General features: G+C 35.1%; 1 long non-coding RNA gene across 1 annotated transcript; it reads left to right on the top strand.

The window, feature by feature from the left end:
- The first annotated feature begins 41295 nt into the window (after nt 1–41295).
- LOC131410927 (uncharacterized) lies at nt 41296–120192 on the top strand. Its single transcript, XR_009221436.1, has 4 exons — nt 41296–41523; nt 70557–70635; nt 118823–118890; nt 119675–120192. It is a non-coding gene; the product is annotated as an uncharacterized LOC131410927 (long non-coding RNA).
- The last annotated feature ends 23987 nt before the right edge of the window (nt 120193–144179 follow it).

Below are 144179 nucleotides of genomic sequence, written 5' to 3'. Positions count from 1 at the left end.
GTGCTTCCAACAGCCTGGTGTGCCCAGTAAAAAAGCCAGATGTCTCATGGCAGGTGATCATGGGCTACCAAAAACTGAACAAGGTGGTGCCCTCATCCATGAAGCTGTGCCCAACATTGCCACCATCTTAGATACCCCGGCCATGGTCCTAAGAATGTACCATGCAGTATTGGACTTAGCAAATGCTTTTTTCAGCACACCGTTGGCTACTAAGTCACAAGATCAATGTGCCTTCACGTGGGAGGGACAATAATGGAACTTTCAAATGCTTCCCCAAGGCTACATGCACAGCCCCACAATATGTCATGAGATTGTAGCCTAAGATCTGTCCCTGTTCTCCTTCCCCACATCAGTAAAACGGGCCCATTACATTGATGATATAATGTTAACGTGTGAAGACTCACCTCTGCTGTGGGACACTCTACAGATTATGCTAGAACTTTGAGAGAAAGGACGAGTGGGGAACCCACAGAAAATTCAAGGCCCAGGCACCACCATGAAGTTTTTGGGATTCGTTTGGTAGAGTAAGATGTGCGTTGTCCCAGAAGCTGTGATTAAGATGCAAGCCTATCCAACCCCTAAGTACATGAAAGAGGTACAAGCCTTTGTAGGGATTTGGGGGTTTCGGAGGACTTTTATTTCCCACTTGGCACAGTGCCTCTGTCCCTTATACCACCTGGTAAAGAAAGGGCACATGTGGGACTGAGAATCAGAGCAGCAAGCCACCTTTGAGAAGGCAAAAATACTAGTGAAGCAGATTAAAGCTCTGGGCATCCCCCAAGGAGGTCTACCATTTGAGTTAGATATGTCTGTGACTCTGGAAGGAATGGGTTGGGCACTGTGGCAGAGACAACAGAAGGAGAGAGTACCCCTAGGATTTTGGTCCCAGCTCTGAAAGGGGGCAGAAACCCAATATACTCCCAGAGAGCAACAGCTCCTAGCAGTGTACACAGTGCTTCTCCAGGTAAAGCCTCTCAGGAAGGAATGGCATATTACGGTAAGAACTTCCTTTCTTATTAAGGGGTGGGTTAAGAATGTATTCCATCAACCCACCTCTGCCATGGCTCAAACTCCCACTTTAACTAAGTGACATGCCTATTTGCAACAGGGGGACCCTGTCCGCCAGCCCACTGTGTCTAGATATGTGGGCGCTACTAGGTCCTGTAGAGTATATAGATCCTCCAGATGCCCCTGCCCCTATTCCTGTGGTGGCCTCTGCACCTTGTATAGAGGGAGTGGGAGAAATTCCTGCTGATGCCTGGTATACAGATGAATCTAGTCAGGGAAATCCACCCACATGGACTGTAGTCACTATTCAGCCCAACACTGACACAATCTGGATGGAAACAGGAACGAACCGCAGCAGCCAGTGGGCTGAACTCAGAGTGGTTTGACTGGTGATCACTCATGAACCCTGGCCATTAACTCTTTGCACTGACAATTGGGCAGTTCTAAAGGGATTAACCCTATGGCTTGGACAATGGGAAGCAGAGGGATGGATGCTCATAAATAAGCTCTTGTGCGGTTAGGATATATTGAAAGACATTTGGGCTCACCTACAAGAGCCTGAGGCAGTCTTCACTGTTTTCCATGTCCCGGCTCATAAAGCACTGACACCCCCTGGAAATCAGGAAGCTGATGTCCTAACCTGGATAAAAGCACTAGCAACTGCCCCTTTAGTAGATACAGCAGATTGGGTCCATAGAAAGAGCGACCGCCATAGTACCCAGTGGAATGGGGTATTGCCAAGTATGTTGGATTCCCTTGAAATATAGTGACTTGGTTAATATAGTAACAGCATGTCCTGTGTGTTTTAAACAATGCCCAAGACAACTGCTAAAGGAGTCTGGAGCCACTCACCGGAGTTCTCAACTGGTGAGCGATTTGCAAATTGATTATATTGGCCCCCTCCCTCCCAGTGAGGGTTCTAAATATTCCTTGGTTTGTGTGGGCACTGTGTCTGGCCTACCCCAAGCTTCGCCCTGTTGCTGAGCAAACCAGCTTGGCACTATTAGAGGATTAGAGAAACTGAGTACCATGTACAGATACTTTCATCCAATTAACAGTGATGGAGGGTCATGTTTCTAAAGTCATGATATGCAAGACTGGGCAAAAGAACATCACATTGAATGGAGGTTCCATCTCTCCTATAACTCATAAGCAGCAGGTTGGCAGAAACGAAGAATGGAATATTAAAGCAGCAGATTAAGTTACTAACAAGTAAAACCACCTTGGTTGGATGGATTCAAGTACTGTCTCAGGCTCTAATACATTTGAATGATCAACCAGTAGTGCCTGTTGCACCATATACCAGACTGGAGACCCTGCCAAGACACCCAATAGTGCAAGTGTATGGAAGTCAAGGGAAATGGCCATTGCCCCAACTCTTACTGTGGATCAACATGCTATGCTGCTGAGAACACCAAGCCCCATCACACTTGGGAAAGGCATTACCTACTGGAATTTGCAATGGGATGTCCCACCCTGATGGGCGAGTTACTTTACACCCCTGGGTGAGGGGGAACTGCTCAATTTCCACTGGGATCCCATTGTCTTGCTGTAAGCTAGACCTATTGAAATGTACTATGCCTAGAATGGAATAAGCACCAATGAAAGAAGGGAGAAAATGGGAGTCCTGGTCTAGCATATACCTCCTCCATTCCATCTGCTTGCCCCTGACTGTGCTGCCTCCCCCAGCCAACATGTATGATATACACAACCAGGTTAAGTTCCAAAAGCTGCCAACCTCCCTCTCCTCAAGGCCAGGTGGGCACTTTCTATTTTCCACTGGTACAATCATTTAGCTGTCGTCTTGTTCTCTCCATTGGCCTGGAGGATGTTACAGCACACATAGAAGCCCTTATTAAATTCACCCAACAAGCCTTAAATGATAGCGGAAAAGTCTGTCTTTACTGAACACTAAATATCTCTAATGAGAAAAGATGTTCTCCAAAATAAGATGGCCTTGGACATCGTTACTGCCTTGCAAAGAGTGCCATTATCCAAACAGAATGTTGTGTGTTCACACCTGATGTGTCTGTTAATGTATTATCTTAATTAAATCACATGAGGACACAAGTGAATGCCCTGAGTGATCTGACCCCCAGCCTAGGGACTTAATAAATCAATTGTATGGATGGATCATGGGGGTCTTGATGGAAAGAATTGTTACTTATTTTGGGAATCATTATCTTAATCTCTGTTTTCTCTTGCATGTGCCTATATTGTTGCTGTGGTATCTGTCTCCACTGCAGCCAGATAGCTGCCAAACGAGCCACCTCCATGCTAGTGAAACCCCTTGCTGACCACTCAGGGTACATTGTAGATGAGAGGGGGCCGTGTAAGATTGTAAAAGTGGATCAGGAGGGGTGGAGTGTTAGAGAAGGTCATCAAGAGGACATGACCACTGGTTGACCCTCTAGCTGGACCCAGCAATTGGCGGCTCCTCATCCTCTCCACTGTCCTTGGAATGCATGTTCTGCCCACCGTTCCCACAGTAGGAACCTGTTTCAAGGACGCAGCCTTGAGAGAGCAATGTGTTGCTGAGACCATCTGGAAGGTATATGTGACTAAACCCCATTAAGTCCTCTTTTAAGATTCTGGCCAGTGCGGAGATATATTCTTCCTGAGGCCGCCCAAGACAAGACTCATATGTAAGTTCCCTTGCTTATTAAACCTGCCACCTACCAATTTGGAGTGGTCGGCCCCTTTCTTCAGTCTCTCCTTGCCCTCTGTGTACGGGGACCAATTTGTAAGCCAACGTATAAATTGTTGCAATATTTTAAAACACTTAATTCTTATAGCATTTTAATAACATGTCAAAAAGCAAAATAATTGACATAATTCAAATATCCCACGCATAGCTGATATTTTACAATAGTTTTCTCTATTGAAGGACAAATTTCCAAAGACATTGGAAGGCATGTTAGTGTGCCCATGGGATGGGGAATTTCCTTTTTGGATTTCATTAAATTGGAAGATGATATTAATAGCCTATATGTCTTCATTTAGTCTTATGAATTTGAATTATATGCTCGTATGCTAAATGGCCTGGAAAAAAAATGAGAAAGGTGATTGCCAAACATACAGTGTTTGTTTGTGGGCATAAAAGACCACTTGGTTTACACTAATTTAATTAATCCTCACCTAAAGCATACACAATGCCCTGGTACTTAATGTACTGGAAAAATATACATAGCATTTTGACACCATCCTGCACTACTGAGAGGTAACATTGTACTCTGACATTGTATTAATATAAGTCACTAGACAGCTTCCAACAGGGATACAAGATCATACTTTCTAGCTTTGCTTTTTAAATGGGAATTAATTCCCAGGGTAGAACTGTCTTTATGATTTGCATTTATCATCATTCTTTTCACTTTACTAGTCTATGATACAACTCATGAATGAATGTGTATTTTAAAGAATCAGTATAATAGCAAGGGGAATCAGAAATAGATAATTAGAAACAAACTATTAAATTTGTAGGCAGTAGCATTGCTATGAATCTCATTTGTGGAATGCAATTATCTAATGTCTTTGTTTATATTTTTATGAACGTGACAGAATTCTGATACTCTCCCTTAGCTAAGAAGACAAAACAACTAATTGCTTTGCATTCACTATCTTGTCTATAGAGTGAGAAACTAAAACCCAATGTATCCAGTAATTGCTACATTTGTGAAAAACAGCATCAAAGCCTTGATGTGTTTTACTGTAGTCTCTTGGGAAGGCTCATGTCTAATTTCTATGCTGATATGGCTCATAATACAGTCCTCTGACTCTTCTATTTGCTCTTGCAATTACAAGGTTTCTTATTCTATTGTGAATATTCCTCTGAACCAAGATTAGCTTAACTGAGCTTCCTTTGAAAACTTGCCTACCCATCAAATGTGTCAGGCCTAATGCGTGCAGTAGCCAAAGAAAATCAATGAACAGCACACTTTTCTGCTTCCTGCAATGATCAATAGGATTCACATAATGGGTGGAAAATTTTTAATCATGACAACTCAGAATCTTCTTAGCATAAATCTCCCCTGCATTATAATCTCTCCATTTCCCACTTCCTGAATTAGCAAGCAGTGAGTAGTATCTATGTAGGAGATATATTATTAAAAATAATACAATTAGAACTTCACACTTCAATAATAATGAGTTTAGATCCCAAAGGCCTATTTTCTAGATGTGAAGTCTTTTATATTTTACGTTTGAAATCTACAAATTGAAGATATACTGTTAGAATGTGAAAACTTATTTAAATGCAACGTAATTCAAATATGTATATTGAGGGAAGGAGACATTGCTTTGATTTTTTTCTACATTAAAACTTTCAAGTCATATTTGAAGTTTTTAAAACTAAAAATAATTTTTAGTTTTTAAGAATATATGTCTCAGAGATGAGGAATCAAAGGACTCAGAGTTGTAATGCTCAACCGTGAGGTTTGGGGAAATATTAAAAAGAGAAACGAAGCTCTACAATCAAAGGTAAACAAAATTCATTTAGAATTTAGGTTTTCTGTCATGAATTTATTATTTATAAATCTATGCATTAATTGGTAAATTAATTAATCCCTCAAACAACAATTGATTTCCTTCTGTGTGATGTGTGCTGTGTTAGCTATGTTAGATGCTAGGCATACAGAGACAAAAGACAGTTCCTGCCTTTGAGAAGTTAACAGTACCCTTTATATAAGTGGAGAATTTCAACGGAAGCAATCTTAAGGGGGGGGGGTGTGTGTGTATCCCAAACATATATCAAACAAGCAAAATAAAAACATGGTTTTAAAACTGTATTTGAAACTATATTTCAAAAGCATCAAAGAGTCATAATACTACAGGTATATTTACATATAAAAGTTATTTGTTTTACTCATCTTTGGATCCAGCACTCACACTGTATATGATACATTGTGTGTGTGTGTGTGTGTGCGCGTGTGTGGTTGCTCTGCTTTTTCTTCTCTTTTTTCTTTAATCAATTTTCTTCCCTGATTTCGCTGGATCATAACATGATCATTAATTTGTAATATATTCAATTTCTCATAATCTTCCATTCTCTTTTCCTCATGATGGAAAAAAGCATTCTCAAATAGGTAGCTTACTATTTCTCTCCTGAAAACGGAATTTATAAAACAATCTATGCTGTTTTCTTATGTTTTAGAAATAACTGTCCATATTATTTTTCCTGCTCATAATATATCTTAGATTATAAAGTTCTTTTCTAGGCAAGCTTTTATTCTAATTATGTCAATATCTAATGCAATCATACACTTCAGGACAATCATAGACAATATACATAATTCATCGTGTAAGATTTTTTAGATTTGATATTTAACCTAAATGTCCATAAGATAATAAGGCCAACATACTTTAGCATATATTTGATGTTAATGACTATCTTTAGTGAAATAAATGTAACATGCCTGTCATATCATAGATGCTTATATATATGGAATACATACACATTTATATATTAATAAAAATTTGCGTTACATTTGTTAACATTTAAAATTTCTAATCTTACCATTAATATTAAAATAACAACCCAATTTTTTTAATAGCTGACACTCAAAATTAGACTGTCAGTATATGGATTTCATTGAATAACTGTTACATAAATTCATCTTTTATATTTTGTCCTCATAGCAACTTATTGTTTTCCTTTGGAGAATATTTTACAAATACATTTATATATCTAGTTAGACACTTACTGTGTAATAATTCTTTCTTTTGCTAGAATATATGATCTAAGAGAAAATGTTTATTTTGAAATATTTGGTTAGTCGTTTCCTGTTGTTTTCAACATATGAAGAATGTGCAAATTTTATTACATGTATACTTCTATCAATTTTATCAGCTAAATATTGTCTTAATATTACTCCTATTTTGTTTTGTCCTATGTACATATTTTTTTACAAATATGACTCTAATACCTAAGCCATGTGAATATCTAACAGTCAAGTCACCTACTAAGAAGTTAGCTAAATACTTCCATATAAGCAAAAATTTTAAAATACTTTATCCTGTCCTTTTGCTCTGACACAGAGGGAAACAGGGATATTGATGAGGGAGCACATGACTAATGTAGTAGGTATTTTTTTTTTTTTTGGTCTTATATGTAAGAAAGTATGAACAAAAATTACTGCCTTTAATCAAAATAAATCAGTTAACATGCTCCAAAACAGACCCTCCTACCTTATGTCACCACAAGTTAGCTTCTGTCACTGGTACTGAACAATCTTTACAGGGCAGCATTCATTAGAGCTGTCTACTCAGCATCCAAAGGGATAGAAGTATTATCAGCAATCCTCTGAACAGTACATATCTTTGTTTCTAATCCTAGGCTATTGGAATGTAAAACACTGTTTTGAGGTTGAATTCTAAGAGTCTAGCAAATCCATTGTTTTTAACAAGAATTAAAAACATTCCCCCACCTTCCCACATAGTATATATCTTGTCATCCAGATGTTTCCATGTCTTACACTTGCCATGAATTATGAACCCATAGACTTCCTCTTTGGCCTTTTCATATAATGCATCTAATTCACTAGTTATTCAATTTCCTTCTCTTTTTATGGCCTCAGTAACCTGTGGGGAAAGAAACAATTGCCAACCAATCCTAATGTGAAATATTGAAAGGTCAAAGCTGTAAAAAACTCCACTAAATTTCTCAGAGTATTTTAGGTGCTAAATTCTGTTACTGCAGAATATCCAAATGTTAAAAATAATAAAAGTAGCTAATTCTTATCCTAACAATTCAAATGACAAGTAATCAATGGGTGTTTTATTCTTCTAAATCTGCAAATTATCATTAAGCTATAAAAATCCTTTAGGAACACTCTTTCTTACTCATATTTGTTCTCACTTCTATTATACTCTTATTAACTCATAATTGAACAGGGAATAATTTTTAAAATTCCTTTTTATCTACACTCTTCATCTAAGAAGACAATAATAAAATTTCTCAAAACTGTTTAACCTTGGCCAAATATCTCACTTTCTGTAAATTGCAGTAAATTTATCTGCAAAATTAACAATTTTAAGTAACTTATCTCTAATACCCTTTCCAACTCTAAAATCCTTAATATCTTTTACTTCTGAAGTAAGCCTGCAATGTCCCTGAAGTCAACTTGTGAGACAATGGATGAATATTTGTGTACCCTGTTTTTGTGATGTCTGTCTCTTTGCCCAAGTTATGTATTCCCTTCCAAGAACTCACAAGGCCTGGAGCCAACCCAGTTGTCTGGACAGCTGGACTGACCTCCACCATCATTTGGGGGTAATTTGTGCTCCATCACCCGTGCCTCAATGCCCTGGAACCATCCTCTATTTCACACTTCTCTTTGACATCTGACTTCTTGGGCTTTTAAAAGTGTCATTTCTCCAATCCATTAATCTAAAAAAATACATTAATGAATGTAGAGTAGACTACTTATATGCTGATGATGTTTATTCATCATAATTTTGACATCCTAAATAAAATAATTCCATCTTTATTTTTCAGCCAATTGGAATGACTATACTGTCATTTATTCAATGTCTTGAAGGAAGTATGATGTAAGGAAAGATATTTGTTATATATGAAGGAATCTGGGACAATTCTGTAAATCTTAACACACAGTGTCCTATCACCATTCCTGATTCTTCCAAGGCAGTCTGGGTTTATGCTTTTTATAAAACAATTGGTACCTGAATTCTTTTCTATACCCTTTCCGTTACCGAAAGTAATCCTGTTTAAAAGACAAATCATCTGATTCTCTACCTATAACTTCATTTGTACACTACCCTGCTTAAAATTCTGGGGAGCTATCACAAAGACTAAGATCACAAAATTAATCTCTCAGTAAAGTACACGTCAGAAGAGACTTCCATTTTTTTATTTGTCATCAAAATAGGTATAAAATGTTCATCATACCAATCAGCTTCCGTATAGTTCATATCAACACATACACGGTGTGGTGTCGCTTATCCTGATGAAAAAAACAAACTTCTAATTGTAAATAACTGAAATGCAGAAGGAAACAAAACCTTAACAAGGAAATGGATGAAACAAAGAACAACAAACAAAACCATTTTACTCAGTGAGTGAGTGAAACAGAATCGTTGAGAGATTCTTTCTTATTTGTGTCTTGTATCCTGAAATGAAGGAGGAAGATACATGTACTTATTAACCCTGGATACTCAGTCTAGCAATTTACCTATTTCTTTATCCCAAATTGGTCACCTCTGTCATGCCCTGCACATGCTAACTTACCTTCGCTCCATGGCCCAAAAAGCCACTGATATTTTCTGTTACCACAAAATATGTTAGGAAAAAAATGCAAATACATATGGCCTGCAAATATGCATATTGTATATATATATTCCAAGTGGTAAGTTTGGGGTAAGATAAATAAATTCAGAGAGAAACAAAAAAAATCACCATTCTCTCTATATGTAACTTCTTTTTAAACAAAAATATTTGTTGTGTCGGATAAGTTATTATGTGGGTTTACTGAAGTTTATTTTCCTACATGCATTTCAATACACATTAATAGTTTCAATAGTAATAGAGGATGCATATTTTTTCAGATTGATCAATTTACTGACTGTTAATCCAATGACGAACACTATTTCCTTCCTAGCAAAATTGTTTCCTGTGGATGTCTAGAGTCTCCTGATGGCTCATCTTCTCCAACAGCTACATTTTCCCAATCAAGTAAACATCTCCGTGCAGATTCAGAGCTTTATCAAAGCACAATTTAAAAAACAATCCGGTGCTCTCATTATTTTAAGTAATCTTCGAGGCTTCTTTGCCAAGCATATATAACATAATGTTTTTAAAGTAAATATCGCTAAACCTATAGCATATATTTTTTCCCAGGAAATTGCCAGTTAACATGAATTTGATCTGTAGGATACTAGAAGGGAAAAACACAAAACAACAGCTTGCAAGCTACTGTACATCTATTTTATTTTTTTTAGATACTAATCAATGAAAAAAACTAAAATCATTGAAAAGTTAAACTCCTGGGAAAATAATAACATTAGACTCTTCTTTTATAAAATGCCTCAAATACAGTTCATAGTTTGAAATGCGAACAAGAGCTCAAGCACAAATCATATGCGAGTTATTCTCTAATAGAACTGCATGTACTTAGTATCACAAATAGCCCAGGGCATGAGGTGCTACGAACATTTTCATGATGACACATGTACCTCTTAACAGTTCCTCTGTTGACATTCAATTTAAGAATATGTGTCCCAGATTAAAAAGAGGCATTTGTAAAAGTGCTAGAAAGAGAAGGAAAGTAGGGATGACTAATGAGAGGAAAGTTCCAATTATATCCAATCTATGCTTCTTATTTCACCCGTTATTAAACCTCTATCTACTTTGTTTGCTGAGATCTGCCTGAATCTAAATGCCCTGATATTTTTCAATCCCAATATTCTGCTCCACTGATATCTCATTAGAATTTTCTTCTCCTTTCTCCTATTTTTCAAAATGAGACAGCTCAGGGTCCAGTTGTTCAATCCCTGGACACTGGAGTCTCTGATTTGGCGCAGTCCTCATGCAGAGGCAGAATAAGCCAGCTGGCCCCAGCATCCTCAGTCCTAACCTTGCCATTTCATGCCTTTGAGTTAATGATACTCACTCCAGAAGTCTTTGATTAAATAGTAAATGTTGCCTCCTAGGCACAACATATTCTATCATTATCGACCACTCATTTGGTATGAAGTAATTTTTCAGACAATCCTAAGAGAATGAGCTTTACTTGATGGGTGATTTGAGAAGGAAAATCAGAGATATTTTAGAGTAGGAGATAGCTCAATGAAGCTAAAATCAGACTTTAACCTAAGAAGAGAATTCTAAAGATTGAATGAGAGTACTGGGTGCCTAGGAGGGAAAGATATATGAAAAAAGAAGTAGGAGGCAGCACTGATGACTTTCACTTACCTTGATACAGTCTCAGAGGCTATTAAATATCTTGACATTGTGTCCAGAAGATTATTTATAGCTGTAGTCATTTGAGAAAACACTTCCACCTTTTTTAACCTCAGAATAAAGAAAGTAGGCATTCGTGGTAAGAGAGAATGCTGCAGTTCCTAAGTGATTTCACATTCACTGTTTTGTAAAAAAAATCAAGCATCGTGTTTTCATTGAAGATTTCAAATGGCCTGTCTCAAGGGGTAGAGTCATACCTTCTGTGAATTATCATATTGAAACTAAGGTGTTGCTATTTTAGTTTCAGAGTAGATGGCAGCCTTTTAAGATGAATATCAGCTATGACGCTCATACACATTACATGATGCCAAATTCCTCATCAATGTAACACCAGATGAATGAAAAGGAAGAGGGCTGAGAAGCAGAGCAATGTCAATGTGTCAGTCACTGGATGAGAATCTTTACATAGGTCATCCTAAATATTGAAACTAAATGTTGGATTATGATGAAAATATTTACCATCACTTATTTTATGACATAATATATAGGAATAATAAGTAAAACACTGTTTTTCTAGGGACATTGTATATGAAATAAATTCCAGTATAGACTAAAATATTTAAGAATATGATACATATAATAAAGGAGTATTACAAACCGCTGGGGAAGGTTAGAATGACCCTTTAGCAAGTAAAATGAACGTGTCACTAAATTTGAGGGGGTGTGAACTGTTTGTGCATTGATATAGGAATGCTCAATTGAAATAATACAAGTCACTGAAATAAATAAGTAAAAAGGACTTCTCAGAGCTCATAAATACAGTACAATACTGAGTTATAAGTTATTGAATTAGACGTAAAAGTGTACTAAAGAATTTTATTTTAGTTCTTAATCATTTAACAAAACTTTTTTATTGCAATCAACATACAGAGTCATAAAAGGACAGAAGGGCCACTTTGATTCAATTTCTTCCCATAAGGTCTCAAACAAAGGACTATACCAATAAAGCTGCTGTTAGATTTTTCATGTGGATAATATCACTGAAAGTCAGAATTTGGATCAATTGACAAATACTTGCATACAAGAGCTTCTCTGTGAATTAAAAAAAAATATATAACTTGAATATTATTACCTTTATAACAAACTTTTGACATAGCCTTTACATTTTCCTCTCTTGATAGTATTCTAGAAAAGGTTAGCAAAAAGGTTAGGATTAGAGTCAGGACCCATCACTACACACATTGAGGTATAGCCATAAAGCTTATTTGTTTCAAAGGATTCATTTAGGTGTTTGACTCTTGCCTCCCTCATAGTTTCTTTTGGCATTTCTCACAGAATAAGTGTTTTCTAAGCATCTATCTTCCAAAAATATAATCTGTGTTCTAACTGAGCAGAGTCAGTTATATCTGTAGATTTATCAATCTGTTGTGAACATTTTTGATTTAACCATCTTCTTCTTTAGTGTTAATCTGTAACTGAATAAGTTTTCAATTATTAAACTGATGGTGTTGCTTAAGCTTTTACACTTATCTCTCTGCTTTCTTGGTCTTAAACCTTGTATTGCCAATTTGTGAGGCATTTTTGCTTTAGCTATTAGCTATGAAATCTTTTAAATAATTTATTGAGTTTATTCTAATACTATTGTAACATTGCATAAAATAATTTTGGTTCTCATTTGGGCTTTCCTACATTTAATGCAATTTCAAGTCATTTTGTTTTCATATGTTCCGAAAATTTTGCATTAAGTTGCTGAGCAGTTTGATCAGCCGGAGCAGTTATATCATTTGGAAATTTCTCGTGCCTTTCAGATACTTAGACTGAGAAATACAAATCAAATTTTAGATGATCCTATGGTATTGCCTAGTTAGTGACTTAAATTATATGCTTTGCTACTGTACTTATTTTCTGAATCTGACAACTTTGCAGATCTAGTACAATAGTTTCATCATAATAGGAAATATATATCAATAAAATATATAATGCTTAAGGGGCTCGTGATAGTCTGTGTTATGAATCACAATGTGGCTAGACTATAGTCCCCGTTCTTCAATCAAACTCTGTCTAGATGTTGCTGTGATATATTTTTTAGACGTGATTAACGTCTATCATCACTTGACTTTAAGTAAAGGAGATCATCCTAGATAATCTGGGTGGGTCTGATTCAAGCAGTTGAAAGACTTGAGGAGCAGAACTTCAGATTAGTGAAGAAATTCTGCCTGTAGACTGCAGCATCAGCTCCTACTGGAGAGTTTCCAATCTGTCCTTCCAGATAGCCTACCCCATGAATTTCAGACTTGCCTAGCCAGCCCAAAAATCATGTAAGCCAATTCCTCACAACGAGTCTCTCTCTCTATATACATATATGTTCTCTCCTCTCTCTCTCTCTCTACATATGTGTGCGTGTATATATATATATATAAAAACACATATATATATATATATAGAGAGAGAGAGAGAGAGATGTTCTGTTTCTGCTGGTTCTGTTTCTCTGGTGGAATCCTGACTACTGACACAGGTCTATAGGCTTTTATACCTCTATGATACGATATATATGATATGATATGATTTGATATATATTTCATATATACATATATACACACACTCATATATACATATATGTACATCCTTTTTGCATCTTTTAGAGTATTTGAAAAAAAAATTGATAATTTGAAAACGTAAGTATATTGAAATATTTATGTTCATCTAATCCAACAGCTAAATTGAACAACATATATATATAGTCCACCAAAATATTTTGCTAACTGCATTGTTCATTGTTAAAATTGAAAAGTCTACCATTCTCATATTAAAGTGTGTTATGTTAAATTATTATTTAAATTTAGACATAGCATGGCTTTTTTTTAAGAAACAAAATGGTAATTTTTTATGAAATTACACCAGAAACTTCAGCAAATTTTTAGCATTCAAATTTAATAATCTATTAATAAATTTAAAATTTTCCAAATTGTATTTTATTTAGAAATATATTTTGTCAGTAATAATTATAGTAGAACAATAATTTATGTTTGAAAAATAGAACAAGTTAATCAAATGTAAATTAAGTCATTTCTATGCATAAAAATACATAGAAATTTATTATATGAATTAATTGCAACAAAGAATAATGAGACTATGTGGGAGGAGTTAACAATAAAGTGTGTGGACATTACAACGTGATGTTGCCACTATATGGTGCTCTCTGGTGGCAAGGGTCACACTTGCAGTCTTCTGAACCAAAAGAAGCACAAGGGACATCATAATCAAAACCTTTGTTTCCATGTTGCTAAAATTCAGTAGGCTTACAGTGAAAGCCAAAAAAATACATTTCCAGTGTCATTTCAAAACTATGAATGCTATATAGTAGTAAATTCAAAAAATTTTTGTAATATTTTACTATAAAATTTTGTAGCCATCAATAACATTTGGATGAAATGCAGAAGCAGAAAGGGTTGAAGTACGGGATGTGTGACACACTTTGATTGAATAAGAATGCCATCTTCTCTCTTTCATCCTAGCACAATGAATTCTTCTTCCTAGCATTTCTCCATCTGAACAGCAGAGTTAATGCTTAGACAAGCACATGTACCTCTCAGGGATTCATGGAACAAAGAAAGAATATTTCCCAATAGAGTCGAGGTTAGTTCAAACGAGCAATCCACCATGAGATAAAACCTGAGAGTTATGCAGCAAAAAGCCTTCTATTCAGAACTTTCCCTTAGTGCCTCTGATCCGCTCTTGAGCTTGGAATGTCTATTTTGCAAGATCTTTTACTTTGAGGAGGGGTAAAGGAACCCACCTCTAAAATGCAAAATCCCATTGGATATTTTATTTTATTTATTCATGATTTATTCTCTCAAGTATTTCAAGGAGAGTTAATGTTGATTTACTAATGGACAAAAGTGAAATTTCTGGGATTAGAAAGTCAAAAACAGTCAAGATCTGACAATATGAAGAAAGAAAGGAGAAATTAGAAGAAATCTTTGCCTCCATGTTGCTAAAATTCAGGAAGCTTACAGAATTAGAAGAAAATAAAAATTAGAAGAAAATAGAAATACAGTAAAATAAGGCAAAAGATGACAATTTCTCTCTCTGTCTCATCTCTCTCCTTGTCTTTCCGTCTTTCTGTCTTTCTGTCCTTCTCTCCATCCTTACCTTTCATAAATGCTGAATGTGGCACACATCTTCAAACTTTTTCTCAGCTAAGTGACTCTGAACCATAACAATGGGCCACATGGTCCATCAAAAAAGACTTTGGGGAGCTATCTCAGAGGAAATTGGCAACGACGTATCATTCCCCTGATGCCTCTATTTTTGGGTGCTCTGTGTAACTTTTCCCCTTTTCTCCCATGCCAACTATCACTCACAGTCACTACTCTTCCTTCTGTTCTCATTTTTAGGAGTGGATTGGATTTTCCTCCTGTGCACAGGGTGATCACTAAAGAAGTGGATGTTTGGGAGGGAGGTGCATTTAAAGGGGAGTCTTCAATTCGGTATAATAATAATAATTACTGACACTCACATTGCATTTAATTTTTGCATAACCCTTTTTAAAGAATGTTCCATGCATTGACTCATTTACTTCTCTTCACCAGAATTGTACACATGGGTAATAATTTTATCCACATTTTATAGGTGAAAGGCCAGGGAACAAAGTTTCACAGCAACATGCCCATGATCATACAGCCAGAAGGTGAAAGTGCTATTTGAACTAAAATGGTCTGTGATATAAACCATCGTACTGTCCTGCCTCTGTGAAATCTATACAATTGAGAAAAACAAAGAAATTGGCTATAGTCACCTGTGAGTGCGGCTGCTGATGCATATTCTGTGACACCAACTGAAGAGCAGCCTCTGATTTTCTTTCTTTGCTGCATTGTTGAGGCACAAAGTTGGTTCTATGATGACTACTGTGGTAACAAATACACAAAAAAAAAGAATCAGACAGTCCCGGAGAACACTGATAGTGTGCTGAGCTCGCAGCTGCAGCTTATGTTGACTGACAAGCAGGTGTGTGACGCAAGTTGTAACTGCTGGTTCCTTTGTCTAAACTATCACACCTCCTTCTATTTAAGGCAGTTATAAATCCTACTTTTGTGTTTGCTATTCACATAAAATAAAGAAGTCAACAAGCTCTAGTCTGAATGGGAAGGAATAGGTCATATATTAGGTCATCAGAATTAGAACTATTGGCAGGTAGGAAGGAGTAGGAACAGGAGGCTCTTGTAGAGGACAAATATCCCACAATGGGTCCCAAATAGTCTCAATGATCTACCTAGTCATGGAAGATTGGCAAGGTTTCTATGAAGGACTGTACATCTTGGGGTGTGAACAAATTGATGAGTTGTTGGCCCTGATAAGATCCATAGGGAAGAGAGTGGAAACAGAGTTTACTAAGTAAATACTGAGTAGTCAGAAGAAGGAAAAATTTGAGGCTTTGATAGGCTCTGATATATGAAAAATCACTGAGCAAGAGGTAACTGAAAGCCATAGCACAAGTTGGAAACTGGGGAACTGAGGAACGTCTAAGTCTGGGTCATGAGCTTTATTTAGTCATTCTCTATTGGAGGGGTATGACATCAGAGAAATTCTACCTCATTCACAATTTAGGGTATGTGAATCCTAGTTCATGAAACTATAAATAGGTATAAATCCATCCTACCCATAAAGAGATAAATATGAATGACAGTTGAAGATCAAAGAGATTTTCATAATACTTGCAAGTACACAATTCAGCACAATCTTTGTATTCTTGTATCTAATGAAAACTTCAAATTCCCACTGGCTGATATATCTGGTAAAAACACAACCAACCAACCAACAAAAATGGGGCATGTCTAATAAATTTTTGAAACTGTAAAGAGTAAAATTCAATTCATATATATTTGTACATATAATCATGCGAAAATCAAATTTTTCAAAAGAATTGATTAGATTTATTAAATTATACTCTTACAGTCTAGAAAAAAATTTACATTCTGTAGTGGACACGTCTAGTTCTCTGTCACACATCCTTTTTGCCCTCACTTAACTCCTGTTATTACTCATTGCTGTGGCAATGAGCTGCCTTAGGCTAACCTGGTACCACTTCACCTGGGCTGAACTATGCTTCTCTTGCTTTCTCCCCCAAGGCTTCTCTTGCAATATAGGACTCCTACAGGAATTAGCTCACTCATTTTGATTAGGGCACAGACCTGAAATTGCAAACGTTAACAAAACCTGGGACAATCCTTCATCAATGAGAAGAAAGTCCATGTATATATTGTCACCCTTCCTTTTTTCAAGGTCACAAGTCTGTGGTGATTCTACAAGGTTCCCCAAGGGTAGCCAACAGAATTTAGGGGCAGTTGTCCACAAAAGTCAGCAATCCAGCAGCATGAACTTAGATTGACTTTTCAACATCTCCTATTTCAGGTTTCCAACTCTTTCACTATTGTTCCTTAGGATCACTTCCTAAAATAAACTACCCGTGTGCAAGCCTTTGCCTCAGGTGCTGCTTCTGGTGAAAAGTTAGACTAAGAAACAGTCTCTTATTCAGAATGTTCCCCCCTAAATTTTGTAGGAATGGCACTATTTTTTAATGAGAGAATAATAGAGTTTCATTCATATTTACTAAATATTACTATTTAGTACTAATAAAAGCTTCATGTAAAAAATAATGTTGAACTCTCCCTGATTACCAAGAGGTTGAAAACATCCTTTATGATGTGCAATGAAATGTCTCCTTGTTCATTTAGTCCTTTGAGTATCTTCCTAGTTTTGTTGTCAAAATAAATATGACAATTATAAGTAGATAGTAATTATTTTCTTCCCACCTTAAATGACAACATTTGTCTTTGAAATGATAGCGTAGTCATGCACCATTTAATGACAGAGATGCATTCTGAGAAACGCGTCTCTAGGCGATTGCATTGTTGTGCGAACATCACAGAGTGTACCTACACAAACCTAGATGGTACAGCCTACTGCACACGTAGGCTCTGTGGTATAGTCTATTGCTCCTGGGCTACAAACCTGTACAGATGTTACTGTACTGAATGCTGTAGGCAATTGTAACACAGTGCTAAATATTTGCATATCTAAACACAGAAAAGGTACAGTAAAAATCCAGTATAAAAGATAAAAAAACGGCACACCTGTATAGGTCACTTACCGTGAATGGAGCTTGCAGGGCTGGAAGTTGCTCTGGGTGAGTCAGTGAGTGAGTGGGGGCTGAATGTGAAGACCTAGGGCATTGCCGTACACCTCTATAGACTGTATAAACACTGTATACTTAGGCTGTACAGAATTTATAAAAAATATTTTCCCTTTGTCAATAACAAATTAACTTTAGCTTACTGTAACTTCTATACTTTATAAACTTTTTAAATTTTTTACCTTTTTAACTCTTTTGTAATAACACAGCTTAAAACACAAACACGTACAGCTGTACAAAATATTTTCTTTCTTTATATCCTTATTCTGTAAGCTTTTTTCTATTTTTAAAATTTTTAATTTGTTTTTACTTTTTAAACTTTTCTGTTAAAAACTAAGATACAAAACACACATTACCCTGGGCCTATGCAGGGTCAGGATCACCAATATCACTGTCTTCCATCTGCACATCTTTTCCCACTGGAAAGTCTTCAGGGGCAATAACACACCAGCATCACCAGAAACAACTGAGTAACACATTGCACTACGACATTACAAAAGCTATGACGTCACTAGGTGATAGGAATTTTTCAGCTACATTATAATCTTATGGGACCACCATCCTATGTGTGGTCCGTCATTGACAGAACCATTGTTATGTGGTGCCTAATTATAGTAACAGCTATGAATGGGACTGGTGCCCTTATAAAAGGGACCCCAGAGAGCTCTCTCACCCTCTTCCTGCCACGTGAGGATACAACCAAAGATGGCAGTCTGCACCCCAGAAGAGGGACCTCACCAGAACCTGCCCATGCTGGCACCCTGATCTAGGACTTCCAGCTTCCAGAAATGTGAGGAATAAATTTCTGTTATTTGTAAACCACCAAGTCTATTGTACTTTGTTATAGCAGCCCAACCTGACTAGAACATGTAGGAAATTATTTACATTACTGAATCTGTTTTTTTAATCTAGTTTTTTTTCAAACTCTAGGAGAATGATCACATCAGAAAACATATTGAATATTCTGAATAGTTAAAGATAGGCTTTAAAAGTGGAAAATCGAGTAATATTTCAGATAAGTGATTTAAAGCCACATATTTTCCTTACATCATCTAATATTCTTGTATATCTTATTAATTTATTCAACTATTTCATAAATATTTATTGAGTTCATACTTTGCACAAACCACTATAACAGATATTGTAAAATATCTATTGTCTTACCTAGTTATTTTCCCCAGAAATGCACATCACTTTTTGCATGTGTGCACAAAGTTAAACACTGTTTTTTCTCACCATATCATTATGCTTGATATTAACGGTCAAGATATTCAGTGCTCATCTAATTGTGTCTAAAGCACTTACTAATATATATTTTTTATATTTAAAATTATCTAGAGTGACAAATGCTTTGGGATACTTGGATTCATCTCTGACATGGAGGAACAACTTTACTTCCCACTGGGACCTTAATTAAAATTGTTGGACAAAATAAGATGTCTCATGGAAAAATATGTCATATCATGAAGAATCTTTTAATATGTGCCATATTTAACCATGTTTAATAAGCAAACTCTGAACACAATGAATAAATCTTTATAAATTAAAATACATGTCAAAAATTTGACATAACATTTCTGGAGTTTAACAATATATGTTAATCATAAAAATAGCATAAAATAGATATTATTACACTTCACTGTAAAAATTAATATTGATAATATTAAGTTATTCAATAATATCATCGTATTATAAAATAACTGATATGGTCAACATTTTATTTCTTCTGTCTTTGGTTTAGTAAACATCTTTTTGTGCCTGCTATAATAAAATAAATACAACATAATTTGTTATCTTTCAATTCTCTCCTAAAAAATATTTCGTCAGAAACTGTTGGAAATGAAACTTATATCACAAATGTTTTAGAAGTCAGTCTAATTGCTTGGGAATTTTTTTAAGTTAGAGAAGGGTGATTAGTGGTTTTAAACAGTGGAGTAATTGAGACTTTGTGCAATATCCACTATCAAATCAATTACAAATTTGGTCTACGGCTATTGAATGCTCAATCTAAGACATCAAATTATGCATTACACTCTTATTAAGTCCCCAAAAGGGAAGCATCTTTAAAAAATAACATTATAGAGGAATTTTTAATCACTTACTTTGTTCCATATGAGTATAATTTAAATTTTCTGGATAGAAATCAGCCTTTAAAATGACTACCACAAGAAAAGGGAACCCTCATACACTGCTGGCGGGAATGCAAATTGGTGCAGCCACTATGGGAAAGAGTACGGAGATTTCTTAAAAAATTAAAAATAGAAATGTCATATGATTCAGCTATCTCACTACTGGGTTTTTGTCCAAAGAACATGAAATCAACAATACAAAGAGATTTATGCACCCCTATGTTCATTGCAGCATTATTCACAATAGCCAAGACATGGAAGCAACTCAAGTGCCCATCAATGGATGGATAGATAAAGAAGATGTGGTATATATGTACAATGAAATACTACTTAGCCATAAAAAAGACAAAACTGTCCCATTTGCAACAACGTGGATGGACCTTGAGGGTATTATGTTAAGCAAAATAAGCCAGAGAGAGAAAGACAAACACCATATGATTTCACTCGTATGTGGAAGATAAACAACCACATGGATAAAGAGAACAGATTAGTGGTTACCAGAGAGGTAGGGAGTGAGGGGCTGGTTGAAAGGGACAAAGGGGCACACATGGTGATGGATAAAAACTAGACTTTTGATGGTGAGCATGACGCAGTATATACAGAAACTGACATACAATAATGTATACCTGAAATTACACAATGTTATAAACTAATATGACCTCAATAAAATAATTTTAAAAAAACAATAAAAAAAAACCTCCAAAACCTAAGAAAAAAATGGCTGCCACAATTTAGCCCTACTTTTAACATCTCTTAAAGAAAGATGCAATCAATAAAACTTGGAAATGACTTCAGCTAGACCCACATGCTGTGAAAAGTTTTATGTGTAGATTGATTTGGGTAATATGGACATTTTAACAATATTAACTCTTCCAACCCATGAATACAGAATATCTTTCCATTTACTTGCGTCTTCAGTTTCCTTCATCAATGTTTTATGGTTTTCAGTGTGCACCTCTTTCACCTCCTTGTTTAAATTTATTCCTCAGTACTTTAATCTTTTTAATGTTGTTGTAAACGGGATTGGTTACTTAATTTCTCTCTGATAGTTAATCATTACTGTATAGAAATGTAACTGATTTTTTTTTTTTTTTTTTTTTTTTTTGGTGAGGAGATCAGCCCTGAGCTAACATCCGCCAATCCTCCTCTTTTTTTTGCTGAGGAAGACGGCCCTGGGCTAACATCGGTGCCCATCTTCCTCCACTTTATATGGGACGCCACCACAGCATGGCTTACCAAGCATTGCGTCGGTGCGCGCCCGGGATCCGAACCAGCGAACCCCGGGCCGCCGCAGCGGAGTGCGCGCACTTAACCGCTTGCGCCACCGGGCCGGCCCCAGAAATGCAACTGATTTTTGTGTATTGATTTTGTATTCTGCAGCTTCACAGAATTTATTTATTAGCTGTAACAGTGTTTTTGGTGGAGTCTTTAGGGTTTGCTACATATAATATTATGTTATCTACAAACAAAGACAATTTTACTGCTTCCTTTCCATTTGCATGGATTTTTATTTCTTTTTCCTGCCTAAGTGCTCTGGCTAGGACCCAGAAATCTGTTGAATAAAAGTGTCAAAAGTGAGCATCCTTGTCTTGTTCCTGATCTTAAAGGAAAAGCTTTCAACTTTTATCACTGAGTATGATTTTAGCTGCGAGTGTGCATATAGGGCCTTTATTAGGATGAGGTACATGTCTTCTATACCAATTTGTTGAGGTTTTATCATGAAAGGATGTCGAATTTTGTCTAATGCTTTTTCTGCATTTATTGAGATGATCATGTGATTTTTATCCTTCATTTTGTTAATGTGGTATATCAGCTAATTGATTTGCAGATGTTGAACCATCCTTGCGTAGTTGGAATAAATCCCATTTTATAACGGTGTATGACCCTTTCACTGTACTATTAAATTCAGTTTGCTAGTATTTTGTTGAGGATTTTTGCATTTATGTTCATCATGGATATTGGCCTGTAATTTTCTTTTCTTCTAGTGTCCTTGTCTGGCCTTGGTGTTAGGGTAAAGCTGGTCTCATAAAATAAGTTTGGAAGTTTCCCTTCTCTTCAACTATTTGAAAGATTTTGAGGGTATGTATTGATTCTTCTTCAAACGTTTGGAAGAATTCACCAGCGAAGCCATCCGTCCTGGACTTTTCTTTATTAGGAGGTTTTTGATTACGGATTCAATTTCCTTACTTATAATTTGTTCAGATTTTTTATTTCTTCATGTAGTCTTGGTAGAGTGTACATTTCTAAGGACTTATCCATTTCTTTTAGGTTATACAGTTTGTTGGCATGTAATTGTTCACAGTAGTTTCTTATAATCCTTAGCATTTTGGTGTTATCAGTTGTAACATCACTTCTTTCATTTAGTATAACTTCTTCAGGTGGTATTTATCTTCTCCTGTGTTATGTAAAATTTGTAAGTACAAAGAAATCTAGAAACAAATCTTTTTATTTTTTGCTAGTTACTGATGAATGCTTTTAAACATATATATACTCATTGTGGTCTTGCTATTTAAGATAAATAATTTCAACCACATATGCATGCATTGACTTATTCAAATATATCTTCATTATTAGTTTGAAATCACAAATTTTGTAGGATAATATTAGATTTTTTTGGTAGTAGAAGGTCAATGAATGTAACGGTAATGATTCATTATCTGTCTTTTACAAAACATGGCAAACGAGTATTTGTTGTGGGCACTGAATATAAAATGGCAGATGCAGCAAAAGAAAGTTATTATACAGAAATATAAATGATCTTTGTATTTAAATCCATTCTACTGGAGACTGGGAAAATCACTTGTACTCTAAACCACAGCTCTATCATTACATAACATCTACTGAATTGGGTTGCGAAAATTAAATGAAGTAATATTGATACAGTGTGGCAAAAAGAAAAATGGCCCCACAAAGATGTCCATAACCTAATCCCAAAAACCTGTGAATATGTTACCTTACATGGCAAAGGTAATTCGCGTGTCTGATTAAGTGAAGGAAGATTATCTTGGATTATGCAAGTGGGCCAAATATAATTAGAAAGATCCTTCTAAGAGGGGGTAGGAATGTCAGAGTCAAATGAGATGTGACAAAGGAAACAAAGGCCTGAGTAATGTGTCATAAGCCAAACAATGTAGGCAGTGCCTAGAAGCTGGAAAAGGCAAGGAACAGATTCTCCTCGAGAGCCTCTGAAGGGCACAGAGCTCTTCTACCACTCGGACTTCAGCCCCATAGGACCTATTTTGGACTTCTGACCTCTAGAGCTGTAAGATAATAAACTTGTGTTGTTTTAAGACACTAAGTTTGTGGTCATTTGCTACAACGATGATAGAAAACTAATACAGCATCTGGCTTATGGGAATCATTACATAAATATTAATAATTCAACTAGAATAGTTTATTGATCAGTATATTTTCTTTTTCTTTTGGTCTCAGTAGCAATGAGTTAACAGGAGACAGTGGAAAGAGCAAAGGCCTGAGAGTAAGAGATGCATTTAAATCTAGGAATCTTTATTATCTGCAAAGAAATGGGTAAATTATTCTACCTATAAAATCCTATTTTCTCATTTTCAGAAAGAGAGTTACTAATATCTCCCTTCCAAGTGTTGTATTACTTAACATAATAATGTATAAAAAGCATTTGCTCAAAGAGCCTGGCCAAACAATAGTAGTTGTATATTTTCAATTTAGTTTAAATTTAACAGTAACTGATAGTTTCTGAGTTTCTTTGAATATGGATACACTGAGTTCCCATACTCCTTCATAATCCCAGTGCCTATTTCAATGATTGTTTCATAGTAAGTACTCCATATGAGTGTATTGAATGAAATAAGTTAAAATTTTCTTCTGCCGTTTTATAACACATGCTTATTTTGAAGTGAGTAGTTTTTAGATTTTGGAGTAATCTTTCTATTAATTTAAATAAATTGCTGTGAAAATCAATAGAGCTGAGTTGCATAGGATTTTAAGCCAGAGTACCTGGATTTGAATCCTGACTTCACCACTTATTTATTATCCGTGTAAATTGGGGGAAAGTACCTCTTCTTGCCTGTTTCCTGCTCTTTAAAACAAGGATAAAAAATTGTTTGTACCTCAATTTTTTTTTATTGAATGAGCTAATTCATGTAGAGTGCATAGAATAATATATATTAGATTTTAAATGAGCCTCTGTTATTTATGTACACGGAACACATTTATTTTTGATTCTCTCACACCCTGGGGGTTTACAAAGAGGGTATAAATGTGCCAATAAGAACTATGAGTATTCCCCAACTCCCAAGTAGGCCTCAGAGAAACTGGAGAGGGAAAATCCAATGCATCTCCAAACATCCCTTTCTCTTGCTGCAACCAGTACAATCCCTGTACTGTCCTTCAGGTATGTTCAGTCTTCCCTGCACATTAGAATTACTTTAGGAGATTATAAAAAACACAATGCCCAGGTCATACCCCAAGTCAATGAACCCCATGATCTCTGAAGGTGGGAGATACTTTCTCAGGTGGGGGAGAGGGACTGTAAGAGTGGCAGTAGGCGTGGTGACAGACCTATCCATCCCTCTTAAAAGTCGAAAAGTCTCTCCATCCCCTTAAGGAATGTCAAAAACCCTTCTCTTCGAAATATTATAAAATGTTTATTTTGATATTATAAGGATCTTTTTTTTTTTAGCCTTTTGTCTTTGACATTTGATAGTAGGAAGTTTGCTATAAGGACATTTAAAAAGATTTTGATGAAAAACTGCCGCATCTGAATGTGTTCCCATCATTAGACATTCTCTTCATCCCCCGTGACATACGTGTGCTAAAACTCTCTTTTTATATAGAAATTACCAAGAAATTCTTTATCTTTATTTAGATCTGGATCTAGATCACTGTTTAGATCAATGTCTAGGTCTAGATCTATATAAATAGAGAGAGAATTTCTTAATCATTTCCGTCAGTTGTTTCTTCAATCCCTGAATACAGGCACTTTTTTAATATTCTGTCATAGACATTCAATTTTAATATTAAACTCACTTTTTTCTTTTATAGTCACTCAAATCCCTCCTTGAAGTCAGCCCATCCTAACCTCAGGGTGCTCTTTACTACAGTAGTTACAAGTAAAGTTTTGGGATAATATCTGTCTGTTGTTCAGTAATTGGATGAAGTAGCTATTGAAGAGTTTCAACAAGGCCAGAGTGATTTCAGTTACGCTCAAATCATAACTCTGCTCTAAGTTATCCTAATTCTTCTTTTACAATTTCTTCAAACTACCATTTTTTCAGTATCACTGAGCATGATTGGTGAAAAATCTGATGATGTGAGTTATAGAAGAGGAGTGTTTTTAAATTCTCTACTACAGCTTTTTATCTCTTTGCTTTTCCTGAAGATTTTCTAACTTAGAACCATGTTATTTAACCCTTCTCTGCCCTATTAGCTGTCTTTCACCCATTAATCCAGAGTACTGGTTTCAAATGTCTGCCATGATAGATGACATTGTTCTTATCTTTCCATATTTTTTGCTTTTTTTTGGTGAGGAAGATTGGCCCTGAGCAAACATCTGTTGCCAATCCTCCTCTTTTTGCTGAGGAAGATTGGCCCTGTGCTAATTTCTGTGCCCATCTTTCTCTACTTTATATGGGACACCGCCGCAGCATGGCTTGATAACCAGTGCATAGGTCCATGCCTGGGCTCTGAATCTGAGAATCCCAGGCCAGTGAAACATAGCCCGTGAACTTAACCACTATGCCACTGGGTTGGCTCCTTATCTTTCCATTTGTGTCACTTTAAAATATAAGTTGAGAAAAAGAGAATGTGTGGAGGAGAGAGAGAAAAATATATGAAAAACAAGAAATAGGGATTTGTGAATTAGTGAGCATATCTGACTTATCCTGCAAGTGCTACATTATCCATATTTAGTTATGAGTTGATATGCATTTTAAAATTACATTTTGGACTAATTTGTGGAAGCAAATGTCACTGGCTCAATCTCCCAATAGTGTTGGGTTCTAAAAAGTTTGAGTGTCTTAAGCGCTTTTAATTCTCTGTAACAAGAAATTTTTCTTCATAAGTTCTATTTTCCTTCAGCTCTTTCGCAAACCAGAAAAAGAGGGACAACCAAAATGAATGAGAAAAGAATTAGCTATGAAGGATCATCAAAGGAAAGGAAATGCCTAGGTTTAAAAGAGAATGAGCAGGGACAGGATTCCTACTCTGAATTTGGGCTTGCTTTGTTAGCCAAATCCTCCTAACTGTAACCTCTGTTCTTTCTCTATCTATTAAAAGATTTTTCCCCAACTTTCTTTATCTGGCTGGCGTTCCCAAAAGTGTATCAATGCTAGGGACTATTGTAACCATGCTCTCAGAGTCTATCATCGTCCCTCCTCCCCCCATTATGAAAACTAGTTAGCGTGTATACTCAAATGTTACCTCTGCTCCTTCCAAGACAATGATAATTTTATTAATTAATCAATGTTCTTAGCAGAGGCTATTATTTGCATTCCAATCAAGCAAAAAGTGTGAATTTGGTACTAATATTTACTAGGTAATGACTTTTATTTGTTCCCTAACTTGGAGTTCTGTTCTAATGATGGGTATAATAGTGAGAAATGGGCAAGAAAAGTAAGATGGTAGTCCAGTGAAGGAAGCTGTGTTCGGTCACTGAAGGTTTGTGAAATCCTTAAATCATGTCAACGAGTGCCTGCTTTACTTAACTGTTGAAACTAATTGATGATATTATTTTGTCTCACTAATGCTTATCAAAGCTCAATTTCCCATTAGTTTTCTTTTTCTTTTTAATGCCTATCTAAGGGACGAATGGAGAACAGATTTGTTCCCTTATATATAGGCAAGAGCATCTATGAAATGTATATGAGCAATTATGCTAAATATGGCATAAATCTAGAGTGGAGCAAGTCAATATAGGGGACCTAAGATGAATATGTTGAATTCCTTGCTCCAAATTGCAGTGTAAAACTTCTCCAAGCCGTTCTCTAAACTGGCTGCTCTCTACTATAGGCTTTATTCATGCAAATCCAACTGTTCTCTTCTCTTGCAATTATTCAACATAATTAGCAATATTTAAAAATTACTCAAGTGTTGCACATTTCCTGTGCAGGTCTTGGCTTTTTGCCAAGTGAAAATTGCAAGGTATTGTGCTCCTTAACTCTTCAGAAAAGATGCCTTTCAAAGACAATGAGGTGTCAATTATCCTTAATTGCTCTTTAGTTTTCCATCTCTCTTAAGCATCTATCATTTTTGATAGGTCATATTTCTGAATGGACTCTAACTAAAATAAATTCGTATACATGTTTTCTTTCCGGGCTAATGATAGGTAATACATAAGAAATCAATTTACAACAACAGAATAAGTGTGGGATTCTATTCTTTCGTGTGTGTGCATGTGGTCTCTTTGCTCTAATAACACATTTTCTTCTTTGTTCTCTAACCCATATATTCTTACTTGAAAATAACGGAAAATTGTTGGAAGTCTAACTACTATTAGACACGTAGTCCTCAAAGTTTAGAGGTATTCCTACTAGGGCTATTTAACAAAAAAACATTAAGTTATTCTATATTAGATCGTGTGAAGATGTGTTACAAAGTACAAAATTTTTCATCTGAATCATGAAAGAAATTTTGTGCAAAGACAATATCATAAGCTGTGTCTCTTTTAAAAATCTGACCTGGGTGACATCTTCTATAATTTTTAGCAAAAAAAAAAAAAGCATACATCAAAAAATCAATGAAAAACAGTGAAGACATATTATTTCTTATATTCATTATATTGAGATTTGATTACTTTCAACATCAGTGAAATATTACTTTAAATAAATATCCAAATAAATAACAAACAAACTATCAAAGAAAAATTGTATCAGACAAGTTAGACAGGCAAGGAAGACTTTATTCAAGACTACTGCAATAGGGGAGAGAGGTTGAACTCAACTCTACCGAAACAAAAGGTGGGGGAAATTTTATACGCTGGGGTGACCTAGTGGAAAGTTATTGGAGGACCTTAGGGAAGAGGATGGTCAATATAATTAGGCCATCTGTGTTTGCTAATTGCTGCTTGTTAAAGTTAGACTTCTAGCCTCCAATAGAGACTGTAGGATAGGACACTATCTTTCTTGGTGTTTATATTTCAAGGAGATGGCTCCTAGGTCCTTGAGAAAGACATTTCTGGGTGGAAAAATGGGCAAGAAGCTGGTAGAAGATTTATATCTCAAAGGGGTGGATAAAGAATTTACAATTGAACTTTTTCTAAAGTAAGTGCTCTAAGAAAGGGATGTCAGGGGCTACCCTCAGGAAGAAAACTGTCTAAAATTTAATCAGGCTGAGGGGAATGTTAAGGTCATCTTGGTCAAAAAAATTTGTTTTCTCTTTTCTGGAGCATCTCCGTTGTAAAGTGTGGCACGTCTATACAATAATTGGTCTAAGAATTAGAAAGTTCCAAACTTTCAAAAATATTTTCTAGAGTATACTCATGGAAGGTAGGATTTACATCTTTTTATGTCATAACCTATTGGTAATATTTATTATGCTAAGGATTCAAATATTTTATAAAAATAGTCAGAAATATTTCACTCAATGTCCAGTACAGTGTGTCCGTCCAGGTAAATGTTTTTCACCCTATGCAGAGTAATTCCTTTGTAGTGTAAGATGACCTGAAACTGATCATGGTGATAAGGAACACTATTGCCTTTGTATTTCACAACTGTTAGAAGAATGAAAATAGCAACATTCAAACAATCTAATCGTAGTTTTTGAAGGCATTTGCAGTTTCAAAGATTTCTGGCAGATGTGTTGGTTCATTAAATTTCAATGAGATCTTTAGTAGGCATATGAAAGTAATTCAATTTAAAAGCTCTTGAGCAAAATATGTTCCTTCATTGGGATAATGATCTACATCCATGTGGAGATTAGGACATCCTTCCAAACAAAAATCAACTTTAGATGACTTCAACTTAAGGTATTTCAGTAGTAAAACAAAAATACTGAGTCTCTGTGAGTGTGAATGTCCTTGTTTCTAAATGCATTCACTTAAATAGATTCATTATTTCTCTACTCTCACATTAGTACTCCCTTGGAAATCTATATTTCTGCTGAAATGGGTCTAAGGCATTTTTTATATTATATTATGTCACTGACATAATAAAAACACTTAAAGTAATGGCTAATATCTCTTGCACATCCTATGTTCAAGATACTAAATATTAACTCATTTATTCTCTTACCGAGCCTATGAGTTAGGTTCCATTAACAGACTCACTTTATACGTTAGTTAATCAACTTGCCCAAGATCACAAAGTAAGTGGTAACCAGGATTTAGACATAGGATGTCTAGATCCAGAATTCACATGTTTATCATTAAGCTATATAGTCTATGTATTTATAAAATTCAGAATTATTCAAGGTTAAAGTCTCTTTCATAATGAAGAGGATAGAGTAATAATGTTTGATAAAATCGTATCTAACTTGTGTTGGTCTTTCTGTTTTAAATGAATAGTTAAAATATTTCCTGAAAGTTAGAAAGGGAAGAGTTTGATACTTCATATGAGTTTTTTTTTCCGTTTTTTTTTTTTCTGAATTGTATTCATTGTAACAATATTAATGGTAACATTAAAAGCAATTTAAAAAAAATCTTTCCTAATAACGTTGTCTTTACATAGATTCTTTCAAAAATCAATAAAACACAAAAGTTTTACATTAATACTGCACGTAAAATTTTGAATCCTCTTCCTTTGTGCTTAACATTTTACCAAAATATTTTACAATTTAATTTTCTTCATAATTACTTTTATCACACTCTGTATATATATTCATAGGATCAATTTATCATATTATTATAAACCATCATTCATTTAGCCTATTTAGGGTATTTCATTTCTCTACACCCACGTGAAATCCTTTTAGGCTTTAATAGCTATCAAATACTACAAAAAATGGCCATGTATTTTGATCTAGTAAGTAGCACTTTTTTCTTGATGAGAAGCAATAAGATATTATCTTTATATTTTGTAGTTTATTAATTTCACACAATCAAACTTGTTTTCTTGTTGTATAATCGTTATCTTTAATCTTTACTCTGCTATTCCAGCCTTCTTTGCCATCAGCATGTTACTTTCTTCACAATTATATTATGACTGGGATTTTCTTCTAGATCAGCTATCCATAGCAGGAAGAAAGTGCATGTGAGGTGATATATTTTGTTACAGAAACCTGAGGCTGTGTTTATGTTATTTCTTATTTTAATTTATGTGCGAATGTGTATTCCTTTCAATGGGAATAAACTGGAATAAACGAATCTTTTAAAGTACATTTTAGAAACTATTTAGGACTTAGAAAAATGTTACACTGGTAAAACCACAGCTTTGTGACTCATTCTTTGCTCTATAGGGTACAATATCATATCTACCATAGGTAAATTCATTAGAGAGCATGATGATATTGATTTATTCGCAACAATGCATTATCTACCATTTATTGATAGTTCAGTATACATTTTGCTAGATATATAAATCATTTTGCATGCATTTACTTCATTAATCGCTAAAACCATTCAGTGAGGTAGATCTGTTTTCTCCATTTTTCAGATGACCAAACTAAAGCTTAGAGATGATAAATGCTTTTCCTAAGGTTGTACAGCAAATAAGGCTCAAACTAGGATTCCAAACCAGACTTCCCTGACTCCAAAGTCCATTTGTTTAAATAGAATTCTGACTCCCTTTATTATGTATTCTAGTTCTGTTTGATCTGTAGAGGAATTATGAATTAAGTCATCTTCAATCCAATTACTTTTGCTCAAATTCAATCAGTTAAATATGGAAAACTTTTTTGTGTGTGTGTGAGGAAGACCAGCCCTGAGCTAACATCCATGCCCATCTTCCTCCACATTATATGGGACACCACCACAGCGTGGCTCGACAAGAGGTGCGTCGGTGCACGCCCAGGATCCAAACCTGCGAACCTTGGGCAGCGGAAGCAGAGCTCGAGCACTTAATGACTATTTCACTGAGCTGGCCCCCTAAACCCTTTATTTTTATATGTCTAAATCGATTGATCTAGTTGTGTCTTCTCTCCCCCCACCCTGTGTTAACATTTATATTAACTACATTAAATTCAAAAGTTAATGGCTTCTCAGTTCAACTCTGTAACAATTATGCTATGGTTGTTAGCTTCATTTTTTTTATAAATCTAACATTTCAATAAAAATGAGTTTAATTATATTCAATTATAGTATCAACAGCTAATAATAAGCAAAATAATAATTAAAATGTTTTCATACCCATAAAAATATTTTACACAGAAAAATAATATATCCTACCCAGGACCCAGTTCTGGATAATCTTTTAATAAGTATGTTATTTATGAGGCGAATAAGCAATTTATAAAGCACGTAAATCAAATAATTTACTGCATTTGGACAATGTTGTGAGTACTATTATTAAAATATGTGTACTTTTTTTCTTAAGGAAAAATATTTGTGTGTATGAATAGTTTTTACAAAAAACAAAGCACTTTGAGGGGTCGGCCCGGTGGCGCAAGCAATCAAGTGCATGCGCTCCGCTGTGGTGGCCCGGGGTTCGTGGATTCGGATCCCAGGCGTGCACCAAAGCACCGCTTGTCAAGCCATGCTGTGGTGGCACCCCATATAAAGTGGAGGAAGATGGGCGTGGACGTTAGCCCAGGGCCAGTCTTCCTCAGCAAAAAGAGGAGGATTGGCAGATGTTAGCTCAGGGCAGATCTTCCTCACCAAAAAAAAAAAAAAAAAAAAAAAAGCACTTTTAAACAAGCAGATTTGTTACAATTAAATCAACCCCAGAAGTTTGTCCATAACTGCTTACAATCTCTGTGGAAAGCTTAAAACCTTTTCAGAAAATGTATGATAACAATAAAGATAGAAAAAAGGCAATTTATTCAGTTTTCCATGGACTTGGTCTAATATTGAAAGTGATTATTTTTTGCTCAAACTCAGATCTGAAATTTATAGCAGAATAAAGGAGACAATTTTATTTCACTGACAGAGTAAAATATCATTGAGTGGCTGATAGTATAAAATAAATTATGATTTTTCCAAGATCTTACCTCTTTAGAGTTCCTCGAAAAGCTTCTTTAATAATACACCTCAGAAAATGACTTAAAGTAAAATAAGATATACTTTATCGTGAATGGTTGCTGAATTTTATTGTGTGGGAAATATCACTGAGTTAAAGGATGTTATGTGCACTATGAGATATAGGTTTTTGTTTTGGGTTCTTTTTATTTGAACAGGACACATTTGGATTGAGAGCCCATTTTTAAAAATATACTTCTAGACAAAGCTGGGAAAAAATTCGATGTGTTCTAGAAATGATCAGAAGGAGTGAAGCTTGAGTGTGGACAGTAGTGATGGGTTTGGAGTCTACAGATAACCACTACAAGACATTGAAGTGAATCAGTACTTTATTCAGTTTAATCAGGACTCTATAAATGTATTTAATCAAGGGAGTAATTTGATCCATTTATATTTTCAACAGTATACTAGTCACTGTTGTAAGATTCAATTTAGAAGGGAGGCACAAACAAGATTGGAAGAGTGGAAGTCATTTCACTAGTCTATGCGAAGAACAGCGATAGTTTGGACTGGGGTGAGTGGCAGTGCCGATAAAGATAGGAGAACAGGGTTGAGATATATAGAGTTTCTTCTAGCTGAATTGGTGATTTACTGTATGTCAGTGGATGAATAACAGGGGGCAAGAGAGGAATCAAGAATGGCCACTCTATTACTGGGTTGAGCAACTGGGCAATTGATGAGGTAATTTACTGATATGAGCAAGACTTGGGGAAGAAATGGCTTCAGACAAAAGATAAAGTGTTTCTCAACGTTGTTAAATAAATATAAAAACTACTTACCCTTATTAAATGTTACTTGAAAACTTTAAAATAAGATGAATACGATTCCTCTCTTGAACGAGTTTGAGGTATTCATGTCAATCTCTTTATTCAAACAGCACGCCTTCATCTTGAATTGTGTTGATGGTCTCTCCTGAGGTGGTGGTTGTGATTACGAAAATTTCACCCTTCTAACCACTGCTCTAAAGAGAATCACATCTGCAAAGAATGAACAATTCTTTGGTTTTTAAATGCTTTTGAAATTTTCAAAAATTTTTCATGTAATTAAAGAGAACAAAATGTTAGTGCTCAATATTTGTTGATAGTTGATTTAAAAAAAAAAAAACTAAAAATGCACACTTCTTGTGGTCAGTTCCTATACTCTATCAAACAAAACTTATTCCCAGGCAACTCAGGCCCTGTCCTATCTCACCGATTCTATGAAATCTTTTGAGTATACAATTTCCAAGGCTTCTTGTCAAATTGGTTTGCTTTCCTTTTAGCTTCTCTTTTCTTAGTTAACTTTTTTGTGTGTTTGTTTGTCATTAGATGCTTTCCCAAACACTTTTGTGCTTAAAGTAAAAAGAGTTCAAGCCCCTTCTGCTATCTGACAGAGACTCTTCCCATAGTTCAAGTCCTTAGAACACCCAGGACTTCAGTGGGAGAAAATTGGAGAATAAAGGCAAAGCCAATAAAACAAAAGCTTAACGTTAGGTCTGTTTAATTAGAAAGCTATGGGGATGTCAGAGTAGTAGGAACAAAGTGTGCTGACAACAATGAAAAGGAGGAAATCTCAGGAAGAGCGGTGGTGAACTCCCCCAAGACAGAATTCAAATTCGAGAAATTTGGATTTTATACTTTTTAGGAAACTTTAAGCTATCCGAGGAAAAGAGTTGCAAAGATCTACGAATAATAGTCTAAGATTAGAGTCAAAGAAGTCCCAAACAGTGGAAATTTTTCAGTATTTTACATGTACTTTTATAATTCAGGCACTAAAAGTGTTGGTGCATTTTCTGTAGAATAAGATTGGATTAGTGTTTTTCTCATGACCACAGCAGAATTCTCTGATTGCCTTTCTTGATTGACCCCAGATTGTATGCCAGATGCAAAAGGATTATATATCTGAATCAAAAGGGGCATTTGTAGTTTTGATAATTGTACCATGGTTAGAATTAACAGTGGGGAAGCTGAATGAGGAGCATAAGAAAACTTTCTGTGGTACTTTTGCAATGTCTTCAATTATCACAAAATACAGTTAAAAAAAATCTGATAGACTGCAAAAAGTAAATTTAAAAAATTTGAATAAAAAATAAATGTAGTGAGCTGTGCAGCCACATAAAGGCATGGAGGAACTTAAATAAATATGGCTAAATGAAAGAAGCCAGTCTGAAAAGTCTACATACTATATAATATCAGCAATATGACATTCCGGAAAAGGAAAAACTACAGATACAGTAAAAAGATCAGTGGTTGCTAGGGATTTAGGGGGAAGGATGGATGGATAGAAAGGGGAACACAGGGGATTTTTAGGTCAGTGAAACTATTCTGTATGATACTGTTATGGTGGATACATGTCATTCTACATTTGTCAAAACCTGTAGAATGTACAACACAAGACAGAACATTAATGTAAACTATGGACTTGAGGTAGTAATAATGTATCAATATTGACTCACCAGTTGTAACTAATGACGTGTGTGCATAACCACGTTAATGCAAGATAAAAATAACGGAAACTGGGGTGGAGGGGTGAGGGGATATGGGAACTGTCTGACCTTCTGCTCAATTTTTCTGTAAACCTAAAACTGCTCAATGAATAAAATCCATTAATTAAAAAGTCTGATAAATCACAAAAATAAATTTATACTACCTTATAACACTAATTAAGAAAATATTCTAAACATTTTTTGTAACTAAATCGAATATACCAATATTACTGTCCTTGAAACGAATGATAACAGTTCTGGTTTGATATATTATTTTCCTTTTTTAAGTGTCAGTTAAAAAATGAAAAGAAACAGCATTGCAAAGCATTTCTTTTTAACAATGGTTCTTCCTGATTTTCCTGAGTATCTATTCTCATTTAGGCTGAACTAGATATTTCTATAATATCATTGTAATCCTGTAGGCTACAGAATGTAATAAAAACTGATATCCATGGATAGACATTTTAGTAGGATAAATTAATTTGAATGTTCTCTCAACTATTCACTTCCTTCTTCTTCTTCTTTGACATCCAATAATAGGAAACACATTATTTTGAAATATTGAGTGCCAGAGGGAGTTTTAATAAACATTATTTAATTATCTATTTCCATGATTATCAAAAAGGAAATGAAGCCAAGTTTACTGACATATTTTCAATTTTATTATTAAAAAAACCCTTTATTTTGTCATATTTGTTTATACAGAACACTGTGTATATTTCATTTTCTCATAATTAACCATGGATATTATTTTATGAATATTTTAAAGCCTGTATGGGAAACGAGTGCCAGTAATAAGGGAATTTAAATCTCTTGTTTTCCTTACCAAATTATTTGAACTTTGTTTTGGATGCTCTTTGTAGTTATTAATGACTAGTAGCAGAGTCTAATAAAACTTTCTGAGATGATGGAAATGTTCCTTATCTGCGCTGATCAATGCAGTTTCTACTAGCCACAGGCAGCGACTGAGCACATGATTGAAGGCTAGTGTGATGAAGGCACTAAATTTTTATTTAATGTAATTAGTTTAAATTTAAATAGGACAGTATAAGTATAAAATGAAGGGATCAATAATTTTGCACTTCTGTGAGTCATATTAATCCTAAAAAATAAACAATACATATCTATAAGTTATCAGTGTAATTGGTATTATTCACTTTATTGTTGATGCTGTAATGTGAGGTTTGGGGTGTTTAAATAATTATTATTAATCAAGAGTATAAGGCTTTTAAACAGGTAACCTTGAATAAATATGAGCTGTTCAAGATTACCAAGAGATAATAAAGCAAACAAGGGTCAGTCTCTTAAAAATGACTTAACAATGACAAGTAATATCGTTTAGAAGAATGGAAGTTTTCCCAAAGTAAGCAAAGTCTTTTCCATTTTAAAAATGGTCAATGAAATTAATGATTTCAGTTAGTTTACTATATGTAAACTCATTTAATTTTCAGATATTCTTATGAGGTGGATGCAATTATTCACATATGTAAAAGGGCTTTTTGAAGTTCAATGAGTTTTAGTAAATCAGGCAATAGTTAAGTAGCTGAGTTGGAATTTTTGCTTACATTGGTTTGGATAGTAAGTCCATGCTCTCCTATGCCATCTCCAATGAAAACAAATTCTCTGAGTAAAGAGTACTAATGTTCACACCTCAAGAAAACCTATTGTATTATTTTGCTATGGCTGCCGTACACAATACCACAGACAAGATGGCTTGAACAACAGAAACTTATTTTCTCACAGTTCTGGAAGCTGGAAGTCCAAGATCAAGGTGTCAGCAGGCTTAGTTTGTCCTGAGGACTTTCTCCTTGGCTTTCAGATGGCTACCTTTTCTGCCTCCTAATGTGGTCATACCTGGTGCCTCTCTGTGTGTCCTAATCTCCTCTTCTTATAAGGACACTAGTCATATTAGATTAGGGCACACCCTAATGGCCTCCTTTTAACTTAATCACCTCTTACAGGCCTTAATTCCAAATACAGTCACATTATGAGGTACTGGGGGTTAGGGCTTCCACACATGATTTTTGAGAGGACACCATTCAGCCCATGACACCTATGTAAAACTAAACTGGACTATTGTTGTTTGAAATATATTAAGAAACATCATGATACTTTTTATTTTAAAACAATAAAAACATTCTCTAAAATATATGAGAATTACTGAACAGGGATAAGAAGAGGCAAAACAAATGAAAATTTCAATTTAAATATTTCCATCAGAGTAGGTCATAACTTTGCCTAAATTGATAAAATGATATTCATTCTCTTAGAATAACTAGATGTTATCAGTTTGATGTCTTACAGGATATTTTAAAGTAATAAAATATATTTTAGAAACATAAATTCCCCTTTATAAAGATGCTTAGGTGATCTATTTGATGAAAAAGTAAAATGAAGAAAAGATAGTATTTAAATTGTTTTAATGTGACTGACATTTTCCAGGGCCTGAGAGTACTTAAACACAGTTTAAACTCTTAAATACTTGAAATATTTTCTGTGAAATTATTTTTATATTGCTTACTTCACTATGGAAGAAGAATGATTCTGCTAGATGACTGGTAAACTAACTCAGATAGTATATGAATTATTGTAGATTCTGAAGTGATTCCTGTTGAATTAATGTAAATTCAACTAGACCAGAAACAAGAGGATGAGTAAGGATGCACGAAACTGCAGGTACAGGAGAACAGGATCAATGTGATACAAAGAAATAGAGACAAGTGATTGTAAACTAATACCATGAACAATGGAAATTGCTGTAGTAACCCTTCAATGGGACACTTATTAGGTGGCCTGAGGCTTAGGCTGCACCTCAAAGAAAATTTACAAGTCAGAACAGATGAATATAAAATAGGAAAGAATTGAGGTTTATTTTGTTAAAACTTATCCTTACCGATAACATAGTACTAAGGAAAAAGCAAGCATGTAGAGACTTTCTATTTATCAAGTGCTTCAATAAGTATAATTCACAAAAAATTGTTGCAATAACATAAAGCATTCTGAACACTGTGTGCATCTTAGGGGCTTCTACGTTTATGTGGGATCCATTGTGTTTTAAAGGCTTGAAAAAATAAAATATTTATAGTGTTTATTCCTTAAAACAATTGATTTATGAATAACAGCACCAAATCAAAGTCTTATCCAACAATAACATAAAAAGAATGAAAAGGCATACTGTTTAATAAAATAGTCCTTTTGTTAAAGTTTCTTTGGATAAAAAAATTCTTAACATCCTGCTGAAAGTAAGTCTTCAACAAATAATAGGCAGTACCAGCTTGTGTTACTGCTATTTATACGTACCAATAAATGGATTTAAGCAATCCCATCAGAACCAAGCAGATGTGTAAGCCTGAAGTGGTGAAGTTGAACATTTATTGTAATATAAGGGGACTATTAATATTATGATTTAAGCTTCTTATGCATAAAATTGCTTTAGTTTTTATTTTCTGGATCAAGAGCAAGATTTGATCAACTCTATTTTTAGTTCCCATTTATGTTTCAAATGAACACTTTTGCAGTCCTTGCTAATTGAAATGCTACATTTCCTAAAATATTATAGGAAAATATTTGCCAAAAAATGATTTCTTAAGAATTATTTTATGTTGTTCTTGCCATTTCTTTTATTCTTCTGAAGGAAAATGTTTAAAATATGCATAATTGTCCAAGTTTTTATTCACTTAGTTCCCTAATTTGAACAAACTCTTCATTCTTTCAAGAAATCTATTTAGCATCTGATGAACTCAAGGATCTTTGCTACATGCTGCCGATAAACAAAAACTGGAATTTTTTCCTAAATATTGGTCTCATAATAGTCTAGTGAAAACAGCAGTTTTAAATTAATATTACAATAAAATGTGGTGAGTAATGATGCGAATAAAATGTGGCAGAGAATGGTGGGTAGGGAGAGTAATCATCTCTCCATCTCTTCTCTTGGGAAGCAGAAAAAGTTTGGTATTAATTTGGGGCTTAAAGAATGAGTAGAAAGTTCATTTAAAGTAAGGAGAACATCAAGAAAGTGTAAGTGGTAAAAAGAAACTTGGAGTGAGTTGCTAATGGAAATTGAAGAGGTGGTTGAAGATGAGGCTAAAATTGTAATTTGGGGCCAGATTTGTCAGTTTCTTTGTGTGAGTCTAGCCAGTTTGGATTTCACCTTGTAGCCATTCAACAGAGGTTTTTAACAAGAAACCAAAAGAATCATAGTGAGGAAAGTTAAAACATTAGAAGATAGTCTGGAGTGGGAAAAGCCTCGTGGCAGAGACCAACGACGAGGTATCCTAACAGCCCAGGTGAGAAAGAGGAGAGATGGCAGCTTCATTAAATCAGCAGAAGAAAAGCTGGATTCAAGAAATAACTTTGAGTTAAAAATCAGTATGGTATAAATGCCAGCTGAATTGTAGGAGTGTAAGGGAATGAGGGCTCAAAGACAAACACAAAATTTTCAATTTCAAAAACTGGGTAGATGGAGATGCCATAAACAGACAACAAGATATAATGTGGGTGAGAAACAAGGTGATGCAGTAAAAAAGATATTGGGTTTTTAATTTAATAATTTTGAGTTACCAAAAATAGATAGAATAAACATATATAGATAGAGCTGTGGATATCATTTTAAACAATGAATGAATTATAAAGTAAAATTTTATGAATGCTTTTAAAAGTATTTGATAGTATATTCTTTTTTCTAAGGTGTATAATCATACCTCTTATAATCCTTCATATGTTGCAGCAATAATATTTTAACAAACTTTTTGTTAGAATTATGCAAGAATAAAACCCATTTTAATATGAGTGCAGATTTTCACAAATTCTGAATTTGTGAACTTGAATTTTTAAATCAAAATTTGTCTTCCATTAAATTTTATTTTCTATTGAAATATTTATTTAGTTTTAATACGATGGAAAAGCTAATGATTTTTCACTGTGAGTCCAAAAAATTGAGGTCTGTGATCTTGAAATGACTAAAATATTATTTTCTACAAGACAACTTTGCTATGCTACCAGTTTGAGCTTCACAGAATGTTTAGTAAGCTAACAGATCCCTCATAGACTGGATCCTGTAACTCATGCTTTGCATAACTGAATAATGAAGTTTATTTTTTATAAATGTATGTATTTTAGAGATAAAAAATGTTCTTTTACATTTTAGCAGGTGATCTCATCATGATTTTTTATAGGAATATTTATTTGAAAGTATTGATTTTTTTTTTTTTTTGTCGAATTCATAATGAATTATGCTAGCCCAAATGCAGGTTAAATTTCTGTCCTTAAACTTTTTTGCTGCCTCTCTGTCACACCTTAAATTCTCTAGAAGTAGAACTATGAGGAAGAATGGCAACATATCTATGAAATTCAATCAGATATATAGCCGTTTGTGTCTTTTTCGGGCTGACTCTGTCTGATACCATGGGCACGTATTTAGTCTTATTTATTTTCCTTAGTGTTACTGAACCCCTGAGAGATTCAGCTGCCCCTTTTCTTTTGCCCCAGCTGGTGACACATGATGTCTTTCTTTAATGTGCATGGGGTAAGGATGCCATACTACAGAATCTGGCAAGGCTGCCAACCACCACTCTCAACACATCCCCCAAGTTGAGGCCATATAATATCTTGAAAAATCTACTCTACCACATGTGAGCTGCAGGAATGTAACGAGGTATCATACCACCACTTGAACTGCTCTTTCCAGCCTGGTGGCATGAATAGGGTCTGCTAAATGCTTACACTAAAACTAGAGTTGGGAAGCAGAATTCCTATCTTTCCTATTTACCAATATCCACAAATTTCGTAGGGGAAACTCCTCTTTTTTCTTTCTTTGCACTCTTCTCTTACATTTAGTCTGAGAATTTGATGATCAAAGAGTCCAAGTGACTTCTGAAAATGGTACGCCTATCTCAACTCTGATTCCCTTCCCCTTTCTCTAGATTTGGTTATATAAAGAGCAGGCACAAAATTTTCTCTCTTTTGTCTTCCATGCAAATCATTTACTTTTGAAATTAGCAATTTAGGTGGATTCTTTACTCCTTAGTAGTGGGCTGGCTCCAAAGGAAAGAATGCCCCTCAATTTGGTCAGATGGGGGAAATCCAGAAAAGATTTCCAGTAAAGCAGAAAACATTACGTCCTTGAAATCTTTGAAGTGACATTGTCATAGACTGGAAAGACAACTAGGTCAGTAATCAGGAGGCCTCTGATCATTTTATCACTAAATCATCATCTCAGGTTGGGCAAATTACTCTACACTCTCAGGGCTTTGTTTTCCTCATCTAGAGTGTATAATAGAGGATCTACATTAAATTAAATTGAAAGTCTCTCTTGTTTCTATAAGGCCATGACATAAAATGTACTGAATGTTATTCAATTACTTTATTTTTAAAATGATTTCACCTTTAATATTCATAAACAATGTTCATCTTCTGAATTTTATAATTAATAAATTTTCTCTTTAAAACATAACAATTTTCATTAATTTTTTAAGTATTTAAAATATGGAGAGAGGAGTCAAGATGGCAGCGTGAGCAGACTCTGAACTCACCTCCTCCCGTGGACACAGCCAATTTACAACTACTCGTGGAAAAATTACCCCTGAGACAGAACTGAAAACTGCATAAGAGGAACTCCTGCAACAACGGACAATCCTAACTGAGGCAGAAGAGGCAGAGACTCCCTTCTGGAGAGGAAAAACGCCGCCTTCACAAGCCGCCAGCTTCACGGCCGCCGGGAGCAGCGCACAGGTGCGCAGCCTCCCTGGAGGCGCGGGGCCCTGAGCCGGGGAGCGCCCCCGCTGTGGGCATTTTGTGGACCCAGCACAATCGAGACCAGCGGCATAATATCTGACTTTGCCTGCTACTAAAACATTGAGGAGACCCCCAGAAAACCCGGTTCACAAAGAAACTGAAACTGGCTCTTAAAGGGCCGGCACGCAAACTCACTCGTTTCAGAAAGCATCCTAAAATCACCAGAAAGAAAGGTGCACAGTGCTTTGGTGACAAGAGACTCACCTAATAGGCCCTGAGTGCATCTCGGTGAGGGGTGAGACCTCTCCAGGGACTGGGACATTGGCGGCGGCCATTGTTGTGGCCTGGTGTGGGCGTGCTGACACAGACGCCATTGGAGTTCTCCCTGAGGCCTGCTAGCCCAGGGTCTCCTCCACCCGCTAGAGCACCGATTTAATCCAGCTCAGTCAGGGCAGGCAGCCCACCCTAGAGACTGGCCCCACCCAACAACAAGCCCTCAGGCAACTTGTGGGCCTGCATAGATTGGTGACTGGATTCTCTGCAGCCTGGCAACTGAGCCAACTTTAGCGGGGCAGGGTGTGCACAAGGAGTGGGTGGAGAGTGTGGGGTGTGGTGGCTGAGTGTGTGGGGCTCCTGCCGTGGAGAGACTGGGTCCACTTGGGGAGGTAGGGGCGCGCACATGAGGCAGGACTGTGTTGACTGTGTGTGTGGACCTGTGGGCGGCAGGGCTTGTCAGCTGCAGAAGACTTGTGCTTCTCAAAGACCCACATAGGAGGTTTGCCCCACCTTCCAAAGCCTGAAACAATTGGGTGCTCCTGTGCCTGAGGCCAGCCCCACCCAGCTGCAATCCTCAGAGAGCTGACAAGAGACCTAATAGGCTAGAGGCTTACAGCAATTGTAAGGCCCTGAGCCTAACAACCTGCCATGCTAGGGGCCTACTCACTTAAAAGAAATACTGCAACACAAATGTGGTATTAGAACTTGCAACCAACTGTGCTGGGGCTCCCCACACCTGATAAAGAGACTGAAGGGCCCACAACAACTATAAGCATCTGAGCATTACAACAGCTGGCCTGGAGCATAACTCAGCCTCCCTGGGCGCCTACAGGGAAAGCAAACAGGCCACAACAGAAGGACACAGGTAGCCCACATAGGGGTCACCCCTGGAACATTGAGAACTGAGGGAAGAACACTGGAAGCCTCCTAAGGCATCACTTACATAAGGGCACCTATCCAAGAGCAGGAGACGTAGCTGACCTACCTAATACGTAGACACAAGCACAGGGAAAGAGGCAAAATGAGGAGGCAAAAGAATATATTCCAAGTAAGGGAACAGGACAAAACCCCAGAAAAGGAACTAAGTGAAAGAGAAATGAGCAACCTACCCGACAGAGAGTTCAAACTAAGAGTGTTAAGGATGCTCACTGATGTGGGGAGAAGAATAGATGAACTCAGTGAGAATGTCAACAAAGAAATGGAAGATATAAAAAAGAACCAATCAGAAATGAAGAATACAATACTGGAAATGAAAAATTCATTAGAGGGACTCAAAAGCAGAGTAGAGGATACAGAAGAACGGATCTGTCAGCTGGATGAAAGACTAGAAGAAATTACCCAAGGTGAACAGATAAAAGAGAAAAGAATTAAAAAGAGTGAGGACAGTCTAAGGGACCTCTGGGACAACATCAAGCACACTAACATCCGTGTTATAGGTGTCCCGGAAGGAGAAGAGCGAGACAAGGGGCCAGAGAATCTATTTCAAGAAATAATAGATTAAAACTTCCCTAACCTAAGGAAGGAAACAGACATCCAGGTACAGGAAGCACAGAGATCCCCAAACAAGATAAGCCCAAAGAGGCCCACACCAAGACACATCATAATCAAAATGTCCAGAATTAAAGATAAAGAGAGAATCCTAAAAGCCCCAAGAGAATGTCAAGTTACATACAAAGGAAACCCCATAAGGCTATCAGCTGACTTCTCAGCAGAAACTTTACAGGCTAGAAGAGAATGGCACGATATATTTAAAGTGATAAAAGGAAAAAACTTACAGCCAAGAATACTCTACCCAGCAAGGTTATCATTCAAAATGGAAGGAGAGATGAAAAATTTCCCAGACAAACAAAAATTAAAGGAGTTTGTCACCAAGAAACCAGTGCTACAAGAAATGTTAAAGGGACTGATTTAAGGGGAAAAGAGAAGACCACAAATAGGAAAAATTATCTATTTCCATGATAAGAATGTAATGGATACAAATGCACAAAAAGGAGGTTAGATATGATATCAAAAACATAAAAGGAGGGAGGAGGGGAGTTAAAGAGTACAGCATTCAGACAGAGGTCAAACTAAAGTGACCATCAATTCTGTATAGAAGAAGAAAGGAACAGAGAAGGACTACTAAAACACTGAGAAAAAAAAAAAAGTTAAAAAATGGCCGTAAGTACATACGTATCAATAGCTACTTTAAACGTCAATGGACTAAATGCTCCAATTAAAAGGCATAGGGTGGCTGACTGGATAAAAAAACAAGACCCATATATATGCTGCATGCAAGAGACACACTTCAGACCTAAAGACACTCACAAACTGAAAGTGAAGGGATGGAAAAAGATTCTCCACGCAAATGGCAATGAAAAGAAAGCTGGGGTAGCAGTGCTCATATCAGACAAAATAGACTTTAAAACAAAAACTGTAAAAAGAGACAAAGAAGGGCATTACATAATGATCAAGGGAACAATCCAACAAGAGGATATAACACTTGTAAATATCTACGCACCCAATGTAGGTGCACCTAAATATATAAAGCAATTATTAACAGACAAAAAAACAGAAATAGACAGTAACACAATAATAGTAGGGGACTTTAACACTCCACTTACACCAATAGATAGATCATCCAAACAGAAGATCAATAAGGAAACATTGGCCTTAAACGACACGCTAGAACAGATGGACCTAGTAGATAAATACACAGCATTCCATCCAAAAACCGAGGAATACACGTTCTTTTCAAATGCACATGGAACATTCTCCAGGATTGATCACATATTAGGCCACAAAACAAGTCTCCATAAATTTAAGAAGACTGAAATAATACCAAGCATCTTTTCTGACCACAACGATATGAAACTAGAAATCAACTATAGGAAGAAAATCAGAAAAGCCACAAATACGTGGAGATTAAACAAAATGCTACTGAACAACGACTGGGTTAACGAAGAAATCAAAGAAGAAATCAAAAAATACCGGGAGACAAATGAAAATGAAAATACGACATGCCAGAATTTATGGGATACAGCAAAAGCAGTTCTAAGAGGGAAGTTTATAGCGATACAGGCCTATCTCAACAAACAAGAAAAATCTCAAACAATCTAACAATGCACCTAAAAGAACTGGAAAAAGAAGAACAAACAAAGCCAAAAATCAGTAGAAGAAGGGAAATAATGAAAATTAGAGCAGAAATAAATGAAATAGAGACCAAAAAAACAATAGAAAAAATTAATAAAACCAAGAGCTGGTTCTTTGAAAAGATCAACAAAATTGACAAACCTTTAGCTAGACTCACCAAGAAAAAAAGAGAGAAGGTGCAAATAAGTAAAATCAGAAACGAAAGAGGAGAGGTTACAACAGACACCTCAGAAATACAAAAGATTATGAGAATACTATGAAAAGCTATGTGCCAACAAATTCGACAATCTGGAAGAAATGGATAAATTCTTAGAATCATACAACCTTCCAAAACTGGATTAAGAAGAAGTAGAGAATTTGAATAGACCAATCACCAGTAAGGAGATCGAAACAGTAATCACAAACCTCCCCAAAAATAAAAGTCCAGGACCCGACGGCTTCCGTGGTGAATTCTACCAAACATTCAAAGAAGACTTAATACCTATCCTTCTCAAACTCTTCCAAAAAATTGAGGAGGGGGGGAAGCTCCCTAACTCATTCTACGAAGCTGACATTACCCTGATACCAAAACCAGACAAGGACAACACACAAAAAAAAGAAAATTACAGGCCAATATCACTGATGAACATCGATGCAAAAATCCTCAACAACATACTAGCAAATCACATAGAACAATACGTTAAAAAGATTATACACCATGATCAAGTGGGATTTATTCCAGGGATGCAGGGATGGTTTAACATTCGCAAATCAATCAACGTAATACACCACATTAATAAAATGAAGAATAAAAATCACATGATCATCTCAATAGATGCAGAGGAAGCATTTGACAAGATACAGCATCCATTTATGATAAAAACTCTGAATAAAATGGGTATAGAAGGAAAGTACCTCAACATAATAAAGACCATATATGAGAAACCCACAGCTAATATCATCCTCAATGGTGAAAAACTGAAAGCTATCCCTCTAAGAACAGGAACCAGACAAGGATGCCCACTGTCACCACTCCTATTTAACATAGTACTGGAAGTCCTAGCCAGAGCAATCAGGCAAGCGAAAGAAATAAAAGGGATCCAAATTGGAAAGGAAGAAGTGAAACTGTCATTTTTTGCAGATGACATGATTTTATATATAGAAAACCCTAAAGAATCCACCAGAAAACTTTTAGAAGTAATAAACGAATATGGTAAAGTTGCAGGATACAAAATCAACATACAAAAATCAGTTGCATTTCTGTACACTAACAACGAAGTAGCAGAAAGAGAAATTCAGAATACCAACCCATTTACGATTGCAAGAAGAAGAATAAAATACCTAGGAATAAACTTAACCAAAGAGGTGAAAGATCTGTACACCGAAAACTATAAAACATTTCTGAAAGAAATTGAAGAAGACACAAAGAAATGGAAAGATAGTCCGTGCTCTTGGATTGGAAGAATTAACATAGTTAAGATGTCCATCCTTCCTAAAGCCATCTATAGATTCAATGCAATCCCTATCAAAGTTCCAACAACATTTTTCACAGAAATAGAACAAAGAATCCTAAAATTTATATGGAACAACAAAAGACCCCGAATAGCTAAGGGAATCCTGAGAAAAAAGAACAAAGCTGGAGGTATCACACTCCCTGATTTCAAAATATACTACAAAGCTATAGTAACCAAAACAGCATGGTACTGGCATAAAAACAGACACACAGATCAATGAAATAGAATCAAAAGCCCAGAAATAAACCCACACATCTATGGACAGCCAATCTTTGACAAAGGAGCCAAGAACATACAATGGGGAAAAGAAAGTCTCTTCAACAAATGGTGTTGGGAAAACTGGATAGCCACATGCAACAAAATGAAAGTAGACCCTTACCTTACACCATACACAAAAATTGACTCCAAATGGATTAAAGACTTGAATGTAAGACCTGAAACTGTGAAACTTCTAGAAGAAAACATAGGCAGTACGCTCTTTGACATCGGTCTTAGCAACATCTTTTCAAACACCATGTCTGACCGGGCAAGGGAAACAATAGAAAAAATAAACAAATGGGACTACATCAAACTAAAAAGCTTCTGCACAGTAAAGGAAACCATCAACAAAACGAAAAGACAACCTAACAATTGGGAGAAGATATTTGCAAACGATATATCTGATAAGGGCTTAATCTCCAAACTATATAAAGAACTCATGCATCTCAACAACAAAAAAACTAACAACCCAATTAAAAAATGGGCAAAAGAACTGAACAGACATTTCTCCAAAGAAGATATACAGATGGCCAACAGGCACATGAAAAGATGTTCAAAATCACTATCAGGGAAATGCAAATCAAAACTACAATGAGATATCACCTCACGCCCGTCAGAATGGCTGTAATTAACAAGACAGGAAACAACATGTGTTGGAGAGGATGTGGAGAGAAGGGAACTCTCATACACTGCTGGTGGGAGTGCAAACTGGTGCAGCCACTATGGAAAACAGTATGGAGATTCCTCAAAAAATCAAGGATAGAATTACCATATGATCCAGCTATTCCACTGTTAGGTATTTATCCAAAGAACTTGAAAACACCAATTTGTAAAGGTACGTGCACCCCTGTGTTCATTGCAGCGTTATTCACAATAGCCAAGACTTGGAAGCAACCTAAGTGCCCATCAAGGAACGAATGGATAAAGAAGCTGTGGTATATACACAATGGAATACTACTCAGCCATAAGAAATGATGAAATCCAGCCATTTGTGACAATGTGGATGGACATTGAGGGTATAATGCAAAGTGAAATATGTCAGAAGGAGAAGGTCAAATACTGTATGATTTCCTTCATTAAGCAGTAGATAATAACAACAATAAACAAACACATAGAGACAGAGATTGGATTGGTGGTTACCAGAGGGGAAGGGGGGGGAGGAGGGTGAAAGGGATAATTCGGTACATGTGTGTGGTGATGGGTTGTAATTAGTATTTTGGTGGTGAATATGATGTAATCTGTGCAGAAGTAGAAGTATAATGATGTACACCTGAAAGTTTTACAATGTTATAAACCAATGTTACTGCAATAAACAAAAAATTAAAATAAATTAAAAAATTAAAAAAAGAAAAGAAAAGAAAATATGGAGAATTTAATCAAAATGATAATTTACTTGGGAAAGGAACTTATGCACTGCAAGTAGATGCTAACAAGCAATCAAACTTAATCAAAGTTAAGTCATAAGTAATTGCAATAGAGATGACATGAGTTTTTTGTTCAATCAAAAAACAATTCGTTCAATAAATGAGGTTAGAGGGTGATTCATTTTAAAATTATTTATTGTTTATACTTTAACCAACTATTTATTAATCAGTCCCTCTGCTCGTTAGTCACTGCTAGAGGCACTGAGAACACAAGAGAATGCCCTTGCTGTGAAAAAACTCACCAATTAGTAGGAAGACAGGCATGGAGAGACAAAACAAAGCAGTGTAAAAAAGAACTATGAAAAGTCTATAATACATGGCATGTTAAGGGAGCAGACAGGTACCTGATTCATTTAGCTTAGGATAAAGAAACTCTGCAAAAATTTCGTACATACATTGAATTACATTATCCAATAATCATAATAGCAGTGGAGATTTAGGTAGATTGGAGCTGGGGGCATGGGATAGGCAATGAGTCATTGCAGGCAGAATGTGAATGTGGGAAATCCTAGCAGTAAGAAGGGTCTTTCTGAGACTGCAGGTAATTGAGAATGGCTGAGTTGAGTGTGTGTTTGGAAGTTAGAGCAATAGGCAAATAAAGAAATGAGATTGCAGTGACCAAATTAACCCTGTAACCAATTACATTAATGTTGCCACCTTTTTGGCCAGTCCTTCACCCAGGCGTTTGTCAGTTCTCTTCTCTCGCGCCAAAACATATTATATGAAGTAGATATGCTTCTTTCTCTCTCAATATAACTGCTAATTTCATGATGCCCTCTTCGGTTTATAAACATTGGTAAAATAGAATGAATAAAACTAAGATGTTGTAAACACCAAAAGTATCATAGTAAAGGACAAACGTGAACCAATAAATATATGGGTTGGTGAACAATGAGTTAGAGAGAAGAGTAGACCTTGTTTTCTCATAGTTACTCACACAGATTGTTTTATTGTGAATGTCACTTCATTGAGTATCCCTTCAGCACAATGTGTTCATGACTGCCTCCTATCTTTGCATGTGATTCTTCTACTTGCATTTTTTCTATACTAGATGCTGCTTGCACATATTTTTCAGGGATAGTAAATATGCGGTGCATGGGCTACCTCTCCTTTCTTCCACAATCTAGAAGACTTTGTTATTACAACATTGAATTATTTCCTTCTGAAAATGAATGGGTCCTTGGAATCCTACTCCATACATTACAGACGGTCTCTAACAATGATTTAAAATTGTCGTGGGAAGTGGGAAATAAGACTTAATTGTTAACTTTTTAGAAGGCTTTTAATTTACTAATTTTAGAATTAAACTGAAAAACCCTCTCTCCTCTCCTTGGCTTATGTAAGTACCACTTTTACTTTGAGCTCCCTTTCTAGGTGAATGATTCCAGTTGTTACTGTTGCTATCCTTTTCTCCATTACTGTTGTTGTGCTAACAATCAGAACCAAGTTATGTGACATTCACTTATTCCCTAGTTTTTTTCAGGTATACTTACCTTCTTTTCTAAAGCAAAGAATACATTCCCCCCCCCAGGGGATTTGAAAACTTGCTTCTTGGTTATCCCATGCCTAGCACAATAGTGGACATAAATTAGACAATAATTATCTTTTGATTGATGTATATAAATATTATACAAACTTTTAATGTTTTTTAAAGAAAACCACACAGAAAGAAAAAATAAAATTACACATTTTATTAAGTAAGACCTGAAACTATAAAACTTCTAGAAGAAAACGTAGGCAGTACGCTCTTCAACATCAGTCTTATCAGTATTGTTTTGAATACCATGTCTCACCAGGCAAAGGAAACAAAAGAAAAAATAAACAAATGGGACAACATGAAACTAAAAAGCTTGTGCACAGCAAAGGAAACCATCAACAAAACGAAAAGACAGCCTACCAACTGGAGAAGATATTTGCAAATCATATATCTGATAAGGGGTTAATATCCAAAATAAATAAAGAACACATGCAACTCAACAACAAAAAAACAAACAACCCAATTAAAAAATGGGCAAAGGACCTAAACAGGCATTTTTGCAAAGAAGATATACAAGTGACCAACAGGCACATGAAAAGATATTCAACATCACTTATTGTTCAACATCAATTATTAGGGAAATGCAAATCAAAACTACAATGAGATATCACCTCACACCTGTCAGAATGGTTATAATTAACAAGAAATAAGTGTTGGAGAGAATGTGGAGAAAAGGGAACCCTCATACACTGCTTGTGGGAATGCAAACTGATGCAACCGCCATGGAAAACAGTATTGAGATTCCTCAAAAAATTAAAAATAGAAATACAACACGATCCAGCTTTCTACTACTGGGTGTTTATCCAAAGAACATGAAAACACGAATGTGTAAAGATATTTGCATCCCTATGTTCATCGTAGCGTTATCCACAATAGCCAAGACTTAGGAAGCAACCTAAATGCCCATCAATGGATGAATGGAAAAAGAAGATGTGGTATATATACACAATGGAATACTACTCAGCCATAAAAAAATATTCAATCTTGCCATTTGTGACAACATGAATGGACCTTGACGGTCCATGCTGAGCGAAATAAGTCAGAGGGAGAAACTCAAATATTGTACGATTTCACTCACATGTGGAAGATAAGAAAACAACAACAAACATATAGACACAGAGAATAGATTGGTAATTACCAGAAGGGAAGGAGGGAGGGGTAAAAGGGCACATGTGTACAGTGACAGATGGTAGTTAATTTTTGGAGTGGTGAACACTATGTAGTCTACATAGAAATTGAAATATAATGATGTACACCTGAAATTTACATGATGTTATAAACCAATGTTACCTCAATAAGAAAAACTAATAAAAATAAAAATATATATACAAGGTGAATTTTAAAAAATGAAATAAAGAGAACATTTAAAGTCATTGTCCTAAAGCAGCAGGAGAATGAAACCAAATGTTTATGTTAACTAATTATATGATTTTTAAATCAACAATTCCAAACCAAACTATTCTTTTTGAATACAGATAAACTCACAAGTTAAATGTTGCTCTCACTGACTAAAAGAGAATAAAAATGGTTTGTTAGGAAGACTGGAAGAGTTAGAGTTCACTTTGGTCTTGGCCTCAAGTAAGTTCTGGGAATTCTAAATGGAAATCCATTCTTCAGATTCCTGACTTGGAGGTTTTATCAAATACAAGAATAGCATTCAGTAAATAATGTTTCCCATGTCCTACATTTATCAGCATATCCCTACAAGTTCCTTTCTCCCTATAACTACAGTGTCTACCAAACTGCTTTCTCTTTCAACTGTAGGCTTTGTATACCAAGCTGCTTTCCAGAGTAAAGACTCCCCACTGCCGGGAACTGAAGCCTGGGATGCTTTGCATTCCAAGCATGAGCCTTCTACCTTCTGGCTCACTTAGCTTCAACTTCTACCGTTTATCACTTTGCACTCCATGTTCCAGAAATAAGTCACACCTCTCTTCCTTTGGACAGGCTTTCTGGCTTAGATGAGCACATCAAGTTCTCTGTCTAGCAAATTTGCAGTCTTCCTTAAAATCCCAACTCATCCGTTACCTCCATGGTAGACCATTACTTAATGAGATCCTCTTCCCTTCTTCCATGTGGTGAGGGGATAATGAATCCCCCTCCAAAATGGAGGGAGATTCTAGTTGTTAATGCATGTGCACTTTTTTTTGTTTGTTTGTTTTGAGGAAGGTTAGCCCTGAGCTAACATCTGTTGTCAATCCTCCTCTTTTTTTGCTGAGGAAGATTGGCCCTGAGCTAACATCCAGGCCCATCTTCCTCTACTTTATATGGGACACCAACACAGAATGGCTTCATAAATAGTGCATAGGTCCGCGCCTGGGATCCGAACCTGCGAACCCAGGGCCACCCGGCAAGGCGGAGCATAAGAAATTAACCGCTATGCTACCGGGCTGGCCCCAATGCACGTGCACTTTTATCTTCTGATTCTAACGTGTTTTAATAGCTTTATCTGGTTGCAAGTATATCTTTCCTATTAGACCATGAACATTTGATGTCAAGAACCACGATTTACTCATCTGCATTGCCAGGGTCAAGGACGATAATCTATATGTAGTGGATACTCAATAAATGTTTCTGGAATTAATTCAAAAATGTGACCAGTAAAATATACATCTGCGATCAAGTCGGTGGTGTAGCACATGTGGTTTCTGGGCCTGATTTTTCCCCTCATTAGTGGGTGCACTCTCAGTAGTTAAAACAAAGAATCTATGTTTATTCTGTTTTCCATATCCTTCTTCCCTTCTTTCCCTCTTCCCACCATACAATTCGCCCCAACTCAGAGAATTAGATATATATGAAAATACAGTTGTGTGTGTACCTGCATATGGAAAAGACAATGATTTTACTGAAAAGTTATTCTTGCTTTTTGTATGCAGAGATACATTTTTTTATGCGGAAAAAATCTCCCTAAAATGAATAATTTTTATTTATTTGATACCAAAATAACTTATAGAAAGGAATGACATTTTCAGCTTGATCATTGACCTAAAGTCTTTTATTTTTCATTTCTCATTTTTTCATATGTTCTATTTGTATCTCTTTTGCTTAGCCTAAACTAACCATTTTTTATCTTTATTAAATAATAATCTTTCAAAATATGCCTGTGCTTCATTATGAAAAAGTCTCCAATGTCCCTTTAGGGAAGGGAAACTAATGATGTGTTCAGCAACTGCTTGGGATGGTTTGAAGTAGAATGATACAAAGTTTGCAATCTGAAGCATGACAATGAAGTATTAGTCCATTTATTGGACGTGTAAGGCGCTTAGTAGTTTTGATCACAAAACAGAAAAAGAGAATTGAATCTTTGACATGAAAAGTATTTCACTTCCTTTTTTTATATGTACAATGGCAAGTGTTTATTATTTGGTAAGAGTCATCTTCTAATATTATTTTTAGCAGGAGAAGTACTATTCTGACCTCTAAAATGCCATGCTTTAAGGGTAAAATGCCGTTCACAATATGTTTTAATAAAAGTGATTCACCTTGGAAAAGGCAAGCAAGCATCTGTCAAATGTCCAGTCATGCGCACCCTGATTGGAGATTTCAGCAATGTTTGAAAGTATAGTTGAAGAGGAGGAAAAGGAATTAGATGAGAATGCTAGTTTCCTTGATATAATCCCACCTTAAATAAAACAAGTAGAAATCAAGCAAGCTTTAGATCGATTCTTCAGTTGAATGTACTGTAACTACTTAACACTTACCAATTTTCTATTAAGCTGTTCTGCTATGGCTCAATTTCTCATGACGTATAAACAACTAGAGATACTTAGCAATTTTTATTAAACACGTCATGAAGAAAGAGCATAATTTTCACCTTCCATAAAATGCTTAAAATGCTTAAAACAATTCTAATGACTAATCTTTGTTGAGAGCTTAGTGTGTGGCAGAAAATATGCTAAGCACTTTATGGATAATAAGCAATATAAGGGACACTCCGCACAAGTTCACTCCTCTCTCATCTTTTGGCACTAGGAAGTGACGAGCAATCCCAACTCCAGAGGATTGGGGGGAAGATACAAAGAGACCTAAAAACATGAAAATCTTTTCCTCTGAGTATAAATTTTTGCTTTTAAACTTCTTGACTATGAAGAAAATTCACAAGTATCCACGTTCATGGAAGTATGTTTCTCCCAGTACTGCTCCCTAGGCTTTTATTTCAGGCTGGGGACAAAAATTACAATCCTTTTACACTTCTTCACTCCAGCATATGTGCCTAATTTATGGCAAAGCAGGCGGAAGGTATGAGAGTCAAAGATACAACCGGAGGGTGAGAGGAACGCGTGGGTCAGGACACTGAGGTGATTGTTAGCTGCTGGACTTATGTGTCAAAAATTTCACTTTTCTCTTGAAGTGAAACAGAAAGGAGGTGTCCAAAGATGCATTTCAGAATGAAATGAAAATGTCAACTGGTGCTATAAAACCAGTGGTGGGGTCGAGGCCGGGTCTCCAAAGGTTGTTTAGCAAGGCTAAAAATGCACATGTGGACTGTTGAGGAGTTCTCTCCACTCTATTTGATAAACAAAATTTGGTAGAGGTATTTTTACTTTCATTTAATTTTTTTAAACTAACTTGCAACTTCATTGGGCAAAGACAAAAAATCACTGTCTACAGTAAAGAAAGTATTAAAGACAGCTTTGTTAACTCTTTTACCAATTTGGGGAACATAGAATTGACTGATAAGCACAATGGGATGCTAAACCATTATTTAAACATAGAGTATTTAAGATGGAAGCATAAGGTAATCGCCAACACCTGGGCAAGATTAATCATTAGCTTATAAAGAGATAGGCTTTTACTCTGACAGGTGAAGAGAGAGGCAAAGGAAAGTCATATGATATTAATAAATTTTAAGACTAGACATTCTTAAGCATTTTTCCATAATTTGTTAGGGTATAATACAGGTAAGAAACATAATACCTTAAATATGAAATACAGCAGAAAGATTAAGTGCTAATTTTCATGTTCCTCTTTTCCCAAAAAGAGAAGTATAATTCTACATTTCACTGGTTAGGCAGAAAATTAATTTTTACTTGCAAGCTTAAAAACTGTCAGGAGGAGGACATTTCAAATTTTAAATCCTTAATTATGTTGCCCAAAACTTCGATCAGAACCTATTAATAACTGCGATGATAGTAACTTACTAAATATAAATAGTGCTTTAATATAACTTTTCACATCCTACAAAATCCTGTGCCTCAAGAATGAGAGCTTGTCTACAAGATAAGCAACCACCTAGAAGAGAATAATTGATGTCAGATATTACATTTTCTCTCTACAAATTCCTTTTTTTTTTGCTGGGAAAGATTCACTCTGAGCTAACATTCATTGCCAATCTTCCGCTCTCTCTTTTCTTTTTTCTTCCCAAAGCCCCCATACATAGTCATATATTCTAGTTGTAAGTGCTTCTGGTTCTTCTGTGTGAGCCACCACCACAGCATGGCAACAGACAGATGGATGGTGTTGTTCTACATCCAGGAAAGGACCCCGGCTGCCGAAGTGTAGTATGCCAGACTTTAACCGCTAGGCCATCTAGGGCTGCTGGCTCATCTGCAAATTACTTTTTTTTTTTTTTAAAGATTTTATTTATTTTTCCCCCCAAAGCCCCAGTAGATAGTTGTATGTCATAGCTGCACATCCTTCTAGTTGCTGTATGTGGGACACAGCCTCAGCATGGCGGGAGAAGCAGTGCGTCGTGCGCGCCCGGGACCCGAACACCGGGCCGCCAGCAGCAGAGCGTGCGCACTTAACCGCTAAGCCACAGGCCGGCCCTGCAAATTACTTTTAAAAGATTGCTCTTTGAGGCATTTCAGAATGTGTTTGCAAGCACCTTGGAAGGACTTGGTCTCATTTAGGATATCCTTGTTTGACCCAAGGGAATTCATATTTGTTATTAACTCTATATTTAGCAAGACTTCCTGAACACTAGTTGTACCATTCGATAACACTTTTAAAATCTCTTGGGGGCTGTAAGTACCACATATGTGTATAGCATGAAGCGCTTCTCAATACTTTTATCACTCTCCTGACACTCAGTTTACATCCTTCATACCTCAGCTCAGAAGATTTCCCGAGTTATTCAGAAAAAGCTCTGAACTGACCCGAAAGATAGATATAGAAGAACTTGTTGTCCATAATCTCCTATAGGAGTCTGTAGATATCAGAATCATTTTGCATTTTTAGCAAAAAGACCTCACTTTTTGTTCCTTCTAGATTGTTATCCTCCTTTTCCTCAATTTCCTTATTTGTGCCTCCTCCCCTGAAAGGGGAGAATTCCTCACTGTAGTTAATCTTGTGGAGTCCTAAGTGTTACTCCATGTAAGAGTAAGTTTATCTTTGTCTAAACTCAAAACGCTAAACATATTATGAAAACAAAATGATTGAGATGAGGCTTTGAATTTATCTTGGATTTTTAACAAGGCTGAACTCCGAAAACATGCTTTAGAAATTTAATTTGAGTCAGTTTTCTCATTATACACTTTTCTCCAAATCATCTGTAAAATTATTTCTTAATACACTTAGAGTATTTATGTTAAGTTTTGAAATTTAATTCATCTCTCAGGTCAGTGTACCTGAAGCCCTGTGAATTAACAGTTTAAATAGTTTATAGTTCTTCTAACTAATAATATAGTTTTTAAAAGTATCTTCTTAGTATACTAATTTTTGGTTATGAAATTAAGTTTTTTTATATTACATTACATTACTGTCACACGACTTTTCTTAAAAATGGAAAATATTTTTCAAGTGACGTATCTTCTTTCTACTCTGCAGTCGCTTCTTAATTTATTGATTGAACAAATACTTATTAAACAAATACCACGCTTGATATGGAAGATCTACAGATAAAACACACAGGAATCATGTAAAACTGGGAAAAGCTTAGGGCGATTGCTATAACATTGAAAAACAATATTGGTAGAGATCAGTTCTAATATGAAAGATGAACTATGCCCTAGTAATACTTGAAGGTTCTGATAACTCAGAGAAAGGAACAAAGAGAGCCAACTGAGGAGTGGGAAAAGCAATACGTGAGAAGTGATGTTGAAGCTGAGACTAGGAGATTAAGCTTCCAGGCAGTGAAAGCGGGGAAGGATGTCTCAGAGAGAGGAATTAGAAGTGCAAAGCTTTTCCGGGTAAAAAGCAACGCTCATTAAGGTACTAGTGAACAGGTGAGCCCACAGTGCAGGAGCCATGGGGAGTAGGGCAGAGACTGGAAGCTCATTCACTTCTGTTCAGACATAGGCATGTGTGTGGGACTGACTTTGACAATGTCTTTAAATACGTTTTGCTTGCTTAGCTTCCTGAGTTGAACCGTCTAGAGTTTAATGCCAAACTTCAGCAAAGAGCATACTGCTTCTATGTCATAAATAATATATAACAAATCCAAGTGCATTTACCATGTCCATAAATCTTAGTTCCGCTTAGAACCTGGCCAAGACCTGTAACCCAAGACATCTTTTAGAACCTTCCAGGTAAGAGTATATTTTAAAAATTAATCCTAGAATGGGTTTTTAAAATGCATCAAGACGTGTAACTTAATAGAACAATTTATTAAGAAACACCCAGTTTGACTTGGTGATTAATGTGTCTACTGTTCAGCAAGTATTTCCCTCTTCCAGCCACACTGTAGGATTACATTTTCTAGCTCTAGGTGATTTGGTGTGGCCACATGACTAATTCTGGCCAATGAGTTGTAAGCAAAAGTGAGGTATGTTACTTCTATACCATTGAATTTAATTGCTAGTGTTAGATTATCCAGAAGGCTGTCTCACCCCCTCCCTACCCTGGTGTTCCAGAGAGCAGCTTTTCTGTTACTGGTCCCCAAGTGAGGCAAACATGGACAACTGTATGTTCAGAAAGTTACCCCTTTTTTAACTGAGTTGTGGTTCTTTATATATTTTACAAATATATTCTCTCAGCCTGTGGCTTGCCTTTTCAATGTCCTAATAGTGTCATGAGAAGAGCAAAAAATTTTAAAGCATTATTTACCATTTTTTTATGTTTGATGCTTTCTGTTTCCTATCTAAGAAATTTTTATCTATGATAAGATGGTGAAGATATTTTTCCATCTTTCCTTATTTTTTCATAGTATTAATTTAATATTTATGCCTATTATTTATGTTATTTTTTCTGTCTAAAGTAAGGTTTAAGATTTATTTTGATTTTTCTGTGTGAATATCCAGTTGTTTTAGCATAATTTTTTGAAAACACTACCCTTTCTCCATTGAATACCTCAGCACTTTCGTAAAGAATTCAATTGACCATATATTCATAGGTCTATTTCTGGATTCTAATATTTTCTATTGATCTATATTTCTATTCTCATAGATTTCAAGTTGTGTACACATGCTTTAATTTATCACTGTGTATTTGATATTTTGGATTCTATTATAATGATCGTATTCTTTTGATTTAATTTACAAATGTTGCAAGTGTATAGAAATACAATTGATTTTTGTGTATTGACCTTAACCCCACAATTTTTAAAAATGCATTAATTATTTCTAGTTGTTTTTTTGTAGATTCTTCAGGATTTTCTAAGTAATGGATCATGTCCCCTGATAATACAGATCATTGTACTTTTTCCTTTCCAAAAGAAATTTTTTTCTTTCTCTTTTGTATTACACTGACTCAGACTTCCAATAAAATGTTGAACAGAAGTTGAGAGAATGGACATTTTTATTTGTTTCTGATATGTTTTTTCACCTAGGGGGAGTTTTCAGTCTTCTCCTTTAAACATGGTATTAATCATGTAGGGATTTTGTTCATTTATTTGTTTGTAGGTGCCATTAATCAGACTGAGGAAGTTGCTTTCTATTACTAATTTGCAGAGGTTCTTTATCTTGAATAGTCGTTGAATTTTTCTGCATTTATAAAGATGATTGTATGATTTTTCATCATATTTCTGTTAAAATGGTTCATTACGTTGATTAATTTTCTAGTGTTGAACCAATTTTGCATTCCTGAGAGAAAATCTTCTTAACCATAGTAGCAAACTTCTTGTCTTGTCAAGCCAGAAGCCAATGAAGAGACATCTTTAAATTAAAGAAACAGTCAACACTGAATTCCATGCCAAGTAAAAATATTCTTTAATATGTATTTATTTTTACTAGCACTCTTCGTTCAGTCCCTAGAAATTCGTCCACCTTTTGTGTGTGTGTGTGTGAGGAAGATTGTCCCTGAGCTAACATCTGTGCTAATCTTCCTCTATTTTGTATGTGAGATGTTGCCAAGGCATGGCTTGACGAGCAGCGTGTACGTCCACGCCCAGGATCCGAACCTGTGAACCCTGGGCTGCCAAAGCGGAGTGTGCAAACTTACCCACTCCACCACTGCGCCAGCCCCTGTCAACGTTTTCTATGGCTCAGAACTGCTGGTGACATTTTCTCCTTTTTTTTTTTTCTGGAAAAGAATTCATTTCACTTGGAATAGAATTCTAGTTTGAGAGTTTCTTTCTTTAATTTAAAAAAGGTTCTTCCTTGGCTGCAGGCTTGATAAGACAAGAAACATGCTATTTTTCTTTACTTTGTTATTATGAACATAATTATTTTACTTTCTGGCTGATTTTAGGCTCTTCTGTTTTCTACGGCTTACAGCAATTCGATTATAATATCCTGTGTTGTGTTTTTCTTTATTTTGATAAGTTTACATTGAGAATTTTTGGTCTATTCATTAAATATGGAAAATTTTGCTATCATTATTTTCAAATATCACCCCTTTTTTGAGACTACAAATACATACATATTAATATTGTCTAAAAGAGCACTAATGGTCTGTTCATTTTTTTTCCAGTTTGAATAGTTTCTACTGCTATGTCTTTTAGTTTCCTGATCTGCTGTTATATCTTACCCAGTCTTTAAGTTTACTGACTTTTTCTTCTGTTCTTGTATAGCATCCAATAACCATTTTTCTAGGTATCCTTTTATTTTTTTAATTCTAGATGTTACATGGTATTTTTTTTATATTTCTCATTCCTCTTGTTGTTGTGTTTACTATATTTTCCTTTAAATCTGAACATAACTATGATTGCCATTTTAAAGTCCTTATCTAATAATTCAGATATGTTATAATTTCTGTGTCTACTGCTATTGACTTGTTTTTACCCTGGTTATGAATCTCATATTCCTGTTACTTCTTATGTCTAGTAGTTTTGATTAGATGTTGGACATTATAAGTTTTCTGTTGTTATGTGGTCATTTTTGTTGTCTTCCTTCAAAGCGTGTTCTTCTTTATTTTAGAAGACCTTTAAGTTCCTTATAGTTCTTTTGAGCATGTTTTAAGTTCCTTAGAACAAGTTTGGAATAGCCTTTACGCTGACTGTTTTAGACTTACTGCTGTGGTTTATTCCTTCTGAAGTCTCTGCTAAATGACTCAGACGTTCAACAAGTACTCTTCACACCAGCAGGTGTGAACCCAGCTGTCTCCTAGCCCCTTGTGAGCTTCGGCCTACAGCTTCTTGGATGTTTCATGCCTGGCTTTATGGAGTGTCACTCTATGCATGTATTGCTCAATATCCATCAGCTGGCTCAATGGTAGCTCGACGAAGATTACTTGAGCTCTTTCTCCGTGTAGCTCCCACTTCTCTGAATATATATTCTGCAAATTCAAGGTGGCTTATCTTCCCTGAATTCCAATCTCTTTCTTCTCAATTCTGAGACTATTATGTTCTTCTTGGATTTCTTCTATCTACAGGGCAGGACACAACACTCTGTGAATATTTTTCATGTTTCTACATGGTTAAGGCTCTCTGGTCAAAGAGATACATGAATTATAAGATGATTGAATGACACATATACCTTGGAAGTTAGAAACTATGTATTGTTCTCAAGGGATTTAAACAAAGTCTTCTCTCCTTCGAAGCCATTTGCTTACCTTTTAAGAGTAATAAAACTCAGTGACATTTGTTTATATTCCACAGTGATGAAGGAAAACTAGAGACTTTCCTTTTCCTCCTCAGAGAGGAATTGTTTATATTTAAGAGTTCTTGCTTTCTGTAAAAGGTAGGATAGGCAGACGTGTCAACAGCTCCTGTATAAGACCAAAGTTTCATCATTGTAGTTTCTCTCCCGTAGTGCAAATATATGCAGGTGATAGCTGGTTCTGAAGTGTCATCTCCTATGGAATTGGAGCATGGCGAGCTGACGCAAGATGTTCTGTGCATCAGTAAAATGTCTGTTCTCTTATCCAGAAATCTTCTGTGTGTGTGTGTGTGTGTGTAGTTGTGTTTATCCGTGGTAAACTAACTTGTTATCTTGCAAGTAGGGTAAAATCTCAGACCCTTTATGGTTTTTGACTTAACAGACACCATGGCCAGAGAGAGACCCCCAGAGATAAGCCATGATCATCATAAGACTCATCTCATTTGCTTGCCTTCTCTTAGATATTATATTCTTTAGCTGTCTAAATATGTCCAATATCTAAAAACGTTTGTTTCATATGTTTTGTCCTGTTATTTACTCCAAGAGATAATTGCAGTGCTGTTGTTTCTTCATGGCCAGAAAGCAAATTTCCACTTTCGTTTTTAAATTTCATACACTTTATATACAAAATACTGTGCAGAGACTGGTTGGTTTGGGTACTTAAGGATTATTCTAATGGAAGTATATAATCAGACAAATTTGTGTTATATGCTGGCCTTGATATTTATAAACTGAATAAGCCAGGACAATTACTGAAACCTCTTAAGTCTAATTCTTCATGAAAATAATAATTGCTAATATGAACATTTGCTATAGATTATAAATTTTAAAATATATAATAAACCTTGTATACAACAGGTGCTCAAGTGTTTGTGCTCTTACTTTACCATTTTTTCATTTTATTTTATATCACGTGTGATTTCCTAGACAGTGTTAAGTTTTTAAGAGCTTCTTAACCTTTTGAATTCTTTTCCCATTTTTAGAATTTTAGGAAATGGGATATTACCTCTTTTTCTTATCTAATTTTTAAAGTTTATATTCCTAATGGATAATGCACTTTCTAAAATGCCTAACATTTTATCCTCTGTCTTTCACAAATGGAGAATGAGTAAACACTACATCTTAAGGATGCTCACACTTTTTTTTATGTCAACAAATACTCTTTGGTTGATTATATTTGTTCTAGATCATATATTATGTTTTATATTTCTGTTACAGTCAGAGGAGTTTCTATTTTCAACTAAGGAGCCTGATACACTGCTATAAGCAATATAAAACTACCAGACTGTATATAGGCATTTGTAGTATTCCTCTTTGAGAAGGAGAGTTTTTAAAAGATGTGTTTTATTTGTTAACGAGAAATTTTTAAAAGTAGTGAAAATACCTGGACTTGAGGAAGAGAAGTTTTTGTGAAAATTCAATTTATAAATAACTCAGGTATTTCAAAATTTGCCTAGGTTCGTATCTGACAATAATTTTTTCTTTAAGGGTAATTACCTCCACTCTAAAGTGCAGTGACATGGAGGAATGTAACAAGAATAAGATATGATGTTGCTTAGACGACTGGTGAGAGTGTAAGGATTTTGAGTGGTTCAGAGAAGCAGAAATAAACGTTGATTAGAGGTCACATTTTTGGTTGTCTTAGCAGGAGTGGGTAGCACTGATTCTTGTTTGGTGATGAACACTATAATTGTTAATAAGATAATTGAGACTAAAAACTATCTCTAATAGGTCAGTATCACAATACAGTTTATTTGAAAATAAAATCTTCAGTAGAGAGTATTTTTTTAATGTTTATTGGAGTTATCATCCAAGACACATAATGTTATTATCCTGGGGAAAGGAAAAAGATGAAAAGGAGGATAATTAAAATGGAATGGCCAGGGCAGAATATATCTCTTGTTTGATTATGGGTCATCATATTAGGAAGTCCTCAATGATGTTATAGTAACTGAAAAAATGGTTCTTTAGCAGAATGAGATATTTGTCTGTAAAAATAATATTAAGCAACACTAAGAACGGAGAGGCTGAAGTATTTTCATGTTGTATTGAATCAGTTCTTTAAGAATTCATAGAGAGGAAAATGGAAACAGCCTGGTTGACACTAACGTGTAATTATCACCAAAATCATTAAAGCATTTTTATACTCATTGAAAAACATGACATAAATTTTGAGTCCATTAAATTTCAGTGAAGTCCTTGTGGTAGCCTAGATGATTTGAAGGAGAGCATGTTCTAACATAAACTGCACTTGCTCCCTTGTATGTCAACACATTCATTACTAACATGACATTTTCACCAATGTAATTTCATGCCACGTACTCTACTAGGGTTTAATGAGTAATTTGGGGTTTTAAATCATTTGAAATAAATATTTTATAATTTTTTATTTACTTGTTTTTATTTTTATCCAAATTGCTTATGCATATATTCACCCAAGAACAAAAGAAGACACTGTTGTGTCAGGTAAATATTAGTAGAAATTTTCTCAGGCCACTTTCTCCTTTTGGCCAAGTTCCTTAAATTACTGTACACCAGAAGACCAAAAACAAACACAATGGCACAAAGAAGGAATAAAAGCAAAACAAGACTATGTTGCAAAAATTTATGCAAAGCATGGAAAAATGTGATTTCAATCAAATGATGGGAAGTTTAAGTTTAAATTGTTAGTGTGACTTAAAAAAATGTTACCCCATAAATAGTCTAAGCTGTGTTCATGGCTCTATTCGTTAAAATAATATTCCACATACTTTTATAGCTATGTGTCAGTGGAGTTTTACCATCCCAACGTTAAGCAGAGATTCATAGCCCGTCCCCCTCCCCAAATTCTTCTGCAAAAAGCATCACTGTCTAAATTATAAAAAACATAAATGTTTAAGTTAAAATTTTAAAACTGCAATAATATTATTATTGTTGGAATCAAAACTGTAGCTTTTTCACACTGAATGTACTAATAATCAAACATAGCACAAAAAGAAAATATCTAAGTCTTTATTAATTTAGTAAGCTCATATATGAAAGAACTAGGACAAACTTCTTAGAAATGGTTTATACTATATTATTTCCTTCCCACATTTACCTTGAGGTAATTTGACATAGGAGAAAAAACCTGCATATATACCTTGTTTCTTTTAGTTAATGTCTAGTAATTATTCTGTCAGATAATCTGATTGAAATAGAAGACTGAGTGATCATGTGGTCATATAAGAAGTATTAGATTTAAATATTAGAAAGAAAATAAATTTCAAGCCCAGAAATACTTTTATGGACCTCAGACATCCAGACAGCTTGCCCTTCTCTTAGTGTAATTAAAAAAATTGCCGAATATATAATACGATGAACTCTAACCACCGATGTCCTAGATTTTTACCAATTTAGTCACCTTATGAGTTTTGAGAAGCTAATTTGACCACTTGAAGATATTTGACTACTAGAAAACTTTGTAGTTAGGAATTTACAATGAGAAGTCAAAAAGTTCATTTGGGAAATGCCAATTTCAAGGGTATACTAAGTAGGCATAAACATGGCCCACCTACTTTTATATTGTTACTCTATATTTTCATTATTACTTGCGGGTTTGTATAACCTATGCACTTTATTTTTTAAATAAATACTTTAATTAAGGATGAAAAAGATACAATCACTTTGCAAAATAGTTTGATAGATTTTTAAAGTTAAACATGTGCCTACTCTATAATCCAGCCATTCATTCCTAGAAAGAAAGGAATATATGGCCACACAAAGACTTGTATGTAAATGTCCATACCAATTCGTTAGCTAAAAATTGAAAACAACACAAATATCCATCGACAGATGAATGGAAAAACAAATTCGGTATATCCATACAATAGGATACTATTCAGCAATATAAAGGAATGAACTATTGAGACATGTGATAAAATGGATGAATCTCAAAATAATTGTGTGGCATAGAAAGGACAGACCAAAAGGATAATATACTGTATTATTCAGTTTCTACGAAATTCTAGATAATGTAATCTCATCTATAGTGACAGAAGGAAGATCAGTAGATGTTTGCTTAGGAATGAGGGATGTGCTTGAAGGGCAGGAGGGATTGCAAAGTGGCATCAGGATACTGTTAGTATGATGGATATGTTCACTATCTTGATTGTGGTGATGGGATGATTTCACACACACACATACCTCAAAACATTCAATTGTACACTTTAAACATACACAATTTATTATTTTTCAATTATACCTCAATTAAACTGTTTAAAAAATTAGCCACAAAGTAATGGGTAATGTTTATTTAGAGAACAGTGAACAGATGTATACATGTGAAATGGATCTTTAGGTGCATATGGAGTTTTGGAGGAGACATTTGCTTTAAACTTTTGAAAATGCTTTTTGTTTGTTAGTATTTTTTCTCTATTACATAAAGAAAAATAAGCCTCATTATCTTGCTTTTTCTTAATTAGGTTTTGATGCTTGTGAAAATAGTAGAGTTCTATGTATTGAGTACTGGAATGACTGCCAAAGAGGACAAGATACCCCAAAGCCATCTAAAAACTGCAATTGTAAATGAAGGATAACTTGCTTTAATATTTTAATAGGCTATTTTTATATGGTCTTTATCAGCATGTGCATGAACAACAGCCATAAAAAATGCTGCACAATACAAAAATGACTAATAGATCTAATTATAACTCAAGGAACCACATGAAATGCTTAAAAGGGGTAAATATAACAACAAAATAGCAGTTATAGGCAGAGGCTTACTATGCTACTTTTAGGATTACACTTACAAAGAATCGCATTTGGTGAACTATATCTGGATTCCTTTAAGTATATACTTAGAATAGAAAGAAACAATTAAAAATCACTATAAATTTTTTATGTAAACATTTATATTAGAATAGTTTTAGTTTTACAGAAAAGTTACAAATATAGTACAGAGAGTTTCCACATACCCGCATACCCAGTTTCCCCTATTATTAGTACCTTACATTTATATGATGCGTTTGTACCAAGTAATGAACGAATATTGAGAAATTGTTATTAACCAAAGTACATACTTTATCTGGGATTTTTTTTTTTTTTTTTTTTTTTACTTTTTACCTAATGAACTTTTTCTGTCCCAGGATCTCATCCAGTATCTTGCATTTTATTCAGTCATCCTATCTCCTCAGGCTCCTCTAGATTGTGACAGTTTCTCAGATGTTTCTTGATTTTGATCACCTTGCAAGTTTTGAGGACTACAGGTCAGGGACTTGGTAGAATGTCCCAATATTGGATTGTCTGAAGTTATCTCGTGATTAGACAGTGGTTATGGAGTTTGAGAGGAAGATCGCAAAGGTAAAGTGCCAGTCACATCACATCATGTGGAGGGTACATAGTATCATCACATAGAAAAGTAAAAATACTATTTATTTTATTAAATTCCATACACTACCAAATCAGTTAACTCTTGGATTTTCTTGCACATGATACTTACTCCGTGCACAGTAGGCGGAGGCAGGGTGGATAAATATTTTCTAAAACAAGTAGCACAGCTTTCTTTTGAAAATTGTCATAAAACTATTTGACTTACTTCTATGGCATGAATTAGTTTAAAACTATAAACAATTCCTTAGCAAGCATAAATCAACCTACTTTCATCGTTATTTTTGTTTCATTCTTTGTTTATTTAATTTTGTTTTTATTTTAGTTGTTTATTCTATGGAAATTCTCTAAACTTTCTTTTCTGTGTTTACTTCTTAAAAATTAGTTTACTGAGAAAAACTTCATCATGACCAAGTGGAATTTACCCCAGAAACACAAGATTGGTTCAATTCTAGGGAGATCTTTAATATTAATACACTATATTAATAGATCTAAATAATAAAATACTTTAATTACCTCAATGAAACAGAAAAAATTCTTCTGACAAAAGCCAACAGCCATTAGTGATTTTAAAAACTCAAGAAAATACAAATTAAGGGATATTTTCTTAACGTGATTGTATATGTCACCAATGCAATTAGGCAGGATAAATCAAAGAGAGTTATTAGAGTTGGTGACGAAAGAGTTAAAATATCTCTACTTGCAAATGATATGATACTATACCTAGAATACCCTGATCAGGAGTCAACAAACTATGGCCCATGGATCTACTCAGGCTCAAAGCTGAATTTCTCTGTGAAAATTGCTCTTGGCCGGAGACACAGTTCTGCCAAAGTTTCATCCTTCCCATGGGGCGGCTTGCATCTAATTACTGATCAATCCTGGTGTTTAAAGCCAAGTTCCCTTGCTTTCTGGATCCCAGCTCCAGAGATCCTCTCATCCTTTATAAGTATTATGCTTAAGAGGATTCTCTAATAAAACTTTCTGTGTACAAACATCTATCTCAAAATGTTTTTTTCAGGACACTTGATCTAAGGTATATTTAAAGTATATATTAATATAATGCCATTCAATATATATATGAAAACTTCTAGAAGAAAACACAGAAGAATATCTTCAAAATCATGGGGTAGGGAAATGTTTATTAGAAAGGACACAAAAAGCATTAACCATAAAATTAAGATGATAACTTGGACTCATCAAATTACAAATGTCTGCTCTGGATAAACACCATTAATAAAATGAAGAAGCAAGACACAAACTAGGAGGAAATATTTGCAATACATGTATCTGAAAAAATAATTGAATCTAGACTAAATAAAGAGCTCAATAATAAACAAATACAATAATAAACAATAAATGAGGAAAACGCTTGAACAGACACAGTCACAAAGGGAAAAAGTACTATATGAATGATGAACGAGACGTAGGTCAATAAGCAAATAAGTAGTCATTGGGGAAATGCAGATTAAAAACCTTGCATGCTTGCAAGAATGGCTAAAATTTAAAAGATTAATACACCAAATGTTGGTAAGAACTTAGAACAACTAGAAAGTTTATCAATTATTGATTAGAGTATAATACAGTGCAACCACATTGGAAATTAAACTGTTTGTATTTAAACAGTTTCTTATACAGTTAAATATACATCTACCTAGGTATCTAGCAACTCCACTCCTGGTTATTTACCAAAGATTAATAAAAATATACACACAAAAAAATATTTAAACAAAAATGTTATAGACGGTTTTCTTCATAATAGCAAAACAATGGAAACAGTTCAAATATCCATCAGCAAGTCAAATGTTTAACAATTATGCTATATTTGTACAATGAAATACTGTACTAATTAATAATAGAAATAAACAAATTACTGATACAGTCAACCTGATCAATCTCTAGACATTATGTTGAGTGAATGAAACCAGATACAAAAGAATACCTACTGCCTTATTTGACTTACATGAAACTTTAGAACAGGCAAACTAATCTATGGTCATAAACATCAGATCAGTAATTGTCCTGTGTTAAGAACCTTGAGGGAACTGTCCAAGGCATTTGATGTATTCTATATATTGAGTAATGTCGTGGTTACATGGTACACAAGAACATATATATGCCAAAACACATCTATCTGTACACTTAATGTTTGTGCAGTTTATTAAAGATATTTTATGAGTGCTTTTATAGGTAATTTATAATTCAATTAAATTCATTTTTAAAAAGTGCAATTGTCACAGAAAAAATCCACAGTAAAGGCAATTGGCAAACCACACCTTAAGGATCAACACAGTTATACCAATTGATAGCAGAAACTTCTAAGAGATTTAAAGAGAAAAATCAGGAAGATCAGCATCTTGATAAAGAGCCTTGTGGAGTTATTTGAATAGGCGTGCAAGTACTGTGTATGATCTGAGGTAACATGACTGAGAAATATAGGAAAATGGGATTATTGGGTAAAGAACAGTACAGATGAGACATTAAAAGACAGTTAGGCAGAACAATGATAAATGAAATTTAGACCTAGATCGGATATTATTCTAATGGCAGAATACCTTCTGGGCTGGATTATTAATCTCAAAGAATTGAACCTGAACCAGATGACAAGATTTTACATCTTTCATAATGGGAAACCAACCAATCAAATCTTTATAGGAAAACAAAAACAAAAACAAAACAAAACAAAAACAAATGACCTAACCAAAAATCAAGGCAGAGGAAAAAGAAATAAAACATTGGATTCTAACAAGTGGTACTAGCCTACATTAAAAGAGGGGAAAAAGAACCTAACTTGAGAAGTAGGTTCCAAGAAAAAAAAAGAAAGAAAAAAGCAAAAGAGAATGCTTAAAAAAGCAATGCCTTAGGGGCCAGCTGGTGGTATAGCAGTTAAGTGCCTGCGCTCCGCTTCCGGGGTTCGCAGGTTCAGATCCCAGGCTCGTACCGATGCACTGCTTGTCAAGCCATGCGTGCATATAAAGTAGAAGAAGATGGGCAAGGATGTTAGTCAAGGGCCAATCTTCCTCCCAAAAAAAAGCAATGCCTTAGAGACCATATGGCAAATAAACTGGTTTTCAATAGGTTCTTTATCACAAGACTCAGAGGCATCTGTTCAGATGTTGGTTATCTGGCTTTCTGTTGAGGCTGGAATCTGGTAGACTGGCATTGTCTAACCCTCATCAATTTAGGTACCACTGGGTCTTTGGTATGGGGTTTGACAACATAAAGTACTGTTTTGGAAAAATAATTTTGCCTGAACTAAGTGCACTGTAGGCTGAAGAATGACATGTAAAAAAAATAAATTTAGTTGGTTGGGGACTTTTAGTTTTTCATAATTAAATATATTCTTTTAACTGAGCTATTTAAGAATGGGGATCATGAAAATTGGTTTTAATCTGCATTTCTCTGATGACTACTTATATCTATATCTTACTGATCATTCATATACGTTTTCCCTTTGTGATTGTGTCTTTTCCCCGTTTATTGCGTTTTTGTTTTTTATTGAGCTCATTACCACTTTTGGGATCCTAAAGGACCTCTTCCTAGTGAGCCTAGGTCATATTAGTTAAAGCATATGCTCAATTCCACCCAGGTATTATTTTTGATGAAATTTAACATAATAAGAAATTAGGGACAATTTCATTTCTTTGGATTTTACATTATTTAAAGTAAAGAATTTAGGAATGTATACTTTAATGCCAGCCCTGGTGGTCCAGTGGTTAAGATCTGGTGCTCTCACCACTGCGGGCCTAGTTCGTGTCCTGGTTAAGGAACCACACCACTTGCCTGTAGGTTGTCAAACTGTGGCAGCTGTGTGGTGCTGTGATGCTGAAAACTATGCCGCTGGTATTTCAAATACCAGCAGGGTCAACCATAATGGACAGGTTTCAGGGAAGCTTCCAGACTAAGACAGACTAGGAAGAAGGACCTGGCCACCCACTTCTGAAAATATTGGCCATGAAAACCTGAATGGCAGTGGAGCATTATCTGATATAGCAACAGAAGGTGAGAGGATGGCACAAAAAGACTGGGCAGTGTTCTGCTCTGCTGTATACAGGGTCACTAGGGGTCAGAATCCTCTTGATGGCACTAGCAAATACTTTAACACGTCATAATAAAACAGTTTTATTTTCAACATAATCTCTTTCATCTTTTGACTTTAATTTATAAGGGGATTTAATCTTTTTACTTTCATTTTTCTGGGGATTTTGTAAAGAAAGAGTCAGATTTTGGTTATCTCCATATAATTGACATTTTATTATTGAAATTTTTACATTCTTTTAGTGTCATTCTAGAATTTTTGATGAACTATACTAGACAATATGATTGAGTATGACTGGGGCAAAGAAACAGAATGTGAGTAATATTTCATCTTTTTGTTCAAAGAGCGTTGAAATTCATTTAACTACTCTTTGGAAGCACTTCTTACTCTCTGAACACAAAAGGTATACTGCCCACGCACACTACCATTCTCGAAGGATGGCTCTTTGTTATTAGGAACTGGCCTTATGAAAGTGGGCTAGGACGTCCCTAAGAAACTGCTGATCTTCACAGAGAGGAAGAGCTAGACCCTGGTTAGTAGCTAAGAGCAATAAATTATGAAAAAGACAAACTGAGGTAGAACCTTATTTTTCCATTCATTTTTTTTCAGCGTTGAGAGTGCTCCATTAGAATAGCAATCCTCTCTCCACCGATTCACTCTACGGAAAGAGGAATATCTCATCTGATAGGTGAGTTTCAAAGAGAAAGACTAAGGAACATGGCTGAACCCCTTCCTAGTCTTCCTAGTCCTTCTTCTGTTCTGGTATCTGTCTGCAGAGCATATGTTCTTGCTACTTCCCTCGTTTAACTTTTACAAGTCCAGCCACTTCCCACCCCGCTTGGTGATTCCAGCCTTGCCTTTAACACAGTAATTGTAATTATTCACTTTTGAGTGCAGTTTCCCTAAGCTATTGGGCTAGGGCTAAGCCACGACTTCCCCTATGGCTTCACCAATAAGAAAGGTGATATCATGACCACCTTCTGCCAGGCTCCTTTATCAATCTCTCTGTTACAAACCCAGTCAAGGAAGACAGCTGTGATTTATTGACACCTCTAATACTCCAAATGGTATAGTATGTTGTAAACGCTCTTTGATAATTTACATTCTGATTCACTCCCACAGTGCCATTTTCCAATGGGTCTTACTTGTTTCATTTTAATGTAAGGATGACAGAAAGAACTCTACCTTAAAAATAGTATGGAAACTTCAGGGCTGACGAAGTAGGAATTGATTCTTTAACTGGAAGTTTGTAGTAGAGTGAGATCTTTGGCCTGGTCCTATGACTATATACATTTATTACACTCCACTTTCTCTCCTCTACTTCCATTCTCCATACAGCAACCAAAGAAGATCTCAATGCAAATTTAATTGAATGACTCCCTTGTTTAACAACATGAGCTGTTTTTCCATTGCACCTAGGATTAAGACCAAAAAACAACATGGGTTCCAAAGTGCTAAAAAAGCTGGTCCCTGAGGAACTGCAGACTCATCTATTGCAATCTTTCCTCTTGTTTTTTGTTTCCCCCAGACTGGCCTTCTTTCAATTTTCCAAGTGCTTCCTGCACAACCCTTACCACAGAATTTCTGCACCTGTGATTCTTTCCCCCAGCATAATACTACAGAAGAATACAGAATAATTTCCTCACTACTCCACATATCCTACTCCCATGTCACCTATTTAACACTAGATTTCCATGAAAATATTACTTTTTCAGGATTGTGGTGAGCCACAGCATCTGTAATTCCTATAATCCTCTTGGTTTTTGGGTGTGTGTGTACAAATGAACATTTTTACTTCACAGATTGATAATGTATATATGTAATATAATATACACACACACATATGTGTGTATGTGTGTTTGTGTGCATGTGTATAATGTTGTTGCTGTTGTTTGTTTTTCTGATACATTTGGTTAAAGTCTGTCCTCCCCAGGCAACTGTAAGCTCCATGAGAGCAGGAGAAAGTTGGACGAGCTAGATTTCCTCACTGCTCTGTTTCCAGTACCCAGCAGAAGGCCTAAAGCTTCTGGGATCCTATTGAATCGTGAATAAATGAAAAAATTGCCTCAGCTATTTTATATTCTTTATTACACTAAAAGTAATTTTGTGTGTATGTGCCTGCATACACAAGAGGGTTTGGATGACTTAGACAACCTGCAAATGCTTAAAAAATTAATGAGGGAATAAAATACATGCCAGATGTTTCTTCCATTTGGCAACTGTCTGGACCCTGAAAAAGTCTTTTAATATGGGTCTTTGTGTTTCTTGACTCCTTAGTTTACTCTTAACTTTTATTCAAAAGATTGTTCCAAAAAGAGCATGATGAATCTACGGACATTTAGTCCCAAGGGGAAGAAAACAATCTTAAATTGGATTAAAACTTAATGAAATATTTAACCACTGCATCTTACTATAGCATTTGCAAGTTGTATCTGAGCATCCTAATAATTTTAAAATCATTCTCCTCATCTCAATCAGTGAAGGGCTATGAAAAAGTTCTCATTTTATGATCCGGAAAGTCTCATGCAAAAGAAAAGAAATTAGGTTATAAAAGGAAGATACTGTATAACTTGCCTAATGGCCTGTAATCTGCTAAAAGTACAGCTGCGGTGGGCTGTTTAACAGGTGCTATGATTATGGAGTATAACAAACATGTTAGGCTTTGTAGTGCATTTAATACCTTATAAACAATTGGGCTAATTTGGATGAGGCTAATGAATTAGTTCAAATGACGATCTTGTAAAAGGCCTGTGATTATGCTGTGCAAATTTGACTGAAATCCTAAGCTTAGCAATGTGTTCAGCTTTAAAATGAGTAGAATACTATTTTTAATATTCCAGCGCTGAATTCTAATGTTATTCCTTCCATAAAGAACATTGTACTTTTGAATGGGGCTAATCATTCGCATGGTATTCTAGCAGCCTCCATGAACACAAAACCATGGCTTAGAATGTTCCAACAATTCTACCATAACAGCCCATGTACTCTGAAAATGGGCATAAATCCTTGCCCTGAAACTATCAGAGCAAATAATTTGGGATTTTTCCTGCCAAGCAATTAACCACACACGTGTTACTTAAGCACCTTTGAGTAAAGTGACAGGATTTTATGCAAATTTAAAGTTAATTACTTAATAATTGAAGGAAGTCTTTCTGAAATCACTGACTGAATACTAGAATATGTGGCCCAAAGGCAGAAAAAACAAGAAATATAAATAATAGAACCAAGATATACTTTGGAAATTCACTAAACTTCAAGAATAAAGAATGGACACAAGGGTCATTTAGGGAAAATAAGAAAAATAGTAAGTCACCTGGCATAGGCAGTGATACAGTAGGGATCCAAATGACAATGTCTAGGGAGGTATTGGCTTGATAATTCTGGAATACAGAAGATAAGACCCGTCTAAAGGTACAAATTTAAGAATTATTAGATATATTTTTAGCCATTTGCATAGGTAAGCTCAATTAAAAATAAGTGTAGCAGGGGCCAGCCTGGTGGCATAGTGGTTTAGTTTGCATGCTCTGCTTTGGTGGCCGGGGTTTGTAGGTTCTGATCCCGAGCACGGACCTACACATTGCTTATCAAGCCATGCTGTGGCAGAAGTCCCACATGAAATAGAAGACGGCGGGAATGGATGTTAGCCCAGAGCCAATCTTGCTCAGCAAAAAAAAAAAGTGTAGCAAGAGGTGGAAAAAAGCTTCAGGAGTAACTACCGAACAGCAATTACATGTAGATGTGGAGAGAAGATACAACAAAAACCAACATATTGTGGTGTTGTGGAGACCAATAGAGTGAGTGTTCTGAGATGTGGAAATATAGTGATCAAGGCTCTGTTGAATATTATTGAGGAAATAACAATATTCATTAGACTTGAGCATGTTGGTTGAGTTGTAATGGAAAAAGCATAATTGGAGAGGGCTAAATGGTAAACTGAGACTTACATCTCTGGCAATACGTGAGCCAGATGAACTGAAAAATTAATTTGCTTTTGCTACTAATCACCTAAAAATTCTATATAAAATTAATTAAACATCAACGAAAATCCAATGCTGAACTTTGAAGAATGTAAGCGGAAAGTTTATGGGAACAGAGATTAAAAGAAAACTGAAATTATGATTGGTGTTAATCATAGTCATAATCATTAAAATAGCACTAATTCTTGAATTAAATTTTATCTCATTGAAACACCTAGAGTGATTTTCTGAGGTTCCACTTAAAAAGTTAGAAAAATAGCAACAGATCACACCAAAGGAAAAGAGACAAAAGAAATAAAAAATATAAGCACAAAAATTCTAAAGAAAACACTTAAAGGCATTATAGAGAGAATCAACAATAATAAAATCTTGTCAAAACTGATGAAGAGAAAGTATAAATAAATAATTAAGGGTATGCAAAATATAAAAAATTGGCATTTATATCAGATACATACAACATATTTAAAATTTAAAGTAAAAAATTTATGCCAATAAAATTAAAAATTTGAATAATTTCCAAGGAAAACACAGCTTTACCAAACTGATATGAAAGGAAATAGAATATGTAATTATAACTAAAATAACTTGTAAAAATTTGCAACAATAAAAAATAATACACACACACAAGGCCCTTTGTTTTAGTGGTCGGTTCCTCTCAACTTTCCAGAACAGTTTATATGTATATCTTATATGAACTATTCTTTAAAAAAGAATTCTCCAAACCTATTTAAAAGGCTGATATAATCTTGAAACCAAACCTAGCCAAGACAATACATGTAATTATAGGCTAATATAATGAATATGATGCAATCAAAAATTTAAAAATCCTCTAATATCTTTACAATGCATTAGAATCAAGTGAGGTACAGTTTAGGAATGAAAGGGTTAACATTAGAAAATAAGAAAGGTAATCATATTAACAGTTTAAATAATGAAACCATATGATCATCTCAGTGGATGCAGCAATTAATTTGAATGATTTTATAGCCACCAGTAAAAAAATAAAAGTAAATAATTCTATAGCACAAGTGCTGTCTATGAGAAATCTCAAGTAACATAATATTTAATGGTGAAAAAAAAGTATTCTCCTTAATATAAGGGGATAAATGGATGTTGCCTGGCATCACCTCTTCACACGCACACACACACACACACACACACACACACAAAAGACATAAAGATTGGAATGGAAAAAACACAGACATCATTATATGTACTCAATAAGATATGTTTAAATAAATAAGAAAATTCAGTAAATTTCCAAGAATAGCATCACTATGCAAAAATAAAATGCTGTCTTATACTCCAGAAGCAGGTTTATAGAAGACATTGTAAAGAAGTAAATATTATTTACAATGGCAACAGAAATATAAAGAAACTAATAATTCTAAGAGAAGATGAGCAAGACTTTTATGGATAAAATTAGAAAACTATACTGTAAGACACTAAGGAAAACTAAAATAGGAGGAGAGAAATAGCATTTTACAAACAAAAGATTCAATATCATAAAAAACAATTCTCTTTCACATTAATATCTGAATTTAATAAAAAGATCAAGAAGGATGTTGCAGATATGGATAAGTTGATTCTGGGATTTATAAGGAAAATCAAAGAGCATGAATATCAAATAATATTTTGACGAAAAACAAAATGGGCTAACCCATCCTAACACATAGCAAACTGGTTAAAAAGGGATGATGACTTACATTTCCAACCGTGGAGTAACTGGACCATACTTACCACCTTGCCAGAAACAAAGAGAAAACTGGAAAGGAAAAAGGCAATGACTTTTAAACATTGGACAAACGTAGCCCTCAGCCTCAACCATCATTTCTTTTCCACTGCCGTCTCTTTACCAGGTCCTAGGACACCCAACAGTGAAATGGAATCTGCAATCTTTAGGGGAAAACCTACAGATATTGGGTAAGCCAGAAAGAGAGTCAGAGAATCACATTGATGGCATTGTTATTATCCTCATGGTGATGATGATCATCATCGTCCTGGATGTGGCTCACCAAGTTTATCACGAGCAAGATGAAAAGGAATAGAAAGGTGACTAGGAATACATTCTACATAATAACCAAGTAACAAAGAATTATAGCATCTTAAAAAGAGGTGAAGAACCCAGTCCAGAAAAAAAGCACAATACATAGAAAAGAAGAAAATTCTGCATTAGAGCACGATGCTTTAGGAGAAATATAACTGCATGGCATACTTAAATACATCAAAATAAGTCTGAGCTTAGAAGAATCCGTTACTCTAAATATATTCAATTTAATGTATGTCAACTTGCAAAAATGTATAAAGTAAAAATTATACTTATTTCACATAAATGAGGCCTGAAATTTAAGTAGAGTTCAACAATGTGTTGAAAAAATTATCTTCTGCTGAAGTGTAATTTTTATGCTATACCTGTTAAACAATTACACCCAACCAACCTTAATGTTTTCATTAATTTGGAATTCTTAGATAAGTTATTGTACATCCATATGGTGGAATAATGTACTCACAAAAGTTTTGGTTTTCAACGAATATATAAGATGATAAAATATTAATTAAAAAAAGAAAATATATATAAAATATAATTTTCACTTGCATATATAATATCTATATACTTGTATATACATATATATATACACCTTTGTATTATATATGCATTTAATAATTACTTTAAGGAAATAAATAAAGTGTTTAACTCAATATAGTAAACTATATATTGTAAAGTTTCTGGCTTTATATTTTTCTGTATTTCCCAAATTCTACCTATGTGACTTTTATAATTAAGAAAAACACATTATAAATTTGAACAAAGGGATGAAAGTGAAAAACACCACTTTAGTGTCTCCTTCATTACATATTTTTCAACCAATATCTAAGCAATATTTTCCATGGGAATATGTCTCAAGTCATATTATTAAAGCCCGTTAGGAATTTCATTGTGAAAAAATAATATAGGCTGTCTTAGTCTGCCTAGCCTGCTATAACAAAATACATAGACTTGGGTACCTTAAACAGACATTTATTCCTCACAGGTCTGGATGTTGGAAAGTCTGAGATCAAAGTGCCAGCATATTCCATTGTTGGTGGTGTAGCATCTTCTCTCTGTATCCTCACAAAGCAGAGAGAGAGATCCTCTTCCTTTAAGAACACTAATCCCATCATAGGGGTCCCACCCTCACGACCTCAACCAAACTTAATTACTGCCCAATGGCCCCACCTCTAAATACCGTTACATTGGAGGTTAGGGCTTCAACATATGAATTTGGAGGGGGACACACACATTCAGTCCATAACTTAAGTGCTTATAGATCTTAGCAAACTGAAAACTTGGAATGAGCTGACACTTTACCAAGGAGGCAAAGGATAGCATATTCACTTTGTGATCAAAGTGTTAGGATCACACTTGGCAAGCAAGTGAAATAAATGCCGGGTGGTTCACTAGCAAATAGCAGCAGTCTACAGGGGAGATGTTATAATCACAGTGGAGTAGTAGAGAGAAGCAAAATTTAGACATCAGTGGCAACTGATTTAATGAGACAGAAAAATAGAGACTGGTTAAATGCCTCTGCTAATTTTTTCCTAGTAATCATATTTTTGGTGAAATTGTGGTACCTTGTTCTAATGAGAACCTTCATGGGCTCCGTTTTATCACACAGAGACCTTTTGTACTATATAACATGATGCTGGTAGAGCTATGGTTAGTGTACAAGACTCAAGTCTTCGATTTGGGGGAGGGACCATGACTCTCTCGTTGTGACTCACATCAGGCCTTCTTTCACCACATTTACAGTTTTCTTTTTCTGTTATATAGATCCAAATAGGAGTAAATGGGCTGTTCACACTTTGGTTTTTTAAAACCTACAATTTCAATTAGTCACTGAAAAAATGTCCCTGCTGCTCACACCATTCGTATACCTATATTGCCTTTAACGACAACGTCAACAGCACCAATAAAACCAAGAATTCCATTTCAAAAGCAGCATCTTCTACCTTCATTCCCAAACTACAGAGAAAAAAACACTGTAGCACTTTTCAAATATGCTGAATCTGTCTTCAAAAGTGTTTTCCAAAATGCCTTGAGTGAAGAAACTGTGTTCTATGCCTTCTGGTATGCATTTAGACGGTAGCTGAGCAGGCCATGAAATATCTCCTTTATATTATTTATGCTATTTCCATAGATGTTTTGATTAACTCTTCTATGTCTCCATATAAGACCAAGGAATCTCTGGCATCTCAGCTTCATTTACACTGAATCTAGGTTATAGGCCACCAATCAAAACCAAACAACAGTTATAGCCGTTTATAGCTTCTGGAGCTAGTATAATGATTGAAAAAAATCTCTATTCAGTTCATATCAATATATTTAGCCAATATAAAATCATCTTCCCTTACATATTTAACGCAAGACGTATATATTCTCATACACATTTCTCAATTCTTACTGTTATAAATTAACAAAATGTTTGAATTCTTTTGCTGTATAATCTTTATCCTTTAAGTTCCTGATACCCTGAAGCATATGGGAATTTGACTCTAGGTATTGATCTGGAGGCTGTGAAGAGTGAAAGGGGAGAGTCATCAGGAGAAATGGCATTATTTTGCATGGGAACACTTCAGGTATGGTTTTATAGAAAGGTAAAAACAGCCTCAGTATTTCAAGAGGTGAAGAAATTTTATGCTTCTGCTGGCAAGGAAGTTTCAGTGGGATTTGAGTTTTCATTATTTGCAGTCATCCAAATTCTTCCATGCTTCTCACACTCTTAACCAAAATTTTATCTGTGACTTGGAAAGGATGTGAGTTTTAAACCTAAATTTTCATTAAATCACATCTGCACCTGCAAGATATACAGTGCATTTAAAGCAGTCACAGAGGCTTCTTGATTCTCTGACAAAGACTTAAGCTGATAATTTAAAATCTTTACATATTCAATTCATTATTTTGCCCAGTTAAAAGGAATCAGCCCACTCCATAGTCTTGAATTTCTTGTGTCTCTTAAATTGTCCTGTAATGTTATCTACTCTGTCTATAAAAGATTTGTCTTCTCTCCACCCGTCTTTCCAGGTGACATCAAAAACAATTTTAAGCAAGTGTTTTGATACTGTGTTCCCTCCTTTAATTCTAATCAGAACTTCGCTGCCTTTAAACCCATCCGGGTTAGAAAACCACCAATTCCTCATTCACATTGCCTCTAGATTCTGATGTCTTAATTGCTGCATGAGTTCTTAGCTGCAGAAAATAGAATACATTCTGGCTAGTTTAAGACAAGTATTTATTAAAAGATACAGACCAGAGAATAAGACTTGGGTTATACATAACCATAAATAGCCAAAAGAAATACTAGTAGCATTGTTATAATATCTGTGATATAGCCACCTGAAAGTGGTTTCCTATGACAATAAAGACTCGAATTGCAGAACATCCATCATAGAGATATCAGAGGAGGAAGAGCCAAAAGACACAAACTCCCCACACTGGTCGATTTGATCACATATTTCTTTCCTCCTTGCAAGTCTCATGTGACTGCATCTACATGAAGAACTTTAGCTTCAAAGGAGTTTGGGAAATGTTGTTTTGTTTGTTTGTTTTTTCTAAATTTCTAGCCTCTAGAGTACATCAGGTTAAACTAAAAAGAGGACGGAATGAAGACCGAGAGAATTAAAAAACGTATTAAGTATGTCCAGCTATCTCACTTTAAATATAGTTATGGCTTACCAGGCTTCCTGTATGACCTGAATGCAAATAATCTGTCTTGGAGAAAAAAATGACATGATGAAGAATATGATTAATGACCTCACATTTCACTTTACCAGATAAAGCACTTTTCCCCTCAGTTTGCCTCCAGATAGTATTTAGTATTCATTTTCTAACACAGTTGGAACTAAATTATACCAAATACAAAAATGTACAAATCTAAAGTCGGATGAAATATGCATGATCAATTGCAGCCCAAGAAAACTCTTGAAAAGATAAACTAATTCTGCAATGAATGATGTATTTCATACACAATTAATTATACAGTGAATTTTATTTCAAAATGAATGCTTAAAACAGTCCTCTATGTCCTGAAATGAGAAAAAAAAAATCTTCCATTCATTCAGCTGTCAGTATAAAAGAGCTGATAATGATTTACGTCAGAATTACATACATTGTTTAGGTCAGTGATTTCCTGGCAGGAAATTAATAATGAGCTAATTTAAGAAAATGCTATAAATGAGTTAAAGAACTTTGCATTGTCTGTGATACTCTGCCACTTTGCTTATAATCCTTTGCATCTTGTACTCGGACCCCAAATGAGATTACTGACTCAATTCTAGATGTCCCAAGACAATAGGACCTTGAGGTTATGACCCCCACATTCTGTGAGTTTCCAGACCACTTGGGAAAGAATGAGCAAAAGAGGGGCTCAAAAACTAGTTTTGCAACTTTTAGGCTTTCATCTTCCTTGAGGGTATAAAAGTGCAGAGGCAAATAGGCAGAGAATTCTTTGGAGGAATTGTTAGCACCATATGGTATTTTTCAACCCAATAAGAAGAGTTTCGGGAAGCCAGCCAGAGAGCTCGGCCTGCTTCCTTTGACATCTTGGGGGAATAGAAGTACAATGGCTGGTTCCGTACACATGCCTAGAAAAAGCCTGAAAGCCTGCAAGGATGCTGGCTATCTAATTGAATGAGGCAAGATGGCTGTGTAGGAGGCAGTCTTCATATTCAGAGTCTATCTAGACAAAGAATGTCAGGTTCCCTTTCAAAACAAGCAACAATGAGAGCTGGCCTGGAGCTGTCTTAAAGAGATTCTTTCTGAGACAGTTACCTGAAGCTCCAAAAGAGAATATCTATGTGGGGTTTACTATCATAGTCCAGAAGTTGAAAACAAAGTGCTAAGCAACCAGGTGGAGGAGAGATATGTTAAGGAATCTACAAGGAATGATCTATAGTGATGTAAGTCTCTGAAAAGCCCACAAGTTCAACCCAAAGGAAATTTAGCTCTGAATATCTTCATTGACCATAAGACACCAACACAAGCTCTTATCACTGTCAATTAAGTCATTTTCTGACTCATACTTTTCCTCCCAGTCTCCCATCACTCCACATCTTGAGAAATCAGAAAATGAGGCTGAAGTACTGGGAGGGAGCTTGGACACAGAAGAAAAACAACACCGGTAAACAGAAGAAAAGTCTCTATTGCAGGCTTCTGTATATGAAGCAGCATAACTTGGGACAGAAGAGATGCTTTAATTTTAACGAAGTTCAGAGATGTGATATACACTAGACTTTATATTTATTATTGAGCTATGAGTTTTGGAGACTAAAGTGATCTGAAAACTTGTATTTAAGTGTCAAGAAAGGTCTTGAGAATTATCTTAGATTTTACTCAAAAGTGCAGGGACAAATTAGATGCACAGAATGGGTTAATACAGACAATGTGAAGGAACAAAGTTACATTATTATTGCATTAGTGTGCATTCTATGTGTTCAAAATAAGGCCAAAGTTGAGAATTATTTGAAACTATTTATTAATGGAGTTTTTCCTCTCTCTCACTCACAAACATGCAACAACATATATATTTTGAAATCATTTTTATAATAAACATGGCAAAATAAATGAAATACCTAAATATATAGTGAAAATGGAGGCTTATCAGAATATAGGAACTCAATATTAACCCATCTCTTTTAACTTCATGGTATTTTATATTTGAATATTTTCCAAGAAGATCTTGTATTTTTTCAATGAAGATATTTTTGAATGTTCAATACAAGAAATCTTGTATATGTCCAGAACCTTAAAACATGCTTGTGTTTTGCTTTACACTGTAAGAAGAGAGAAAAAGAAAAAAAACCCCACAAATTATGTTGCCAGTTATTTTAACTATAACTGTAGTGAAATTCTGTTTATGTTAACTGCTTAATAATTGATCCCGTAGGCTAAGCTGAGTACCCTAGTTATAAATTGCTACAACAGTCTATCCTTTCGCTGGAGACATGTATCACAACTGTAATAAAATGATTAATTATGAAGTTATATAATATCTCCCTCCTTTAGGTCTCTGTAAGGTCCATTTTCAAGTCTCATTAAAGAATAAAAACTTGAGGAGTGATGTCAGTAACACGGCTGAACAAGATATGCCTCACTCATATCCCCTACTCAACAACAATAATTTGGCATCCATTCATGGACACAAGTGCCTTCGTGAGAACTTTCGGATCCAGGTAGGAGATTGTGAAACACTGGTGCAGTCCTAAGACTGAAGAGAGCCATTTGAGAGGGCGGGCTGGCACCCAGGCACCTGACTCACGAACTGTGGTCCTGGCTACAGAAACAGAGATAGCTCTGTACCCCTGAGAACTCAGCTCCAGCCTCATTTGGCTTTGATTGTGTCACTGGCTGCTATAGGCCACAGGACCCGAGAGGAGTCACGTCCACCTGTGTGTCAGGTAATAGACATATAGATCTTGGTCCCGGCTGTGGACCCTGAAGCAGCCTGTGAACTGGCTCCAGCCCCCCTTGGCTGTGGTCTGGGAGCCCCTGGAGGCAAGCTCTCCAAGCTCAGTCAAACGGTACATTTTGAAAGAGCCCTGTAACTGGGCCTCCATCCCAGCCACAGTCCATGAACAGTCTTGCTGGCACAGGGACCAGGCAGGAGAAACTCCCATCTGGACCCTAGAATATTCTGAAAGGGCCCTATGTATGGCTCCAGCTTCATCACAGCCACAGCCTCCCAGCAGTCTGAGTGTGCAGGGCCCCAGAGGGAGACATTCCCAACTGCAACTCCAGAGATTTTGAAAAAGGTCCTATACTCAGCTCTAGTCCCTCCCAACTACAGTCTGTGAACAGTCCTGTTGGCACAGGGACCCAGCAGGAGACATTTGCTACTGCATCCCCAGAGATCCTGAAGGGCCTTCTAATCTACTCCAACACTGTCACAGCTGCAGTCTGCCAGCAGACTTGCTAGTCAAGTGACCCAGTAGGAAACACTCCTGTCTGTACTCCTGGGGTCTTGAAATGATCTTATACCTGACTATAGCCCCTCTCAGCCACAGTCCATGAATGGTACTCCTGGCCCAGCGAACAAGTGGGATACACTCCTGTCTGTACCCTTGGAGAGCCTGAAAGGGCCCTATGCTTGGTTCCAGCCGCTCCCAGCCTCAGTCTGTGAGCAGTCTTGCTGGCATAGGGACCAGGCAGGAAACCTTGAAAGAGCCCTATGATCAGCTCCAGCCCCTCCATCCATGGTCAGGGACCAGCCCAGCCCACGCAGGGACCTGGCAGAGACATACCCAACCATACCTCCAGAGCCAGCTCTGCAGACCTCAGTTTTGACTGTGGAACATGAAACAGCTGTGGGGCTCAGTTTTAGTCCCTCTCAGCCATGGTCCAGGGCCAGTCCTGTTCATCCAGGGACTAATCCAGTGACCAGGCAGCAGCCCTCTCAGGGACCTGGTGGGAGCCACCCTCACCATACACCTGGTAACAGGCCCACTGTCTGAGGACCTGACCGGGGAACACAAAATAGACAATTATTCCAGTGCCACCCTACTGAATAAGATTCTGAGTTCAATCCCATCCACCCAGGGACCAGACAGGATCCATGCCTGCCCAAGCCCCTGACAACAAGCCCTCTAACCATGGAGGTAAGATGGAGATGGAGATGGAGATAATCCCATCAGCCCAGGCAACAGGCAGGAGAAGGTCTGTATCTACTGAAACCTGTTTGTAAATACTGAAAAAGCTATTTGCTCCATCAAATGCATAGACATCAATGCAAAGCTACTCAGATCATGAAGATATTGCCATTCAAATGGTAATCAAAAGAGAGCAGGAGTGGCTATACTCATATCAGATAAAATAGACTTTCAGTTAAAATCAGTCCTAAGAGACAAAGAAGATCACTATATAGTGATAATGGGGTCAATGCAACAAGAAGATATAACAATTGTAAATATATATACATATGCACCCAACATTAAAGCACCTAAATATTTAAAGCAAATATTAACAGAACTGAAGGGAGAAATAGACAGCAATGCAATAATAGTAGGGGACTTCGACACCCCACTTTCGACATTGGACAGATCATCCAGACAGAAAATTATAAGGATACAGTAGACCTAATAACATTATAGACCAAATTGACCTAATGGACATATTCAGAACATTCAAACCAAGAACAGCAGAATACACATTCTTCTTAAGAACACATACAACATTCTCCAGGATAGATCATATATTGGGCCACAAAGCAGTCTTAACAAATTTAAGAAGATTGAAATCACATCTAATATCTTTTCCAACACAATGATATGAAACTAGAAATTAATAATTAAAGGAAAACTGAAAGACTTACAAATACATGGAAATTAAATAACATACTCCTGAACAATCAACGGGTCAAAGAAGAAATCAAAATGGAAATCAGAAAGTATCTTAAGACAAACAAGAACAAAAACACAACATACCAAAACTTATGGGATGCAGCAAAAGCAGTTCTAGGAAGTAAGTTTATAGCAATAAATGCCTCCATTAAGATAGAAGAAGGAGCTCAAGTAAACAACCTAACTTTATACTTCAAGGAATTAGAAAAAGAAGAAAAAATGAAGCCCAAAATTAGCAGAAGGAGAGAAATAACAAAGATTAAAGCAGGAATAAATGAAATAGAGACTATAAAGAAAGTAGAAAAAAATCAATGAAACTGAGTTGGGTTTTTTGAAAAGATAAACAAAATTGTCAAACCTTAAGCTAGACTAAAATTAGGAACAAGATAAGCATACCCTTTCTCACCACTTCTGCTCAAAATAGCACTGGAAGTCCTAGATATAGAAATTAGGAGAGAAAAGGAAATACAAGTCATCCAAATTGGAAAGAAAGAAGGAAAATTTTCTATTTGCAGATGACTGGGTCTTATGTATAGAAGGCCCTAAAACGCCCCCATTCATTGCAGTGTTATTCACCCTAGCCAAGACATGTAAATAACCTAAGTGTACATTGATAGATGAATGGATAAAGGAGTAAAGAAGATATGTGGCATATATATATGTGTGTATATATATATATATATATATAATGGAATATTATTTAATCATAAAAAATAAGAAAATCCTCCCATTTGCAAAAACATGGATGGACTCTGAGGGCATTATATTAAGTGAAATAAGCCAGACAAAGACAAATATTGCATGATATCATTCATATGTGGAATCTAATAAAAAAAGGCCAAACTCATAGAAACAGAGAGTAGAATGGTGGTTGCCAGGGTTGAGGGATGGGGGAAATAAGTAGATGTTGGTCAAAGAGTACAAACTTCCAGTTATGAGATGAATAAGTTATGGGGATCTAATATTCAACATGGTGACTATAGTCAGCAATACTGTATTATAGATTTGAAAGTTGCTAAGAGAGTAGATCTTAAAAATTCTCATCAAATAAAAATGTTGTAATAATGTGAGGACATGGATGTGTTAACTAGCTTTATTGTGGGAATCATTTCACAATATATATCTCTACCAAATCATCACATTGTACACCTTAAACTACACCATATCGTTTGCCAATTCTCTCTCAATAAAGCTGGAAAAAAAAAAGAATAAAAACTTTGTACACTGCCTTACTAATTAAAGGCATCATTGCATGCATTATCTCATTGGATCCTTACTATAAACCTGATAGAGCTTTTATTAACTATATTTAAAGAAAACTAAGTATCAAAATATTTAGCAGGTTAGTCCAGTATATCATATAGTAATCATTGAAATGCATGTCTATAATTTTCTTCTAAATGTTACTCAAATCCATCCTCTTCTATGCAATCTCACTGCTGCTATTCTAGTTCATTAATCCATTCCTGGTTTACCAAAATACCTTTGGGGTAATATCTTGATGCCCCTATGATCTATTTATTTTTTAATCTATCTGGTATAGGGAATTTCTTTTTAAAAGTTCATTTTTTTGTGTGTTAACCTTGATAGATACAAGAAGGAGAGGAAGTTCACAATATGTTAATATATTTTGGTACTTTGTTAAGCAAAATAACTATTCAGCAACTGCTTAACATACAAATGAATCTGTTTCTTAAATTGTTGCATTTCACTGGATGTTTCCTTCTGTGTTCCACAGCATTCAACTGTCACGCAGTTAACCTTACACAAATTATTCCGTAAATTACATATAAAATGTGTTTTAAGTGTAGAAACTGTCCTTTGTGTTGATCTGGTATAAAGCTTAGTGTCACAGCGCAATCACGAGGCAAGCAATGTTTTTCTCTAAGTAAAAATGCTCAATTTGAGTCTACTTTTGTTTCTGTCGCAATATGGATCCTTTCTGGTCTACTTGTGTTATTTCAGATTTAATTAAGTTACTCTCTACAATTCCTGCAAATAAACAGAAAGATTGAAAAAAGTTGTCATGCTAGATAGATACCTCAAGAGAAGAAAGAGGATATTGCCAAGTAACCTCTTGCTATGTTTGTAAGAAATAAAAAAACGTTCATTTTCTGTGTCTCCACAGCTATCCACCTTATTATGGACTGAATGTTTGTGTCCCCCCAAAATCCATATGTTGAAGTCCTAGCCCTCAGTGTGGCTGTATTTGGAGATGGGGCCTCTAAAGAAGTAATTACTGTTAAATGAGATCATAAGGGTAGGGCCCTGACTCAATAGAGTAGTGTCCTTATAAGAATAGAGCTCATTTTCTCTCTCTCTCTCCTCATGCACTCACAAAGAGGTCATGTGAGCACACAGGGAAGGTGGCCATTTGCAACCCAAGGGGAGAGACCTATTAAAGAAAAAATTATTTATAACACTTGTTCAGGATGGCGAGGCAGACTATATTCAAGGGGGACTATCACATAGGTGTAGGGACCACTTCAATGGAATTTCACAGTGAGGGAGAGAGATTGGATTCACTTCCAAATATAGCATGTGCAAGTGGTGGGGGTCCGTGGATGGAAAATTACTAATGAGAAACATCAGGGGTAAGGGGGACTTTGGCTAAACTGACCTAACAGGACTTTTGCTAGAGGCGGCCAGGGTGCTCAGACATCACCTGGGGTATGGTCAAGGGTAAGGAACCAGATTGGCTATAGAGGGTGATCAGATACTGAGGCGAGCTGAGTTCTGGTTAAACTGACTTAGCAGGATTCTTTCTAAAATTGGACAATGCAGAGAAGAACCTGGAAGTCCAAAGGTCAGGCCTGGTTGAAAGAGTTCAGAAGAACCGGAGTAGAATTTGGTCTATGAAAGAATCTTTGTCATCTCTCACCAGACACCAACCCACCAGTCACCTTGATCTTGGACTTCCATTCCCCAGAATTGTGAGAAAATAAATTTCTATTTTTAAGCCACGCAGTGTGTGGTATTTTGTTATAGCAGCCCTAGAAGACTAATACATGCCTCTTGACCTCTGTTTTGTTAGATTTTCCAACCAATCTAACCTTCACATTTTAACTCTTACTAACATAATGTCTGCTTTTTCTCCTTTACCAATAAATTTACTTACTACAATGTATGTGAGATTCAAATTGTATAACATTTTCTAGAAGGTAATCAGTTCAGTTCAGAGTTCTCTGTATGTTGTAAGATTGAAACAAATTATCAAATGAAAAACCAAACTCCTCCCTTACAGAACCACTCATGTAGAAACAGGTTTCCATTTCAGACAAGAGGAGTTACAGGTGAATATAATATGGTTGAGCCGTGGTCACAATCTTGTCCTTACAATTCATACTTTCTGCTAATTGGATAGTGCTCTAAAATTCAAATTGACTTTTTGATTTTCCCTAGAAACACGAATATAGTAGTTAGATTATAATCCAAGAATATTTATTATGGTTGTATCCCTTCTATATCTTATCCATCCAGTGACATATAGAGAACATGACCACGAATTTGTGTTAATTTACAGCCCATGGATGGGTAGAGAGGAATTAGTGGTTGGTTCCATTAATTTGTATTTGTGCACTACACCTCTAAAAGTAAAACCCTGGGTTAAGATAATGATCAATGCTTAATTTGATTGACCCACGTAAATGACTTGGGGGAGACGGAAATGGGGATCGTTTGTTCCTAACACAGGCAGTTAGCATTGACTTAAACTTGCTACCATTCTGACAGTGTACCTTTGCAAAGAGGCCATGTGGAAACCTAAGAGATATTCACTCTGAATAAAAGAAAGAGACTGCAGTGAATCTGAGCAACCCTTAAGGTGCCAATATTTGTACATGAGATTAGTACACGACTTAGAATGAGAGCAGAGAGCAAGTAAAACATATAACAGATGCAGATGTTTTTGTGTTTTCTTTAGGAATGCTTTATTGTCCCTCTTTGTCTTGAAAGTTATGTCATCTAAACTAAAAGTGCATCTCTTGTCAGACAATTCAGAGCTACCTAGAACACCACTTTAGTTAATACGCAATAGTCATTTATCTCTAAATATTCAAAACACCAAGCATTGTGAAGCTGAGGCTAGGGCTCTGTAAGCCACCAAGAGGGAGGAATAGAGGGCTGCTGACAGCACAGGGCAGGAAGGAAGACCTACTGTTCCTCATTGCATACAGTTCCCCTCAGTGTGGCCCCAGCAACAGCCCTCCAGCCTGGCAGCCACAGTTGTTTCTAGTCTTCAACTTCTTCTGGCATGCTTAGAACCAGCCTTAAGGCAAGTCCCTCGGAGATTTTAGCAGAGGTGTGAGAGACCCAGCTCCTTGGAATCTTTTCACAAGACCTCTTCCCTTTGTTCCCCTAGTTCAGCGATCAAGAGACTTTTTATTAAAAGCCCCCAGATAGTAAATATTTTTAGTTCTGAGGGCCAAGAGGTAAAACTGAGAGGCATATCTGTTTTCCTGACAAAACTCTTACTGAAACATGATATGGATAAACACGCCTTTAATTTTACCACTTATCTGCTCAAAAACACCTGGGAGCCTGAGAAAAGAAAGGCATGAGAGGGAGGAAATATGACATTACATTGTTATGAAGTCAAGTGAACAGAAAAATCACTTATTTTAATTTTAATGAATAAAGATATTATATAGCATTTAATAAATAGAAATCTGTCATCTTTATAGAGAAAAAATTGGAAAGGTTATAGATCATTAAGCTGGAAAGCAAGGAAGATGTTTTCTTTCATATCCATTATTTCCTATGTGCTGAGAGAGGAGGAGACTGGAGATGAGACGTTGAGGCTTGAGTCTTAGGTTATTGGTAACAGGCTTCTGAGAGAAAATGAGGGAGCGAAATGGTATAAATAATTGAAAGGGGCATTGTATAATTTTTATTAATATTAACAGAAGGTTAGAAATAATTTTCATTTCAAATTAAGAATTAGCAAATACATATATAATTTAGGTTTTTAAATAATTGCTCTAAACTTTAGAGTCTAAAGTTTTGTAAATGTAACTGTTTTAACTCACTCATCTTCGATTTGTAGAAATATAAAAACTCATAACTTTAAATATCTGCTTTGAATTTGAGCAATAAGGTTTTTGTCTATATCATCTACAAGATTGTTTCAAAATGTGACACTGGCATATTTCCAACATCTTTTGCCAGTGTACTAATAAAGTGAAGTTTAAGTATTTGGGGTAAAAATCTGCATTATAGAGTTCAAGTAAAAGCAAAACCCCCAGAATTGGTTTCATGAAATAAAGTTTCTTGTCAGCTTAAAGATCAAGTGACATGACAGTGTAATATTGATTTAACGTTCTACCTAATACAATGGAACTGTCATTACTTCCATTTAATTACATTGGCCAATCATGTAAAGAAGATAAATATCCACTATCTCTTGAGCTGTTTGGACAGCCATGCACACAGTGAAGAGAAAGCTTTCCTGAGATGATCCATTGAGTTGGCAGTTCTATCTTTTATCTGCAAATAGTGCTTCTGAACACCACAGACAGTGTTTCCTAGACACAAAACACACACTTTCTTTCAGCTTGGGAAAATGTCAGCCAATTTAGCTTTAGCCACTTCAAAGAACAATTAGATTCAATGGTGTGGAGAAATCTATGGCTATAGTCTATAATAAAATAAAAATAGATAAGTCATATTAGCAAGTGTCAATCTAAAATAGAGTCACTACGTAGCAAACAAGTGTATTTTGTTCTCTACCAGGCTGAACAGAAAATGACATTCTTTACTTGTATACTTCTTTCAACATTATTATAGCATATTGACTTGTCTTTTCAGCCACACTTGTAAAATTACGGTAATACTGTGTATTAGTTTGCTAGGTCTGCCGTAACAAAGTACCACAAACTGGGTGGCTTAAGCAATTGGAATTAGTTGTCTCAGAGTTCTGGAGGCTAGAAGTCTAAAATCAAGGTGTTGGCAAGTTTAGTTCTTCCTGAGCGTTGTGAGGGAAAGATCGGTTCTAGGTCTTCTTGGCTTGTAGATAGCCAACGTTATATTCTTTTTGCATTCTCCCTGTGTGTGTGGTTGTGTTCAGATTCCCCCCTTTTATAAAGACACTAGTCATATTGGAGTAGGAGCCCACCCTCTTCCAGTATCACCTCATCTTAACTAACTACGTCTGCATCAACCTTATTACCAAATAAGCTCACATTGTGATTTACTATAGGTAAAAACCTTAACGTATAAATTTTTGGTGGGGGGCAGGATTGGTTCAATCCATGACATATTATCTGGTGCAGAATCTTAAATGTGATGGATTGTAAGATAGACAGTCATTAACCAGATCTCACACTACCAGTGATAAATTCAGATCTCCTGAAGTGGAGGCTGTTGCTTACAATTCTTCACATTTTTCCTGTGATGATTATAATGCTTTTAATACTATTAAAGTAGTTGATGAAGTGGAGGTGGAGGGGAGAGAATGAGAGTAAGGATCAATAGTGAATAAGAAAGAAATAAAACGACAACATTACACACAATGTGGTGATAACTCAGCATCAGCAGGGAAGTGTGCTTTGCTAAATTCTCTGTACCTGAGGCCACAAAAAATATGTTTTATGGTGGCGTTGATATGTCCACATTATTTTTAGTGTCCCGAGTGGTACACCTTTGCCAACCATCATCAAAGCACACAAGAATCAATTTAATAAAGCCTGGCTAAATAAAAGGCCTGTTTTCAATTATATTCCAAACGTCTTGACATTGTACACAGATGCAGTAGAAGAGAAGTTCAAAGCTAATCTTTTAAAAATAGATTCTCTTAGCTGAACCACTATTTTAAAAGCCTCTAGCTGCTTAGTGTTTCATAATGAGAAAAATTATGGACCCAAGATACCTTTCTCTTTAACAAATCAATAATGTTTTAAAAAATCAACACCCATGACTTATGGAGGCGGCTGATTCAGTACAAGGCAGTGCCTTAAAAACCACATTAACTATTTATATTTTACAATTGCATATAAATCGTTGTGATTTGGCAGTGTATTCTTATTAAAAGTTCATTTGTGAAAATTGTATGCTGCCATCTTTTTTGCTTCTACAACCCTCGGGGAAAACCTTTTGTGTTTCCTGGAAGAGATGATATGTATATAAATTAATTTTTAAAAAACAAGTCATTCAGAATGCGTTATCTTAGAAACTTAAGTGTATGTTGATGTACTCCAATGGCAAAGTTATAAAATACAAAATTAGTGCTGATTTAGTACATAAAATTAAGAATTATTCTCAGCGTTTCTAAAGATTAGGATGAATAAACTTGCAGAATGAATCTTTGAGGGAAAAAAAAGAAATTTGCACACAGGATATGAGTCTTTAAAATCAGTACGTTTTAATCATTCCTTCTAGCTATAGGTCCATGAACATAATGAATGGAGTCATCATTTTTAAGGACAGCAAAGAAAATGTACCCTTTAAAAAAAGCTCATTGTGGGGAAATGCATTCAGAAGTTACAAAGGCAAATGAGGACTTGCTATTGAAAATATCACCAACAGGTTAAAGATATATATTCGCAAATATATTCTTTTTTTTTTGTTATTAACAAGAGTATAATAATATTAAAAATATAGAAGAATGAAAAAGGATAAATATATTCTTAACATTGCATAAGTCATTATGATCCAAACAAAAAGTATAATCCTTCTTCAAGGCATTACAACCCTTAAAGAAAGATAAATTTTCCAGGCAAATTTGGGACAATATGATAATATATGCATTAAGTATAAAACTGATTATAATTGAATGTAAAATATTAATTAAATAAAAATCCATGAATGCTTTTTCAGAGAGAAGTAATTCACTACCACTGGAGATCACTATTATACCAAATTCTTACAGTGAAATTTGGTAATTGAAGGAAAAGAAATATGCATATAAGTATTTAGCCTGCACTGTAAGAAGAAACTATAATTTATTCTCACTTGATGAAAGAGACCCCATTTTTTTTCTCTTTTCCCTCTCCCTTCCTTTCCCCCACCCCTTTCTTCTCCTTCTTCTTCCTTCTTTTCTTATTTTAAACAGGAGAATGTCAGTAATACTTGTAAAAGAAACGATAGTTTAAAATCACCCTTGTAAATCCTCTGAAGTAATTGATCCAGGTAAGAATCATCCTTGGATGCTAAATACTAGAATTTGAAAAGGTGCTGAAGACTGGCTAATTGCAGGGTGCTGGAGTATCATCATTGCTTTACTTGCTAATTGTGAAGGGGAAAAATCTTTACCTTTTTTTTTTTTTTTGAGGAAGATTGGCCCTGTGCCAACATCTGTTGCTAATGTTCCTCTTTTTTTTTCTTTTTTCTCCCCAAAGCCCCAGTACACAGTTGTGTATCATAGTTGTAGAGTTGTACCTCTTCTATATGGGATGCCGCCTCAGCATGGCTTGATAAGCAGTGAGTAGGTCCCCTCTCAGGATCTGAACTGGGGAACCCGGGGCCACCTTAGTAGAACACGGGCATTTAACCGCTGTGCCACACGGCCTGCCCCAAAACTTTACCTTTAGAATGGAAAAATCTGGAGGTTATAACCATAACTGGGTGATTAAAGATCAAATCATATAAAGAGGAACAGTTGACATTCTATACAACATGGTGTGATGCAACATGAAGAACTCAGCATCCTCCATGGAACATCCTTGTGAAAATTTCGATTTGAATCTATTCCAAGCCTTTAGAACTAACTTTTAATTTATAGGAAATATTAGAATATAAAGACACAAGCTAGATCACATCATGAGGCAACAATTAGGAAAATTCATACTGTGGGATATTTTATTTTAATACAATTAGCCTGGTCCCCTCAAAAAGCCACGATCATTGGAAAATGAAAAAGGGCAAGAGATAGAGCAGTTGTCAGCACACTACCCCGCCCTCTTGCCTTTACTGCTTTCTTTTCTTTTCTTTTTTTTTTTGAGGAGATCAGCCCTGTGCTAACATCTGCCAATCCTCCTCTTTTCTTGCTGAGGAAAACTGGCCCTGGGCTAATATCCATGCCCATCTTCCTCCACTTTACATGGGACACCGCCACAGCATGGCTTGCCAAGCCCATCTTCCTCCACTTTATATGGGACGCCGCCACAGCATGGCTTGCCAAGCGGTGCAGCGGTGCGCGGCCGGGATCCAAACCGGTGAACCCCGGGCCGCCGCAGTGGAGCGCGCGCACTTAACCGCTTGCTCCACCGGGCCGGCCCCACCTTTACTGCTTTCTTATGTGTCAGTCTGATTGCGGAGTGTGAGCACCTGATGAGCTTCCTGAGCGTTTCCTCTTGCCACCAGGGCACGCTTTGCTGCCTTTCATGTGAGCAAGATGCATCAGGAAATTAATGTTTTGAGAAGTCCTCAAACAACGACTGACTAGAGATTGACATAAACGCTCCAGCTGTCTCACCTTTTGGGTGCTGGGTAGAGGAGCTATCAGGGATGTGTGTTGTCCTCTGACTCCAGGGTGTCCCTAGAGGGAGCAGGTGCCAGGCACTCAAATCGTAGCTGCTGGGTAATGCACCCTTTATTGGCTCCCTTCCCCATCTCACTTCTTCACCCCCTTTCCATGTTTCTTTCACCTTCCTAATAAATTACTTAAGCTTGAATCATCTTCTGGTCTATTTCTGGGAGAACCTAATCTAATACAGGGAATTTTTCTTGATCAAAATTGATCCAGGAAGGTAACAAACAAGTGTATAAATCTTATTTAGGTTTTGTTAAAAAATGGTGAGAAGTATATTAGAGAATTCATATTAATTTTATTAGATGATAATAGTATTTTGATTGTGAAAGAGAATATTTCTATTTTTAGGAGATGCTTGCTAAAGTGCTCAAGGGTGATATCTCATGATATCTGCAACTCAGTTTCATGTGGTTCCATAATAAATAAATAAATCATAGGTACATACACACAGGTAAAGATAAATTAAGCAAATATGGAAAAATGCTAAGAATGTTTGACTTATACATCAACAAATTGTATAACAAAACTTGCCGTTAAAAAGAGAGCCTGGGGGCCAGCCTGGTGGCGCCATGGTTAGGTGTGCATGCTCTGCTACGGCGCCCGGGGTTGGCAGGTTCCGATCTACGGCGCACACCGACGCACCGCTTGTCAAGCCACGCTGTGGCGGCGTCCCATATAAAGTAGAGGAAGATGGGCAGGGATGTTAGCCCAGGGCTAACATCCTCAGCAAAAAAGAGGAGAATTGGCATCGGATGTTAGCTCAGGGCTGATCTTCCTCACACACAAAAAAGTAGAGCCTGCAGTAATAGTTTTAAGGCAGAGATAATTTTACTCACCTTATGAAAAACTGTTAGGCATCTACTCTACGTACAGCACTGTGTAGTGTACTAAAGGAAAAGAGAACAAGACAGTTGGCCCCTGACATCATACAGTTTACGATGTATTGGAGAAGCCATCCTTTAAACTACTAATTACACATTTAGTTATTTAATTAGAGTTATGATAAGTTCAATGAAAGAGAAGTACAGGGTAGTAACATAACACAAATGGGGGGAAGTGGCTTTATTAGTGGGATGGGGAAGATTTCTTGGGAGAATCAACATTCATCTGGTAGCTGAGAGACTATAGAAGTTAACATGTGTGTGTGTGAGAGAGAGAGAGAGAACATGTGCACAGAAGCACGAATTACTTCATTTGCAAAGACTCCAAATTAGAAAGAAAACAAGTATTTTGACGAGGGTACAAAATGGCCTATATGACTGAAGTTCTGGAAAAAAGTGTGGAAAATATAGTTAAAAAGTGCAAGATAAGTCTCTTGAAGAAGGCAGAGCACAGATTATAGATGAAAGAGTGCCTTTTGGACCATGGTGCATATCACTCTAGCTGCAAGGTGAAAAAAGAGACAGAAGGCTACATGAAATGCGGTATCTGTATGTATATGAAGTATGCCTTTTGTTCTGATACTTGGACATCTTGGGGCCTTGCTGAGGTAGAGGGACTGCCCCTCTCAGGGTTAGCTAACTCCTTGAGATAGCAAACAACTCCCCCAGGAGCGTGCCTTTCCAACCAATCGGAAGCACGTACCACAACCACCAGCTTTATCAAGCTTCACGGGGCTCTCACACACAGTCAGCTCTACTCCTGCCCTAAGCACCCCAGGGCAGGAAATCAGATGCGTAGAGACATCCCCTACACCTCAAAGGCCATCGAAATAATTCAAACTACCCAATCCTAAACCAATTTAGTGCTTACCCTGCCTTTCCCATTCCTCCCTGCGAAAACCAAAATAAGGTCTCTTCTCCCTCTTTTTCCCTAGCTCTGTCTACTTCCTGACCAACCCTGATTCTGCCCCATGTAGTCCTGCACGGTGTGGCATGCCCCCTTCTTTTAAGAACACACTATCTTTTCAGTGGCAATATTTCCTATTATGTTGGTCTCACCATACCTGCATAATAATAAAACCTACATTTTAAAACAGTGTTAGATCCTGGAACAACAATAACAAAAAGGATATTAGTAAAAACAGTGAAAACTGAATAAAGTGTTTAGTTAATAGTATGGTACTAATGTTAATTTCTTAGTTTTGACAAATATACCATTCTGAAGGCTGTTAAAATTAGAGAAATCTGGCTGTAGGATATTCAGGAACTTTCTCAACTTTTCTGTAAATCTATAATTTTTCCCAAATAAAATGTTTATTAAAAAAAAACTTTACATATAAAAAAGGCAAGTGTGGATATGGAAGTACCAGTTAGGGACTGTAAGAAAAGGAGAGAGGAGTGGATTAGGTTGATTTCCTTGAGGATGGATTTGATTTGCCTTCCTTGTCAATTGCCCACTTCTTACTCCTCTCCATAATTGAGGTTTGATGAATTACTCAGTTGATAAATGACAACCACTGATTCATATTTATAGCTTGATGGGATCTAATTAAGGTATAGAGATTTGGTTTCTTTTTGTTTCCTTCCCTGTAGGCAATTTTGAGTCAAATCTCCTGCTGTACTTACCCTGGAAACTCAAATATTTTCCCTGGTAGCCTGTCCCAAGTCTACCTGGCCAATAGCCAACAGCAGTAGCCAAGCTGGGGTTCAGCAACACAAAAAATAACACACTCCCATCTCCCTCATTCCTGTGTCTGTTTCTCTTGCTGGATTCTAAACTCAGCTGTGGAATAGAGGCATCCGATACTAGCTCCTTCAAATCCAAAGCAAAGCAGAAAAAACTGGGAAGACATATTTTCTTGATAATTCAATTTCGATTTCTCATTCCCATTTATACCTAAAATTCCAGAATTAGAGTCCATTATTTTAATAAAGCTGAGGATCTTTTTAAAATGTAAGTCCTGCTGGGGTAATACTTCCCGTGCTTCCAGTTTACTAAAAAAGCATTTTATCCTTTATCTCCACCAACACTCCAAAAGAGGTTTTCCTCAAGGGAAAGGAGGGAGATGATTTTTCCATTCTTGTGTTTTTACCAGCTACGGACCACCTGAGGGGGAATAGAGATATTGCCAGTGTTGGTGGTGAGATTTAGGCAAGAGGAGAAGGACCGTTTGTAGTCACACATCACCTTCATCATTTTGAGCAAAGATTCTCAATCCCAAATGACAAAATACAGCACATCTGTCAGCCCACATGCTTTGAATCCCGCAAACTACCCACTTTAGGTACCCCGGACTTTGAGAAGCGAGAAGAATTATATCTATGTTCTTATCCCACCTTTACAAGTATCTTTTAATATATATTTGTTGCATATATTCATGAGGAATGTAAGCATTTATCAGGGCCAATTTCTTTGACATAAATGCAGTAATGTTATTCAAAAAAGTTAAGAAGCATTATCAATTTTTATAGTCTATGTATAAAGGAAACTTAGAAAGTAAATAATGCATCACATTCCTTTAGGTCTTGAATTCAAAATCTAAGCTCTCTCTCTGTAGAGAAAGAGAATAGTTGGCCTTCCGAGATAGAAAAAGTACCTGCTTATCTTCACTGGACAGAAATACTTGACACAACACATCCCTGCTTACCAACACAATGCAGTATGCAACTCAGCAGGCTATTTGATTTTATGATTTATGTCATTATAGTCCTGGATAGAGCTATATTGGGAAGGCAAACAATTACACAGGGAGAATTTCTCACATAAGTTACTTTTGTAATTACCTCACTTCCCTTAAATGAAATTACATTCAAAAGTGTTCTTTTCAAAAAAATCTGGATAAGACATAATCATTCAAGTTTATTTCGCAGAGCACACAAGCAATATTTCAATTTAAAAATAATTATGTTGTATGAGAAGTGAACATATTGAAGCTTCCTCACAGAAAAGCCTCTTAGAAAGAGAAACAAAATTGAATTGGAGTTTTGTCATTAAAAAGCCTTCTCCAAGTATGTTTACTACAACATTGTTTATCTGTATATATTAATTTATACTTAAAATTTACAGTCTGATTTATTTTTGCTTTTTGAATTAAATTGAAATGCCCTCAGATGTTGGTTAGAAAAATTTTTTTTCTATATTCCTTATTTTACAGCTTTGCCTATGTTGAGCACTAATTATTGTAATCATAAGTATCTAAAATGATATTTTAATTATTATGTTCCCAGAAACCTTCCTGACCTCCTTGACTTGGTCAAATCCTTCGTCATTCACATGATGTCTTGTATTTTTCTTTCAGGATATTTAGCACACCAGCAAATTTACATTATTTTTGCTACCCCAGATTATAAACTCCATTAAAGCAAGGACTATATTTTTATGACTCTTTTTCCCCAATACCTCACAGTATGCCTAGTATCTGAGAGATGTTAAAAAAAAATCTGTTGAATAAATGAATGTATGACTTTTACACTTGAAATATGTTCCTTTAAACACGCTTTACTAGTTTAATAAAATTCTAAAACATTTAACACATGCCTAGCAAAGTGCAAAACTTTCACCCAAAGAAGAACTTAGTGTCTTTACCACTGCGTGCTGTCACGATTTGACCTTAGCCAGAAAACAAAACAAAACTCCATAATAGTGGTGGTAACATCTATGCAGTGCTTAGTATTTATGAAGTGCCTTGAACTTTGGCATGCATTTTATAAACTTTATATTGTCTATTCTTCACAAAAACATTATGAGATTAGAATTCTAACATTAATTTCAATGATGAATAAATTAAGACTCAGGTTAACTTTTCCATTGTTGTACAGCACGTGGGGTTTGAATTCAAACTCAAAAATGTTTGACTCCAAAACTAAATTTTCCTTAATCCACTATGATTTATTGACCCTCTAAACTAAACTAAAACAGTACATTTTAATGGGTTTTTTTCAAAGTTTTTAGGTATCTACATTCATTCTATCATATTCACATTCAATTTGGTCTTCCAATATTTCTTTTCTAACTTTTCTGTTTTTAAACTTGGAAAAATGAAAATAGCACTTATATATATTTAATGTTGAAGTTTCAATATGCATAGATAAAAATTTCTATATATATACAATGTTTAATTTCTTATATAGAGATCAAATTTTTGTTATATATACTCAATAAATATTTTGGTATATGTAGACAAAACTTGGTTTATTATCATGAGTATACAAACTATAACAATTATGTTTTAAAGAAATGAACACTGCCAAAGTTTATGATAATTTGATTGGAGTAGTTCATCAATTGGTCAAATAACTGCATGCCAACATTTTATAAAATGATATATTTCACTTAAATATTTGCATTGGCCTTCCTCTATGTAATTCAAGGAAACTTTTCTTTTTCCTATATGAATCATCTTGGCACAATGATCTAAAGCTAATCAGCTCCTAACTCCTCCATACCTGTCAGTCTTCCAACTTGGGTTCTACTTAAAACTTCTTCCCACGTAATCAGAATTAAACAAAGCTAACACATTGTGAATCACTCTAGAAGTGTATATTGCTTATATTCCTAATTATAGGCATTTTAATAATTGTACTTTCTCTAATAACCTCTTTTGCCTGGAGGAAAAACAAAACAATGACTTTCACTTTGCCCAGCCACAAATTAGAGACCAAGAATAACCTTTCACATATTCCAGGCACTGCCTTCTAATTTGTAAATGGGGGTCATGAATCATCTAATCAGACAGGCTTCATTTGAAATGACACACACTCCACAGCATTCACAATGCAGATCCCGGGTGTACAGGTTCATAGGCCAATTGATTTTTCTCTGTTGCTATCGCTCATGTCACTCAGTGGATTTTTAGATTTAAAAAAGAAAACAGGGATTAGTCTAGCCTTATAATGTTGCTAATCACATATATTTATTTATATATACGAAATTGAATCCTAGATATAAACGCTACTTTTATGGACATTGAGGGGCAAAGAGTGGGAAGGATATAACCAAGAGGAGGAACGTCTACGCTCTTTTGAACATTCCTGGAACTTTACCGCCCTGCCTGTTTTTGTTTTTAATTTTCTTAATTAAGCATTTTTATTATTTGTGTTGCCGTTCTTTTCTCTCTGGTAGTTTTACTTTCTTAATGGGTAGTTGCTTTACCTGGTTTCAGCATCATATTAGTATAACCATTGCTCTGTCTTCATGTGGTCTCTGCCTCCTGGTACAGTCAACACCATCCTAAAGAAATCACTATTGATTCTCCACTTGCACTTTGCCTTTTTTTCAGAATCTTAGGTGATTTTTAAACTTGTGGAGGTTGCTGTGTTAATAGATCTACTTTGTCATGGCGAATTATAGGGGGAGTTGTCAGTGGGTGTGTGTGTAGGGGTGTGTATGTGTATGTTTTATGTTGTAGAAAATTTTTATTCAAGATGTTAAAATTGAACTCTTTCCATTTCAATTTTAGCAGAGTCCCCAAAACAGAAAAATAGTATAATAAAGACAGAATAATAAAGCAAAATTACATTTTACAATGCAGGAAATTCCTAAGATTATGGGGGAGAGAGAGAGAGAAAGAAAGAGAGAGAGAAAATGAACGAGTAGTCTCTTCTCATGTTCTATAAGGGGGTCAGAGAGTGAGAAGATGTTGAAAGGACAGGTGGAGCATAAAGCAGACGGCAATGCTACCAGATCATTCTGCATCACATCTCTCCTACCTCTTCGGCTCATCCTGAAGGGCCCCAGGTTGGCAGAGAGCAAGTGGGGAGCAGACAGATCAAGGAAGCATGAAGCAGACTCTGGTCTTTCCTGCCACCCCACCATCTCATACCTTGTAAACTTTTGAGCTCAAGGAGAGAAATAAACTTTAACATGTTTTTGGTATTGTACAATAATTAGAATGTCTGAAATATTTTTTAATATGAAAAAGTCTTTGAAAGTTACATAACACACATGAAATTTCATGTGGGGAGAAGGTAGGATCTTGGGAAAGAACAAGTCAAGAAAAAGGGTTTGAAGGGAAAATGGTAGAAAAAAAATAAGGCTGCTTTCTGCTTATTGCCTACTGTATATAGCTTGTGCAAAAAAAAATGTTGTTTTTTCTAAGAATGATTTCCTGTTGCTCCCACATTGTTCAACACATGTTTAATTCAGGATTAACCCTGACAAAGGATGGCAAGTATTCTATGTATGGGTACACCACATTTTTGTTTATCCATTTATCAGCTGTTTACATTTCTTGGCTATTATAAAAAAATGCTGCTAGGAACATTTCTGCACAAGTTTTTGTGTAGGCATATATTTTTATTTATCTGGGTACATACCTACAAGTGAAATTGCTGGGTCACAAGGTAACTTTATATTTTACATTTTGAGGAACTGCCAAACAGTTTTCCAAAGAGGCTGCACTACGTTACCTTCTCACTGGCAATGTATGAAGATTTCCCATATCTCTACATCCTGGACAACACTTTTTATTGTCTTTTTATTTTAGTCATACTAGTGGGTGTTAAGTGATACCTTGTAGTGTTGATTTCTCATTCCCTAGTGACTAAAGTTGTTAGATACATTTACATGTGATTATTGGCTATTTGTATATCTTCTTTGGTGAAATGTCTGTTCAAATCATTTGCTCATTTTTAAATGAGGTTGTCTTATTTTATTATTGTTTTAAGAGTTCTTTATCTATTGTAGATACAAGTCTCTTACCAGATACTTGCTTTGCAAATATTTTATCCCACTCTGTGGGTTTTCTTTTCACTTTCTTGATGATACCATTTGCAGCAAAAGCATGTCTAATTTAATGTAGTCTAATTTATCTATTCTCTCCTTTGTCAGTTGTGCCTTTGACATTATATCTAAAAACTTATTACTTACTACAAAGTCACTAAGATTTATTTCTATGTCTTCTTCTAAGAGTTTTATATTTTTAGCTTTTTTTAACTTTTAGATCTATGATTAATTTACACATCAATTTTGCATATGTTGTGAAGAAGAGGTCCAAATTCACGTTTTTTTTTTTTTTTTTTTTTTTGCATGGGGATAATGCAGTCATGCTCGTACCATTTGTGAAAAAGACTTTTTACTCATTTTTTCCAGTTTTATTGAGAAACAATTGACATACATCACTGTGTAAGTTTACAGTGTACAGCGTGATGGCTTGATTTACATATATTGTGAAATGATTACTACAATAGGTTTAGTTAACATCCATCATCTCGTATAGATACAATAAAAAAAACAAAAAAAAATTTCTCCTTGTGATTAGAACTCTTAGGATCTACTGTCTTAACTTGCTTATACATCATACAGCAGTGTTAGTTATTGTCATCATGTTGTACATTACATCCCTAGTACCTATTTACCTTATAACTGGAGGTTTATACCTTTTGATCACTTTCCTTCAATTCCCCCTCCCTCCACCCCTCACTTCTGGTAACCACAAATCTGATGTCTTTTTCTATGAGTTAGTGTTTTTTGTTTGTTTGTTTATTTGATTCCTCATATAAGTGAGATCATACAGTATTTGTCTTTCTCTGACTTATATCACTTAGCATAATGCCTTCAAGGTCCATCCGTGTTGTCACAAATGGTAGGATTTCTTCATTTTTTTTGGTTGAATAATATTCCATTGAATATATATACCACAACGTCTTTATCCATTCATCCATCAATAAACACTTATGTTGTTTCTGTGTCTTGGCTATTATAAATAATGCTGCAATGAACATGGGTGCGGGTATATTTTCAAGTTAGTGTTTTCATTTCCTTTAATATAGTCCCAGAAACTTTCATTTAATTGTCTTGGCACCCTTGTCAAAAATCAACTCACCATGGGGGCCGGCCCCATGGCTTGGCAGTTGGGTGCACGCGCTCTGCTACTGGCGGCCCGGGGTTCGGATCCTGGGCACACACCGACGCACTGCTTGTCCGGCTATGCTGGGGTGGCATCCCACATACAGCAACTAGAAGGATGTGCAACTATGACATACAGCTATCTACTGGGGCTTTGGGGAGAAAAAGGGTGAAAAAAAAGGAGGAGGATTGGCAATAGATGTTAGCTCAGGGCTGGTCTTCCTCAGCAAAAAGAGGAGGATTGGCATGGATGTTAGCTCAGGGCTGATCTTCCTCAAAAAAAAAAAAAAATCAACTCACCATGAATGTAAAGTTTTTTTTCAGGACTCTCAATTCCATTATTTTAATTTCTATATGTATCTTTATACTAGTGTCTCACTGTCATGATTATTGAAGATTTGTAAAGTTTAAGTTTCAAGATTATTTTGATTATTCTGGGTCCCTTGTATTTTGATATGAATTTTAGGATCAGCTTGCCAATTTCTACAATGAAGCCAGCTGGAATTTTGATAGGGATTGTGTTGAAACTGTAGATAAATTTGGTGAGTGTTGCCATCTGAACAATACTGAGTCTTCCAATCCATAAACATGGGATGTCTTTTCATGTATTTGGATTTTTTTAAGTTTATTCAATTTTTCTTGTAGTTTTTGGTGTAGAAGTCTTGTACTTCTTTTGTTAAATTATAATATTTTATTCTTTTGGTGCTATCATAAATGTGATTGCTTTCTCACTTTCATTTTCAGCTTATTCATTGCTAGTGTATAGAAATACAACTAATTTTTGTATATCAATCATATGTCCTGCAAACTTGCTGAAGTTGTTTGTCTTAGAAGTGTTCTTCAAGTCTATATCTTTGGTGATCTTTTTCACAGTTATTCTATCCATTATTGAAAGTGGGACATTTAATTTATTTCCATTTAATAAAATTACGAATTTGGTAGGATTTGTTATCTGCCATGTTACTGTTTGTTCTCATTACATTTTATGTCTTTTTTCTCTATTCCTTCATTACTGCTTCTTTGTGTTAAAAATATTTTTTCTAATATACTATTTTAATTACCCTACTATACTTTTACATTATTTTGTGAGTTATTTTCTCAGTTGTTGTCCTGGGGATTATAACCACCATCTTCATTTAAAACAATCTAGTTAATATCAATATTAACCTAATTTCAATAATATACAAAAACTTTCTTCTACTATGGCTTGTTGCTCCATCATTCTTTTGTGCTATCAATGTCATACAAATTACATATTTGTGTGTTTTAAGTCCATCAACACAGCTTTATAGTCACTTATGTATGCAACTATCCTTTAAATCAGATTGGAAGAAAAGAGTTACTTAAAAATATAAAATATATAGTTTTTATATTTACCTATGGACTTATTTTATCAATCACTTAATTTCTTCATGTGGACTCAAGTTACCATCTAGAATCTTTTCATTTCAGCCTCAAGAACTTCCTTTAGTATTTCTTATAGATTAAGTGGCCTAAAGACATATTTTCTTGATTTTTTAATTGTATTTTAATCTGGGAATGGCTTAAAGTCTCAATTTTTGAAGGCTATTTTTGCTGGAATTCTTGGTAGACATTCTATTTCTTTCAATTCTTTCTATATGTCATCCCGTTGTCTTCTTTCCTCTATGATCTCTGCTGCAAATTCAGCTGTTATTCTTCCTGAGGAAACTTTGTACATGATGACTAGTTTTTTTCTTGCCACTTTCAAGATTCACTCTTCACAAATAGCCTAAGGAAAGTGAACTCAGAGTGAGGAGAAATGATAACAGCAATCTGGGTATGAAACTTTTTATGGAAGCTGCAACACATATCAAAGAGTCAGAATGCTCTGTGGATGAGATATTTTGAAGAACTCTCAATCCTATCTGCTCTTTCTAAGAGTTGGAAGACTACTATTTTTTATAACTACCACAGTTGCAAGTCTACTGGTATTACAACAGTACCGTGGAGCTGAGAGAGGGATGAGAGTATGTCAAGTCACAATGTGACAAATCCTGCTGTTCTTTTGGAAGGTCAGCAGTTTTTATTCAATAAACAATACCTGAATTATTGCAAGTTTTAGGTTAATTTCCAGAGTTCTGCAATAGTTGACTTTGAAAAAATTTGCCAGTGTTTTGTTGCTTCTATGCAGGATCAAATTTACAGAGATCTTCACTCTACCATTCCTGTAGTCCTATCTCATGATATTCCTTTTTTTTTTTTTTTGGTGAGGAACACTAGCCTTGAGCTAACATCTACTGCCAATCTTCCTCTATTTTATGTGGGAGGCCTGCCACAGCATGGCTTGATAAGCTGTGTGTCAGTCCACACCCAGGATTCAAACACGCGAACCATGGGCAGCAGAAGCAGAATGCACCAACTTAATCTCTATGCCGCTGTGCCGGCTCTGATATTCCTTTTTATTTATCAGTAGTCCTATATTTTCTTTCTAATTTCTTTTTTCTATTTTGGGTAGATGAAGAAATCCTTAAATAAGAAGGAATATAGTTCACATAGAATCAATGTAGAACATCAATATTCCAAAGCACTTTTATTTTAGATTTTTGGTTTGCTTCCTTATAATGAGAGGCTGAGAAGAAAGTCAAATAGATTATCTTCCTCGCTTATTAATGCACAGTTATGTAATATAGTTATAGACTATTCATCTTACGATTATTTTCTTAGTCCTATCTGCCCAAAGTTGACACAAATATAATGAAGTTCTTTCTTATATTCTTCTTTGGTTTTCATGTTATCTAAGATGTTGGAGAATGGGGCACTCCTTAGTTCTAGATTGAGTCTCCATTATTGAAGATAGAATGAAACAGAATTTATAGAATTATATTGATAATATTTTGAAAACATGACAAAGGAAGTATTCGTTTCTTCTGGGTGAGAGAAGAGAAACTATTATAGAAGCAACAGCATACTGAATTTTAAAGAATGAGAAAGTTTCAGTAAGGAGAAAGTGGAGGGAAAAGACATAATCATAATTATACTGTAGGAAGTGAAGATCAAGAGATAGTTGTTAAATATTCTGCAAGCCAGACGCTTGTAGTTTATTTTGCAAAATATGATTTTTTTTTTTTTTGCAAGGAAGATCAGCCCTGAGCTAATGTCCACGATAATCCTCCTCTTTTTGCTGAGGAAGACCGGCTCTGAGCTAACATCTATTGCCAATTCTCCTCCTTTTTTTCCCCAAAGCCCCAGTAGATAGTTGTATGTCATAGCTGCACATCCTTCTAGTTGCTGTATGTGGGACGTGGCCTCAGCATGGTCGGAGAAGCGGTGCGTCAGTGCGTGCCCCGGATCCGAACCCGGGCCGCCAGTAGCGGAGCACGCGCTCTTAACTGCTAAGCCACGGGGCCGGCTCTGCAAAATATGATTTAAAGCAAAATAGAAACTAGGTGAACTAAATTAATTTGGAACTTTGCTCACTATCCAACATGTTAAAATGGTAAACTGGCCAAACTGGTTTCAGGGAAGAATCATGGGTTCACATCTTATCAGTAGCTGAGAGCCACCTGTGAAAAAGGATAAACACATCTCTTTTTTCTTTAATAGCCTAACAGACAGTATAATGGAAATAAATGCTCTTATTTTAGAATAAGGACATAAAACTTTGTACCAATCCTGGAAGATATGTACTTTACATGATTTTGAAGTGGCACAGACCAAGCAAATGACTAGAAAATATCTTGCCATTAATGACCTGTTAGATTAGCAGTTCCTAAAAATATTCCAAAATCAATAATGCAGCAAAATTGCTGAAGTCCCTTTGAACCATTTGAACATATTTTATATTTTGTGAAAGAGAAAAATTCATAAAGATACTAATTACAGTTAATATTTTTGTTCTCTTTTTTCCTATGCTAAATTCTCTTGACTTAGATGACAGAAATTAGGAAAAAACTTCAAATGTTCAGTATATGCACATGGATTTCAAATAATATTTGCATATTTTAAATGTAATTGCAGGTCACACACTGACTTGGGAAAATAGTTCTCTGTTTAACTTCTATTGAAATGTTTTTTATAGACCGATATAAATATATTGATAGATAATTGCAAAGTTATATATTTTACTTTAACATATAGGGATTTTTTTTCCATTTTTTCATACTAAACATCTATTTTGAAACTTTGCTATGTGCTATATATTTCAGTTTACTGTTATTGACTTTAAACAAATAGCCAGTTATTTCTCTAGCAAAAATGGGTTTATTCAGAATCAGCAATGAATTTGCAATTCAGAGTATGCAACCATGGTCAGCCACATGCAAGGCCCAAGCAGAAAGGGGAAGAGAAAGTCTTATAGAGGAGAAGAGGAAGTTGTGAGGGCTGTTGGAAACAAACCGTCTATTGGAGGAATTGGGAGTTTGAAGTGTAGTGGCTTTTCATTGGCTGAGTTCTGACAGTCTCTCATTGGCTGAGCTTCCTGTGTCAAGGAAAGAAAGTATTTCTGCTTCCTCTTGGTCTCTGTTATCAGTGCAGGGTGTGAGAGCTCCCCTTTTGGCCTCATGACTCCAATTCAATGAGGTTTCCATTTATTAATTTTCACACTGTGTAAAATGCATTTTTAATGAATGTTATACTTAACAAATGCTTATTAAATCATTTTCTTTTGGAAAAAAATGGCAATGACTTATAATTTACACCTGCACAAACAAAGCGGACTTGAGATACTTTAACAGGAAACCAAATGTTACATAGCTACTGGGAAACAAACTTAATCTAATAAACTTAAATAATTTTATGTTGGATGTCAATCATTTTAGGTTGGGTAACAAATTTTGAGGGTGTGTAGAGTATCATTTGAGATTATCAGTCTATTGATACGTACAAATACTAAATGTGAACTCATATGTCCTTAAAAGTGTCAAATTATTGATAAGAACAGAAACCAGAATAAATATTATTTCAGTAGGAAATTGACTTTTCTTTGAAAGCAACTTTATATATAGAAACTAGAAGAAGTAAACTAATTTTGCTCAGATCTCTGTCTCTCTCTCTCTCTCTGAGAGCACTTTATGGTCTTTTCTACACAGATGATTAAATGAATTTAAAAGTATTATTAAATAGTAAATATGAATATACGAATAGATAGAAAAAAGTTTTTTATTCTTAAAGTGGTGTTACATTAGTTGAATGATAGCTTAGGGAAAACTGTGAATTATTAAAAGCAACAGACTAGAAAGTATTTGATGTATTCTTTTATATCATCAGTCATTTAAAATCTATTTCATTTTCCTTTTGAGTTCTTCTAAATTGAAATAGAAAATTTAATAGTTGCCTTTTCTTTGAAAGAGATATATTCTTAGTATATTTATTGGCACTGAAATTTATATTTGAAGTGAAATCTAATGTATTGAAGTTTTAAATGAATAATACAGGAGATGAAGATATGCTTGATGATAATATCTGAAAGGAAATTGAAGAAGATGCTATTGTCAATCACTTATTGAAAACTGGAGTTATTGAAGTTTCATTTTAGAAAGTGGGAACACTAGAGTTTTATTTTTGTTATTTTTCCTGTTAGTATTATTTATAGCTGTTATAAATGATATATGATATAACTGAAGATAACTGAATTATATAATATTACTGAAAAAAATATAATAGTTCTGAAAATATTTATCTGAAGGAGGAACTATAACAGAATTTTCAAACTATTTTCATTAACTCCTTGACAGTCATTAGAGTAAAGTACATTATCTACCCCCAAAAACTGAAAATAATAAAAATATCAAAGTTTGTTTTTATAATCAATATATAATGGATCAAAGGAGAAAAACCTAGAGTTATCTAAAGACGTAGAATAGTTTTTAGGCCAGCCAGATGTCTTTGCTACCTGACTGAGTGTCCAAATCTACCAAGAGAAAGAACCTATCACTCAAAAGGGATCTTCGTCAGTCACTGAAGTCCTTGCCCAAGAACACAAACATTTAAGCATTGCAGGCAGTTATATCTCTAGTGTGAGACCGATTTACCAGCTAAGAGAACATGGCCTCATTATACATTCAAATTGTGATTATGGGGACACTATATTTGGTATCTGTGACAATATGCTCTCAGTGCCAATTAATTAACATCCTACCTTACACGTCTTTCATGAGTTTGGACGTCACGAGTCAGTCCCTGAGAATTAGACTCTATGATAGAGATTGCTACTGATCACAAATATTCTCCAATTTTTGGAAAACATGCTGATGTAATACACATCTCAGTCCTTCAGCTAGCATTTAGGGAAGCCATAAGACTAATGTTTTCCAATTGAATGTGAATCGTAGTGAGAGGCAGCATTCCTAGGCCAAGGCAGCTAAGAGCAGATGTGCCTTTCTACACTCTCTTTCTCTAGGAATGCCAGACACATAACACAAATAATATAAATATTGAACACTCCTTCCTTAATTTAATTCTACAGATAAAAATGGTGAATTCCCTAAGCATTTTTGGAATTTCAGCAGTGAGTTTTCACAGCTCATCATTTTTCTCCACTGCTTACTAAACCATTTGGTTTCTCTCTTCTATCCTTCATGTATGTCTTGAAGATGATTTCTGCAATCCTTTTATGAATGTTCCTATCCTTATAAAATCATACTTTAAATTATATAACAATGCAAAGACAATTACAAGTCAGATAAAAATTAAAATTTATTGCTTATTTAAAATAATGTATACAGCCTTTTAAATATCACTGTGCTTTAAGACTATTCTAAGTTTGGTGGCTTCATGTATAGCTATATATACTTCATGTATAGCTATGTATGCTTCATGTGTAGCTAATCACATCATCTTTTTTTTTTTTTTTTGCTGAGGAAGATTCTCCTTGAGCTAACATCTGTTGCCAATCTTCCTCTTTTGCTTGAGGAAGAGTCACCTTGAGCTAACAATTGTGCCAGTCGTCCTTTATTTTGTATATGGGTCACTGTCATAGCATGGCTGACAAGTGGTATATGTCTGCACCCGGGAACCAAACCCATGAACCCAGGCCACCAAAGTGGAGCGTGCTGAGCTTAGCCACTAGGCCACGGGGCTGGTGCCATCACCTCACGTTTTTTAAGCTTTGTTTTACTTTGACCTTAACTCTGGGTTTCAATTCTTTGAACTCAAAAGTCCTTTTGATCCTTTTTCTCCTTTCCATAGCATATATCCTCTTGTTCCAGAAATACACTCCCTAAATCAAAGTTTATCTGCTGATCTTATTCTTAATTTCAAACTTTCTCTAAGATAGAAGTGTCTTTATATTTTTTGGCACTATAGTATAATGAGAAAATGCTAATATATTTTGCATGATCTCAGAAATAAATTTTTACCATGGTTGTCCACTGGGATCGTCTCACTTAGGTCACACTCTTTAAAAATATATAAATAGTAACAGTGTATGTTCCTTTGAACATGCCCCCAAAACAAATGGGGAAATAGAAAATTAGTTTTATATGCTGAATTAAATATATATAAATGATTAAATATTCATACAATTACACATACACCCCATACATAAATATATTTGCTTATATGTATGTGTATATAAATATATATATGCATATCTGTATCTATCTATTGAAAGACAGATGTTGAAAATATAAATATAACTTCAAGTTGATTATTAGATTAACTTCAATCTCTCTTACATAAGAAAGTATCTCTATTCAGGCCCTGCCTAGAGTCTCTTTTATGCCTCTTTATCACTTATGGTCATCTTTTTTGTCCCAATGTCATCCACATCAATTTATTTTTGAACTATACTCTCTGATAAAGGAGCTGCAATATAACAATAGACATTTCTTACTAGATATCTGAAATTCTCCAAAATTCAAACTTTAAAGAATGAGTTTTCCTCAATTGTATTTCTTGAAGTAAAAAATAGCATTAATAAATATTTCTGAATACCACTGTCCAAATTTTTTGCTATAAAATAATGGTAATAATAATAATAATGATAACCCTTGTCCTCAAGAAGTGAGAACACAGAATAGGAAGTAATTTACATCCAAAAATAATTTCTCTGGTGAAGGAAGAGACTTATGGAATTTCACTCTTCTCCTGTTAAAACAAGAAAAGGAGTGTCAGCAAGGTAAGTTGAATGTCCATCTATCTTACCAGTGTGAAAACCAATGAATAGTAACGGCACTTTGGGTATTTCAGAACCACTGGCAATTATAATGTCATCTTTAATCAAGAAGAGTATCTCAAGGTATTTTAAATTATTCAACCAAAGCTTGTTCAGATTTCCCAAGAAGTCAATTTATAATTTGGGTTACTTTTAAGATGTACCAGAGAAGGAGAACTCACCAGTTATGAAAACAAGAAGAGTTCTGTCTCTGTGACCACCCTACTCTTATTGGAAATAAATCAATTAAATCCAAGTAATGCAGCAACTTGGTCACTGTGATTCTCATCCTTAGGAACACAATCCACGAGAATGAGTGCGTTTGGGCCAGCATTATTCAAGTGGCCACCCTGTTATGTTCATCTAGCTATGACCAAGATAATGAGGTCATACAAGCAATAAATGCTCCAGCATATCTGTAAATATTTACTTTTACTTGACTTACAACTCACTACATAAAGATTGTACTAATTAATAGGAAATCACTGGTGCCATTTTTGATTTGGCATTTAAATACTAATCACAGTTTAGGATAAAACTGATAAAAATGATCAATGATCTGGAAATGATATTTCAAGCATTTCCCAGTTACACTACCACAGGATGAGTTAGAAATGACCAACATATTGCTTCCAATTGTTGTTTGTATTCTCTAAACCTAGGTAAGTGAAGAGGAATCTGTTCTTAGTTTAGGAGAAATGCCATTAATAAATATGAACCAAGGAAAAGCAAAATGCAGATGCCAACTAATATTTCTGAAGGCTATAGGTTTTTGGAAAGTGTTTTGTAAGCAGAATTGTAAATCATGTCACCATTTGAAGAAAACTTTCCCAGGCTGTGTCTATGTTTAAAATGTCATTTGGCTTCTATTCAACTCATTTTTAGGGCAGACACTATAATAATTATTACTCAAATCTAGAAATCATTATATTTATCTACCTTGGAATTTCTATCACTTGAAACTGATCTGAGAAGAGCAGAATTCAAATCTCAGTTTAATGACTTAGACTTGGATTCATTTTATTATGGAAACAAGGACTTTACAGACCAAAGACAGAGATCTTGTTACAAGCTATGGAAAAAACATTTCTAGGGAATGATTCTAATTGGTTTGACTTGAGTTATGAGTGAGACCATACTTAAACCTATCACTGTCATCAAGAATACTAGGTACTATGATCACCCAATTTTAATCAGATTCCTACTTCTCTGGTACCGGGGAAGGAGTATAGAGAGTATTTCAATTGTGAACATCTGTTAAAATCACATGGTCATAACAAGATAGGGACAATTGCCCTAAATAAGAAGACTACAGTGGTTAACACGTCATAGGCTGGCCCTCCAAATCCCTCCCTCTTGGTGTTAACAAGCTTGTGCAGTCTCCTCCCCTTGAGTGTGGACATGACCCCTGAGTTGCTTCCAAAGAGTGGAATATGGCAAAGATGACAGGATGTACATGGTTACACACTTAAGATTGTAGTGCTTAGACTTCTGGAGTTTTTCTTTCCTTTGCTAGCATTCAGGAATGAAACAACCTTTTTGGGAAACCTCATGGTACCCAGAACTGTGGGCAGTCTCTAGAAGTTGAGGGCAGTCTCTGGGTCACAGTAGAAAAAACTAAAGCTCAATCCAAGAAAGTGAATTCTTCTAGCAGCATGAGTGAGCTCAGAAGCAGACCCTTTCCCAGGACAGCCTCAGAGGAGACTGAAGCCCCAGCTGACAGCTTGAATGCAAACTTGAGCCCTTAAGCAGAGGACCCAGCTAAGTCATGTTGGAGTCCTGAATCACAGAGATAATAAATGAGATAATAAATGTGTGTTTTTAAATGTGTTAAGTTTGTGGCAATATTGTTATGCAATAGATAGCTAATACAAATACTATAGTGTCATAAAAACAATGATTAACAATATATGCCATGACAACCATTAACTGATTGTCATTAAAACAAAATCTTCCAACCATAGATCTGAATTTTGGGTTTATGTTTATGAACCCTCTCTCCTCTTTACCTATTTGGTTTATATTTAAATTTTATATGTTGGAGAGAGCCTCTACACGTGAATTGCAACTCTGAAAGGATTAAACTGCAACAACAATCTTAGGAAATATGCCCTTTGCCTCCTCAATGAAGTATTTATTTTCTGGATACTATATCACTACATGAAACTGTCAAGTTGTGAACATATTAATGACTCTAACCTGCTGTGCTTCAATTACTTCCATTTTTACCAGTTTTCCACTATCAATGCAAGACAGAATAAAGAAATCTATGATCATGGCAATTACTACTTCATTACGAAATTTTAGGAGTTGTTAATAATGATGTTCAGCATACTGTGTATTTTCTAGCCGTTTAAAATTTTCTTTCCCATAGACCAAAAGAAGAAAATTCTTCCCAACTCTCCTGAAAAGTACAGAACCAAGTATTGAATTAAATAAGCTAAACGTCTTCTTCTGATAAATGAATGCTCACTCACATAGAAGTTGTAAATGTTACTTAATCATAAGATAGTAAATATTTTCAGCTTTGCAGTCCTTAAGGTCTTTATTGCCGCTACTCGACTCTGTTATTGTAGCATGAAAGCAGCCACAAACAATATTGAAATGAATGACCGTGACTGTATTCCAATAAAACTTTATTTACAAAATTAAGAGAAGGGCTGTAATTTGCTCTCCCTCATTCTAAGAGAATTCAAAGTGTGTGTTTTAATAACTGAAGACTTATTTATCTGACCATCTTGATAAACCAAGATGGGAAGAAATGAAAGTTGAGAGGTAGAGTTGGAGTAGAGCCAAAAGGTTGAAGGTTGGAGCTGGAGTAGAGCCAAAAATTAAACCGTATGTTAAAGTTGTGAGGAATAATTTTTTGGTCTAGGTTGGAAAGAATCTAGGAGGGATAGAAACAGTTGAGTGAGCTGTGAGCTCTGTGAGAAAAATGGCAGAAAGAAAACTCACCGGTATGGCATTAGCTAAGAAGGACATTTAGAGACCAAAATATCCAAGGTGCATTTTGAAAGTCATATGCTAATTTTATGAAATTAGGGCTTGATATAAACTTTATTCTCTTACTGTCATAAAGATCTGTAGTAGTCTGCACTCTTCACTCAAATTCTGTGAATAGATTAGTTTCGAGGTCTCTAAGAGTGTTGAACTCTAGGTATCCAGGTAGATGTGGAGCAAAAACTGGAAAAAGAGCTGAAAAATAAAATAATTTTTATTTGAATTTCTGTTATCCTTTGCTATGAGAGGTCTGGGAAGGAGGCTTCCATGAGTGGGCAAAGGCTAATGTTCCTCAGTGAGAACTAATCTGCTTTGAAAAGCACACACAAAAAATCACACAGGATTTATTCTTGTTACCAAGAATATCTCCAAAGAATGACCAATAAAATGCAACCAAATAACACCAAGTCATCTTTCCTAAATTTCCACAAGGACTCTCTTGGACCCTATAACACTTTATTTTTCTGGTTTATCGTTTCTTGCGGGCCTCCCCCATAAACTCAGAGGTGGATTAGTAAAATCCAAGCACACTTTACTCTTCTTTGTTTTACTTCAAAATCATGCTACCAAAATATCACACAATCTTGATTGGCTATTAGCAAGCGAGATTACAGGAAGTTACATTCTCTGACATCAGCATTTAATGGATGAAGATAGATATATTCAAATAAAAATGTACATATATTTCCTTTACACCATACTGTAAACAAAAATGTCTTAAAAGAGTCAAAAATCTTCATAACATTGGAGTGAGTAATTTTAGTAACAATAATAAATAATTTTAATGTTTGACCTTCTGTTTTTTATAGATCAGCCACAGGGTAGAAGTTTGACTTATTTAAAATTGTTTCTCTGGATCTAATCCAAAATGAGAAAAAAATGTAAGTTCAAATTCTGACACTTATAAGCCAGGAGACCAAACACTGAACTGTGGAAGGTTAAGGTACAGCCATCATGGGAGATAACGTAAGGCCAGTTGTCTTTCCTGTATCTCACTGCTCATCTCTTTTAACACCAAAGTAGATAATATTTGTGTGTTTGTGTGTTTGAGGAAGATCAGCCCTAGGCTAACATCCATGCCAATCCTCCTCTTTTTGCTGAGGAATACGGGCCCTGAGCTAACGTCTATCGCCAATCCTCCTCCTTTTCTCCCCTTTTCTCCCCAAAGCCCCGGTAGATAGTTGTATGTCATAGTTGCACATCCTTGTAGTTGCTGTATGTGGGACGCCGCCTCAGCATGGCTGGATAAGCAGTGCATCGGTGCGCACCCGGGATCCGAACCCGGGCCATCAGTAGCCGAGTGTGCGCACTTAACCGCTAAGCCACAGGGCTGGCCCCTGATAATATTTTAACTTCTAATTTTCAACTGATCATCCTTACATAAAACATTGTCGTAAGAGTGAGAACTTCAAGACTCTTTTTCCTCCTGTCTTTGGTCATATAATTTAACTTCAAGAATCTTCTAAAATCCTAATCTACAAAAACCATAACCTTCAGAGTCTGTTAATCTGCTCTTTCTTTCAGCCTTTTGGAACTTGTAATTGTCTTCCATTTCTGTGCATCATTGGAGCCACTTCTATAACCTTTTCTAGGATTCTATAGATTTTCAATAGCTATCTACAAAAGGAAACTTTATTGTGGTACATCAAATAATAAATGGATCAAAATTCTTAAACCCTCCTGTATCCAGGCCTTTCATATTGTGTCTTGTCAAAAAGAGAGAGTTGGCTTCTCCGTCCTTTGAATTTAGTCTGGTCTTGTGTTTTGCCTTGGCCGATGGAATAAGAGCAAACCTTATGCAATAAGAGGGTTGAAAAATTTCTAATTCTTCTCTAGGAGAACCTGGAACCATCATGAGAATGTCAGGGGAGAGGAAGAATCTCCCTCTGTCCTTTCCCTTAAGGTTCTTATGGCTGGCCAAATAATTAACAAGACAGGTTAGCAGGAGAAAATAATACCGAGTTTAATAGCGTGTATACATGGGAGAAAGCAGGGACACTGCGTTTCTCAACACAATAGCAGAAATTCTCGTCTTAAATACCATGTTCAGCCAACGACAAAGGAGGATGTTGGGGTTGGGGGGAGTCAGTTACAGGAGATTACCACTAAAGCACAGTAAACAAGAGTAAGGTTATTATGCAGATTTAAGGCCTCACATTCCACACTGATAAGTCTCTAGAAATGAGGCCATCCCCCCTCTTCCCAAAACAGAGAGGGAGATACCTTTACAAATGGAGATTTCCCTTATAAATGTAAATGTTTGTCCGGCAACTCCTTGCAGGGCCATCCAGAGAATGTGGCCAGAGAGACAGAACTTCCAATAAGATGGGCTTGTTGGTGCCTTTCCTATTGTAACATTTATCCTACATTATCTTTACAGCCATCATGATAGAAGATCTGTTCCAGGAAGGAGCCACCATGTCAAATTCTTTAGGCAGTTAGTGGGGGAGGTCAAATGTCCTCAGAGAAAACAACCAAGGTAAAGAGAGAGATTTCAGGGTGGCCAAATCTTGATCTCCCACAAGAACATGTCCAGGCAACTCTGCTGACAAGATATGAGAGACACATGGAGGAAACAGAGCTGTCTGAGGTAACACCTTCCTAGACCAGACAGCCCCCGGGTGAAACCACTCACATCAGCAGATAAGATCAAATAAGATAAAATCAGCAGAGTCTATCCCAGATGAGCAGAATTATACAAATAACCCATAACCTCAGGAAAGTAATGAATTTGCGGTTATATATTTCATGGAAATACTGAATAAAACTTTATAATCCAGTGGTTACAAGATATACCTCACATTTTCTAGAGACTAATTCTTTTGAGCTAGAAAGGAAGAAGGCGAACATCTTTATGATCTGTTCTGTCTTTGCCATGTGTCAGATTTTATTCATATCTGCTTTTTTTGTCTGAAATGGATGATTTTGGGGTATGGATAGTGATAAACACAGGACACTTGTTAGTATTAAATTTGTTTGCTTTGTTCTGTTTTAATGATTTAATGTCCGTATGTAAAGACATCCAGACAAACTATAGTTTATTCTACTATCACCAGTGTAAGTGTTAATACTTGACTTAATAAGAAAATAGTAGTAAGAGTGTGTTAAAATAGTGCAGAAATAGCCTCCACTCAGTCTTCCAACTTTCCCTTATCCTTTGCTAAGTGAAAGTCAGCAGCCGCCTCCAGATTTCTACTTTGCTCCTTCCTCCCTGACACTTCTTAGCCCAGCTCTAACAGTCCTAATCAAACCAGCTCCCTAACAACACTTGCCCTTTTGGTTTGTGTTTTGTGTGTATATGTCAAGAAAAAGAGAGCGTGTATCTGCAATACTTTTTCTCTAATATGAACTAAACATCCTCAGAAAACTTAGACTCACTGTGCATCTGATAAAAAACAGACTACATATTTTACCTCTGGAGAAGCATAATTAAATCACTCCTCCAATTCTTGATTTCCCTAATCTGTCTATAGGCATATTTTATTGATACTAGCCATGTCACTCTACTGGGTTGCAGTGAGAAGAAAATGAAAAATACTTTAAAAAGTGCTTTTAAACTCTAAAAACTATACAGATGCTGAAACAACTACTATAACAACAACAAAATCTACCTGAAAATCTCTTTAATACTGTACCATAAATTCTAAGTTAATTAGTGATTGTGGTTGTAATAGTTTGAAATAGATTAAGCCAGGAAGTTAGGGACTTCTTATTGATACTGTGAATAAATTTTGAAAATAAATGAGTAGAGACTCAGTCTGGTTAATTCAATTAATCTGATTTAACTTGAGTTTCAATTTCCTTATCCATCACTGTAAGATCAGAAGCGTCATCTAAAGAATAGAAAAAGACTAAAGACTGGGTGGTACTTGACAAATGTCAAGACCCACCACAGACAGAAAATATTAGGAATGCAGTCTAGCATAGAACCTGGAGTCAGAGTTTTAAGAATTTATATTGAGTTCTGTCCCTGGGTTACCTTGCAACCTAAAAAAAGAATAATTTTCCATCCTCTTCATTATGTCCCTTTGCCAAGGTAATGTATCACACATCACACAGAAACCTTAATATCACTGAAATCCCTTAGAAGAAAGACAGACTGTAGGATGATAGAATATGATGACCTAAAATAGTATCATTTAAAAACTTTAGTAAAAGAAAGATAATAAAAGTAAATCAAAACTGTTGAATTCTTGACAAGTTCTAAAAATACGTTTCCGAAATGGGCCAGGATGCATTTAATGAATGGAATTTGCCCCTATTTTTATTTAGTATTTATTGATTGTCCATATTGTGTAAAGAAATGTGCATGAGATATTTGTTTTATAAAATAAAGTTTCATTACTATATTCAAGGAAAAATAAAAGTACTTCAATGAGGGCTGAGGAGAGGAGGAATTGAAGGAAGATGGTCAAAAGGTACAAACTTCCGGTTATAAGTTAAATAAGTCCTAGGGATGTAACATACAACACGATGACTATAGCTAACACTGCTGCATGGTATATAGGAAAGTTGCTAAGAGAGTAGATCTGAGGGTTCTCATTATAAGGAGAAATTGTTTTTCTTTTCTTTTTATTGTATCTATATGAGATAATGGATGTTAAGTAAACCTATTGTGTTAATCATTTCACAATATATGTAAATCAAACTATCATGCTGCACACCTTAAACTTCTACAGTGATGTACGTCAATTATTTCTCAATAAAATTGGGGAAAAAAGTATTTCAATGAGATATTTACATGTGTGAACACGGAATTTTATCTAGTATGTTCAGATATGTAAAGGGAAATAAAATGATCTTTCTCTTTCCTGATAATTCAGGAATATCTCTAAAAGAAATGCAGAATAAAAGAAAAGAAAAACAAATTGTAAGGTCTAAGACAAAGGAATCATTTGAGGTAGGCCAACGATGGGAAAACTCATTTGTTTTCTCCAAAGCGTATTTTTTTTCTTAATTTCTAGACTTTTATACATACTTCAGAAATTCTTTTAAGGCGTTCAGAAAAAGTATAGTAAGCTGAGTGAAATAGTAACAAAGTACCTGTTCCAATTGAACCCATGTTCTTCGTTTTCTTTTCCATTAAAACTTCAATATTGAATCTTAGATACCCACGTTTGAGTTCTGTAGGCCTTTGTTATAATTTTTTAGAGTACTTATTAGTCTTTAAGATATTAAAGAGTGGTGTATATCTTCCAGCTTATTCTTTTACATTCTTCAGTTTCAGATGGAAAGCTGAAACAACACTAGCGTCAATTACCCCTTGCAGTAGTTCCAAATAAGCATTCGGTGAGTCTGACTTTTTAAAAAAATACAAAAAATGATCAACTGGCATGTCTAATTCTATTACTTTTTACTATTTATTCAGTTTAAACAGCTTCTTGGATTGTCATATTTTATTTCTAGTCACTACCAGCTGCAAAAACACTTGCTTCTTATGATAATCATGAAATGAACTGCTACAGAAATGTGAAATGATATTGTTTCCTTCTCATTCTGATATCTCATCAACAATTTACAATTTTGAAGCAACATTAGCACAATATAGTAAGAAACAGCTGCTTAATTTACCTTAATTGTTAGGCAATATCTCATTTTATCTAGATAGCAAATTCAGCAGATTCTGGAGAACATATGTTTGTTGTATTTCTAGTGCTCATAGAAAACCACACTTTATGTTTTACTCTCATACAGCAAAGGTTCCAAAGAAACATGCTTTGCAAGTAAAAACCACAACCACAGATTTTCCCCAAAATAGGCTTTTGTCGTTTCTTAGATCACACTGTGACAGATGCCTCAGATACAAGCAACTGGAAACAAGAAACAATTCAGTTGACCCTGCAGCACTACTGCTTCCAACGTATGATCAAGATTTAAACAGCAATAGAGAAAGCTAACCTGATCACATTTGTTTCTGTGAATGGGTGTCTCTGGCTCCGAGACGCTGTTCTTAGTGAAATGGTGAATTTATTGAGCTTTAAAATCCTCTGAAATGACTAACACACTATATTGAAAAATGTAACAAAGGAAACTCTACGGTACATTTCAAAAGCATCTTTTTTCTTCCCACCAGGTAACATATTTTGTGACGTGAGTGGTGCAGAACACTGTTACGGTGGGGTTGCAGGAATGGTCATGATGCATGTATATTTTATTTAATATATGATTAAAGTTGGCTTACTAATATTTTATTTAGGATATTTTTACCTCTGTTCATAAGTAACAATGTTATATAATTTTATTTTTTCTTATTGTCCTTGTCAGGTTTGGCACCAGCATTACAAAATAAGTTACATTATAATGGTCCTTCTTTCTTTTCTCCGGAAGAATTGCATAAGATTGGAATTATCTATTCCATGAATTATCTGTCCCATGAATTATCTGTCCCATGAATAACCCTTAAAACACCTAGGTTTTTTGGTGTGCAAATTTTTAAATACCATTTAAACTAGTTTGATGCCTTCAGGAGTGATAAGTTTTAATTTTTGCTTAAGTCAGATTTGGTAAATAATTATTTTTCTAAAAATGTATTCATGGTATCTAGTTTTCAAATATGGCCTAAATTTCTTCAGATCAGTGACAGCTTCTATAATTGTGTCATCTTTTTCCTTGTGTTATTAATTTGTGCCTATTTCACTTTTTAACATGATCATACATGCTATAAGTTTGGACATTATATTAATCTTTTCAACTAGCCAATTGAGTTTTTGATCTATCTTTTATATATATATATATATATATATATATATATATATATATATAACTATTTCATTAATATCTGTTTCAGTTTTACTATTTCATTTCCTCTAATATTATTGGTCTTATTTTATTGTTCATTTTTAAGATTCTAAAATTCTATGTTTAGCTCATTAATTTTCAGTTTTTGCCCTTTGGCAATATGTGCATTCAAGGCTATACATTTCCTTCTAAATACTATTTTACTTGCATGAAATGAGTTTTGATGGTGATATTTTTGTTGTCATTAAGTTCTAGGCTTTATTTTTTTAACCCATAAGTTATTAAAAGTGTATTTTGCCAAATTATGGAGGTTTGAATTTTAAGTTTTTTTTAATTAATTGCATTCTGATTGGTGCACATAGTTTGTATAATATGTATTATTTGACTTTTGTTGTAAATGTTTTATAGTCTGATATGTGATAAGTTTTAAAATGTTTATATGTATCATCTACAGTTGTTAAGACTCACTTTTGATAAAAGTCCACTAGTTCAAACTCTTTAAGTCATTCAGCATCTACAGTATATCTTAATTGCATTATATATTAATTAAATATTTACTATATATATTTAATTTTATAATTAAATAAATTAATTTTAATAAGAAATCTCTTTTTGTTTGAGGAAAATTGTCCCTGAGCTAACATCTGTGCCAATCTTCCCCTATTTTGTATCTGGGACACTGCCACAGCATGGCTTGATGAGTGATGTATAGATAAGTGCCCGGGATCCGAACCCACGAACCCTGGGCCGCTGAAATGGAGCACGCAAACTTAACCACTACACCACCGGGCTGCCCCTTGAAGTTTTATTTTTTCTTGGCTTTAAATAAGATATAATGTGCTAATAATAAACAAAGAAATAAACAATATAATAAAAAATAAAGTTTTTCATGAAGATGTTGACAAACTGGCACTCACAGACATTGCTAATGGGGATTTAAAATTGTATAATAACTTAGGAAAAACTTCTGGCAATATATTACAGTGTTAAAAGTGCACCTAATATGACCTAGCAACTATACTTTTAGTTATTCACTCAAGAAAATACGCCTACAAAGTTACTTGGACAAAAATAATCACAATAACTTTATTTATAGCATCCTTAAACTGGAAACAATCTAAATGCTCATCAGGAGGAAAATGTATAAACAAATTTGGAATACTAAATATTAATACAAATGACTACTAGTCAACTACAAAAAGAATGTAGTACCGAAATAGGCAAAACCATGGGTGATCTCACAGGCATTATGTAATTATGTTGAGCAAAAGTGGAGAATACATTATAATACTGTATAATTCTATTTACAGGAAGTTCTGATAGAAGCAAAACTAGCTAGGATCAAAATTCTCTAAAAAGAGTTTAAATCACTAAGGGGTGATTGGGAAGAGGCATGAGAAACTTTCTGGAACCTTGTGAAAAGGTTTTGTGTACTGATAAGAGTGCATGTTGTACGGGTATACACATTTGTTTAAATTCATCAGATACGATGCGGCAAGATTTGGACAGTTCACTAAATGTAAATTTTACAAAAAATGATTTATAAATAAACATTTAACTCTAGATAGTAAAGTTGCTTTTCATGGTAGTATTTCTGAAACTACTTTCTGTATGTTCTAGCCTTAAGCAATTGAGAAAATACATTGAAGATAGTAGGAACTCAGATTCTCCATGTTCCCTCAAACCAACATTTTTATACAGTGTCTCCCTGAGCCTTTAGTGCCATTCCCTGCAATCTCTCCTTCCCCATGTCTACTTTACTTGTTTTCCCCCCTGATATCGCAATGCTACCTTTCCTAACTGGCTCTTGCATTATGTGATATCGAAGGCCCTCTCTCTCTACTCACATAGCACCCTGTGAAAAATTAGATCATAATATATTCCAATTTAATTATAATTTATTATAAATACTTGTTTACCTAATTTGTCTTCCCAATACATACCACGAGTTTCTGAAAGCCTGCATTTATAGTTTTTGTTTTCTTTTTTTCTTAATTGTATATTTATAGTTTCCCACATGGTACCTGAGATGCAAATTCCATTAAATTAACATAATTTGTTATTTATATAAGCTAAGGAAATAATATTATAAACAAGAACAATAACTTAGGCAATTACATAATTACAGTATTTTTCTCCAATATATTTTGTAATATGTTTTCCAACATTCATTTAAAAATAAAGCACCCTTGGGTTTCACACACACACATGCACATTCTCTTTAGATCATAAATTATAAAATCAGTTTAAATAGTTAACAAGAATTTATGTTCAAATGTTGGGCCCAAACTTATTCAGAATCCATTTAAATGAGAATTTCTTATGCCTGTTATTATTACCCTGTTAAATAAAAATAAATCTGGACTTAGTTAAGGAAAGACTTTATTCCAAAGGACTACTGCTATAAGAGGACTAGAGTTATTGCAGTAGTACCATCAACATCCAACCAGAAGATCTGCAAGTGTTTCAAAGTTCAGGCAGAAAAGGATTTTCTTTTACACAGAGGAGAAAACAAAGCTAGAAAGAACCCAGTGTGGGGGAGTGGGTGGTGTAATCAGGAAGCTGACCGGGAATTGTCTTTGCTTGTGGTCCAGCAGTTCTCGGGCGAGGCCTTTAAGAAAGGGTTGTTTTACATTTTGATGCTGGCTCAGACTAGGGGGCGGGTCAAAGTTTAGAGACTAGAGGAAGGAGACGCCTAAGGAAAGTTTGGTCAAGTTAACACGTATTTTGTCCAGATTGCTTCATGGGTGCAAACAGTTCAGCTAATTATTTATGAGACAAAGGTAGGAAATTGGCAGAGTCTGTGTCTGACCTTGTCACAAGTAAACAAGGGAGCATAGGGAATGTTAGTTAGCTAAGTCATTGAGGAGGAATGGGTCTTTGCAGCAAGCTTTTTCCTGGAAGTCAAAAGGGTGGGGAGACTTCTTAACCATTGCTGTTTTCCAGAAACACATGGCCCAGGTTAAGTTTAATATTGTCACTTTAGACTACATTTCCAAGAATTTGTTTTAACCAACAATACCCAAGTAATTATATTAAAGTTATTCAAGTTAATATTTTTCATAGCAAATATTATTTTTAATTTAAAACCATAATTAAAAGCATATTTCCGTATTCTATCCTTAACATCATAATGCTTTGACAAATACATGTGATAGTTTTTGAAAATAAGGTCAAAATAAGGTCACCAATAGCATAAATATATGCTAATATACAGTCTTGTTTTAGATATGAGAAAAATATGATGTTTCTATTGAACAAATGTTTTATTGTTGTTGTTTGTCAGTAGGTGATTTCTGAAGGATTTTTGAGCTCTAAAATCCGAACTTTAATAAAAAATTGGTTTCACTTTTCAAAATATCATAAATGAACTCCTCATGTTACCTGTTAATTTGTCACTACCAACAGCCAGATCAATATCCATTTTGACAGAGCAGTGTTATCCTGTAAACTATATAGAAATCATAGTGAATAATCATTGGATTTAAATATTAAAAAATGATACAACTGACTGATAAGCAGAATAAGATTTCTTTCAGAAAAAAGAATGAAAGTGAAGGGAAACATTGACCAGAAGCAAACTGATAGAAATGAACATCAGTTTTTAAAAATATACTGAAATATCCAATCTAGGTTGGACACTTTTCCTAAGAAATCCCAAATAAAGTGATATTTCAGCAAATTCAGGCACCCAAGGACACATGTTGCCAAGTAAATGGATCACCTTTAAACTATTTGAACATACTTTGAACCACCTATCACTTAGTTTTCAAATAAATTGTCAAATTATAAAAAGGAAGAATACTTTTGGCTTTTAAAACTTTTTTAAAGACACTGAATTTCAAAATTGATGACCAAACGCTAGCAACATTTTTCATTACCTATATTTCTTATGCTGAAAATGTAATAGTGGAATGCAATTTAGGAGATAATGATCATGAATTGGAAGGGAAGGAAAGAACCAAGAAAATGGGCTTTAAAAACGAATGCATCAGCAAACTCAGGCAACCAGCGGGAAAGAACGCATTGACAGAAAGTCTATAGCAAAATTGGAAGCTGGCGGTTTCTAAGAGGCAATAATAAGGGCAAAGAAATAAACTATACCCATGAAAATAAAATGTGAAAGAGTAACCTGGTAGATGATTTGAACAAGGAGTGAACTTTTCTAAGAGGATTAGATATGGGGAAATCACAAAGATACGTATGTCAGTGTTGTACAAGAGTTTGTGGACAGCATTGGGAAAACCAAAGTCAAAATAAATCACTGCTAGCACAGGATCTTAAAAATAAAAAGAATCAACAAGAAAAGTTAAATTAGGCGTGCAGAGAGAGGTAATTATCCATGGCAGTAGAAAGAAAGAATTGTAGTTATAAAATAAATAGCTGAACTAAATGTTTCATTTTATTAATAGTTTTACTTTTCTTCCATAATAAAATCTTATGATATGTTGGATCAGACACGTGAAAATTACCTCTAACAAAGGAAGTATTTAATAACATTTTTTATCATTGAAGCTCTACAAAAAAATTGAGTGTTTACATCATTACGTTGTTGTGCGTTTAAGCACTAATTTTTAGAACATTAAATGCTTGATGAAGAAGGTGGAAGCTGGAATAGACAGAGAATAAAATTAAAACCTAATTAAAGATTACTTCTTAGAATGAACTGTTTTGTGATAATGAACATTTTAGTTCTAATTAAAACAAAAATAATAAATATCATTTAGCATTACATCTCTATATTGTGTAAAGTTACAGGGAGAGTAAACAAGTCAAGCTTGTTAATGTGTAATTCATATTGTTTTCCTTAGCTGTCTAGCCAACTTCAGAAATTCTGAGGACTACTGACATAGAAGCAGCACAGGGACTGGTAATCAATTAGCAAGGCAATTGGCCCCTGGATAATTAAGAGTTGACTTTAAAAGAAAACTAAAAGATTCAATACCTCTTTCACAGTAAGAAAACAAACACAAACAATAAATGACACCAAAGCAATTTTTTTATTACTTAAATTGCTTTGATTTAAAAAAATGACAAAATAGATCAATTCTTATCAGAAACAAAAAATAGAAAATTTAAATAAAGATTTTTTAAATATGTAACAACTGAAAGTGAAATATACTTCCATCTCCATTGCCACCAGTCAAACCCAAGCTGCAGTCCCCTCTTGCCTACTCCGTAGCAACAAGCCCTCGAGACACACTCATGTCCCTGTGTCTAGTGTTGAGTTTCTCAAATTCATTCTTTACCTATAAGAATCCTTCTAAGAGCAGGTCTGAATTATGTCCTTCTTCTTCTTTCTCTAAATTTCTTGCTACATTACACACGTCAAAATAATGTATGAATATTTATTTAAAATTAACATTCATGGTTCCCACTCCAGACCTAAGGAATCAGAATCTCTGGGGATAGGAGTCCAGAAATCTGCATTTTTAAAAAGCTTCTCAAGTGATTTTAAACACATAAACATTTAAGAATCACTATCTTTGAGACAAATTTAAATACTTAAATGCAATTTACTACATCCTGTATTTTCTTTTTTTTATATCCACAGAGACTCATTTCTATTGAATTCAACTTTACTGATATCTTTCAATTTTCAAATCCATAAACCCTGTGATATTTTTCCTCCCTCCTGGAAAACATCCTGATCTCCCCATCCCTTCACTTTTTCCCTTTATTTGGCTAACTACTACTCATCTATTAACAAATCAGACAAAAATGCTCTCTTCCAAAATGCCATCTAGCCAGTAGATTTTATGTTGTGTTACATATTGGAATTATGTGGAATTTTAAAAAAATACTGATGCCTGGATCCTAAAAGAAAAGATTCTGATTTAATTGGTTTGGGATGCAGCCTAGCCATTGAGGTTACTGAAAATTCTCTGCGTTATTCCAGGTGCAGCCAGGGTTGAGAACCACAGCTCTCTTCTAAGTTTGGTTTCCCTACCCTTTGTTTTCACTTATAATGGTACCTTATACTTTCCCTTGTAAAAACTCTTAACTTACATCATTGAGATTACCATGCTGCTGTAAACTGCTGGAGACAGGAGTCTTCTGACTGTCCCAGAATCTGCAATCTACACATGATGCCTAGCACGGAGAGACAAGCTAGAAGTGACTCAAGACATATCTGTTGAATAACATTGAATTAATGATTGGACTCATCACAAAGTATTTTAAATATTTTGATTGTCTTTGCCTTCTACAAACTTCTAAAATATGAAATTCTGGAGGCAATTATGTTTCTTTCATTTTTGTATCCTAAGAACCTAGAAGTGTAAATGTTCAATGCATATGTAAAGAACAAAAAAAGTAAAATATGTAGTAAATTGGAACAATGCTTAGAAAAATTAAGATAATGAAATCTTTCAAGTAATCCAAACCATATCGAAGCACATCTTTGGAAATTTATTTATAGGCCGATTATCTTTTAATGAACATATATATTAATTATTTGTTCATTAAAAAGTGCCTAGGAAATCTTGTTTCTAAATATGGTTGAGGATTAGAATCATTTGGGGAGGTATTTTCAAGTGCAGATAATTGGGCCACTGGGTTCAAATTTCAAGATGTGGGGCCAAGAAACTAAATTTTGAAAAAACAAAAACAAAAATAAACAAACAAAATCCACTATTTTTCTCAATATTTCTATTGGTTCTCAACTATGGACCTGCGTTTTTGGGAAAAATGACTTAAGACTCTATAGGGGAAAATTTTATTAGCATAGTTGGTGTGGTTATTTTATTTGAAAAGAATGTTACTTTATTTTATTTAAACTGTTCCATAAGTTTTATTTTTAAACTAACTTGACTTTTATTTATTCTATTTATATTTCACTTCCTACAAATGAATTTTAGAATCTTAAGAGATTTACATCATCAAATCTTTTATATAATGGTTTTGTTTGATATCAAACTTTCATATCCAAAGAATATTAGAATTGGGTATTGAGGAGTTGTTAGGAGTTTGTTACGGGAAAAAAAAGAAATACTTTCCCCCTGGAGAGCAAAATCTCAAAGGTATGAAGAAGCATCACATTTTCAGGGAATGTTGAGATGTTATCAGAACACACAACTGATGAGGAATGATAGCAAATGAGTTTCTAATGAATTCTATGGATTATTTTAAATACTCATTATCAGACAATATAATTGAGATTTTGTTTAGAGGAATATTGTATGTATATCATCTATCTATCCGTCTATCCATCTATCTATCTATCTAGATCTAGATCTCCAATTTAACACTAGATTGGTCAAAATAAAAATTTCATAATATTTAGTTCAAAGAACTAATTAATTTTCTTAGTGCATGAGTAAATCCTGCAGTGAATGTTTGAGAATCTAATGACTTCCTGAATCAGAATGAATTCAGCTATAAAAGCTAATTAGAAAGGAAATGAATGCCTAAAATATCCCTTGTGTACATAAAAAAGAAGTGTCAAGATTATTAATTGAAATTAAAATTTAACAGTATACTAATGTAACATGACATAAAATTCCATCTGTTACACAGCATCACAAAAACAAAAATACACAGGGAATAGTTCATCTTTCTGAGGCTTTGACTGGTTAATTGCTGGTTAATAAGACTATATTTGTATAAAAAATGGTGCTGATAGTAAGAATTTCAATCTACACTATAGTAGAATTTATTCTTTATCCTCCCCAAGCCCAGTCTCTTTTGAGAAAAGAAATCAGGTTGGTAAAGTGTGACAAAAAATTAGGTGAAAAAGTATTTTAATATCTGAGATTGCATGGTCCCCAGATAACATAGTATATAGATATACATGATTGAGTATATGTATATTTATATGCCTGTATATGAATTTTCTATAAATTATAGACATTAATATTGAAGATACAAATAAAATTAAAAATATGGCCAAAAAGGAAAGTAGGACACCATTTCTTTTGTTTACAAAGCATACATAGATTACGTGAATTAATAGACTTTCTATATCTTTTCAGGTCTATATGGCATCATCTGAAATATGCTTCATATTTTTTGCATTTAAAATGTGACTCTAAAGTGCAGCATTTTGGTTTGTCTGGCTCCATGTAATATCAAACTATAGAGCAACAATTATGTCTGCATATAAACTATTAATGGAAAAAGAATTAATTGTATTTAGAATCAGTAAGAAATTGCTGCAAGATCTGATGCTACCACAAAGCACTCACATTACATTTATTTAAGGAGGAAAAATAATCTTTGCAATCCCATACTTTTTGGACATAAGCAGGGTATATGTTTTAAAATATTAGGTCATATAAACTGGCATTTTCAAAAAAACGTGACGAGAGGTTTGGGAACAAAAGATTCAAAGGAAGGGAATGGCTATATGGACAAATATGTTAGTTTCAAGATTGTATTTAGCAGCTAAAAAAGAAACAAATAAATAAAAAGAACCAAAGCCAAAGCAATAGAAGCCAACCTAAAGTTTTAGACACAGGAAAGCAGTCACCTATATCATTATGCAACCATTTAAAATACTAAATATAAAAACCTGGAAATAGAAAAAAAGTATGTCATGTTGAATTCTTAAAAAGCAGGAAACTATATAATTGGAATTGGTGTAAGTACTTAACTAGTATGTTGGAAAAACATGACATATGGAATGTAACAAACTACAATTTATTTTGGATTCTACCTGCCCCTCAGTGTTTGGCTCTCATTTTCCTTCCAGTCTGTATTGCTGAGCAGTATTTAAAGTGACTCCCAACTTTCACTGGCACACAGCTCACATTGCTTGCCTTCCCTAATGGTGAGAGTCTAGTTAACTTTTTAAATACAGAGTCCTACTCTTTTGCAAGGTCTGTAACAGGTCTGTTTTTGACCTGCCATTAGCTACTTAAACTTTTTCGGGTGTAAATCAAACACAGGTCTTGACTGTCCTCCAAATAAAAAGAAAACACATTAGGCTCTTCAGGTGGTCCTGTTGCAGCCTGTCTTGCCTCCACTAGACTTAATGCAAGAGGAAGACACCTCCATAGTCTTTGCCTTGGGAGGACATGGGAAGCACAGCCTCCTCCAAAGAAGCCCTCCTTAGGGAGTCCTCCCACCTCTACACATTCGTCTGTCTTGTATCTATTTTTATTTTCCTGGACCTAGCTGAGGGGTGCCAGCCAGGTAACTGCTTCTAAAACCTTCCTTTATGAATTCTTCACTAAAGGAATAAAGACTATATTTGTATAAATATAGGCACTAAAGACTAGTGCCTCATTTTGGTACTCAAGAGTGGTTTTCAGAGATACTTCGCGTTACTCATGAGGACATAGTAGCAAGAGATTGATATCTCGAAAAACTGTGATTTCCAAAAGTAAATAAACCTTTGAACTACCTCTTGCAAATTTCCTAAATTATGTAGGGTTTTGAGGGAAGTTAGGGCTCCTGCAAGTTTTCAGCTGGGACTTGAACCATAAGTGTACTCTTATAATTCAAATGTATGCCAGAGAAAATATAGGTTACCTACTATTAATGACAATAATCCTCATGAATTCTCACAGTGGCATGGTGGACAACCATATCTGAAAAGAAATCTCATTTGTTTTAGAAGATAACTTAAGACAGACTATTATAAGGACAGTGCATTAGACTAACTATCCGGTGCCGTGGATTTATGTCTTAATTCCAACATGCACTAGCTGAGGAACAAGGACAAATCAGATAATTGCTCTAAATTGAGTTTATCTACAAAATATTTCTAATAGTTAGTGTTTTGCATATCTTAGAGGGTTGTTTCACATATCATAAAAGAAAATGTGTGCAAGTGATTTGTAAATTGTAAGTTATTATGTAATAACTTCAGGGTATATAATTGATATTGATTGTGGGAGGGATTTATATTTTACAGATTTCCAAGTTGAACTAATTTGTCAACTAATTATGCTAGAAATTCATATTAAGGAACCACATATTTTACAACTACATAAATTCTGTGCGCCATTCAACTGGTGCTCTTTTCCCTGATGGTAGGATCAGCTTGAGTATCCCGCTTTCCCATTCTAAATGCATTCCTAATTCTAACAATCGATTAATGGTCACCATAATCTACACATTTTTTATTTTTAATTTTTTAAAAATCTTAACCAGTGTTTTGAGGATTTTGAATGATGCTATAGGATTCACTACATGCAAATTCCATGAAGGTAGTATATTAGCCTGACACATAAAATTAACCATCACAGGGAAGAACCACCAACACGATTGTGTTGGTCATCATTTTCCCCCACCACCTAGCACAATGTGCACATGATAAGTGTTTAATACATGTCCATTCAATGACTTTAGAATTGGTAATAAAAAATTTGCATGAAAAGGTTTCCCTTCATCTTTAATTCTAAGAATTTTTACATACAGTGGAGCAAGTTTACTCTAAATTAAACTTTCTTACCTCATAAAAGTATTAAACTTCATAAAATATTTCACTAAGACAAAATTGATTTTACTGAAATATTTTTTTGGAATGTATAATGTATATATATAATGGAGTGCAGTAAATCTTCACCCTTTGCTATATGACCTGTCACACATCTCACTGAAGAGATGGAGTCTGTTTCCCCTTCGCTTCAACCTGTGCTGGCCTTGTAACTTACATTGGCTACTAGAATGTGTCGGGAATGACAGGTGTCCAGCTCCGAGCCTAGGTCTCAGAAGATTTGTATGTTTTCACTTGCTTGTCCGTGCTCCTCTGCATCAACACGAGAACATGGTCAGGCTGACCACTGGGAGGAGACCTAGTCACCCTGGACAATTAGCCAACAACTAGACAACAGACACCCAAGTACTAGATGTATGAGGGAGCCCATCTGAGGTCAGAACTGCCCCACTGAGACCTGTTTAAATGATTGATCTACTGTCCTGTGTGGACATAAATACCACTTGCTTTAAGCCATTGATTTTAGACTAACTGATTATATAGTATTATTGTGGCAATAGATAACTGATACACAAACTCTACTACTTACTTTTATTTCTCTTTAATGACCTCTTGATATTAACTGATATCCAGGCAATCAAAAATATGCAAATGCATGAGATTTATTTAAATGAACGGTAAAAAGATTATCAAATAACTCCGTGTTCCAGGAGAATTGGGAAAGTGCCATGCAATAAAAATCATCCGTTCTGAAAACGAGATAATGAGCTACCGGGTAGCAGACAGTGTGAAATGAATATCCACACGAAAAAAGAAATATATGCTGCTGAGTTACTGCTCATTGTTTTGTTCAAGTTGCAGACATTGATTCAACCTTTACTCCTCACTGCTGTGTTTGGTTTCATTGGGCACAGTTAAGTCAAATAAATATTCTTTGTGTAAATGACTTTCAAGCATTCAACTAAAATGCTTTTCAAATTTGGACCTGCAAGGCTTGCGACTCTGGTCTTTGTAAATATTATTCAAAAAATTGTGCAGTTTAGTATGTTGCACTTACATCTTTATTTCTGTAGAGTAATAATTTTTCTCACGTTGATGTACTAATTGAGATAATCATCTAGGACATCCTTGATGGTGGAAAAAAGACCTTACCCATTTCAGTGATTTCAGTTCTTTCACACTTGACTGATAGAATCGTCTGCCTAAACATGAAACATGATTGTATTTACCAAATGCAAAAACCTCAGCTTTTGTACCTCTCTTAACCTTTCTGGACTTAATTGTTTTTACTTTTACTTATTTGTTTACTTTCTGGATTTTGTGTCACACAGACATCTCAGGAGACTTTATGCTAAGAGGCTTTGCTATCCACCATAAAGGAGAGTGTTGAAATTATACAAAAGATGAGACTGATTGAGGAACACTAGCATGAGGAGAAAAAAAAACTTAGCTAGATTGTCATCACGCTAATTCATGTTTATTTTCAGACGTAAGGAGAAAGGAAAAAGCTAGGACATAGCAACTAAAGCTGCAAGTGCAATAATTATTACAATTAATGGCTTGGAGGCAACTAGTTGATGTTCAAGCTATGCCTTAAGCCTCCTAGTAGCCAGCCACTTGACCCCTCTGACTCTCAGTTTCTTCATCATTTAATGAGCTGTTTGGCCCTAATGATCACTAAAGTCACTTCAATTATTATGTAGAGAAAAAAAGCAGAGGAGGTACATTTGGAAGACAGAAATTTGAATCCTGGCTGCTTCATTCAACCAGCTATGGGACTTTGTATTGGCCTCTTCTCACCTTGAGCCTCAGTTCTGTCAACAGTGAAATGGATCAAAAGTTCTTAAAACAATCATATAAAGAAAAAATGTATATGGAAGCAATGTAACCAGTAAAGGCTTTAAATAAATATTAATTACTCTCATTATTTCTGTGTCTGAAATGAGCCAAAAATTAGCAAAAAGAAATGGTAGCAATTTAATGATGGCTATGGATATATTTCAGACTCCATGAGAGAAAAGCAAGATAAAATAACTAAATAATAGATTAAATGAAGTGACAAATTGTCACAATGGAAATAGTAGAAGTAGTCATTTAACTTAGTGCTTTTTTAAAACCTTTTTATTTTGAAATCATTATAGACTCACAGGAAGTTGTAAAAATAGTTAACCTAGTACTTTCAATATTGTTTACTTTTCAAGTTATATCTCATTTATTTCATCTCTTTCCATAAATTGTAGTTTTGCTAACATTTAATGGAATTCTGCTTTCATTTTTTTAGATGCAGCAATACTGGTAACTGTCACTCTGATTCAATCATTTAGTCCATGTTCCCTAATAAGAAAGTCTTGCCTTTTGTAACAGACCCCCTAAATCACAAGCACAAGGCTTTGAAGAAAAAGTCCAGTTTTAAGAGATTCTTCTCTGGTAATAGGGGTCTAAGTTGGTCATGATAAGTGAATAGATTCATATATGTGAAACCAAACCAAATGCAGTCTCCTCTTGGAAATCGACTTGTCACTAAACATAAGCAAATTGAAAAAAGAAACATATACATGCACACACAAATACCATAAAGAACCTGGCATACACACACATTTCACTTAACATTTGAAATATTTGAACCTCTTGTGGATGGAGAGTAAGACGGTCAAGTGCAAGGTTATTTATGAGTGAGCGAGGCCCTCTGGCTTGTATGTTTTTGCCCTTCCGTAGGGGTTCTTGGAGAAAGCCGACATCAAGTAAAACCAAAACTATCCTAAAACTATCATTGCTTTAAATTTTGTTGCCCCTAGATGACAGGAGGCCATGCCAACAGGTCAAAGTCACTTATGGGTACCTTAAAGCCTTCAGCATACTGTAGTTGAAAGTCTCTCTGTCTTAGCTGTGTGAAATAAAGCTGTGTGAAAAAATATATACATACAGGAATCCAAACACACATGCACACTCACTTCAATAGAGACTTTTTAGTTGAAATTAAAACTAGGCTTTTAGTCTACTTCATTGCCTTCATGGCACTCACTGAGATGATGTTTTTTAAAATGAAGTGGTTGAGGTGGGGGGGGGGCAGATTTAATTGTATGACCAAAAGTGTTACAGAAAAGACTTTGGTGGCAAAGTCACTTAATGAAGAGATGTGGAATGATAAAGAGACTTAGCCAAAGACGCCCTGTTGCTGTTGGGGTGCCAAATTGAGAATGAGACTTATAATGGCTATTACTCCTCCGTGATGCAGTGAGAAGGGAGGTTCACTGGAGCCTGGGACAGAAGTGTGTTTCCACAGCTTGAGGATGAGAGGCCGCAGACACACTTTTAGGTGTTCTATATGCTTTCCCCCGTTTAACTCATGTGGCAGACTACTGAGGAGTAGAAATTCACTGAAAATATTGGTAACCAGTTGATATGCCCAGCTCTTCCTATTATACTTCAGTGTGTCCGGGCCACACACAGTTGCAGTGCAAATGAAAAAAAAACTTTCTTTTTTTTTTTTTATATTCCTTTATCTTCATATAACTTATTCAGCCTTTCACCAGTCAGTGGATAGACCAACTTCTCTCATAGACCAATCTAAATACACTGCTGCTCTCAAACTTCTTGCTGATGTAATTTAGTTCTTTTATTCAGAAACCCAATACACACACCAGAATGAATTATATCCTATAATGGAGCTTTGCCCTCATATTGATGTAGGCTGTGATTCATTTCTTATCATTCCTGACAGGGTTGTTAGATACTGACAAGACTTATCAGTATGTTTTCACTCATTAGGTCATTCAAAAGATGATATTAGCACACTTTCTAACCAACAAGTATGAGAAGAATCAAGGATAAACATGTTAGAGATTTTAAATGGAACGCCATACTGAGAATCTATCTGTAAGCTTGGCAAACCTAATCATATGAAAAATAATACAAAGGTACAAAAGAATAAGCAAGCATATTTACAAAACTAGGATATTAAAATCCATAAACTGAAAAAAAATATGCAGATATACATACATGTGTGTACATATGTATGTATATATTCATAATGATTGTAATTTAATCAGTATGTCTGAACTTAAGCCTTGAGTAGTAAAAACTTTTAAATTAACAGGCTGAATACTCTTAAATAATATTTAACCCTTCAGGATTTTTTCACATTGGGGAATTATAATATTTACCTGTTACAGATCCTAGGAGCACAACAACATAGGTTAAACAAGTATATTTCAGACTTACCAGTGGAAAAGATCAGGCACAGAAAATTTAATTGACTTGCTCAATCTTACCCTTTTGAATGACAATGAGCCACCTAAGGTGAGCTGATCAGATTCCTCTAGGATGAGGAATGACTAAAATAAAAACATGATTCAATACTGTTTTCTAGGGCCGGCCCCGTGGCTTAGCGGTTAAGTGCGTGCGCTCCGCTACTGGCAGCCCGGGTTCAGATCCCGGGCGAGCACTGACGCACCGCTTCTCCGGCCATGCTGAGGCCGCGTCCCACATACAGCAACTAGCAGGATGTGCAACTATGACATACAACTATCCACTGGGGCTTTGGGAAAAAAAAAAAAAAGGAGGAGGATTTGCAATAGATGTTAGCTCAGAGCCGGTCTTCCTCAGCAAAAAGAGGAGGATTAGCGTGGACGTTAGCTCAGGGCTGATCTTCCTCACAAAGATGAGGGAAAAAAAGGAAAGAAAAAGGCCAGAGAAGCAGTGCGTTGGTGCATGCCAGGGGTTCCCCCGGGCCGCCAGTATCAGAGTGCAAGCACTTAACCGCTAAGCCACGGGCACAGCCCGGAAATACAAATTTTTAAACTAGGATTTATAAATATGTACAATGCACTTAAATAACTTACTGAAAACCTTTGTTATCTTTCAGTAGTAGTCTTGATTTGAATATTTCTACTACAGAATTGGATAAAAATTTTTGCAGGGTGACTTAAAAAAACATACAGTCCTAGAGAACATGTATAATTCAAATGCAGTGCACTTTGTGGCAGGAAAATTCACTACATAGTTGGTCATAAATAAAAATTATAAAATTTTCAATGGTTTAAATTGTACAATTTTTAAAATACAATCACTCAGTGGATGAAATTTTTTATTCCTTCTTACTAAATTGGTATAGACTATTTTACTATTTGCACTTATTGTGCCAATAATGGATTTTACTTTCCTTTTGTGTTTTTTATTTAATTTCTTTCAATTGTCTTATAAAGGTATTATATTACATGGTACAAAATTCAATTTAATGGCTTTTAAAATGACAAAATATTTTGAAACAGAAGTATATATTGTCACTTTAAAATTTTTGTCACGATTCTTTATTGTCAGCAATTAATGTACATTGATTTGCCTATATTTTGAATAGTTTCATTTAAAGTATTTTGAAGAAACTTAAATACATATGAAAATAACATTTGCTTCCTTTTTCTCCATCATATTTTCTCTGAGATTACCTCAGCACCTGCAATTTGCTCACAATACAATTTTACAGTTACCGCCTTCCACCGCAATCTAGCCTTATCCATTATCAAGTGTCACTCAGAGGTCTAATTTCAGCAACTATTATAATGCTGATGCAATGGCTGTGTTTATTTTGCTATTGATGCAGATCCTGAAGACAATAATTCCCAGTTTGATTAGGTACCTAAGTGGCAGACAGATTTCCGTATCTATGAGTATAATGAAATGCATTATATAAAGTGCAAGGATGACTTCGATCATTCGTTATCACTTTAGGCTTTTATATCATTTTCTTTTATTCTGTTTGATAAGGAGCTAGTGAAGTCTGTTTCATAAAACTATTAGCTCATTTTATATCTGCATATTTAAGTGATGTGAAAGATGGGATCATTATCATTAAAATAGTAGCTCAGTATTCTTTGACCATTGAATAAAAACAATAATAAATGATCAAGCAGTAATTTATATAGTGAATAAATATATAAAGTGGCATTATAAAGCAAATGCAGGAAAGTTCCAATATTTTGAGTACTTTTTGAAACAATCACTTATTCAGATATTCATTGTAAGGTAAAAACAAAACAAAAAAAGGAAAAAAAAAAAAACCCCAAATACTAGAAAGTGCTTGGCTTTGACTTCTGTGATGAAGGTTTCCAAATCTCTACCCCTAGATCCAATGGGAACTTTCAGATTACACTTTTTCCAAGGGTGGGAACAAAGTAATAGTCATATTTATATTTCTAGGGCCTAACACAGTGCTTGCCACCTAGGATAGTTCAATTATTCTAGTTTACTTGCTTTTTATTTGTTTATTGGCCAGGATTGAAACTCACTGATAAGTTTCAGCTGAACTTTTTTCAGTCTTTTCACTTGACATTACCTAATATTCTACTGGAATCTCACACCCATTATTTCTAAAAGACAACCTCATATTCCATCCATACACTGTACCACAAAATGGCTTCCTTAACTCTCAGTGTTCTCACCATATATATATATATATATATATATATATATTTGTGTGTGTGTGTGTGAGGGAGATCAGCCCTGAGCTAACATCCATGCCAATCCTCCTCTTTTGCTGAGGAAGACCGGCCCTGAAACAACATCTATTGCCAATCCTCCTCCTTTCTTTTTTCTCCTTTTCTCCCCAAAGCCCCAGTAGATAGTTGTACATCATAGCTGCACATCCTTCTAGTTGCTGTATGTGGGACACGGCCTCAGCATGGCTGGACAAACTGTGCATCTGTGAATGCCCAGGATCTGAACCCAGGCCGCCAGTATCGGAGCTCGAGCACTTAACCGCTAAGCCACGGGGCCAGCCCCTGTCTGGGTCTCTTTTATCTTTCCTGCCCCAGCCTGGATTAAGCTGTTTTCTGCCTCCGTTCATTTTAGAGAGAAGTGATAGAGACAGCAACCTCTATGTTAAGTGTACATGTTGGTATTATGTTCCCATTGCTTCTAGACTTTTCCATTTGATGAAATCAGAAAATGTGTATTTTCGAAAACAACATAAATTCATGTGATATTCTTAATTCAAATTTTTCTTAATTTATTATTTAATATTTATACCTTTTTCATTTTTTACTGAAAGTGTGTGTTAGTCTCTATCAGTATTAACATAATTATTTATTTATACTTTTCCTAGTTTATTGAAAAATTTCAAAATATTGACATTAATATTACTTCTAATGATCAGGCTAATAAATTAAGTATTCTTTGCAGCTGTATTTGTATTTAGAACATATTTTATTAGGATATATAGTTAAAATAGTATCTAAAGTCATTTGAAAGAATTATTCTCTCGGTGTGGTTATGTCAGTAATTTGATATACAATGAACTTTACTCATTTTAGTTTATTCTCAATGTTTTGAGATTGGGTTTTTTAATTTTACATTTGAATATTAAAATATATGATTGCAAAAGCAAAATATATATCAGAATGTATTTGGAGATATTAGGCTTCCATCTCTGTCCCCTCTGCTCTGTTTCCTCTTTCTTATAAGTAACCCTTTTTTAAATTATTTTTTATTTATTACCTCCAAGTATTTCTTTTTTTGTAAGTAAAAGAAATACACACATCTATTTCTATAAACATATACATTTATAGTGGCACCTTTGTTCTTAAAAATAGTAAAATATTACAATACTGTTCTGTAATTTGCTCTTTCACACATACAGATATATAATTGAGATCATTCCATATTATCATATAAACATCTCCCTTATTCCTTATTACAGATGGATAATGTTCCATTGTGTTGATGTATCAGCTCTGATGATGCAAGCTACTTCTAAACAAAAGACCCAAATAAAATTATCTGCTGTAACAAGAGGTGATAAAACATTGTTAGATGCCTAATAAGCAGCTTGTAATTAGTAACACAAAAGTTTTAAATTCCTATGGGCTGGCAATTGCTGAGATTCCAACTAAAAATATTGTGAATTAATGATAATGATCACTTCTTTTAATTTTTATTATGTTGATGCCTTCTTTTCATTCAGCATGGATTTAGTGAATAATTTACTATGTGCTAGGTAGTGTATTAACCATTGGGATTCAAAAATGAAATATTTGACCTTGGTTAAACTAACATTTGTCTTTGTAGATATATGGAGACATTTTTACTCAGAAATTTATCTAGAAATGAAAAGTTTCCTGCTCTATGAAGCTCACAAATTGGTGTAGAATTTAGACACAATGAACAGAAAATTAAAATATGTATCGTCAACTGATGGACACTATGGTTAGGATATTACAAAAGGGCTATGTGAGCAAAAGAAAGTGTTGTTAGTTTCCACTAAGGGGGTTGAGATTTGACAAGTGAGTACTCTATGCAAGAGATTTCTAGGGTAAGAATTGTTAAAGTTTTTGTAGACTGTAGCATAGATAAGCTCTATTTAAATACATATATAACCCAAGCATCAGTCACCTTTACTTCCTTCACAATCACTGCCATTTAAGAGCACCTAATTTGCTCTTAAATTGAGTGATTTTTCCCAGATTAATTCCCCTTTGGTTCACTTGGCAGTGAATTCTGGTGTTCACACTCCTTCACACTTCTCCCAACTCTGACACTGGCCACTTCTCATTTCCCTGCGGGTAATTCCCTTTCCCCATGCACCACTGCAATTTCCATATAGACAATTTCTATATGTAACTAAAGTAAAAATAACAACAACAAAAATTGGAGAAGGGCAGGAATTAAATCTGTATAGCAGATATAACTAACCCATAACTTAGACAACCATCACACACCCAAAGTTAACCCTTAGAAAAATCCTTGTTGGGGTCGCCCCTTGGTGTAGCAGTTAAGTGCGAGCGCTCTGCTGCTGGCAGACCGGGTTTGGATCCCAGGCGTGCACCAATGCACCACTTCTGAGGGCATGCTGTGGCGGTGTCCCACATAAGGTGGAGGAAGATGGGCACGGATGTTAGCCCAGGGCCAGTCTTCCTCAGCAAAAAGAGTAAGATTGGCATGGATGTTAGCTCAGAGACAATCTTCCTCACAAAAATAAAAGAAGGAAAAATCTTTGCGTTTTTGTAGACATGGTCCCATGAAAGGTGATGCATGAAATTGAAACAATTTCAGTGGAAGCAGGGGATAAAGCCGGTCTGACATGGATTGAAAAAATAATTGAATCTGAGGAAGAGGAGGAAAGAAATATATTTAGTTATTTTGAGGAGTTTTTCTGCTAAGGGGAGTGGGAACGGAGAGCAGTAAGTACTTATCACACAATGATAATATTATTTAAGCAATTTATTGACTTGATTAATTTCTATCTCCAGTACATGTAAGCCTCAAAGAGGGAATAAGTTAGTGTGTTTTCTTCACCATTATAGTCCCTGGGCCCAGTATGGCAAATGCATGATGCCATGTAAGCAATTAAAAAATATTTGTTAAATGAGTGAATAAATTAATTATTTAAGACACTTCTGATGCAAATACAGTGTATTTGATCAATAAAACATTAGAACAGACACAAAATACCCCAGTATTCTACACTGTAAAAATATATATCTTTGTATATCCATACCTACTTTCTGTGCAAAATATTGAATTTGTATGCTTTTTGTTATTGTTAAACAAAGATTAGTATTTCTTTATGAAGAGGATGCTTCTGTGCAGAAATTCCAGCATAATAATTATGTTATACATTGCACAGAGAATTGAAAAATGCTTCCATTTGAAGATCTGAGCAAAATATTTACTTTGGCTTTGGTTATTATTTTTTTCTTTTTCTTCCCTCCAGTGTAAACTTTGCCAATAAAAAGAAAAGGTCATCATGACCAAAATAATATTTTCTTTTAGCAGTTTTCCACATTTAGGGCTTAACCTTAATCTCATTTTACTGCTCTAAAAATCTTACTGAGTTTGCTTTTGGCAAAGCAGAATGTGCCCCTGACTTTGGAAATTGTACACTCATATAATAAATGACTTTTTTAGAAAAACAAAGCAAAGAGTGGAATTATATTGAAAATTAGAAGCCAAGGAATTCAATCAAGCAAAATAATCCTGGCCTCTACACTGGACCATGTTTACGAAAGTTTTTAAAAATTTAAAACGGCAAATAGGGCCAGCCCTGATGGCCTACTGGTTAAAGTTCTGTAGGCTCTGCTTCAACGGCCTGGGTTCACTTCCTGTGGGGAACCACACCACTTATCTGTCAGTGGCCATGCTGTGGCGGTGGCTCATAATAAAAAAAAAAATATATATATATGGGGGGAAGATTGGCATAGATGTTACCTCAGTGTGAATCTTCCTCAGCAAATCAGTACCATGAAGTGAAACCCACTACCCACTTCTAATAAAATCTACTTACTGATATTTCTCATAACCTACCACTGCTGCTAAGTATAAATTACTATGCATATCATTTACTTGGAAACAAAGATAATAAATTCCTTTGAAATATTACGTTTGTTGTTGTTGCCATTGTTGGCAACTCTGACGATATACAAAATTTGGGAGAATTGATATTTGAGCACTTTCAAGTTCCATCATAAGTTTCATCATCAGTTTCACCTTCCTACGTTAACAATGATTTGGAGTGACTTTTACTTTCTTTTTCTTCACTCTTCTTTACTACTTGAATTGTCTAGCTGCATGTGCATTATCTTGAACATGCATGAAATATGTGTGCACACCAAGCACAGAAGAAAGAGAAGCAACAACCACAGTGGTAGTTGGACCAGTGCTGGGTGTGACATAAGGAATGCTCAGAGAGAGGTCTTCTACTCCCACCACAAGAATTTAGATCTCTCACTTTTCTTTTTTTTCAATATTTGTGTCTAAAAAGACTATTTATGTCGTTGGTTGTTCATGTTCTCAAATATGAGTCATTTTTGATAGCTTAGTCACCAGTGAGTTTATGGAAAGGCATGAGGGAGGCAGGACGATACCTTCTTTTACCTTCTACCATAAAGGTTTCTCTGATCTTTTATTATCTTCATCATACATACAAAATCAGGCTTTGAAGAATATACCTGTATTTCTCAACTGCATACGGCATTCTCCTCTAATATAATATTACTAATCATGTTAGGTATTCACTGAAGAATTTAAAATATTTGTATGCCAGAACAAAGAGTATGTTTATACAAAATACAGGTTTGTGAATAAAAATGCCAATATGCCTTGTCTGCTTCAATCTGTGCCCTAGTAGCCAAGACTATGACCAAAGTTAATATCTGTAGGATGGATGTAAAGCTTCCAAAGCTTTAGAATTCCCTTAGGTCCCAATGACTCTTTACCCCTTCACAGCATGGTGTGAGTTCAAGAAAAATTCACTTTAAAAAAGTAAATATCTTGGGATCCAGCCTTGTGGCCTAGTGGCTAAGTTTGGTGTGCTCCACTTAGGTGGCCTGAGTTAGCTTCCGGGGCATGGACCTATGCCACTCATCGGTGGTCATGCTGTGGCAGCGGCTCACATACAAAATAGATGAAGACTGACACAGATGTTAGCTCAGGGTGAATCTTCCTCAGACAGAAGAAAAAAAAAAAAAAGAGCTAAGTAAATATCTTGATCCCAAATTTTCATAGAATATTCTCAATTTTTATTATAATATAGTTTTAGTCATTTTACAACAAAGAGTATTACAGATTAAGAGTTTAAAATCCTGCCTTAGTCATTATGTGGCCTATTCAAATTGCTTAATCTCTTTAAGCCTCAGTTTCCTCATCTATAAAATAATAATGAAAAAAAACAATGCCTATCACCTATTACAATTCAGCTTCAAAAATGGCAGGATCTTCGGGTATAAAATGCACTCTATGGAGGAAAACATGGGCAGTTTCACTGAGAAATTGAATTTAGAAGATATAAGAGGACCATAGCCATAAATTTAGTAAAACACATCAAGTTTCCACACACTCATACTCATATGTGTTTTATGATAAGGCAAAGATTTCAACCCTCCTCTGTTTCCTGCTTCAAGAAAGTTTACCTTCCCTAGTATGCTCTCAGGATTTTACACATTAGCAAAATTAACATAATAGGTACACACATAAGTAATTTATCTTCTTTGCTCATAATCATGTGATAGGGACTAGTTAAACTGTAGTGAGGATCAGTTAAATCAATCAATTAGAATAGGTCAAGTGAATCATTTTATTTATCTTTGAGGTGGGAGCAAATTGGTTTATATTTTGATGTTTATATCCTAATTTATATAGTCTTCAATTGGGGTTTATTTACCAGGAAAATAAAATACATAAATGTTGCAAGTACGTATTCTCACATATATTAATATATTTTTAAGGTGCAAGTTAGGTTATTTTTAATCTATCATAGACATAAATGACAAGTGTCTGAAAATATCAGATAGTAAACTAATGTCTAGAGAATAATCTAACCTCTAACTTCCCTTTGGAATAACATGACTTATTATGCCTAAGTTTCACATTAGTAGATTCACACCTGCAGATGGTCTGAGATGGAAATTGTCTATTCAATGGCAATATTATTTTACTGCCATTGTATTAGGAACAATAAACATTGTTAGCTATGAAAGCTTTGTTTTTCCTTTTTAAATTCACACACAGAGGCACCAAAATAAACTGTAGGAAAAATTTCCTGTTTTAAACATAGCTTCTATTTATATGTCATTAAAATAAATTATGCCTTTTGTTAAAACACTACAGATCTTATTCATTTATAAGTAAGAAAACAGTCATTTCTTGTTTTACCATCATATGCATTATTGTTACCACACAAATAAATAAGCCTGTAATTTTAATAAATATAAATGTGCTAGATATTATATATTTAAAACAGAATTGGAATAGTCACCTATCCTCTTCTAGGAATATTCCTATACTCTTCTAGGAATCCCCTAAAATTCTGTAAAACCTTATTTCTCTGACAGATTCCTATTCAGAAACAAAGGAGTAAACAAAAGTTGTCAGAATAAATGCTCCCAAGTCAATGTTAAATGTGCAGAAGTCCAAGGCAGAGATAAGCCTTGTTAAAATAGCATTTTGTAAGGAATTTTGCCTTCCCTTGTTTTGCTTACTCAGAAAATTCAATTGTTGTGTAAGAATTATGTGGACTTTATCCAGCCTATGTATCTCTCTGAAAATAACTTTAACTTGGAATTTTATGGAATGGAGAGAGAAATGTCATTTATTACCTATGAGACTTTTGAAAAATTACTTAATCTCTCTTACTCTTAATTTCATCCTCTGCAAGTTATTCACAATACTCATAGTAAAGTGCTTGTACACTTCCTTGAGGAATTTAGGGGAGCAATATGGCAATTATAATTAATAATGCTATTGCATTGTACAATATAGTATACTAATAATATAGTAATATAAGCATGAATACTCCTACCTTAAGTAACTTAACGCAAATTTAAATGGATTTATCATGATGCTTTAGTACTTACATTCTAGGATTAAATTTCTAGTACTTCTTCCTTAAGTTGCTTTTACAAATCTGTGTGTATGGCTAAGAGAATAATTTCTTTTCTCGCCAGGTCTAAGTCTTACCAGTTATTTC

Source organism: Diceros bicornis, chromosome 10, assembly GCF_020826845.1.
Source record: "Diceros bicornis minor isolate mBicDic1 chromosome 10, mDicBic1.mat.cur, whole genome shotgun sequence".
Lineage (NCBI taxonomy): Eukaryota > Metazoa > Chordata > Mammalia > Perissodactyla > Rhinocerotidae > Diceros > Diceros bicornis.
The sequence above is the reverse complement of the archived record's forward strand: the minus strand, read 5'-3'. Positions and strand labels throughout refer to the sequence as shown.